The sequence below is a fragment of the Salvelinus sp. IW2-2015 genome, linkage group LG26, assembly GCF_002910315.2.
Source record: "Salvelinus sp. IW2-2015 linkage group LG26, ASM291031v2, whole genome shotgun sequence".
Lineage (NCBI taxonomy): Eukaryota > Metazoa > Chordata > Actinopteri > Salmoniformes > Salmonidae > Salvelinus > Salvelinus sp. IW2-2015.
Window position 1 is genome coordinate 11,409,047 of NC_036866.1, and position 144,179 is coordinate 11,553,225.

Here is a 144,179-nt window from a genome sequence, read left to right on the forward strand (position 1 = left end):
ACTGGTACTCAAGGGGACCAGTTATCCTACCGATTTATTCTGAAATATTATCCTACCGGACACATGATTAGAGCATTTTACTAGTTGTATTGTAGTTGAACCTACACATGGCAAGGCATGACTATTTTTGCCATTTGTTTGAGGTGGAAGTCCACCGGACTTCTTCTACGACCAGTGTGGTACACCTCAGTAATATCTTAGATGTGTTCTAAGATTATCCCCGTCTATGGCCTGTCTGCGCCTCATTGTTCTCATAGGGGAGTTTACAACTAGATTTGTTTTATACTTTGGCGGCCTCGTACGGTGTTGCACATAGTCTCGACTCCCCCACCGGCCTCAATGAGGCTCATCATGGGTCCGGACTACTATTCCCCCCCATTGTGTCTCGGGAGCCCCCACCAGCGAGTGGTGTTGGTATTCGAGTCACAAAYGAAAAGGTCGGACCCTATGTACGAGTTGTTAGCGGACGCGTTGTTATGAGAATGGCTGTAACCCTTCAACCAAATCTCCTAGTGTTTGTGCTTCAAAACGCTCAGTGGCTGTATCATCGGAAGCAGAGTACGCTCTGCGCATTGATGTTTTTCTTGCTGAGACTGCCGCAGTCTTGTGGAAGTGTCCGAAGAGCAAGAGATGTTCATCTCATCTACAGTATTGCACGACTGCAAGGAGGAGGGAAGTTGCTTATTCACAGAGACAGCTGGCTCGAAATCATGAAAAGAATGGTCAATCAGTTTTGCTGATGGAATGTGTAGAGATATTGTAATATCTCTTTGGATCGGATTCTTCACCAAGAGGTTTCGAAGCATCTTTTTCCCAAGGGGTGCTTTCGACAGATACCCCTCGTGAATAACTGCGTTGCAGCTAGCGTTATGGGAAGACAGTGTGGTCAGTGGAGAAGGCACTGTGGCCTGTGACCATACATGGTTGGTTTTCCAATCCATCAAGTCTGCTCCAAGTAGCAGGGGTACAGATTCGAGGCTAGTAACATACACGGGGTGAACAAGCGATACGTCCTGGAAGTGTAGTTTCGGCATGACTCTCAATGTGAGAGGCGAGGTGTGAAACCTCGAAGTGTAGTGTCGCATCGTTCCACTTTTAACCAACGTTTAGTTGACTTCAAAGCCCTTTTGAGATCATTGAACAATGTTTGAGAGATTAGCGATATTGTTGCGCCCGAATCAATTAGTGCATGACAAGTTAAGCAGTCCTCCAGGACTGTTTCCAGGTATCGCCATTTAGTGGACATATTCCCCACAAAGTGGAGTGGTCGTTCGCAACGACGTGATGTGCCATTTCTGTTCAAGGTGAAAGCAGATTGACTTTCGGGTTTTGAGTAGGCTTGGCTTTAATGAAGCTTTTGACCTTTGTCTTCGCAGCCTTTGTATCAGTGTCTATAGACAAAGCTTGTGGGCTTGTTTCTTGATCAAGCGGGCCCTGGATAGGGTCTCGAGTGAGAGCGAGAGAAATTAGAATTTTAAAGTCCTTGCAAAGGGTATTAATTCCTGCAGACCTGGTGTCCCCGTCTAGTCCTTGTGACTTATCTTTTACCCTTTTCTTGAATTTTTCTCGCTTTAGTTCTTCACGTAGTGGAACTTCTAGAGAACATTGGTCTACGTTTTGATCGTCCTTTAACCCTTTGTTACCCTTGTGTTCTGACACTTTGTGTGGGTTGGGTGCAGGCGAACAGGTCGTCATAGCGGTAGTCGTTTCGATGGCGATGTACTTTACAATTATTTCGACCGCGGAGGTTATTGGAATCGTGGTTTCGTGGTAGAAACCGTTGTGAGTCATCTCTCAAGGCTCCAATACCTGATAATGCACCCTCTAACTGGAGTGAGTACTCCTGGTCAAACTTCAAAACCGAGTGGTCAGGCTCTTCGCGTTGTGAGCTTTTGATGCCTCCAAAGCTGTGCTTGTGACCTCTCTGAGTTGTAAGATAAGCAAGCCAACGTGGGCTGCAGGGCCCAAGTAGGTAATGAAGGTGGGATACATTTTTTTCTTTATTTTTTCTTTATTTAACTAGGCAAATCAGTTAAGAACAAATTCTTATTTTCAATGACGGCCTAGGAACAGGGGCAGAATTACAGATTTTTACCTTGTCAGCTCGGGATTCAATCTTGCAACCTTTCGGTTACTAGTCCAACGCTCTAACCACTAGGCTACCTGCCGCCCTATGTTCGACAGAAACACTAATGGTAACAGCCAGGGAAATGTTTGGGCCCCATCAACAAGCACCCAAAAGTGGCATTTATTACAGTACTATTAAGATAATTGAAACATGACATACACATTGGCCTCAAAGAGAGGGAGATGAGTAGGCTGATCATCTTGCCAAAACCTTACGCCAGATCCATAACAGGAACACACTAAGTTTGAGAAGTAAACTGGGGTTATACAAGTTGCCTGCCAACACTTCAAGTTTCACCTACTTAAAGGCGCTGCATGGTCAATCCGATATCTGCACTGACCGTGCAGCATTTATGGTGATATGGCCTCTGTAGAAGGGCATTCAAACTTATTGCGCTTAACGGAGCAGATATATTGTGAAGGAAGTTGTCAAGGAAGTTAGTTTTTGTTTATATAGGACCTCCCGCCCCAACCTACTGTCAACCAATCATGTTAATGCGGAGCTATACGGAGCACTCCGTATTGTTAGAACATTTGGGAGGTGCATGGCAATATGGTACAGAGCTCAGTTTGGCCTCTGCAGGCGTCCGGAGGCTACGCAATTGCATCAAACTCTCCATACAGAGCCTCCGACCACATTTTCAGATCAAGCATAAATTGGCTTTAAGGCTCCGCAGCTCTTGTCCCAATATTACAGCATCATTCCTTGGGGCCAGCAGCACCAACATGCACATTTCATTAGAACAGGAATAAGATCATACCAGAGCCATATATTTAATGTCTTCTAAAATGGATGCCATGTTAGCGCATTTGAGCATTCCGTTTATCCATTCATGAGAATTTGCAATATTGTTCAGAAAATTATTTAAATTGCTATYGGCCAATTTTGGCCATGGGGAGCTAACATGGCTTCCATGTCATGGAAATGCATCATAACGCAGAAACCTCAATGTCCTAAACCTCTAAATATAGGGCTCTMGGTCATTATATACTGTAGGCCTATCTAGTGAATCTAATGGTGTGAGAAACAATACAAGGCAAAGGACCTTTGTAAGCACTTCGTTGGACGGTGTATACCATGTGTATCCTGTACTAACTGTATTATGTGCATATGGGGTTCATATGGACTATACTGTAGGTATTCCCTATAGAAATGAGACATTACAATAACCTATATATGTGGAAATGTTGTGAAATCTCATGTTTAGTCTGACCCACACTTGAAACCATTCCATAGCAATAATGTTGATATGTAACAGGGCTGGATAGTTGTTTCACATGGCCTTTCCTTTGTATAAATTGGCTCAAGCCCTGAAACTAGTCCATAGGTATAATTTTTCATTTTCTAAATTTCAGTGTCAAGACAATGAGCTCAGATGCAGTGAAAAGTGCAATGCTTTGTATCATTGTAAAGTATCAACCGTTGAAGGACCGAGGGGATATTTGTGAGTGTACACTGACTGGCTGGATTCTATCACTTTACCAGTGGAGGCGAGGATGGCCCATAATAATGGCTGGAACAGAGCGAATGGAATGGCATCAAACACATAGAATAACATTCCAGTCATACCATTACCACGAGCCCATCCTCACCAATTAAGGTGCCACCAACCTCCTGTGACACACACACACACACGCTCTCTAAATGAGCTATTTCAGTTTTTTWATAATGTGCAACATTTTCTAAAAACATGTTTCCACTTTGTCATTATGGGGTATTGTGTGTAGAATTCATTTTACGAGGTTGGAATGTAATAAAATGCACTGTGCCTTCGGAAAGTATTCAGAACCCTTGACTTTTTCCACATTTTGTTACGTTAGTCTTATTCTAAAATTGATGGAGAAAAATATTCCTCTGCAATTTACACACAATACCCCATAATGACAAAGTGAAAACAGGTTTTTAGAAATGTTTGCAAATTTATTTACATAAGTATTCAGGCCCTTTGCTATGAGACTCAAAATTGAGCTCAGGTGCATCCTGTTTCCATTGATCATCCTTGATGTTTCTACAACTTAATTGGAGTCCACCTGTGATAAATTGATTGGACATGATTTAGAAAGGCACACCTGTCTATATAAGGTCCCACGGTTGACAGTGCACGTCAGAGCAAAAACCAAGCCATGAGGTCGAAGGAATAGTCCGTAAAGCGCCGAGACCGGATTGTGTGGAGGCACAGCTCTGGGGAAGGGTACCAAAACATTTCTGCAGCATTGAAGGTCCCCAGGAACACAGTTGCCTCCATCACTCTTAAATGGAAGAAGTTTGGAACCACCAAGACTCTTCCTAGAGCTGGCMTTGATCAGGGAGGTGACCAAGAACCCAGTGGTCACTGACAGAGCTCTAGAATTCCTCTGTGCCGCTAGGAGAACCTTCCAGAAGGACAACCATCTCTGCAGAACTCCACCAATCAGGCCTTTATGGTAGTGGCCAAAGGGAAGCCACTATTCAGTAAAAGGCACGACAGCCTGCTTGAAGTATGCCAAATGGCACCTAAAGACTCTGACCCTTGAGAAACAACATTCTCTAGTTTGATGAAACGAAGATTCATCTCTTTGGCCTGATTTATTTTATTTCACTAGGCACGTCAACAAATTCTTATTTACAATGACAGCCTACCCCGGCGCCGCGCTATGGGACTCCCAATCACGGCCTGATGTGATACAGCCTGGATTCAAACCAGGGACTGTAGTGATKCCTCTTGCCCTGAGATGCAATGCCTTAGACTGCTGTGCCACTTAAGATGTTTACTAGCGTTCTCCTGGCTACCCGCCAAACCCAGATGGTTAAGTGTTTCATCCCGCCAGAAAACATTTCCACCGCTCCAGTCCAATAGCAGCAAGCTTTCCCACTCCATACAACACGTGGCAGTACGCATCATCTTAGGCTTGCGTAGCTGCTCGGCCATGGATAGCCCTTTCATGAAGCTCCAGACTAACAGTTCTCGTGCTGACATTGCTTCCAAAGGCAGTTTGGAACTCAGTACTGAGCGTTGTAACAGGACGATTTTTACACTCTACAGCACTCAGAAGTCCCTTTCTGTGCGCTTGTGTGGTCTGCCTCTGCAAGGTTGTTGCTCCTAGACATTTTCACTTAACAGCACTTACAGTTGACCGGGGAAGCTCTAGCAGGGCAGAATGACTTGTTGGAAAGGTGGCATCCTATGACGGTGCCACGTTGAAAGTCACTGAGCGCTTAAGGCCAGTCTACTGCCAAAGTGTATCTAGTGTGTACTCAATTTTATACATCAGTCAGCAACAGGTGTGGCTGAAATAGCCAAAGCCACTCATTTGAAAGGGTGTCCATATACATGCCCCATCTACCACACCTAATTTTAGAACAGTAAATAAAGACAGGACACAGGAGTAACATTAACAATAGTGACAACCCAATTTAATTGGAGATTAATGAGATCTTGGCAAGTACATTTTACAAATACTATTTACAAGGAATACAATGAGAAAAACATAAAAAAGTATAAAACAATGAGTCTTCAGTCTTGGAGCTATTTACAGGTTTGGAGATCAAGTTCCTGCTGTAAAGTACAAACAGAAAGGTCACCTTAGATAACCACTCAATTTGAAAAGCAACACTAAGGGGACATGGGCTAAAACAAACCAATGTCACCGCTTACCTATAAACGATTCAACAGTGTATTCTGGATGTCCTCATAGACCTGGCTGTAGAGCTCTTCTTTAGATTTCAAACCATCCAAATACGCTGTAGCAGAATGTAAACACGGATCAGGACATTTGCCAGAGAAGAGATCGCTACTACCTAGCACCACTAAAATATCTACATAACTGCACAGCTTAAATTCAAGAACGCTTACTGACAAACAGAAAATTAAAATATACACACTGATGGCCAAACAGCTTTTCACCATCTCTTTCCTGTGCTTTAAGTACATGGGCCACACATGGCCATCAAACAGCCCAGGAGGGTCTGGGACGGTGTATTGTCTTGTACTAAAAAGGAAACAAAATTACAAATTTCGCAACAGTCAAAATTATGCGACTCTTTTTTCAGCCAGAACACCCATACTATAGCTACATATGAATGTTAAGGATCTGAGATCTCCTTGTTCCCACCTCCTCCTCCTTTTGCACTCTTCATATGGAATGGAGATGTAGTAGCACTTGTTGTACACATCCATCAGGGACCTGGGGTGGGGAACAAGGTCACTTGTAATTCTACTAAACTCCCCTCCAATGTACAGTTCTGAGTCTACTTAAGTAGAGATGTTAGATCTGCATTTAACTAGTAGTCTRCAGCCTGTAATACCGATACCACACTTCTGGAGAAACACGTACTCCAGCAGCAAGGAGTGCGCCATTTAGTTAGCTAGCTGCTAACAACCCACATGTGACAGCCCCAAATATTTGTTTTCATACAATTCTCAGAACCTAATCCTGACAGTCTTAACCATGACAACTAAAACTTGCAAGCCCTTCGAAACGCAATGGCCTAAATGACTGTTACGCAATGTAAACCAAACCATCAGATTACCACCCCCCTTTAAAAAAAAAGACATGTTAGCTAGTACAATTCCAGTTAGCAGTGGTGCAGGTGAACTCACTTATAATTGAACAGAAGGAAGCCCTCCACGATCAGAATGTGGACCAGTTGATCTGGGTCAGCCACCTCCGTGGCAGGAGACACATTGACACCGTGGGAGCAGGCAAACTTCACTGGGTTCTCAGCCCATCCTCGTATTGTATTCGCCATGGCATCCATGTCCAATGCTGTGATCACTGCACAGAACATAGAAAGACAGGAAGGAAAGCAAAGTTCAGAAGGGATATAGCTGACTGAGACAATTTATTCAGTCTTGAATAATGGGAATTGTAGTCTTGGGGCAATATTCATGTTGTATGTACTATCAAATGACATTTTGAGTGATGGTTTGTAACACTGAGGGCCAAATACATTGGATGATCAGTTACTCTCCTACAGTGAAATCCAGGCTTACCATCCCACTGTCTAAAGCCGTCCGCCCCGACTTCTATATGATCAGGTTTCTGAAATAACAGTCACCAAAAACACATTGCTGCAACCACAGGGTGATCTGTATACGGGCAGATCCCATTACATCAAGCCATACACACAGCTGACACATGCAGGGATAATAACATGCGGAAGAGCACAGATGATCTACATTGGCATACATCATGGTTAATATTGTGAGTTTTGGATATTAGCTAAAACAGAAAGTCCAGGAGGTAATGTAGCAGCCCTTCCCTTGGCAAGGTCATGCATTGCAAAAAGATAACCACATAGCTATGTTGTAGCCGAGGACAACGCTTACCCTGAAAAAGTCATCTTGATGCACCACACAACAGTTAGGCAATGACTTGATCAGTCTATTCGTCAAAGTTGTTTTCCCACCATTGGTCACACTGAAAATAGATCAACATCAAATGTCTGATTTAGCAAGGTCTGTGTATTGAAAGTCTGAGTAGTCAACATTGCATGTCAAATAAAAAAATAGATATTAGGTTCCCCTCATAGCTAGTACTAACCAGTGCAAATAATTGAGTGTTAGGCCAACTTTTAGAATATTGTTCTAATTCTAGATATTCAGTTGCATAGCATTGTTTAAATATTTCCCATGTAATGTTAAAAGGGGCACTAACATGGCTGCCATATCTTGAGCAGTCAATTCGGAGCATTATCAGATTGTATGTTTGCAAATTCGGAGCGTTTCTCTCAGAGCGCACACTTGAGGCTCTGGTCGATGAGTAGGGTTGATACGAGCGTTCTGACCTCACAACGGCAGTCAAGTGCCCAAGCTAACAGGCTAATTTTAGTCACCCTAGCAGGGCTGGTTAGACTGTTTATGTTATCCAGCGCGTTGATGACTAACTGTGCTGCTGGCAACAATTTAATTGTGCTTATTTTCCGACGCTTACTGACACCGGCCATATTCAACGGGTGTTCAGTGTTCGTAAATGCATCAGTCATTCTGCGCTCAGAAATCAGAGTACATACATAGCCAGAGTGAATTTACGAACGCATCCTAAATACAGCTGTTMGAAGCTAAACCCAACAAAAACAGAAATGTCCTCACTGYCAACTGCGTTTATTTTCAGCAACTTAACATGTGTAAATATTTGTATGAACATAACAAGATTCAACAACTGAGACATGAACTGAACAAGTTTCACAGACATGTGACTAACAGAAATTGAATAATGTGTCCCTGAACAAAGGGGGGGGTCAAAATTACAAGTAAATGTCAGTATCTGGTGGCCACCAGCTGCATTAAGTACTGCAGTGCATCTCCTCATGGACAGCACCAGATTTGCCAGTTCTTGCTGTGAGATGTTACCCCACTCTTCCACCAAGGCACCTGCAAGTTCCTGGACATTTCTGGGGGTGGCTCTAGCCCTCCAATCCAACAGGTCCCAGACGTGCTCAATGGGATTCAGATCAGGGCTCTTCGCTGGCCATGGCAGAACACGGACATTCCTGTCTTGCAGGAATTCACGCACAAATGAGCAATATGGCTGGTGGCATTGTCATGCTGGAGGGTCATGTCAGGATGAGCCTGCAGGAAGGGTATGAGGAAGGAGGATGTCTTCGCTATAATGCACAGCGTTGAGATTGCCTGCAATGACAACAAGCTCAGTCTGATGATGCTTTGACACACCGCCCCAGACCATGATGGACCCTCCATATCGATCCCGCGCCAGAGTACAGGCCTCGGTGTAACGCTCATTCCTTCGACGATAAACGCAAATCCGACCATCACTCCCGGTGAGACAAAACCGCGACTCGTCAGTGAAAAGCACTTTTTACGAGTCCCGTCTGGTCCAGCGACAGTGGRTTTGTGCCCGTAGGTGACGTTGTTGCCGGGCGAGGACCTGCCTTACAACAGGCCTACAAGCCCTCAGTCCAGCCTCTCACGGACAGTCTGAGCACTGATTGAGGGATTGTGCGTTCCTGGTGTAAGCCGGGCAGTTGTAAGCCATTCYGTACCTGTCCCGCAGGTGTGATGTTCAGATGTACCGATCCTGTGCAGGTTTTGTTACACATGGTCTGCCACTGCGAGGACGATCAGCTGCCCGTCCTATCTCCCTGTAGCGCTGTCTTAGGCGTCTCACAGTACGGACATTGCAATTTATTGCCCTGGCCACATCTGCAGTCCTCATGCCTCCTTGCAGCATACCTAAGGCACGTTCACACAGATGAGCAGGGACCCTGGACATATTTATTTTGGTGTTTTTCAGAGTCAGTAGAAAGGCATCTTTAGTGTCTTAAGTTATCATAACTGTGACCTTAATTGCCTACCGTCTGTAAGCTGTTAGTGTCTTAACGACCGTTCCACAGGTGCATGTTCATTAATTGTCTATAGTTCATTGAACAAGCATGGGAAAGTGTTTAAACCCTTCACAATGAAGATCTGTGTAGTTTTGGATTTTACAAATTATCTTTGAAAGACGGGCTCCTGAAAAAGGCACTTCTTTTTTTTGCTGAGTTTAGCTAGCTAACGTTACCTTGTAACCTAGCCATTGTGGCTGGACAGGGCAGCTTTACTAGGGCAAATTGATTACATTGCTAACGAAAATAGTGTTAGCTAGCCAGCTTATGTTAACTACTTTGAATAGCAATCAAATAACATTTAATGGGTGTAGCTAGGTAGTTAGCTAACTGCATCTTTGAATTTAGTCAGAGGTTAGCCGAGAACTCGAAATGGTGACAGTTCTAGCGAGTTATTCTGTTGCTAGTTAATATTAACATACATTCAAGCCAGTTATTAACCTAATATTCAGCCATGTAAAATGTTGCTTTGTTTATCTATAATCTAGCTATCAATGTTTTAAATAAACATTTATAAATACTAGTTGCCAGCCATGTGTAGCCTACTATCGTATGTAGCTACAGCATGACCAAACATTGTTCTGTGGTATGGCTCTCAATTTCAAAAGAGACTCCCTCCACTTTTCATGTGAAAGTCCGCGCTGGAAGTTTAAATCTCCCGCCTGACTACAAAAAACGAACGTGTCAGGCGATTTGCTACAAAACCAAGTCCCAGATAACTAGCTTAATGGCGTAAGTAAATTAGCCTCGTCTGGATTCTCGAGCTATTTAAACAAAAAAAAGTATTCCTGCAAGAAATTCAACTTTCATAGTAGCCAACTAACGTTACCGTTAGCTAAGTTCCTAGTTAGCTAAGCACATGGCATGTGTTATTGTTTTGACATCGTCGGTGTTGTGTATCAACTAATGAGGTTATACATGTTTTACTAAGCAAAATGTGTTTTATATAATAAACTAATACATGTCGATTTTTTTTACGACAAATTACAWCTTACCCGCCAATTCCTATAACGTATTTCATTTTGAGTCGTGTTCTTGAGACTTCTGCTCCAAGTCCCAGTTGAAGTGACACTCACAGCAAACACAGTGAAGAATAAAAATAATACTCTGTAGAGTAGTTCAAGTGTTGGTCTTATTCTCCTTTAGCTTGTGTCCCGGTCAAGCTAACTGTATTTTATTATTTTATTGWTAAAGATGCGCAGGTCATTGAATTTATAGGCTACTTGACTTGCGTCACGCCGAGGTACCGCCCTTCTTGTCGTATATAAAATGTGTGACGTTTTTACAGTGACCAATCAATGTCACCAGAACACCCAAACAACGTTGGCGATTCGTAAAGATTTGCATATTGGTTGGCTATGCGCCACTTTGCCACAGTTTCACGTCGGTCTTTGCTATCTGGGATCCTTGGGACGTCCCCTACCCCATTGAAGTTCACATTTCAAATAGTTACAGTAAGGGTTCCAAATAGCTGTGTCAGGTCCCACAAGTCCAAAGCATGTGCAGTTCCAGCCCACCTGACCATTAACCCCTCTCAACCTACAGTAATGACTATCAACACACACACACGCACACACACTTACACTTTTAAGTTTACCAGTGGAGGCTGGAGTGGAGAAGCTATAGGAGGACGGGCTCATTGTAATGGCTGGAATGGGATTAATGGAATGATGTCAAACATGTGGTTTCCGTATGTTTGATGTGTTTGATACCGTTMAATCTATTATTTTCCAGCCATTACAATAAGCCCATCCTCCCATACCTCCTCCCACCCGCCTCCACTGAAGTTTACATGTATGTCGCTTATATATTATTTGAATGTATTTGGATATATCATTCGAAAGGGAACTTACATCGTTACACTTTTTCTGTAGTCTATAGTCTCTCCAAATTGACATACAGTACCAGTCAAAAGTTTGGAMACACCTACATATTAAAAAGTTTTTCTTTAWTTTTACTATTTTCTACATTGTAGAATAATAGTGAAGACATCAAAACTATGAAATAACACRTATGGAATCATGTAGTAACCAAAAAAGTGTTAAACAAATCCACATTTATTTTATATTTGAGATTCTTCCCTTTGCCTTGATGACAGCTTTGCACACTCTTGGCATTCTCTCAACCAGCTTCACCTGGAATGCACTTCCAACCGTCTTGAAGGAGTTCCCACATACACTGAGCACTTGCTGACTGATTTTCCTTCACTCTGCGGTCCAACTCATCCCAAACCATCTCAATTGGGTTGAGATCAGGTGATTGTGGAGGCCAGCACTCCATCACTCTCCTTCTTGGTCAAATAGCCCTTACATAGCCTGGGGGTGTGTTGGATCATTGTCCTGTTGAAAAACAAATGATAGTCCCACTAAGCGAAAAACCAGATGGGATGGCGTATCAATGCAGAATGTTGTGGTAGCCATGTTAGCTTGGTGTGCCTTGAATTCTAAATAAATCACTGACAGTGTCACCAGCATAGCACCCTCACACAATCATACCTCCTCCTCCATGCTTCACAGTGGGAACCACATATATAGAGATCATCCGTTCATCTACTCTGCGTCTCACAAAGACACGGCAGTTGGAACCAAAAATCTAAAATCTGGACTCATCAGAGCAAAGGACAGATTTCCACCGGTCTAATGTCCATTGCTTGTGTTTCTTGGCCCAAGCAAGTTTATTCGTATTGGTGTCCTTTCGTAGTGGTTTCTTTGCAGCGATTCGACCATGAAGGCAAATCGCCAAGAGTGAACAAGAACACTTTTTGGGTTACTACATGATTCCATGTGTTATTTCATAGTTTTGATGTCTTCACTATTATTCTACAGTATATAAAATAGTAAAAATAAAGAAAAACGCTTGAATGAGTAGAAGTCCAAACATTTGACTGGTACTGTAAATCAAAACATTCAGAACAAAATGTATTGTACCAGTCTTTCATGTAGAAAAAAATCTGTATTCCATTCTCCACATATGATAGCCTACCAAGGCCATTGCATATGCGTTAGTTCAAAACACCACAATAGTTCTCACACTACTATGAGTAAACAGATACAGTATTTGTGTTGCGAGTCATACATGACTGCAATTGTTTTGATAGTGCAGCCAATTACATTGTCCTATGTCATTTGCTGAAGGCCATTCTTAATTTAGATCCATGTGTGTGACTGACCAGTGACCAACTCTGCCTCTGTCACTAATACAGCTGAGCTGATAACTGCTGTTTAGTTTTTTAACAGAGCCGGGAGGCTCATGTGATACTCGTCAGAGTGGACGTGTGTGTCACGACTGTGTATTAATAGCTTCATTTGAACCCCAACAAGCACCTGTTCGGGAAGTCCAACATGGCTTCAAGTTAACTCAGTGAACGCCTGGACACCCTTACTTTTATGGTAATGCAAATGTAACTGTAATTATCTCAACAAGTTTGATTCAAGTGAAAGCTATCCATACATTCTGAATGTGTGAAAGATATGCATTACAGCAATGTGTCAATTAGAAATKGAAGAATACAGATCACAGAGAGATTGTTGGGTGGAACAGTTCATTTTTTTATTTACATGGAAGAATTTACCATCACAATCTAAAGAACAAGGCTAATCTTTGATCCCCATTTTAAGCTTTGCATAAAAATAAAAAAGCTAGATACAGTATGCTAGCAGACAAATTACCCACTGATCTCTTTCAAATCATTCAGTGTAATAACATATTGTGCTTTTAAAGACTGAAAATATGATTCATATCCTTTTTTGGATGCTCAGGGGTTGCTTTCCATGGAGAACATTTACCAAAACAAAATACACTACTGTCAACAAAATCAGTTTACTACCAATGACTTGGAAAAAGTCCCAGTAGTCAACTAAGTGTTAAGAGAATATATTTTTACATTCCACATCATAGTTTTCTGTGTAGAATTTGGTTGAAAGATAGATAGGCACTCAGAGGAACTGACATTCCTTGGAAAAGGGCACTATCCCCAGCAACATTGGGAGACTACAGAAGAACTCCTGCAGTTATGTGCCTTGTTTAGGCCTACCTTTTGGTGGGATAGGTATTTCAAAGGCAAAATAAACGTTCCAGTGTTCGGAATGTTTCGTAAACTTTTCTGAAGACATTTTCTTACTCTGTCCTTTGAATATCGATAACCTCTAGTCCAGCCCATGATCATCTGCACAATACCTGTCCACAGAAAATGTCTATCTTCAATTTTACATGAATCAAGGTACAGTAACATTTTGAAGTTGGATGGCTTTTCAGAAACATCTAGACATTTCTCATCATCATACTTGCTATAGATGTGCATGCCTAGACAGGTAACCAAATATACATGAAATTGTACATACTAAATGCACAAAAATGTCGATAGCACACAAAAATCTATCTTGAGTTACATACAGTATTAGGAAGCCAACCTGTCCCCAAATATACACAGATAGATTCTATGCTAACCATTTAATGACAATCAAATTCAATAGTGCAAAACAACACTTACATTACACTGGCAAAACATCATGTATGTAATTCTTACAAAAATAAAAACTCTAACACTACCTCCCCTTTACCATCCATTAGGTGAGTATCCAATAGAAGATTTACAGCTAGTCTATTATCTTATTGGACATCTGAAGGGACATTACAGGCTGGCAACATGTTGACATGCTTTGACTGTACCAAAAACAAAGCACAATGGAAAACTTATGTGATTAAATCACAACATGAATGACTAAAGTAATTTAAACTAAATGCTGTCCTCTTGATTACAGTCAAAAACAGCAAATGTCTTGTTGGTCTTACTTTCAGTGTGCCTTCATATTCATGTACAGACAGAATTTGTGCGGCACATCAGAATGTAAGGTACATGGGTAGGTTGGGCACTGAATGATCCCCAGACCAATCTAGGAATATGGAACAAWGGCATCAAAATGATTCATGCAACACAGCAGATTAAAAATAAGGCCTGTTTTAGGAGACATTATGAGGCAAAAACAAAGCAAAGGTGAAGGCATCTGATGTCTCGCAAAGCCTTCTGGTCTACACAAGGAGTAGCATTGCGCTAATGGGTGAAAGATTGTTTATTATGCCACAGCATACACCATTGCTGAGCTCTCTGAGAAGCATTGCTTGACTCTCTCTTCCCTCTTCTTCTCCTCTTTGATCATATCCTCCTCTCAGCAAACACTACATCCTCAAGTCTAGTCTACCATGGTCCCCGCAAGAGCCTCCAACACATCAAACAGGTCTGATTACCTGCCTGCCTGCTACTGACAGCTTACACCAGTTACAATATGTCCTGTGGAAAATGTTCTACAATATTCCTGTTTTCTTACATGTCCTGTGGAACATTTTCTTCAATATTCTTGTACGTTTTCCTTACATCTTGACTAATGCAAAGGAATTTCACTGTCACACTGGTATCTATATTTGAAATGGATACAAAACTCATGGTGGGAACTTGGGGGTTCAAAAGTAAATGCTTCAAGCGGTCGTAAAAATTAAGTAACATATGCAGTTSTACAGTCTTTGTGACAGCGAGAGTACCTGTCGGGACTTTCCTTCCTTGGAATGTCCTGATGGAATCAGTCGCAACCTAAGATCTTCAGAGGAGTGTGTGTGTGTGTATGTGTGTGTGCTGGGGGTCAGGTCGGTTCACATCACGATGGAAAAATCATTATTCTTTCTTCAGCTTGATATTGATAAATTAGGAAGTATTCTTAGACTGGTTGGCCTTCCTCTTGCTTCTTACAAAACATTGTTTTCATGCTCCAAACTTCTTTCAACAACTGCACAGATTAAAAAAGACACTGTCATTAAGAAGGAGGCTAATGATTTAAACAACTTGTACAAGAACACACTTTTCAACATGGCAGACTAGATTCACTGAGCAGTTCATTCAATACATTTGGCCTTATTGAAAAATGAGTGGGGCTGCAACATGCATGACCCCTTAACCCCTGAAAGTCCCATGATGACACAGTGAGACACACACACTCTTACATTTACATTTACATTTAAGTCATTTAGCAGACGCTCTTATCCAGAGCGACTTACAAATTGGAAAGTTTATACATATTCACCCTGGTCCCCCCGTGGGGAATGAACCCTGGCGTTGCAAGCGCCATGCTCTACCAACTGAGCCACACGGGACCTCTTCACACGTCCACTCATTAGACCTGGCTGTATGCACTTGACAGGTCATTCCTTTATAATAGCATTGCGGACTGACAGGGTCTGATTCTTAAAAAACTGAGCAGGTGGACATTACGTAACAGTAGACGTTCAAATGGTGCTGGTGGTTAACATCTGTTTAAGTGGTTTAACGACCACAGAATTATATTTTATAACTAATTTAATAGGATCTCTATGGGCCTGGCTCCTGCCAAAGGCTGCCAGTGGATACCATATGCACAGCGTACAGTGTATTTATGAATGCAGTGCCACCTTGTGGTCCCTATGAGAAGAGCAGTGGAGTGTTGTGTACTTACCATGAGATGAACATAGAGGAAGAGGTCCTTTTCAGATTCCTTGCTCTGCGATCATTGACTTGGGCCTGCAAATGACATGAGTATGAATAAACATGTCTCTGTAACATTGTTTCCCCATCATTCCCTTCTACATTGCTAGTGACAGGAAATATTGCTTGACCATATGGACATGTTGACTACTGCTTGGTCTATACCAGGGATCTCCAACCTTGGTCCTGGAGAGTTACTGGGTATCCAGGCTGAAGAGGGAGTTAAAGATCCCTGGTCTATACGATATTATAAACTGGGTGGTTCGAGCGCTGAATGCTGATTGGCTGACAGCCGTGGTATATCAGGCCATATACCACGGGTATGGCAAAACCTTTATTTTTACTGCTCTAATTACATTGGTAACCAGTTTATATTAGCAATAAGGCCASTCAGGGGTTTGTGGTATATGGCCAATATAACACGGCTAAGGGTTGTGTCCTGGCACTCCACTTTGCGTCGTGCATAAGAACAGCCCTTAGCCGTGGTATATTGGCCATATACCACACCCCCTCGTCCCTTATTGCTTAATTCGGTTATCACACACAGGCCATTGTAGTGCAACTGTCTACTCCCTACCTCTCTGCCTTGGCTGAAGAAGACTCCTGTGGGTTTGCCTGCTGCTGMTGTTGCTGCTCCTGCTGCCGCTGTTCCTGCTCCATCCTGTACAGGCAGAGGGACACAATACAGATGTAGGATCTTCATTTGATCACCCTGGAGGAAATTTAAAACTTGTAGTTTGAGGTTTAAAAAGGCTTCTGATGTTTGTAATTTACACTTTGACATGTCAGACATGATTTTCCCCTACAAAAATGTCCATTAAAGTATCAGCAAATTGATCAGAAATACAGTGTAGACATTGTTAATRTTGTAAATGACTATTGTAGCTGGAAACAGCAGATTTTCAATGGAATATCTACATAGACGTACAGAGGCCCATTATCAGCAACCATCACTCCTGTGTTCCAATGGCACGTTGTGTTAGCTAATCCAAGTTTATAATTTTAAAAGGCTAATTGATCATTAGAAAACACTTTTGCAATTATGTTAGCACAGCTGAAAACTGTTGTACTGATTAGTGTTAAAACCTCTTAAGGATAAGCCCCTTTTTTWAWWTTTTTGCATAAAATGACAAATCTAACTCCCTGTAGCTCAGGCCCTGAAGCAAGGTTATGCATATTCTTGGTACCATTTGAAAGGAAATACTTTGAAGTTTAGGGAAATGTGAAAGGAATGTTGTAGAATATAACACAATAGATCTGGTAAATGATAATACAAAGAAATAAGCAACCGTTATTTTGTATTTTTTTTGTACCATCATCTTTGAAATGCAGGAGAAAGGCCATAATGTATTATTCCAGCCCAGGTGCAATTTAGATTTTGGCCACTAGATGGCATCAGTGTATATGCAAAGTTTTGATCCAATGAACCATTGCATTTCTGTTCAAATTGTTGTATCAAGACTGCCCAAATGTGCCTAATTTGTTGATTAAACACCAGTCTCAACGTCAACAGTGAAGAGGCGACTCGGGATGCTGGCCTTCTAAGAAAAGTTGCAAAGAAAAAACATATCTCAGACCGGCCAGCATCCCGGAGTCACCTCTTCACTGTTGACGTTGAGACTGGTGTTTTGGGGGTACTATTTAATGAAGCTGCCAGTTGAGGACTTGTGAGGCGTCTGTTTCTCAACCTAGACATTCTAATGTTCTTGTCCTATTGCTCAGTTGTGCACCGGGGCCTCCCACTCCTCTTTCTATTCTGGTTAGAGACAGTTTGCTCTGTTCTGTGAAGGGAGTAGTACACAGCGTTGTATGAGATCTTCAGTTTCTTGGCAATTACTCGCATGGAAAAGGCTTCATTTCTCAGAACAAGAATAGATTGACGAGTTTCAGAAGAAAGGTCTTTGTTTCTCGCCATTTTGAGCCTGTAATCGAACCCACAAATGCTGATGCTCCAGATACTCAACTAGTCTAAAGAAGGCCAGTTTTATTGCTTCTTTAAATAGCACAAAAGTTTTCAGCTGTGCTAACATAATTGCAAAAGGGTTTTCTAATGATCAATTAGCCTTTTAAAATGATAGACTTGGATTAGCTAACACAACGTGCCATTGGAACACAGGAGTGATGGTTGTTGATGATGGGCCTCTGTACGCCTACGTAGATATTCCATAAAAAATCTGCCATTTCCAGCTACAATAGTCATTTACAACATTAACAATGTTTACACTGTATTTCTGATCAATTTGATGTTATTTTAATGGACAAAAAATKAGCTTTTCTTTCAAAACAAGGACATTTCTAAGTGACGCCAAATTTTTGAACGGTAGTGTAAATCAGATGTAAATGTATTTTACCTTTCTCTCCGAGCCTTGATCCTCTCCTCCTCAAATCTGTAAAAAGAAAGAAAAATCATACAATTCCTATTCCTATCTAAGTCCTTTTCAAGTTGGAATACAGATCCTATGTTTAAATGTATTCCTTGGCTGAGAATAACATAATTAACATATCAATTCCCATTTGAAAAACTTTGATATTTAAATGTCTTCTTCTATGACTTCTTTACTGCCTCAAAGTCTCTGCCAGGCATCCATGTCTTTTCACTGAAGGAATAATTATTTGCTTGCAAGTTTACATAATTTATTAGTCTACTCCAGCAAAATTGTAAATCCCTGAGAGTCAGTGAATGATGGTGGGAGCCAAGTCTTCAGCTCAGTTACGCCCCATGATGGTTGATGATACTTACTGCATTACACATTCTGGGACCTGCACATGTTCCATGGGGACTATCTCTGCCAGCTCATCCAGACTGTGTACATACTGGATCTTATTCATAAACTTCACACTGCAAATAACAACAGGATACAACAACAACAAGTTATATTGATGTTTTGTGTACAACTATAAATTGTCAGTCACTGTGACGATATGCATAATATAACTGTGTTATTAATGTGTCGTTGTGTTGTGTGGTCACCTGATGAAGGGCCTGGATATGGCCAGCACAGTGCGGATGAACCAGGTGGGGTGGGCAATGACCAGAGACTTCAGGTTCTTCCTGAGCCTACAGAGACAACAGAAATAAGCAGTTACAGTTTAGTAATTTAGCAGACGCTCTTATCCAGAGCAATTATGGTTCAGTGTCTTGCTCAAGGGCACATCGACAGATTTTTCACCTAGTCGGCTCAGGGATTTGAACCAGCATCCTTTCGTTTACTGGCCCAACGCTCTTAAACGCTAGGTTACCTGCCGGCAGTTGAAATAAGGAAATACAGCTTAGTATGAGTGAATCCCTTTCCCATTGACTGCCAGTAGCTCCATTAACTTTTCTTAAACTCAGTTGATATTTATGTCATGCACGTCCATCCTATGTCAACAGCATGAACAATCTCATTAAACAAGCTGTTGTTCAGTAGTTAGTATAAAATATAAATATCCTTACCTCCTATCAATCATCTGATAGCATTTCTTTAGCCATCCTATGCCTGGCATCTTGCCCCGCGGTGTGGCTCCATTCATGTAGATGATCAAATAGTCCTCAGCCACCAGCATTTCTAGACTGCTAACCACATACCTGAGATGGCAATGTGGAAGGGAAAAATATTGAGATTAATTTTATTTCTGCCATTGCAAGCACTAACGAAATCTCAATCAGGTTATATTTTCTGGCAGTGTAAATGTTCAATCCAACATTCCTACATGATGTATGACATGCTCTCTCTGAAGACTGTTTTTTTTAATGATAGCATGTTGTGCATGATAACCTAGTTTAATATGTCACTACATAGCAAAGCTTTCTGATGGGTGCCTCATCATATTTTTAATAACACAGTTACTCACAGGAAGAGGTTCTCCATGATGTAGTGGTAATCTGCACAGCTGCTGTCGGGCAGGTAGCAGGCTGAGAACACTATGATGGCATTCAGACCCTCACCATAGTAACCTGCAGGAGGAGAGTAGAGCCGTTTGTGTCACTATGTTGGATGCACAGCCATTTACAGATGTAAACTCAGTTTGAGATTTAATAATTGTTACCATGTTGGCAGAGAAAGTTCCATGACAATTAAATGTTAATGAGTTTAACTATGTCGAATCGAATTTCAAAAATCACTGAAGCTGGAGACTCATATCTCCCTCTCTAACTTTAAGCACCAGCTGTCAGAGCAGCTCACAGATCACTGCACCTGTACATAGCCCATCTGTAAATAGCCCATCCAACTACCTCCTCCCATACTGTTATTTTTTCTTCTTCTCCTTTGCACCCCAGTATCTCTACTTGCACATTCATCTTCTGCACATCTATCACTCCAGTGTTCAATTGCTAAATTGTAATTATTTAGGCACTATGGCCTATTTTTTGCCTTACCTCCCTTATCTTACCTCATTTGCACACACTGTATATATACTTTTCTATTGTGTTTTTGACTGTATGTTTGTTTATTCCATGTGTAACTCTGTGTTGTTGTTTGTGTCGCACTGCTTTGCTTTATCTTGGCCAGGTCGCAGTTGTAAATGGCCTACCTGGTTAAATAAAGATTGAATAAAATAAAAAAATAAAAAATATGTATACAGTTTCTATGGCTCTGGCTGGATGCTGTTGTCTGGATGCTGTTGGCTGGATACTGACCCCCATGGGTGATGACGCGGAGATACGGCCTGATGACCTGCATGTCGATACGGTGCTCCTGCTCCCCGATGATCACGGTCCTCCACAGGCGCCCGTTACCCCCCGTCCCATCAGCACAGTCTTCCTCCTCTCCGTCACCAGGCCCTGCTTTGGCGATGGCCACCGGCGTGTCATCTGGACATACATAGTGGAAAGTTGAAAGGTGTTTATGCTACAATGTGAAGCTAATGTATTTGTATGAGTGAGACAAAATGTATTTATTTTATGTCATCCACCTTTGTATTTCTCTTCAGTATCTTAGCTTTTGTGCTGTTTGGCTGTGGACATAAACATTAGTGTACCACGCAGCTATTTATCTAGCCGAAGTGGGTGCCAGACCGTTTCTGCGCGAACTACATTTAGCCAAATAACAGGTTGTCTAAAGCAGAAAGACTGGCACCCAGGCTACCAGGCTGGCAACCAGGGCTGCAGGCTGGTACCAGGGCTACCATTAATCCATGCCCCATGAGCCCTACTCACCTTCCCACTCCAGCTCATTGCCATTGGTGATGAACTCCAGAGAGTCGTTGTCGTCGGGGGTGTCGATGTCGTCGACGTTGATGTCCAGGTCGTCGGGCGTATCCAGGAAGTCGTCAGACAGCAGGGAACCCTCGCTGTGGTCCAGGGACAGGTTGATATCCGGGGCCACTAACGTACGGCGCTTGCGATGGGTGGACACTACTCCACCTCCGCCACCTCCACTTGCACTAACATTCAGAGAGTTGGGGGGAGCTGCGGCAGAGGAGGTGAGACTCATTAGTAACTGGTAGTGTACACACATAACGTCCAATTGAATTCACAGTTGCAGGGTTTATGAATTAGCATGTGAAAAAAGGGTTTTAAAGCATCAGTGTGTGAGGCAAGGCTTATTGTCATAAAATAATATATATTTTTTTAAACAATATATTTAGTGGCCTTTTTAACAATATAACAATCATCAGCAAAATATGACAATTGGATAATGCCCTGTTATTCATAAAGTAATACTGCTGAAGTTACTTACACTGTATACAGAAAAGTATGTGGACACCCCTTAAAATTAGTGGATTCGGCTATTTCAGCCACACCCGTTGCTGACAGATGTATAAAATCGAGCACACAGCTATGGAATGTCCATAAACAAACATTGGCAGTAGAATGGCCTTACTGAAGAGCTCACTGACTTTCAACATGGCACTGTCATAGGATGCCACCTTTCCAACATGTCAGTTCTTCACATTTCTGCCCTGCTAGAGCTGCCCTGGTCAACTGTAAGTGGAAATGTCTAGGAGCAAGAATGGCTCAGCTGCGAAGTGGTAGGCCACACAATATCACAGAACAGGAGCGCCGTGTGCTGAAGCGCGTAGTGCATAAAAATTGTCTGTCCTCGGTTGCAACACTCACTTAGCGTCAACAACTGCCTTAATTTTGCTTTGGCAGCAGCTAATGGGGATCCATAATAAATACAAATACAAATCTGTCAGTCCGACGGACGAATCTGGGTTTGGTGGATGCCAGGAGTACGCTACCTGCCCCAATGCATAGTGCCAACTGTAAAGTTTGGTGGAGGAGGATTAATGGTCTGGGGCTGTTTTTGCATGGTTCGGGCTAGGCCCCTTAACTCCAGTGAAGGGAAATCTTAACACTAGAGCATACATATATACCTTCTAGACGATTCTGTACTTCCAACTTTGTGGCAACAGTTTGGGGAAGGCCCTTTCCTGTTTCAGCATGACAATGCCCCCGTGCACAAACCGAGGTAGATACAGAAATGGTTTGTTGAGATCGATGTGGAAGAACTTGACTGGCCTGCACAGAGCCCTGACCTCAACCACATTGAACACCTTTGGGATTAATTGGAACGCAGACTGCGAGCCAGGCCTAATCGCCCAACATCAGTGCCCAACCTCACTAATGCTCTTGTGGCTGAATGGAAGCAAGTCCCCGCAGCAATGTTCCAACATCTAGTGGAAAGCCTTCCCAGAAGACTGGAGGCTGTTATAGCAACAAAGGGGGGACCTCCATATTAATGCCCATGATTTTGGAATGAGATGTTCGACGAGCAGGTGTCTACATACTTTGGCCATGTAGTGTAAGTTAATTGAGGTCCTTAATGCCAGTCACATAGTCTTTTAAAGTTACTCACAGGCTTTGTCATCGGTGAGACCACAGGAAGACTCCATGTCACCGTCCTCAGGAAGTGGTCTGAAAAATCAACACAGAGGCACAGCATTCTGTCAGAGCCACAGCCACACACAATAGCATGACATGACCGAACCCTAAAGCCAGCCAGTCAGACTTTATTCAAATAAACCAAACCCCAAATAGTCCTGGAAGCACACTAGTACAGTATCACATCATTGCAGATGGTGCAAAATTAACATATGCCAGCAACCTATTGTTCACCTAATACCTTTTTTGCACTTGGTTAGAGCCTGTAAGTAAACATTTCACTGTAAAGTCTACACCTGTTGTATTCGGTGCACGTGACAAATAAACTTTGATTTGATTTGGTTTGAATCATGTCAGTGGGGTTGTCAGTGATCTGGCTCAGCACCACAAAGGGAGCACAGAGAGAGAGGCTGGATGGTTATTAGCATCTCCCCAGGGAGCTCTTTAGATTATAGCACTGCCATGTTGAGAGGAGGGAGGGAGAGGCGGTGGTATGTCAAAACCCCCTATTCTCTGTACAGGGAGGCAGACACACTGTTAGGTTACCCCTTAACACGAGGTGTAATTTCCCTTGTCACCTATTGTAATGTGAAACAATGAGGACGAGAAGGAAGAGGGGAATCAAGGGTATAATACAGGGGGAAACAACAACAACAACAACAACAACTTCAACTAAATACCAAGAGGCACAAAGGTATACAGTTCCACTTTGCTGCAGAAGCCTAAGATATCCTTTCATCTTAACATCCCAGGGTGAACAGAAAGTCCATAACAGAGTGTTGCCAAAACAACATGACTGGCAATAACAAATGACAAGAGCATCCGTTACTCTGCATGGTGTCCGACCTAGCGTCCCTGAAGACAGACTACTGCTATCACTACTGACAAGCTTCCATTGCTCAATAACCATTTTCCTACATAAAATGAAACCCATGAAGAAGAAATTAAATAGGATTGATATCTAACAAAGGGTATTATAATCCAAAATGTCAAGCAGTCAGGCCATATTCTTCTCCTAAAATGACGAGGGCTGAAATATCATATCATAAGAGCTTACCTTATGAAAAAGGAGAAGGATGATTTCAAAGATGATCCAGGCAATTAATTGACTTCACAACCCTAGATCCTATAATATTATGCATTCCCTTATCTCAGTCGATTATAGTGAGCCTCAGGCACATCATCCTTCAGAGCTGCTGCTTTTCTCTTCCTCCTCTTCCCTAAAGCTGACTTGCCACCATTTTCCTGGTGATGCTGTGTTTTTGACTCCTGGCTGCATCACACGACATAGCCCACTGCCATTTAATGAGAGCTGCACATGCTCCCTGCCTCCACTCCCTCAGATGGCAACCTGGACTCAGGGGTAGACGCAACATAGTAAATGTAAAGCCGGGACACTCCAATTAGTATGATATGTTACTTTCGTATGGTACTGTATGTATTCATTTGTGGATGTCCATCATTCATTTCGTTTGATATGTTATGAATTGCGATTCATACAATATTTTCTGAATTGCAATTCATACAATATGTTATGAATTTGCAAAAGTTATTATATGTTACGATATCCAAGTTGTTGTGGCTAACATTAGTTAGGTGGCTAGATGACTAATACTAATGGTAGCTAGGTGGCTAACGTTAGCTAGCCTAGGGATTAGGGTTACTGGTTAAGGTTAGGGTTAGGAGTTAGATTAAATGGTTAAGGTTAGGGTTAGGGGAAGGTTAGTTAACACACTAAGTAGTTGCAAAGTAGCAAAAAATTWGTAAGTAGTTGCAAAGTTGCTAATTAGCTAAAATGCTCAAGTTGTCCGTGATTAGATTCGAACACTCAACCTTTGGCTTGCTAGACGTTTGCTTTATACGTCTACCCATCCACCCCAAACAAACACCCTACTTTTGATTTTGCTTTTAGTAACCTTCTGTCTTATGTAACATACCAATTGTAACATATCATACTAATTTGTGTGTCCCGGATTTACTTTTACTATATTACGTCTAGTCTATGTGACCAGGCTGCAGATGGAGAGCGAAAGGAAGCTGCCTGGTGTCAGGATGCTCTCTCTCTCGCACTCTCTCTCTTTCACTCTAGCTCCTACAGAGCAAGTATCTGATCTCCGTGCACCTCATAGTGACATTAAAGGGAGATATAACCTTCTTAAATCAAGTTCTCTTTGTAATTCAGTTATTCAGTTATTGGAGGCCAATTAATCTTTATCAATGCAGTGTTTGTGAATGTTTAAGGCACATACTATTGTCATATAGCTATTGTAATTTCAGAGAAGGTTGATTTCAGTAGATGGGGTATCTGCTGGGTATCCCAGTCTATAATTAGACCAGCTGCAAGGGGCTAGCCCACTGGGAAATCCTCAAGCACATTTTGCTGAAGCTGATTATAGTAATTCAACAACAAACATCTCTGCAAACATGAGTCATTGTCATCTACCAGTTGTGATGAAATGCCATCCACCCATCACATCTCCTCAGTACCGATGCCCAGGTGTTAAAAAAACCCACACACAGTAACATTCTAAAGTGTTATTTTTTACGGTATGATTATTCTTGCAAAAATTATAAACTGGGTGGTTCGAGCCCTGAATGCTGATTGGCTGACAGCCGTGGTATATCAGACGTATACCACGGGTATGACAAAACAGTTATTTTTACTGCTCTAATTACATTGGTAACCAGTTTATAATAGCAATAAGGCACCTCGGGGGTTTGTGATATATGGCCAATATACAGTACCACGGCCAAGGGCTGTGTCCAGGCACTCTGCGTTGCGTCGTCCMTAAGAACAACCCTTAGCAGTGGTATATTGGCGTTATACACAACCCCTCGGGCCTTATTGCTTAATTATAAACCGGGGCGTTTGAGCCCTGAATGCTGATTAGCTGACACAAAATTACTTGTKTACTGTTCTAATTACCTTGGTAACCAGTTTATGTAAGGGATCATCAACGAGGGGCTATGTGTTCTATGGAAAATAATGAACGACGTGGAAGGTGTGTTCCCCGACCTTCCACGGTGTTGCATTATTTTCCAGAGAACACATAGCGCCCCGAGTTGATTGTCCCTTTTATACTGTAGCTATAATTGAACATATTTGCCACTAGAAATGTTATCACTTGCCAGTGGAAATGTGTTCAACATCCCTGAAGTACTGTAGCTAGCAAGTTTACTAGATAGCTACAGTAGTTGCCGTGGTAACCAAACAAATAAACTTGCTAGTTTAGCTAACCAAACCATCAGTCCTAGCTTGCCATTATGAAAATCTACAATGCAAATAATGTTTTCAATTCAACTTTTGCTTTCAATAGCAGCTCAAATATAGAACATGTAAGAATGAACTATAGCCATTGAATTCTAGCGTGCAAATATGCCGTGCATTATAGGGAAATAATGCATGCTCTAGAATGCGCTTCAAGCCAATCAGAAACAAGTATTGAACAATGCCATGACAACAAATAGCAATAAGGCACCTCGGGTTTGTGGTATATGGCCAATATACCACACCCCCTCAGGCCTTATTGCTTAATTGTCATCCTTGCGGTTACACTTTAGGCTACGTATACTGTACATACTGTTGGATTACTGCTGTAAGTACAATGTAACGGTGAGTTATTACAATTCTTGATACACAGTAATAAGTACCCTGTAAAGTACAGCATTATCAAAGTCGTCTGACACCCACCTGGGAAAGTCATCATCCTGCCACTCGTCTTTATACTCCATGTTATCCATTCTTACAGTCGCCTCATTCCATGGAGGGGAGGAGAGGGGCCTGCGGCACACAGCGACAGACCATGCATAATTAACTAACCAACAATAATCAATCAATCACTTGTTACAATCGAGCGCTTTGAGTTTTGGAAAAGTGCAACATCACAATTATAGTGATCACTGATCACCATCACTACTATTATTATATAATCAAATTACCTCAAACCAAATCAAACCAATCCTCAGGTATGAAGTGCAGGTGGCAACTTCAATAAGCCCATGTTTTGTGTAACACAGATAATTCCTCCATTATAAGACAGAGAATGAGTTTGTACAAAAGGAACAATGGTACAGTTATTAGGATTTATATTTCATTTATCAGTATTTATCATTTCAATTGAGAGGCTTAATCTAGGCCACGGGGCGTTTATCCCCCTATGTAGCATGTGAGGAACATGTGACTCAGGTCCCTTTGCAGCTTCACTCAAAGTCAATCACAATGAAGGAATTTCCTAGGTGGAATCCAAGAGTCCAGGAGAAATCAACTCTGAATCCCTCCTCCTCAGCTACTAATCCTCAGCCCAGTTGGCACCTTTTTTGATGTGTTCAGGTTTATCCTGTCTGTCTGCCACTAGTTAAAATAGACAGTGACAGGCCTACAGCGTAATAATACTGCCTACAGGTAGCTCAAGCTGTGTTAACATCATGTTAGTTAGTGCACCGTAGTGTAATCACTGACATTCTGTTTTTGAGGGAAATTTGTAAGTGTAACGTAGGTTTCAGTTTTCATTACCATCATCCACGGTGTTGAATAAGAAAGAGGCAATGTAATGTTATTAAGAGTCAGATAGATACACAGTATATTTACTGCTGAGGTTGTATGGTTCATTGCATTAGAATGGGACCGATGTTGTTTAATGGAACTGAAGTCCTCCTCTCTTTGTACCTCTTCACTCATGTGGAAAATCAACAAAGCCTGACTGGGGGTGTACTGAGTGACATACAGTAAGTTCCCTAGGTCAGCTGTGGACATATTTATAGAAACATATACACTGACGGAGGGCCCCTTAAGTACAGTACCGATCTGTGGGTAAGTGGCAACACTTACTCTGAGAATTCACACAACACAAATACAGCAAAAATAAATAAGGAGATAACACTACGATTTGTAAGGCAATGTCCTACACGCATAACAATGTTTCAATGATTGTTTACATCATGTTGTTGTCCGGAAATACTTTCAAATGAATTGTAAGAGGTACTATGTTTTTATAATGTCTTTGTAAAATCATATTAATTGTCAAAGATTAGTGGTTAGGTAGGTCAGGCTCTATATATATAATGTATACATCTACACCATACACACTCTCAGAGGCTATAGGGAAGTGTCCTTTATATCCAAGGGCATAGCAGAATACCCCAGCCATAACCCACAAAACATGTCACTTCGATTGAGTGTGCAACCGTGAGCCTTATTGTGTGGCCAGAATAATTTGCATACCCTCCTACACCCAAGTGTCTATGCCTAGTGAAGTAATACAGTATCCTATCCAAACTATAATTTGTCAAATGAAAAGAGAGCTGGCATGTTATCACGATGGAGGGAAGAAGAAAAACAAATTAGCATGAGAGGTGCTCAAAGTAATCAATTGCCCGCATCTTTCATTTATTAAACACTATGGATTGTTTTGTGCCCTCACTATAATGTCCATGCACAGATATTTATAGGATCCTAATACTTTAAGGTAAGACACTGACATGGTACTACTTTTCTGGAGGGCATACAAATGGAGGCTATGCCTGTAGGCAGGAAGGGTATTCAGTATTCTGCCAGGCATTTGAGTAAATGAAGAGGAATTATAGCAGTGTGCAGTATGCATCTGCAAGGAAAATGCAAGAGCAGAATACAATGGAAACAGTCTTCATTTATCATCTAATCCTACTGAGTTGATGTAATAGAAAATGGTTTTCATGAGCTACTATACATTTACCACATACACACACACACACACACACACACACACACACACACACACACACACACACACACACACACACACACACACACACACACACACACACACACACACACACACACACACACACACACACACACACACACACACACACACACACACACACACACACACTGTACAAGAAGTGTGTCATAAAGAGAGTAGAGGAAGAACGCAAGGGCATCTGGTCTGAGCGGCTGTAGTACTCACATGGGCAATAAGAGATCCTTTGAATCTCTTCCGTCCGTCTGTGCGTCCCTGTGCGTCCACCCACCTTACTCACTGATGTAAAGATTGGACAGCTAGGAATTGTAATCCTCCAGACCAGGGTTGATGCATGGGTCTAGTGAGGCGCCCCCCTCTCTTTCTACATCCCCTGTGTCAAGGCAGCAGCAGGTGTCTGAAGACAGGGGGCAGCTCTGTTCCCTAAACCCCCCTGGCCACCTCTGTTGGGGAAGGAGAATGTGAAAGAGACTGGCCGTGAAGACTGAAGTGACAGGCTCCTTTAGAGTTCCACTCAACCCTTTAAATTGAAGGCATCAATGCTGGTATCATTATGACTGTTTCTGGTTGTCTATTCTGCCCATGTAATTCTATTTATAATCTAAATCCTTTTGTGATAATCCCTCCTCTCTCCATCCCATAATAGCTATTTCATCTGTGCCAATTCCGCTTCAGCAGTTATACTGTACTATCGTCTCTGCTCATGTTGGTTTATTCCAGTCCATACTGGGATACTCCTCCTGTTCCTATCTGCCTGTTTATTCTAAAAACACCACAAATATAGTCTCTCTTTGTGTTTTTACTCCATGAGCTGCTGTGAATGGTCCTCTACGCCGACTGTTCCCTGGCAACAGCATCTCTCTCTCTCTCTCTACACTCAACACATCACCTCACCATACACTCACTTATTCAGTCTCACTCTCTCACTTCAGTTCTCCACCAATCATATCCCCCTTTCATCCACACATTTCYCACCCGGCTGCTTATGCTCCACCCATTCTTGTCCTTCCTTCTCCCCTTTTTATGCCCAGCTGCAGTAGTGGACTTTCCCTCTATGGAGCATTCTGCCCTAGGCAGCAGTGGTGGTGGCAGGCGGCCATTCAATGCCAGTGGGACACACCATAAGGTCTTATATGTGGCACTTGTCTGACCCTTAATACACGCTTAGTTCACCACTAGTTTAGTTGCATCAGTATGGACTCTGCACAGCTTGTAGATTTTAAACAGAATAGACTATAAATGTTCAGAAGCTATATAGGCCTATACGGATTGAAACTGATTTAAACTGAAACTCATTTGCTCTACACAGTGCACTGATAGGCTACCAATACAACATTTCACCATTCTATTTAGGATGGATATTTGCATGATTCTTACCTCTATATCTCTAATAGCCTACATTTTGCACCTGGTTATGCAAACCACCCGATCTCAGTCGCAGAAGCTACTGTTGGCTACACACATAGCGGTTTATTATTGCAACAATGTATCGAGAAACTGATACTGTTAGAACAGAATCTCACTCGAACAGAGTAGGCTACACATTTATAACTATAGTTTTAAACGGTGAAATACATTGTCCCAGCGCATCTAGAGTTACAATTTAAATCTGCAGTTGTTACATCCATTCTTTTAGATTAATTATATATACCCGTCGATTTCTTAAATAACTTCTAATGCCTCATGAGTTTAGTTCAACTGTCGTACCCCATCATAACCCAAAATATATGCTTGTTTTACTACAATGTTTGTAAACAATGTAAATGTTTWAAAAAAACACTATAGCCTCAAATAATGGTAAAAACGATCAATTTTTATATAAAGGAGTTCTTGCATCCATAGCTCCCTCTATTTCTCCAGGCCCATCCTTCAAATCAAAACAGAGGCGGAAGCTTTCCTTTGTTATTGTTTCAACTGCGAATTGTCCCTTTAAATGTCGAAGCATGCGCGCGATTGTAGATGACGGACACGTGACAGACACCCCGATTCCCAGTACAGTAGATTCCAAGATGGCTGCAAGCAATTATTATGGATTCACGCATGGTGCCGGTCCTCAGTACAGGTAATTACATCGATTCTGGGTATGGGTAGCATGCACTCATCTCGTGTCGTCGTCCCGTCTTATTGCGATGAGTAGCTATGCGTCATTGCTGGTGCGATATTGCAAGCTCGAGGCCTTGGGAGTTCATCGCAATGGATATGCTAGCGAAATTAGGTAGCCAGGCAAGCAGGTCCCAGTCTTGCCCGGCTAAGGAGCGCTTCGCACTTGGAATATAATTAAACCTCAAACTGTCTCATTAATTTGCCAAATATTAGTTATCGAGCTAGCTTGCTTACATTATTTGTGTAACAATCACAAACAACCAGTATCTTACTTTGGCATAATGGCTAGCTATCTTTTTTTCTAGCGGCAGGGACGCACGAATTAGCTGAAAGTGAGTTTCTGGTCAGTTTTATAATTTTGAAACTATCTACCTGTCACGTTTTTGGGCAAAGTGAATTTGCTGAAAACTTGAGCCACGTTCAGTTGCCAAACGATGCAGATATAAATACCATGAATAGAGCCGACAGATCGGATGCAATCCATGCTTAATAAAACATTGATCAAACCGATACAAACCGACTGTTTCCTTCTTGAGATTCAATTGACACATGAGCTGAATAGCCATTTTAGAGTAGCAACAATGAGGAAACAGTCGATTGAATTAACATTTCATTAAAAGTATGGATTTCAGCAAACAGTTATGCAACAACAGAGGACAAACAGGTAAAGTTACACGGTAAGGGTTTAAGAATTTACATTTAAGTATAGACGCATAGCAACTCAAAGGAGTCGAAGGTTCAGGTAAACTCAACTTTTAGATCAAATCWAATTTTATTTGTCACATACACATGGTTAGCAGATGTTAATGCAAGTGTAGCGAAATGTTTGTGCTTCTAGTTCCGACAATGCAGTAATAACCAACGAGTAATCTAACCTAACAATTCCACAACTACTACCTTATACACACAAGTGTAAAGGGATAAAGAATATGTACATAAAGATATATGAATGAGTGATGGTACAGAACGGCATAGGCAAGATGCAGTAGATGATATAGAGTACAGTATATACATATGAGATGAGTAATGTAGGGTATGTAAACATAAAAGTGGCATAGTTTAAAGTGGCTAGTGATACATGTATTACATAAAGATGGCAAGATGCAGTAGATGATATAGAGTACAGTATATACATTATATTAAGTGGCATTGTTTAAAGTGGCTAGTGATACATTTTTGATCAATTTTCATTATTAAAGTGAGCTGGAGTTGAGTCAGTATGTTGGCAGCAGCCACTCAATGTTAGTGGTGGCTGTTTAACATTCTGATGGCCTTTAGATTGAAAAACAGCTTCTGTCTCGGTCCCTGCTTTGATGCACCTGTACTGACCTCGCCTTCTGGATGATAGCGGGGTGAACAGGCAGTGGCTCGGGTGGTTGTTGTCCTTGATGATCTTTATGGCCTTCCTGTGTTGTAGGTGTCCTGGAGGGCAGGTAGTTTGCCCCCAGTGATGCGTTGTGCAGACCTCACTACCCTCTGGAGAGCCTTACGGTTGTGGGCGGAGCAGTTGCCGTACCAGGCGGTGATACAGCCCGACAGGATGCTCTCGATTGTGCATCTGTAGAAGTTTGTGCGTGCTTTTGGTGACAAGCCAAATTTCTTCAGCCTCCTGAGGTTGAAGAGGCGCTGCTGCGTCTTCTTCACAACGCTGTCTGTGTGGGTGGACCAATTCAGTTTGTCCGTGATGTGTATGCCGAGGAACTTAACTTACTACCCTCTCCACTACTGTCCTGTCGATGTGGATAGGGGGGTGCTCCCTCTGCTGTTTCCTGAAGTCCACAATCATCTCCTTTGTTTTGTTGACGTTGAGTGGAGGTTATTTTCCTGACACCACACTCCGAGGGCCCTCACCTCCTCCCTGTAGGCCGTCTCGTCGTTGTTGGTAATCAAGCCTACCACTAGTGTCGTCGCAAACTTGATGATTGAGTTGGAGGCGTGCATGGCCACGCAGTCGTGGGTGAACAGGGAGTACAGGAAGGGCTCAGAACGCACCTTGTGGGCCCCAGTGTTGAGGATCAGCGGGGTGGAGATGTTGTTTCCTACCCTCACCACCTGGGGGCGGCCTGTCAGGAAGTCCAGTACCAGTTGCACAGGGCGGGGTCGAGACCAGGGTCTTGAGCTTGATGACGAGTTTAGGGTCTATGGTGTTAAATGCTGAGCGTAGTTGATGAACAGCATTCTCACATAGGTTTTCCTCTTGTACAGAGGGTTAGGGCAGTGTGCAGTGTGGTTGCGATTGCGTCGTCTGTGGACCTATTGGGCGGTAAGCAAATTGGAGTGGGTCTAGGGTGTCAGGTAGGGGGAGGTGATATGGTCCTTGACTAGTCTCTCAAAGCACTTCATGATGACGGAAGTGAGTGCTACGGGACGGTAGTCGTTTAGCTCAGTTACCTTAGCTTTCTTGGGAACAGGAACATTGGTGCGCCTCTTGAAGCATGTGGGAACAGCAGACTGGATAAGGATTGATTGAATATGTCCGTAAAACACACAGACAGCTGGTCTGCGCATGCTCTGAGGACTCGACTGGGGATGCCGTCTGGGCCTGCAACCTTGCGAGGGTTAACACGTTTAAATGTTTTACTCACGTCGGCTGCAGTGAAGGAGAGTCGCATTTTGGTAGCGGGCCGTTCAGTGCATGTATTGTCCTCAAAGCGAGACAAAGATTAGTAGTCTGTCTGGGAGCAAGACATCTGGTCCACGACGGGGCTGGTTTTCTTTTTGTAATCCGTGATTGACTGTAGACCCTGCCACATACCTCTTGTGTCTGAGCCGTTGAATTGCAACTCTACTTTGTCTCTATACTGACGCTTAGCTTGTTTGATTGCCTTGCGGAGGAAATAGCTACACTGTTTGTATTCGGTCATGTTTCCGGTCACCTTGCCCTGGTTAAAAGCAGTGGTTCGCGCGAATGCTGCCATCAATCAACGGTTTCTGGTTTGGGAATGTTTTAATAGTTGCTGTGGGTACGACATCGCCGATGCACTTTCTAATGAACTCGCTCACCGAATCAGTGTATTCGTCAATGTTGTTGTTGGACGCAATGCGGAACATATCCCAATCCACGTGATCGAAGCAGTCTTGAAGCATGAAATCAGATTGGTCGGACCAGCGTTGAACAGACCTGAGCGCGGGAGCTTCTCGTTTTAGTTTCTGTCTGTAGGCTGGAAGCAACAAAATGGAGTCATGGTCAGGTTTTCCGAAAGGAGGGCGGGCCTTATATGCGTCGCGGAAGTTAGAATAACAATGATCCAGGGTTTTACCAGCCCTGGTTGCGCAATCGACATGCTGATAGAATTTAGGGAGTCTTGTTTTCAGATTAGCCTTGTTAAAATCCCCAGCTACAATGAATGCAGCTTCAGGATATGTTGTTTCCAGTTTACATAGAGTCAAATAAAGTTCATTCAGGGCCATCAATGTGTCTGGTTGGGGGGGGGGGGAATATATACGGCTGTGATTATAATCGAAGAGAATTCACTTGGTAGATAATGCGGTCGACATTTGATTGTGAGGAATTCTAAGTCAGGTGAACAGAAGGACTTGAGTTCCTGTATGTTGTTATGATCACACCACGTCTCGTTAATCATAAGGCATACCCCCCCGCCCCTCTTCTTAACAGAAAGATGCTTGTTTCTGTTGGCACGATGTGTGAAGAAACCAGCTGGCTGCACAGACTCCGATAGCGGTTCTCGAGTGAGCCATGTTTCCGTGAAACAAAGAGCGTTACAGTCTCTGATGTCTCTCTGGAAGGCAACCCTTGCTCGGATTTCATCAACCTTGTTGTCAAGAGACTGGACATTGGAGAGTAGTATGCTAGGGAGTGGWGCGCGATGTGCCCGTCTCCGGAGCCTGACCAGACAAAATACTGCATAGTTTCCTAGGAATGCGAAGCGAGGCGGCTATCTCTGCCGGCGCCGGAAGTACAAGATGAGTTGAGGTACGTGGCAACTTCTAAATAAATTAGTCAGCAGTCTTGAAGAATGTTGCCAACTTATTTTACAGTTATAATTAGGGATGCATGATATATCGGCAAACATTTGGGGCGGTTACAGCGTTGGACTAGTAACCGAAAAGTTGCAAGATCGAATCCMCGAGCTGACAAGGTAAAAATCTGTCGTTCTGCCCCTGAATAAGGCAGTTAACCCACTGTTCCTAGGCCAGCATTGAAAATAAGAATTTGTTCTTAACTGACTTGCCTAGTTAAATAAAGGTTAAGAAAATATATAGGAATCGTCCGATTTTAGCTAAAAATGCCAACAAACGTATCGGCCGATATCTAGTTTAACGCCCGATGTGCAAAACCGATGTCAAAGCTGACATGCATACCTATATAACGAAGGTACATGATGTAATGACTCCACGTAAAATGTTGCGCTATACATGCAAACAGCTTTCCTAAACTAGCCCACAATGTCTGCTGATTGAGTAGTCAACAAGTCAAGCAGTCATTTGAAAGTAAAGGTCGACCGATTTAATCGGAATGGCCGATTTTAATTAGGGTCGATTTCAAGTTTTCATAACCATCGATAATCAGCATTTTTGGACACTGATTATGGCCGATTACATTGCACTCCACGAGGAGACTACCTGTTACGCGAGTGCAGCAAGGAGCCAAGGTAAGTTGCTAGCTAGCATTAAACTTATAAAAAACAATCAATCAATCATAATCACTAGTTATAACTACACATGGTTGATGATATTACTAGTTTATCTAGCTTGTCCTGCGTTGCATATGATCAATGCGGTGCCTGTTAATTTATCATCGAATCACAGCCTACTTCGCCAAACGGGTGATGATTTAACAAGCGCATTCGTGAAAAAAGCACTGCCGTTGCACCAATGTGTACCTAACCATAAACATCAATGCCTTTCTTAAAATCATTACACAAGTATATATTTTTAACCCTGCATCTTTAGTTAATATTTTCTGCCAACATGAATTTCTTTTAACTAGGGAAATTGTGTCACTTCTCTTGTGTTCTGTGCAAGCAGAGTCAGGGTATATGCAGCAGTTTGGGCTGCCTGGCTTGTTGCGAACTATGTGAAGACCATTTCTTAATTAACACATTTAACACTTAATTAGCACATTTGTGGCCTGCTGGAGGTCATTTTGCAGGGCTCTGGCAGTGCTACTCCTTGCACAAAGGCGGAGGTAGCGGTCCTGCTGCTGGGTTGTTGCCCTCCTACGGTCTCCTCCACGTCTCCTGATGTACTGGCCTGTCTCGTGTCTGTCTCTTATACACATCTAGATGTGTATAAGAGACAGTTTGCGAACTATGTGAAGACCATTTCTTAATTAACACATTTAACACTTAATTAGCACATTTGTGGCCTGCTGGAGGTCATTTTGCAGGGCTCTGGCAGTGCTCCTCCTTGCACAAAGGCGGAGGTAGCGGTCCTGCTGCTGGGTTGTTGCCCTCCTACGGTATCCTCCACGTCTCCTGATGTACTGGCCTGTCTCCTGGTAGCGCTTCCATGCTCTGGACACTACGCTGACAGACACAGCAAACCTTCTTGCCACAGCTCGCATTGATGTGCCATCCTGGACTACCTGAGCCACTTGTGTGGGTTGTAGACTCCGTCTCATGCTACCACTAGAGTGAAAGCACCTACAGCATTCAAAAGTGACCAAAACATCAGCCAGGAAGCATAGGAACTGAGAAGTGGTCTGTGGTCACCACCTGCAGAACCACTCCTTTATTGGGGGTGTCTTGCTAATTGCCTATAATTTCCACCTTTTGTCTATTCCATTTGCACAACAGCATGTGAAATTTATTGTCAATCAGTGTTGCTTCCTAAGTGGACAGTTTGATTTCACAGAAGTGTGATTGACTTGGAGTTACATTGTGGTGTTTAAGTGTTCCCTTTATTTTTTTGAGCAGTGTATTATAATTAAGTCTATGACTTCATAGAGCAGTCTGACTGAGCGGTCATAGGCAGCAGCAGGCTCGTAAGCATTCATTCAAACAGCATTTTCCTGCATTTGCCAGCAGCTCTTTGCTGTGCTTCAAGCATTGCGCTGTTTATGACATCAAGCCTATCAACTCCCGAGATTAGGCTCGCAATACTATAGTGCCTATAAGAACATCCAATAGTCAAAGGTATAAGAAATACAAATGGTATAGAAAGAAATAGTCCTATAATAACTACAACCTAAAACTTCTTACCTGGAAATATTGAAGACTCATGTTAACAGGAACCACCAGCTTCCATATGTTCTGAGCAAGGAACTTAAACGTTAGCTTTTTTACATGGCAAATATTGCACTTTTACTTTCTTCTCCAACACTTTCTTTGCATTATTTAAACCAAATTGAATGTTTCATTATTTATTTGAGACTAAATAGATTTTATTGATGTATTATGTTAAGTTAAAATAAGTGTTCATTCAGTATTGTTGTAATTGTCATTATTACGAATATATAAAAATCGTCCGATTTAATCGATATCGTCTTTTTCTGGTCCTCCAATAATCGGTATCGGCGTTGAAAAATCATAATCGGTCGACCTCWATTTGAAAGAGTAACAAAATAACAGCGAGACAACTCAAAGGCGAAATCTATTAAAGCCAAGATAATGGAATTCATTGCCCTTGACAATGAACCGTTCTCTGTCGTGGGTGATGTTGGCTTTCGCCGATTGGTTGAGCACCGGTTAACACTACCAAGTGTGCTATTTTTCCGGTGTTGCCCTACCGGAGTTACACAGTAATAGCTTCACTGCTATTAGCTTCACGACATACATACTATGGAGCACCGTTTGGGTCTTTGTGTGTCAAAAAAGATACAGTAGCACTGTCAAAGCTGTACAAAAAAGTCAGCAAACACTGGCCACGAACAATGTATTTACAATACCGCGCTGGTAATAAAGCGTTGTTTGCTCGACCGCAACTTCCTGGGTAGCAAGCTTTAACTTGGTAAACTCACTCACTTTTGTACATCGTGCTGGTCCGTACAATTTACCTAATTTCAGCGCCCAAAAAACGTAATGCTTCCAGATCAACTGTAATATCAATACCAATGTAAAGCACAATTTCTCCCCTTTCCAACAAAATCAAGGACRAGACCTTCATGATGCCCATCTCTGCATGATTCAAGAAGGCAATGCGCTCCGTCGGGTCTTTTTAAAAATGGCGGGTGGGGAAGCTAAACCTATGGCGTGATAGTGAGGAGAGGGAAATGGGGAAATGGCTTTTTTCACTTGATCTGTCCAACTTATCACCTTATTGCCCCAAATGTAAATAAAACACTATAAAGAGTATATATAATGTGTCATTACATACCTATTTGATGGTTTGTGTCGAATTTGAATCACTTTAGCCCTGCCCTAAAAACCTGATCTTCAGAAGTAATCAGCTGCTTTTGAGAGTCATGATAGCTTGCAGTGATGGCGCAAAAAAATGACTAGGTATCCCCCTTACCCTGTCCCTTTCTTGTTTTTAAACGGTGAGAGAAGTGCTACATCTGGTGGAGAGAGGCTGTAAGACAGAATAAGTTGCTATATGCGTGCTGTACGTTACGTCACGATGTAACGTACAGCGTCGGAGGGATCAGTTTAAAAAAACAACTTTTCTCCAATACTATAGAGCCATTAAAATGTCAATCAACGCTTGCATAGAAACGTAGTTCACACCCCAGATTTTGAAGTTAACACAGTCGCTACAGTCCCATTTAGTTTTCTTTGCAGCCTCGTTTGAATGTCGTGGTTGCGCACATTTGTACGGAATGGGGTTAGCGCACGTTACCTAGCTAGCACCAATACAACCAGCCTGAGAACAATGACCAGTAGAAACTGCAGTCATTTTCATTATTCTTAGCAATGATTTAGGAATCCTTGTGAGTAAGTATTGTTGTTCGCCTATTGAAATTTAACTTCAGTTCATGAAAATAAATAGCTAGCCAGCTACTTAACCCTGTTGCCCTATGCTAATGTTATAAGCAGCCAGCTATCTTCATCTGGCTAGTGAAGCTCGACCGGACGGGGTTATGTGTAGCCACAATAAGGATTAGGCACAATAGTGGAATTTGCGGTTTGCCTTCAAAATTAAAGTATGCCATTGACAGTGATGCAAATGAATACAATGGTAGAATTATGCCATACTTTTACTTTGAAGGTTAACTGCAAAGTCCACTATTGTGGCTAGCTTCACATGGATGGGTCCGACCACCATTAATCAAATAAGAACTGTCTTTTAAATTAGGGTTATTTTAGATGACACCTAGCTATATAGTTAGCTAGCTAACGACTGAACAACGAAACAGCACAGCAAGTAAGTAAAATAAATAGGTTTTGATTATGTTTTACTGGTAATGGGGACATGCGTAAATGCCAATAAAATAACTTTTTTGTCAGTGTGGTTGGTGTATGTGTGTGTCTGTGTGGGTAACCTTAATTTAACCTCAATTGTGCGCCGCCCTAATGGGACTCCCAATCACGGCCAGATGTGATACAGCCTGGAATCGAACCAGGGACTGTAGTGACGCCTCTTGCACTGAGATGCAGTGCCTTAGACCGCTGCGTCCGTGTGTGTGTATTAACTATTTAACTGTACTAGAATGCTTAAAAGGTCGCAAAAATTTTAAATATCGGTATCGTATTTTTTGGCAAGGAAAATGTTGGATTTCGGTATCGKCCAAAAATGTCTCATTGGTGCATCACTAGTTAGAATACTTTGTTGTCCCACATGATGAAATCGGTGAATGGACTTTAGTTCTTTTTTTTCTTCCATACTATAGTAGTTCATCACACTGTGCTGGCTGATTTTGTACAAACTTGGGTGAATGATGCGTCTTGCCATAGAGATCCGGCATTTACAAAAATGACACTGATTGACCCAAGATGGGAGCTATAGTAATTACCTGAAATGTTAGTCACACGCAATATCTCAATTGGCCTGGGGGGGTGCAGCATTTGTGGGGGACGACATGTTTACTGTTGCCTTGTTTTTAACCAACACCATAGATTTTTTTTTTACACTATTCCCTGATGTTTACATGGCAGCCTAGAGCTGCTAGTTGCCAGCTCATTCTACAGCTGTCACTCTCAGTAGATTCTCAGTTTGATTATTTTTTAGAATAAATCAGGCTCACTTGACTGTGATGTCACTGCACTCTCCTTTTATAGGAACAKTTGCTTTCTTTGGTCAGTTCCATTTTGCAATGCTTTGTGCCGTTGTGTACCAGTACAGTACGAGTGAGGAACAGCCTAAACTTTTTTCACAGATTTAATTTGTATTTATTCCGCCCATAATCCATTACTTTGATCTTTCCTTGTCCCTCATGAAACAAATCGTGGTTATTCCAGACAAAATGCTGACAAAGGTGATTTTAGAATGCCTGTGTCGGGAAGGCGGTCTGTTAGCATCAAAATACATTATAATGATAGGGCTGTTGCTTTATGTTTGCAAGGTCATCCTTTTGGCATTGCATATTCGGCAGAAAATAGATTTTCCATCCTTTAAATGTGGAGTGCTGTAGTCTGCAGTGTTGCTTTATTGTGGGTGGTGTGTTCTTATTTCAGTACTCCTCCTTGAGTCATTTTTGAAAACTTAGACTGATGTTTCAGTAGATAGGTGGCTCAACAATGGCCGGCACTGTCTAAAAACAGGGCAGTGTGTGCTGTAGGCAAATGCATGACGGCGTAGTGTGTTACTAATGGTTTTCTTTGAGACTGTGGTCCCAGCTCTCTTCAGGTCATTGACCAGGTCCTGCCGTGTAGTTCTGGGCTGATCCCTCACCTTCCTCATGATCATTGATGCCCCATGAGGTGAGATCTTGCATGGAGCCCCAGACCGAGGGTGATTGACCGTCATCTTGAACTTCTTCCATTTTCTAATAATTGCGCCAACAGTTGTTGCCTTCTCACCAAGCTGCTTGCCTATTGTCCTGTAGCCCAYCCCAGCCTTGTGCAGGTCTACAATTTTAGCCCTGATGTCCTTACACAGCTCTCTGGTCTTGGCCATTGTGGAGAGGTTGGAGTCTGTTTGATTGTGTGGACAGGTGCAGTTAATACAGGTAAYGAGTGAAGAACAGGAGGGCTTCTTAAAGAAAAACTAACAGGTCTGTGAGAGCTGGAATTCTTACTGGTTGGTAGGTGATCAAATACTTATGTCATGCAATAAAATGCAAATTAATTACTTAAAAATCATACAATGGGATTTTCTGGATTTTTGTTTTAGATTCCGTCTCTCACAGTTGAAGTGTACCTGTGATAAAAGTACAGACCTCTACATGCTTTGTAAGTAGGAAAACCTGCATAATCGGCAGTGTATCAAATACTTGTTCTCCCCACTGTATATCTGGATATGAGATTTTGGCCATATCGCCCAGCCCTAATCTCAAATATAAAATATATATATTGATTTGGTTACTACACGATTCCATATGTGTTATTTTATAGTTTTGATGTCTTCACTATTATTCTACAATGTAGAAAATAGTAAAAATAAAGAAAAACCCTTGAATCAGTAGCTGTGTCCAAACTTTTGAGTGGTGCTACATACACACACACGTGTATTGAGCTCTGAGACAGGATTGTGTCGAGGCACAGATTTGGGGAAGGGTGCCAAAAAATGTATGCAGCATTGAAGGTCCCCAAGAACACAGTGGCCTCCATCATTCTTAAATGGAAGAAGTTTGGAACCACCAAGACTCAGGGAGGTGACCCAAGAACCTGATGGTCATTCTGACAGAGCTCTAGAGTTCCTCTGTGGAGATGGGAGAACCTTCCAGAAGGACAACCATCTCTGCAGCACTCCACCAATCAGGCCTTTATGGTATTGTGGCCAGACGGAAGCCACTCCTCAATAAACAGCAAATGACAGCTCTGCTTGTAGTTTGCCAAAAGGCACCCAAAGGCCTCTGACCATGAGAAACAAGATTCTCTGGTCTGATGAAACCAAGATTGAACTCTTTGGCCTGAATGCCAAGCATCACATCTGGAGGAAACCTGGCACCATCCCTAAGGTGAAGCATGGTGGTTGCAGCATCATGCTGTGGGGATGTTTTTCAGCGACTGGGAGATTAGTCAGGATAGAGGCAAAGTTGAATGGAGCAAAGTACAGAGATCCTTGATGAAAACCTGTGCCAAAGTGCTCAGGACCTCCGACTGGGGTGAAGGTTCACCTTCCAACAGGACAACGACCCTTATCACACAGCCAAGACAACGCAGAAGTGGCTTCGGGACAAGTCTCTGAATGTCCTTGTGTGGCCCAGCAAGAGCCTGGACTTGAACCCAATCGTACATCTCTGGGGAGACCTGGAAATAGCGTTGCAGCAACGCTCGCCATACAACCTGACCATGCTTGAGAGTATCTGCAGAGAAGAATGGGAGAAAATCCCCAAATACAGGTTTGCCAAGCTTGTAACGTCATACCCAAGAAGACTCGAGGCTGTAATCACTGCCAAAGGTGCTTCAACAAAGTACTGAGTAAAGGGTCTGAATACTTATGTCAATGTCATATTTCCATTTTTCATTTTTGAATAAATTAGCAAACATTTCTAAAAACCTGTTTTTGCTTTGTTTCGTTATGGGGTATTGTGTCTAGATTGAGTGGGGGAAAAAACTATTTAATACATTTTAGAATAAGGCTGTAACCTGACTGTGGAAAAAGTCAAAGGGTCTGAACTTTCCGATGGCAGTGTGTGTGGAGTAAACTAATGGACAACAACACTTMTGCTTCTACTTCCAGCTTATACATACTATATACATTTTAAAGACACTGAATATTTTACATTAGTTATCTTTTTTTATTTGTTTTTAGTCCCACCCTTCAGCTACCCTCAACCCCTCCCATCTATCTCTAAAAACCTTCCAGTTTTGATTTCTAATTGACATATATTTTTTCAACTGTGCTGTAATGTTTCACTTTCTATTCTCATAGATTCTACAGATTGTAAATTAAAGATGAACATTTTTATTAAGAGTATTATTGATCAATTGACCTATGGCTTTTCAAGTCACCCAGGAGYGCTATTTAGAGAGATCCAGGTAAATGTTGCAATTCTTCAGCCATTCCTGTACCTGCGACCAAAACAAAGCTACATATGGGCAGTATCAAAACAAGTGATCTAATGATTCTCTAAATAGCAAAATCTGCAGAGTTTTTGTCAGTTCATAAACCATGTGCCATGGAATCGGCACATCAAATCTCCTGCCAACTATTTTGCAACCTGTATGGTGCAGCTGTACTTTTTTTGGTTCTTAAATTCAACTGGTATACTTTATYTTTCACAATTTTCTTTAACCAATTTTGGTCTTTAATGTAGGGCTGACAGACAAGTTTCTTCTTTCACTTGCCTCATTCTACCCTCCATCTTGTCTCTCTCCCCACAGCGTTCAGCCTCCACCAGCCTATGCCCATCCCACCACAGCCAGCTACAATGTCCAGCCGGCCCCTGCCGTGGCCCATGCAGTGACTGCCTCCTATGCCTCTGCCCCTGCACAACCAGCCAGGCCCGTTGCCTCTGCCTACCCGGTGGCCTACCAGACCCACCCTGCCCCCCCAGACTATGGCTACCGGCAGCCGGACCCCACGCCCCAACCCACCACCACCCCACATACATACCAGCTACCGATATACACTGAAACGGTAAGTCACAATTCCATTCCTTATCATCCCATTGCATGCTGTTGTCGTGTTTTAGCTATTGCAGTGGTCGATCACGATCGACTGGTCGAGCGTCAAGGAATTCCTAGTCGATCACCAAAAATGTCTGTAGAAAAGCCAACGATAAAGGCTTGTGCTCCTTTTTCTGTGTGTGTTGCGCTATTAGCAGTAGGTGCACACGTGTCGCTAGCCCTGGGTTTTGATTATTATTAGCAGCAGCTCGTTGTCTATATTTTAATATCGAGGAATATTTCACTTTCTCCGGTCATAGGAACAACATGAATTTATGCATGAGGCAGATGCGGTGCGACACGAGTTTCGCCATCAGGTGGAGACGGTGTGCCCTCGCTCTGGTCAGTCTCACCGACTGGGGGAAAAATCGCTTTTAACGGTCATCCAACTCGGAATTCCAAGTCGGAATTCGGGCCTCTTTCTAGAGCTCCGACTTTCCAATCTAAAGATCATTGACCTCCTTTTTATTCCCGAGTTCCCAGTTGTCTTGAAAGCACCATGACCATCAGATGCAGGTACCATTAGTCCAGTAAAATAAAGAAGCAAATTATTAAAATTTATGCTCCGCTGTGCGTAACAAGTGCTACACCAAGTGATCTATTTTGTATATCAAAGCTCGACTTTTGAAGTATAATGTGGTCTAAGAAGGAGCAATATTGGAAGACCATGCATATAGCCAATATGATGTGATAATGTATTAGGCCTACTGCACAAACCTCATTCCTACAGAACAGCTTTTATTATGTTAATGTTAGTTAAGTCATGTTTTAAAAATCTGTGCGGTAGATCTCAGCTTGCTTGACTCAGCTCAGTGGTCACCAACCTTTTCTATTGTATATAAATGCAAGTACATGGGGAGAATTTTAGATTGTTAAAGTCACAATCTATTTTGCATACTATTTACACTTTTCTGCCATCCATGTTCATGCTGTAAAACAAACTTTCAGGATAACTACAGTTACGGACGCCTGCCTCCAGCCACTAGTTATGAGACTAAGCAGTACTACCAGACGAGTATAGCTCCAGCCCAGCGGACACCAACAGAAGCTTACTACCAGACAGGTGAGTCATTGCCAACCTTCTTCCCACGCATAATCGCACACAAACCGTCATAACACTCTAATACAAAAGCCACTAATTCATTTGAAATGTTCTCTCGTCTGACAGTACATCGTTTTTTACTGTGTTATACACTATTCGTTTAAACACCTACACTGTGCAAAAGAACTTGGCTGCTGGTGTACTACAAAAGCCAGTGTATTGAGTATCGTTGAATTGGAGCCAAGCCTGTTAAACAACACTCTGTGATGGTTTCCTTCCCTGTAGGCGTGAAGAGTGGCTACAGTCCAGTCAGCACAGTATACAGCCAGCCACCACCACCACAGAGGCATGTCACAACTTTAAAGCCTCTGGCCCCTGCCAGCTCAGTGTCCACCAGCTACAACATCTACCCAGTGTCCACCAGTGTACAGCAGCCCCCCATCTCGTCTTACACCCCCTGCTCGTCCTTCAGCTCCACAGCTGGCACCTACTCTGGTAAGAACAAGAGCTTATCCCCATACAGCCAAGAATCAACCTTTGTGAAATATACACTGCTCAAAAAAATAAAGGGAACACTAAAATAACACAGCCTAGATCTGAATGAATGAAACATTCTTATTAAATACTTTTTTCTTTACATAGTTGAATGTGCTGACTACAAAATCACACAAAAATTATCAATGGAAATCAAATTTATCAACCCATGGAGGTCTGGATTTGGAGTCACACTCAACATTAAAGTGGAAAACCACACTACAGGCTGATCCAACTTTGATGTAATGTCCTTAAAACAAGTCAAAATGAGGCTCAGTAGTGTGTGTGGCCTTCACGTGCCTGTATGACCTCCCTACAACACCTGGGCATGCTCCTGATGAGGTGGCGGATGGTCTCCTGAGGGATCTCCTCCCAGACCTGGACTAAAGCATCCGCCAACTCCTGGACAGTCTGTGGTGCAGACGTGGCGTTGGTGATGGAGCGAGACATGTTGTCCCAGATGTGCTCAATTGGATTCAGGTCTGGGGAACGGGCGGGCCAGTCCATAGCATCAATGCCTTCCTCTTGCAGGAACTGCTGACACACTCCAGCCACATGAGGTCTAGCATTGTCTTGCATTAGGAGGAACCCAGGGCCAACCGCACCAGCATATGGTCTCTCACAAGGGGTCTGAGGATCTCATCTCGGTACCTAATGGCAGTCAGGCTACCTCTGGTGAGCACATGGAGGGCTGTGCGGCCCCCCCCAAAGAAATGCCACCCCACACCATGACTGACCCACCGCCAAAACCGGTCATGCTGGAGGATGTTGCAGGCAGCAGAACGTTCTCCACGGTGTCTCCAGACTCTGTCACGCCTGTCACATGTGCTCAGTGTGAACCTGCTTTCATCTGTGAAGAGCACAGGGCGCCTGTGGCGAATTTGCCAATCTTGGTGTTCTCTGGCAAATGCCAAACGTCCTGCACGGTGTTGGGCTGTAAGCACAAACCCCACCTGTGGATGTCGGGCCCTCATACCACCCTCATGGAGTCTGTTTCTGACCGTTTGAGCAGACACATGCACATTTGTGGCCTGCTGGAGGTCATTTTGCAGGGCTCTGGCAGTGCTCCTCCTGCTCAAAGGCGGAAGTAGCGGTCCTGCTGCTGGGTTGTTGCCCTCTACGTCTCCTGATGTACTGGCCTGTCTCCTGGTAGCGCCTCCATGCTCTGGACACTACGCTGACAGACACAGCAAACCTTCTTGCCACAGCTCGCATTGATGTTCCATCCTGGATGAGCTGCACTACCTGAGCCACTTGTGTGGGTTGTAGACTCCGTCTCATGCTACCACTAGAGTGAAAGCACCGCCAGCATTCAAAAGTGACCAAAAATCAGCGCCCCGGAAGCATAGGAACTGAGAAGTGGTCTGTGGTCACCACCTGCAGAACCACTCCTTTATTGGGGGTGTCGTGCTAATTGCCTATAATTTCCACCTGTTGTCGATTCCATTTGCACAACAGCATGTGAAATTTATTGTCAATCAGTGTTGCTTCCTAAGTGGACAGTTTGATTTCACAGAAGTATGATTGACTTGGAGTTACATTGTGGTGTTTAAGTGTTCCCTTTATTTTTTTGAGCAGTGTATATATTTGTCACAGCGTATGTTTTTACAGTGTGACCCCCCCACCTTCTGCCCCGTCTCAACTCTCCATTTGTTTACCTCAGGCGTCAGCTACTCTACTTATGATTCAAGTGGTTACACTTCCACCCCCTCGTACTACCAGCCTGCCCAGCTTCCTCCTCCTCAGCCCCAGCCGCCCCCCCAGCAGTCCCATTCGCCTCCCAAGCAGCTCACCAGCTCCTCCTGGAGCAACACGGGCAGCAACATGGTGACCGCTCCCACGGTCAACGCCTACAAGAAGCCCATGTTCCACCAGAACAAGCTTCAGAAGCCGAAAGGGCCGCCCAAGCAACCCCAGCTGCACTACTGCGACATCTGCAAGATCAGCTGTGCTGGCCCGCAGGTAGCGGTGCTTTGTGGATGATGCATTATGAGCGACAGGTTATTTGTTGGCAATGTACATAAGCACTTTAGAGTCAAATGAATGTACAGTATTTTAACATACAACAGTTAAACATGCAAAGTGCCTAAGAGGAGACATACTGTAGCAACACAGGATGTACAGTTTTTGTTGTTGTTGTGGTTGAAGGTTTGCTTTTGTAGATAAGTTGAATTAATTGTTGTTGAATTGTTTTCTCTGCAGACGTATCGAGAGCACCTCGAGGGCCAGAAGCACAAGAAGAAGGATGCAGCTCTGAAGTCTGGCAGCGCGGGGGGGAGCAACGGGCCCCGGGGGATTCAGACCCAGCTACGCTGTGAACTATGTGACATTGCCTGCACTGGCGTAGACGCGTACGCTGCCCATATCCGAGGGGCCAAGCACCAGAAGGTAGCACAGCTGCACTGACAGGAGGAGTAACATCAGGCAACTAGCTAGCTAATTGATGCACCGTTTAGCTAGCTAATTGATGCACTCTTTAGCTAGCTAATTTGTCTAGATCAGCTCTGTGATAGTCACACGTTGGTATGTCTTTTAGTATAACACTTTTTAATCAGGTATTTATGTGACATCCATTTTGTTGTTACTTTTTATTTTATTTAGCCAGTATAGCCCACTCCGTAACAGTTGCCAATGTTTTTCAGGGAGTCCACCTCACAATGTATTATGATGTTTTATTTAGGGCCGGGGACGATACTAGTATCACGATACTCGTTAGTATCGTGGCAAGGACACAAAGCAGATTTAACTTCTTTAGGAAAACAGCCCTAATGTTGGAAACAAACATCTTGTTGTCATCCAGAGTCACATGTATTTCTTTTCCAATCTATAGCACAATATTTTACATACAGCAGGTTTTTAAAGGACCAAAGAGTTTGGTCTCCTTCGTGTTTTTGTTTTTGCCATGGAAAAAATATTGCGATACTGGTATCGTCCATGCCTTAGTTTTATTTCTCTCCCTCTTAACGCTGTGTAGGTGGTGAAGCTCCACACCAAACTAGGCAAACCTATACCTTCAACTGAGCCTGTTTTAGTGAACAATGCTCCAATTATCTCAACGTCGACAGCTGGGAAGACAACCCCTATCATTGTTACGGCAACTGACCCGGTAGCGCCACCCAAACTAGTGGTCGTAAACGCCACCAAGGCCCCAGCACCTGTGAAGAAGCCAGTCGCACCCAAAATAACCCTTCTTGGTAAGTCTTCCAAGGAATCAGTGTTTATTAGTTGGAATTATGATATCTGTGCTGACAGAATAAACCAATGATGTTTAATTTAAGTTGTAATTTTAGACTCAAACTGCAATGCTAAAATGCTCCATACTTATATTTGGCCTTTCTCTTGACAGCCAACAAGCCGGCCACCCCTCCAGTAGCCAAGGAGAATGAGGCCAAGCAGTCAGCAACAGCGTCAAAGAGTGAGACCACGAGTGACGATGAGGACGGGGATGGAGTGGGGAGGCAGGGCAACGTCCAGCCTGTAGGACATGACTATGTGGAGGAGGTAGGAGTTAATTTATTTCTTATTTGTTTCATTGATTCACTAACCATGTTGTTAAAGATACTAAGATTATGGTATGTTGTAATGCAAGTTTACATTTTTTTCCTCAGGTGCGTAATGATGATGGGAAGGTAATTCGCTTCCACTGTAAACTCTGTGAATGCAGTTTCAATGACCCCAATGCTAAAGACATGCACCTGAAGGGACGCAGGCACCGACTGCAGTACAAGGTAAGAAAATGCATCGTATATAGTACTATCTTTTCGCAAGATGTTTCTAGAGCTAGCAGCTACGTACTACAATGCACTTATTGTACTGCCGAAATTGACTGTATTGAACGGCATTGACGGCATTGAACCCTGTGACCTGTTGTACAAGCAATAATKTCAAGTCACTGCAAAACTAGCGCCACTAGATGGCAGAATTTATTTAGGCAGGATGTAGACATTGCTTGATGTCCTGTAGCCCCCTTGTAATTTGGTCATCCGTTGAATTATGTATACCTTGACACATCATATAATTATTTATTTGGATGATGGCTATAGGCCTACCTCTCAGTTGGAGAGCCTGCTACTCACTCACTGGGTGTGTGGTATGTATGTATGTATGTGTGTATGTATGTATCACAGCTCTTGACATTGTTTACTATCCCTTCCATCCCCTTCTGTAGAAGAAGGTGAACCCAGAGCTGCCGGTGGAGATCAAGCCCAGTAATCGGGCCAGGAAGCTGCAAGAGGGCAAACTGAGGAAACAGAAGCAGAAGGCTGTGCTGAAGAGACAGCGGGATGACGAGCAGCGCTGGCACTTGGAGATGAGGTCAGAGCCAGACGGCAGCTGGCACACAGAGATGAGGTCAGAGCCCTTGCTTAGGCACAGATCTAGGATCAAGCTTACCCTCCCCAAATCCTAGACTCATCCATTTGGGGTTAAGGTTTGAGCTGTGCGTAGTCATTCTTCCTATGTTTCTTGCTGATGATGTCAGAGGAAGGCAGACAGGGGAACCCTGCTTGTGGGTGCTGGGTAAATTCCCCATGCAGTTTTGCAGCCCACGCTGTCACACTGTGGTTCAACCAAAAGGGGAATCCCCTGCCTTCTTCAGTAATAGAGATGTTTATCTTATTATGCCTGTTCCCCTTTTCAGTACCTTTTTCTCCTAATATATTAATAGAATGCCTGCAACATCTAACGTGATGAGAACTCAATGTATTTATAAAGCCCTTTTTACATCAGCAGATGTCAAAGTGCTATACAGAAACTCAGCCTAAAACCCCAAACAGCAAGCAATGCATATGTAGAAGCACGGTGGCTAGGAAAAACTCCTTAGAAAGGCAGGAACCTAGAGAGGAACCAGGCTCTGAGGGGTGGTTGTTCCGGGTGGAGATTATAAGAGTACATGGTCATTAAGGCCAGATTGTTCTTCAAGATGTTCAAACGTTCATAGATGACCAGCAGGGTCAAATAATAATCAGTGGTTGTAGAGAGTGCAACAGGTCAGTACCTCCGGAGTAAATGTCAGTTGGCTTTTCATAGCCGAGAATTCAGAGATCGAGACAGCAGGTGCGATAGTCAAAACCTCAGGTCCGGGACAAGGTAGCACGTCCGGTGAACAGGTCAGGGTTCCATAGCCGCAGGCAGAACAGTTGAAACTGGAGCAGCAGCACGGCCAGGTGGACTGGGGACAGCCAGGAGTCATCAGGCAGGTAGTTCTGAGGCATGGTCCTAGGGCTACGGTCCTCTGGGGGGAGAGAGAGAGAATTAGAGGGAGCATACTTAAATTCACACAGGACACCAGATAAGACAGGACAATTACACCAGATGTACCAGACTGACCCTAGCCCTCCGGTACATAGACTATTGCGGCTGGAGATACTGGAGGCTGAGACGGGGGGGTTGAAGGACACTGTGGCCCCGTCCGACGATACCCCCAGACAGGGCCAACCAGGCAGGATATAACCCCACCCACTTTGCCAAAGCAGAGCCCCCACACCACTAGAGGGATATCAACAGACCACGAACTTACTACCCTGAGACAAGGCTGAGTATAGCCCACGAAGATCTCCTCCACCGCACGAGCCTGAGGGGGCACAAAACCGGAAAGGAAGATTACGTCAGTGACTCAACCCCCTCAAGTGACACACCTAGGGACGGCATGGAAGAGCACTAGTATGCCAGTGACTTCGCTGCCGTAATATGGTTAGAGGCAGTGCCTTGCCGTTCACCTTCGCACCCCTGGGCCAGACTACACTCAATCATCAAATTGTATTTGTCACATGCGCCGAATACAACAGGTGTATGCACTTCACCTTACCGTGAAGTGCTTACTTACGAGCCCTTAACCAACAATGCAGTTCAATAAATAGAGTTAAGAAAATATTTACTAAATAAACTTTTTTTTTTTTTTATATCCAAAAGTAACACAAGAAAATTCCATAACAATAACTAGGCTATATACAGGGGCTATTGGTACCGAGTCAATGTGTTGGGGTACAGGTTAGGACCTACTCAAGAGAAGACTTCACGTCTGCGTCTCTCACATGGGTAGGCAGACCATTCCATAAAAATTGAGCTCTATAGGAGAAAGCCCTGCCTCCAGCTGTTGCTTAGAAAATCTCGGGACAATAAGGAGGCTTGCGTCTTGTGACCGTAGCGCAGGTGTAGGTGTTAACGCAGGACCAGATTGGAGAGATGGGTAGGAGCAAGCCCATGTAATGCTTTGTAGGTTAGCAGTAAAACCTTGAACCCAGCCCTAGCCTTAACAGGAAGCCTGTGTAGAGGCTAGCACTGGAGTAATATGATCACATTTTTTGGGGTTCTTGTCAAGATTTTAGCAGCAGTGTTTAGATTTGGGTATGTCATTTTAGGCGAAAATTGGGGGGGGACACGGGCCGATCCGTAAGAGGCTTTCACACTAACTTAACTTTATTTAGTGCTTTATTTTTTTCCTTTTTTCCCCCAACTTTATTAACCAGGTAGGCCAGTTGAGAACTTGTTCTCATCTACAACCGACCTGGCCAAGATAAACGCAAATCAGTGCGACACAGAGTTACACATGGGATATACAGTGTGTGCAAATGTAGTAAGATTAGGGAGGTAAGGCAATAAATAGGCCATAGTGGCAAAATAATTACAATTTAGCAATTAAACACTGGAGTGATAGATGTGCAGAAGATGAATGTGCAAGTAGAGATACTGGGGTGCAAAGGAACAAAAAATAAATAACAATATGGGGATGAGGTAGTTGGGTGGGCTATTTACAGATGGGCTGTGTACAGGTACAATGATCGGTAAGCTGCTCTGACAGCTGATGCTTAAAGTTAGTGAGGGAGATATGAGTCTCCAGCTTCAGTGATTTTTGCAAATCGTTTCGGTCATTGGCAGCAGAGAACTGGAAGGAAAGGCGGCCAGAGGAGGAGCTGGCTTTGGGGATGACCAGTGAAATATACCTACTGGAGCGCATGCTACGGGTGGGTGCTGCTATGGTGACCAGTGAGCTGAGATAAGGCAGGGCTTTACCTAGCAAAGACTTATAGATGGCCTGGAGCCAGTGGGTTTGGCGACGAATATGAAGCGAGGGCCAGCCAATGAGAGCGTACAGGTCGCAGTGGTAGGTAGTATATGGGGCTTTGGTGACAAAACGGATGGCACTGTGATAGACTACATCCAATTTGCTGAGGAGAGTGTTGGAGGCTATTTTGTGAGTTAAGGATCGGTAGGATAGTCAGTTTTACGAGGGTATGTTTGGCAGCATGAGTGAAGGATTCTTTGTTTCGAAATAGGAAGCTGATTCGAGATTTAATTTTGGATTGGAGATGCTTAATGTGAGTCTGGAAAGAGAGTTTACAGTCTAACCAGACACCTAGGTAGTTGTCCATATGTTCTAAGTGAGAACCGTCCAGAGTAGTGATGCTAGACGGGCGGGCGGGTACGAGCAGCAATCGGTTGAAGAGCATGCATTTAGTTTTACTTGCATTTAAGAGCAGTTGGAGGCCACGGAAGGAGTGTTGTATGGCATTGAAGATCGTCTGGAGGTTTGTTAACACAGTATCCAAAGAAGGGCCAGAAGTATACAGAATGGTGTCGTCTGCGTMGAGGTGTATCAGAGAATCACCAGCAGCAGAGAAGAGAGTCGGCCCGAGAAGAGAGTCGGCCCGAGAATTGAACCCTGTGGCACCCCCATAGAGACTGCCAGAGGTCCGGACAACAGGCCCTCCGATTTGACACACTGAACTCTATCTGAGAAGTAGTTGGTGAACCAGACGAGGCAGTAATTTGATAAGCCACGGCTGTTGAGTCTGCCGATAAGAATGTGGTGATTGACAGAGTCGAAAGCCTTGGCCAGGCCGATGAAGACGGCTGCACAGTATTGTCTTTTATCGATGGCAGTTATGATATCATTTAGGACCTTGAGCGTGGCTGAGGTGCACCCATGACCAGCTCGGAAACCAGATTGCATAGCGGAGAAGGTACGGTGGGATTCGATATGGTCGGTGATCTGTTTGTTAACTTGGCTTTTGAAGACTTTAGATAGGCATGGTAGGATAGATATAGGTCTGTAACAGTTTGGGTCCAGTGTGTCTCCCCCTTTGAAGAGGGGGATGACCGCTGCAGATTTCTAGTCTTTAGGGATCTGACGATACAAAATAGAGGTTGAACAGGCTAGTAATAGGGGTTGCAACAATTGCTGCAGATAATTTAAGAGGGTCCATATTGTCTAGCCCAGCTGATTTGTAGGGGTCCAGATTTTGCAGAACATCAGCTATCTGGATTTGGGTGAAGGAGAAATGGGGGAGGCTTGGGAAAGTTGCTGTGAGGGTGCAGAACTATTGACTGGGGTAGAGGTAGCCAGGTGGAAAGCATGGCCAGCCGTAGACAAATGCTTATTGAAATTCTCTATTGTAGATTTATCGGTGGTGACCGTGTTACCTAGCCTCAGTGCAGTGGGCAGCTGGGAGGAGGTGCTCTTATTCTCCATGGACTTTACAGTGTCCCAGAACTTTTTGGAGTTTGTGCTACAGGATGCAAATTTCTGTTTGAAAAATGTAACCTTTGCTTTCCTAACTGCCTGTGTATATTGGTTCCGAACTTCCCTGAAAAGTTGCATATCTCGGGGGCTATTTGATGCTAATGCAGAACGCCACAGGATGTTTTTGTGCTGGTCAAGGGCAGTCAGGTCTGGGGTGAACCAAGGGCTATATATTTTCTTAGTTCTACATTTTTTGAATGGGGCATGCTTATTTAAGATGGTGAGGAAAGCACTTTAAAAATATAACTAGGCATCCTGTACTGACAGAATGTCAATATCCTTCCAGGATACCCGGGCCAGGTCGATTAGAAAGGCCTGCTTGCTGAAATGTTTTAGGGTGCTTTTGACAGTGATGAGGGGTGGTCGTTTGACCGCGGACCCATTCCGGACGCAGGCAATGAGGCAGTGATCGCTGAGATCTTGATTGAAAACAGCAGAGGTGTATTTGGAGGGCGAGTTAGTTAGGATGACATCTATGAGGTTGTTTATGGTTTTAGGGTTGTCCAGGTAGACGAGATTAGAGCATTGCAGTAGTCTAATCTAGAAGTGACAAAAGCATGGATTAGCTTTTCTGCATTTTTGGATAAAAAGTTTCAGATTTTTTGCGATGTTATGAAGAAAAAGCTTTTCTTGATAATATTCTTGATATGTTCTTCAAAGCAGAGATCAGGGTCCAGAATAACGCCGAGGTCCTTCAGTTTTACTTGAGACGACTGTACAACCATCAAGATTAATTGTTAGATCCAACAGAAGATCTCTTTGTTTCTTGGTACCTAGAACTAGCATCTCTGTTTTGTCCGAGTTTAAAAGTAGAACATTTGCCGCCATCCACTTCCTTATGTCTGAAACGCAGGCTTTCAAGGTAGGCTATTTTGGGGCTTCACCATGTTTCATTGAAATGTACAGCTGTGTGTCATCTGCATAGCAGTTAAAGATGACATCATCAAGAGAGGTAGTGTGTGTGTACAGTTGAAGTCGGAAGTTTACATACACTTAGGTTGGAGTCATTAAAACTCGTTTTTCAACCACTCCACAAATTTCTTGTTACCAAACTATAGTTTTGGCAAATCACTTGTGACATGCACAAAGTAGATGTCCTAAGTGATTTTTCCAACAATTGTTTACAGACAGATTATTTCACTTATAATTCACTGTATCACAATTCCAGTGGATCAGTAGTTTACAAACACTAGGTTGACTGTGCCTTTAAACAGCTTGGAAAATTCAAGAAAATTATGTCATGGCTTTAGAAGGGTATGATAGGCTAATTGACATAATTTGAGCCAATTGGAGGTGTACCTGTGGATGTATTTCAAGGCCTACCTTTAAACTCAGTGCCTCTTTGCCTGACATGCTTGACATAAATAATTCTGACATTTCACATTCTTAAAATAAAGTGGTGATCCTAACTGACCTAAAACAGGCAATTTTTACTAGGATTAAATGTCAGGAATTGTGAAAAACTAAATGTATTTGGCTAAGGTGTATGTAAACTCCGACTTCAGCTGTGTGTGTATATACAGTGGGGAGAACAAGTATTTGAAACACTGCCGATTTTGCAGGTTTTCCTACTTACAAAGCATGTAGAGGGCTGTAATTTTTATCGAAAATCACATTGTATTATTATTATTAATAATTTAGTTTTTATTTAAAAAAATGTTTAATCCCATTTTCTCCCCAATTTTCGTGGTATCCAATCGCTAGTAATTACTATCTTGTCTCATCGCTACAACTCCCGTACGGGCTCGGGAGAGACGAAGGTCGAAAGCCATGCGTCCTCCGAAGCACAACCCAACCAAGCCGCACTGCTTCTTAACACAGCGCGCCTCCAACCCGGAAGCCAGCCGCACCAATGTGTCGGAGGAAACACCGTGTACCTGGCCCCCTTGGTTAGCGCGCACTGCGCCCGCCCCGCCACAGGATCCCTGGAGCGCGATGAGACAAGGATATCCTCACCGGCCAAACCCTCCCTAACCCGGACGACGCTATGCCAATTGTGCGTCGCCCACGGACCTCCCGGTCGCGGCCGGCTGCGACAGAGCCTGGGAGCGAACCCAGAGACCTGGTGGCGCAGCTAGCACTGCGATGCAGTGCCCTAGACCACTGCGCCACCCAGGAGGCCCCACATTGTATGATTTTTAAGTAATTAATTTGCATTTTATGCATGACATAAGTATTTGATCACTACCAACCGTAAGAATTCCGGCTCTCACAGACCTGTTAGTTTGGCTTTAAGAAGCCCTCCTTGTTTCTCCCATCATACCTGTATTAACTGCACCTGTTTGAAACTCATTACCTGTATAAAGACACCTGTCCACACACTCAATCAGTCCACACTCCAACCTCTCCACAATGGCCAAGACCAGAGAGCTGTGTAAGGACATCAGGGCTAAAATTGTAGACCTGCACAGGCTGGGATGGGCTACAGGACAATAGGCAAGCAGCTTGGTGAGAAGGCACAACTGTTGGCGCAAATTATTAGAAAATGGAAGAAGTTCAAGATGACGGTCAATCACCCTCGGTCTGGGGCTCCATGCAAGATCTCACCTCGTGGGGCATCAATGATCATGAGGAAGGTGAGGGATCAGCCCAGAACTACACGGCAGGACCTGGTCAATGACCTGAAGAGAGCTGGGACCACAGTCTCAAAGAAAACCATTAGTAACACACGACACTGTCATGGATTAAAATCCTGCAGCGTACGCAAGGTCCCCTGCTCAAGCCAGCGCATGTCCAGGCCCGTCTGAAGTTTGCCAATGACCATCTGGATGATCCAGGAGGAGGAATGGAGAAGGTCATGTGGTCTGATGAGACAAAAATAGAGCTTTTGGGTCTAACTCCACTCGCTGTGTTTGGAGGAAGAAAGAAGGATGAGTACAACCCCAAGCACCATCCCAACCGTGAAGCATGGAGTTGGAAACATCATTCTTTGGGGATTTTTTCTGCAAGGGGACAGGACGACTGCACCGTATTGAGGGGAGGATGGATGGGGCCATGTATCGCGAGATTTTGGCCAACTACCTCCTTCCCTCAGTAAGAGCATTGAAGATGGGTCGTGGCATGACAACCCGAAACACACAGCCTGGGCAACTAAGGAGTGGCTCCATAAGAAGCATCTCAAGGTCCTGGAGTGGCCTAGCCAGTCTCCAGACTTGAACCCCATAGAAAATATTTGGAGGGAGCTGAAAGTCGTATTGCCAGCGACAGCCCCGAAACCTGAAGGATCTGGAGAAGGTCTGTATGGAGGAGTGGGCCAAATCCCTGCTGCTCAGTGTGTGGCAAATCCTGGTCAAGAACTACAGGAAACGTATGATCTCTGTATTGCAAACAGAGGTTTCTGTACAAATATTAAGTTCTGCTTTCTGATGTATCAAATACTTATGTCATGCAATAAAATGCAAAATTAATTACTTAAAATCATACAATGGGATTTTCTGGATTTTGTTTTAGATTCCGTCTCTCACAGTTGAAGTGTACCTATGATAAAAATTACAGACCTCTATCATGCTTTGTAAGTAGGAAAACCTGCAAATCGGCAGTGTATCAATACTTGTTCTCCCACTGTATATATATATTTGTGTGGTCCTAAACGTAACCTTGAGGAACACCGAAACTAACAATTGATTTGTCAGAAGACAAGCCATCCATGGAGACAAACTGATATCTTTTCGACAGATGAGATCTAACCAGGCACAAAGAACTTGTCCTTGTAGACCAATTAGGGTTTCCAATCTCTCCAAAATAATTTAGTGAACGATGTTGTCAAAAGCAGCACTAAAGTGTAGGAGCATGAGGACCGAGCAGAGCCTTGGTCTGACACCATTAAATGGTAATTTACCACCTTCACGAGTGTAGTCTCAGTACTATGATGGGGTCTGAAACATGACTGAAGCCTTTCCTATACATTATTTGTAGAAAAAGCTCAGGAAAGCAGCAACTCACTGCCTTCCTACAGCTTTTTCTACACATTTTGAGAGGAATGGGAGATTTGACATAGGCAGATTTGTATTTTAATAGTTATTTTAGTATTTAAAATATATATATATATAACAGGTCAAGGTTCGGCTTTTCCAAGAGGGGCTTTATTACTGCCACTTTTATTGAGTTCGGTACACATTCGGAGGATAGGGAGCCATTTATTATGTTCAACATAGGCTGGCCAAGCACCGGAAGTAGCTCTTTCATTAGTTTCGTTGGAATAGGGTCCACTATGCAGCTTGAGGGTTTAGAGGCCATAACTATTTTTGTGAATGTGTCCAATAGATAAAGGATTTAAAAACTTGAGTCTCTCCATTGATTCTAGGTCCTGACAGTTCTGTGCAGACTCAGGACAACTGAGATTTGAGGGAATACGCAGATTGAAAAAGGAGTCTTTAATTTGCTTTCTGTTGATCAAGAAGTTCTCTTGATTCCCCCTGCATAATCTTGCAAACTGCTTTCCAACTGTCTCAAAGACGTTTCCTTATCTCCTGATCAGCATTTTCACCTGACAGAGACGGGTATCTCAGCAGAAAAATCTACCCAGTCAGAATATTTAATAATCCTGTTCTGTATGTGTGCTCTGCCAGCCGCTATGAGGAGGGCATGTACTGGAGGAGGAGGGAGGAGGAGCAGCAGTTGTACTGGGGGGAGCAGAGGCACATGATGGCCCCCCCTCCGCTCATGAGCCGGCCCGGCATGCCAGTTCCCCCCCTACTGGTGAGAATCAATGATTCAATCTGTCATTGCTCGATTTACATGAACTTGATCACTAGAGTAAAACTGGTGTTTTAGCTTTTCCGTTTGTTTCCAGAAGTGGCTAGTTTTAAGAGGGCACCTGGTTTTATTGAGCTCCTTTCCCCTTAGCAACCTATGCGTCGGCCGGACTCCCCAGACGACCGCCACATCATGGCCAAACACTCCACCATCTACCCTGTGGAGGAGGAGCTGCAGGCGGTGCAGAGGATCGTCTCCCACACTGAGAGAGCCCTCAAACTGGTGTCTGTCTCCCTGCTGGAGAAAGAGCCTCCAGAGGCTGCTCCAGAGGCTGCTCCAGAGGCTGCTCCAGAGGCTGCTCCAGAGGCTGATGCTGGAGAGAAAGGGTAAGAGCTGTATGGGTCTGTACTTGTGCAGTATATCATTCACACAATGTTCTATACAACACATTTATACTTGAATGTTCTGTAACGCTGATCCCTCGTGGTGTGGGCCATGGGCATGTAGCCTGATCTGTAGCTTTTTCTTTACTCATCCTTGCTGGTCCTCTGATCCCTGGTGTATAGACTGGACAACCAGGCGGCCCGTATGCTGAAGGGGGTGATGAGGGTGGGCATCCTGGCCAAGGGCCTGCTGCTCCATGGGGATAGGAACGTGGAGCTCATTCTGCTGGCTGCCAAGAAGCCCACCCTCTCTCTGCTGAAGGACATCGCTGAGCAGCTGCCCARAGAAATGGCGGTAAGACCACAGTCAGCTTTCCTTTAGTGGAACCACTGTCTTTTGGGATCCACTGTTTATGAGATGGAGGTGGGATTTTCTACATGCAGTTGGACTTCACACCAGAAATATTAATCACATCAACCCTTATAAGCAGCCCCCCCCCCAATCATATTTGTTTGGCAAAGTGTCACAACAGAGGAAATCTGATCATTTTAAATACGAACCACAACTCTTGACTTCATGTCGTGAGGTTGTCATCAGGGCTAAAGTGAAAGAAATCGGCACCAACACTGGAGGAGGAACTAATTGGAAGATGACACTATCATTAATTATTAAAGGAGAGTGGATACAGATGGACATCAAGGCTATTCAAGACGAAACAGTTAAGGAGAGGACCTATACCAAACAGATTTGGCTTAAAGTACTTGTTTTCATTCAAATACTTTGGCTGCGCTTGATTGAGCTATGAGCTTGTCTGGCACAATGAAATAGTAAAAAAAAAAAAATACAAGTGCAAATTCTGCACGTCTGGCACTCCAAGCAGGTTCAATTAAATGTTCAAAGCATTTGAAAGAAAACAAATACTTGTTGAGCCCAGGTGTAGATTAAACTTGTGGTGTGAGTGTTGCATTTCCTTCCTCCCTCCTGAAGTTCTGCTACAATAAGTGTTTCATTAGTAGTGCATTTGACTGATCTTTAGTGCCACTGCCTGGTTATGACACCTGAACCCTACAGAGAGAGTGGGGCTATAGTTAAAATTTACTCCCCTAAGGTTACATAAAGCCATTGCTTAAAAACAACATTTCTGCCCATGTATTGACAATTACTGTCTAATTTTTAAAATGTAATTCTGCAGTTGTCCACAACTGCACAAGGTTATCTAAATTGGCCTTTTTAAAAGCTAAATGCAGCTATTGAGAAATTATTTGAGTATCTGGGGCCAAACACATTAATCCAGTGCCCTATCAAACTAATCCCCCCTGCCCCCCAGTCCATAAAGATAACCCCCTCCTCTGTAGTGAGTAATCCAGTGTCCTTTTAACCGGCAGCCATTTTCTGAAGATCAGTATGAGGTGAAGGCTCACCCTGAGGAAGCCAACATCGTGATTTTTTCGAGCAAGGAGCCAAAAATGCAGGTCACCATCTCTCTAACCTCGCCACTGATGAGGGAGGACCCTGCCCCTGACAAGGAGGAAAAGGCAGGAGACAAAGCGGCTGAGAAAGGTTAGAGAAGCCAAGCTTTCAGTCCAATAAATGCACTGTGTCTTCCAAACCTCAAGCTGAACAAAAAAAACTAAAATGGGACTTTTAACCAAGCACATAATGACTATTTCATCCAAATGTGGTAGATATCGTAGAATAATACTTTTGTTTCTCCCATCCCGGACACCGATGATATGAAGTGAATTGACTCACCATTTTGTTTCTGTCTCTTGTTTTAATTTATCCATTATTTGTAGTTCCAGTAGTCCAGTTTTTCACTTTCCTTTGTCTAATATGGAAATCTAAAGCCGGGCTCTCCGACCTTTCTATGCCATTAGGGTTTTTGTGTATGTTTCTCTGAACATGCCCAGATAGGCCCTATGAAACCATGACAACAATTTTTTTTTTTTGTCATTTAGCTGACGCTCTTATCCAGAGCCACTTACAGTAGAGTGCATACATTTTATTACATTTTTTACATACTGAGACAAGGATATCCCTACCGGCCAAGAGCAGACGCTCTTATCCAGAGCGACTTACGGTAGAGTGCATACATTTTTTTTTAAATTACATAATTACATACTGAGACAAGGATATCCCTACCGGCCAAACCCTCCCTACCGGCCAAACCCTCCCTAACCCGGACGGCGCTATGCCAATTGTGCGTCGCCCCACGGATCTCCCGGTTGCGGCCGACTGCGACAGAGCCTGGGCGCGAACCCAGCCCAGCCTGGGCGCGAACCCAGAGACTCTGGTGGCGCAGAGACCCAGAGACTCTGGTGGCGCAGCTAGCTAGCAGCTAGCACTGCAATGCAGTGCCCTAGACCACTGCGCCACAATGGAAGTACTGAGCTATGTGAAGATGATGCCCAGGGTTAAGGGTGCATTTAACACTTTTCTGAAATTAAATAATGACATTATTTTGTTACCATTGATTGCCATGTCTATTTCTGTCATGTAATTGGTCAATAGTTGCTAAGGGATTTCACAAGGTCCCATGGCCTTCCCACACTTCCATCTCTCATGCCTGCAAACTGAAACGGCATTATCAAAGTATTGATTGACATGGTGTTGGAGTGTAATTCTATCCCCACACAATGGTCTCTATTAAAGTTGGTACAAGATTTATGAATAGATTAGGCTGCAATGCAGTGCAGCACACTCTTAGAACCATTGTGAGATGTAAAACACTCCCTCACCTATTTGAGCTGATTTCACCTTTTTCTATTACTGTATACACTACTTGGAAAACAAATTATATTTCCCATTGCTTAAGTTGTGTTTGGGTTTGTTGATCAGTGTGTCTGCCTGTATCAGCAGACCTAGACAACCATACAGTATGTACATGTATATCCCCCTGTACCAGAGGATCTAACGCAGGGGTGGGCAATGTTTTTTGCTGAAGGGCCACATTGGGATTACCAAATTTTGTGGAGGGCTACGCAGATTCTTTTACGGACCGAATTGTTTGTCAAAAGCAATTTACGGGCCTGAAAAATGGCAGTTATTTGAAATATATACTACCGTTCAAAAGTGTGGGTCACTTAGAAATGTCCTTGTTTTTTAAATAAWYWTTTTTTTTGTTGTCCATTTAAAATAACAGCAAATTGATCAGAAATGCAGTGTAGACATTGTTAATGTTGTAAATTGTAGCTGGAAATGGCTGATTTAAAAAAAATATATATATAAAAAAAAAAAATATGAATATCTACAGAGGCCCATCATCAACAACCATCACTCCTGTGTTCCAATGGCACGTTGTGTTAGCTAATCCAAGTTTATCATTTTAAAAGGCTAATTGATCATTAGAAAACCCTTTTGCAATTATGTTAGCACAGCTGGAAAATGTTCTGATTTTAAAGAAGCAATAAAACTGGCCTTCTTTAGACTAGTTGGGTATCTGGAGCATCAGCATTTGTGGGTTCGATTACAGGCTCAAAATGGCCAGAAACAAAGCACTTTCTTCTGAAACTCGTCAGTCTATTCTTGTTCTGAGGAATGAAGGCTATTCCATGCGAGAAAGTGCCAAGAAACTGAAGATCTGGTACAGCGCTGTGTACTCCTCCCTTCACAGAACAGCACAAACTAGCTCTAACCAGAAAAGAAAGAGTAGGAGGCCCCGGTGCACAACTGAGCAAGAGGACAAGTACATTAGAATGTCTAGGTTGAGAAACAGACGCCTCACAAGTCCTCAACTGGCAGCTTCATTAAATAGTACCCGCAAAACACCAGTCTCAAYGTCAACAGTGAAGAGGTGACTCCGGGATGCTGGTCTTCTAGCCAGAGATGCAAAGAAAAAGCCATATCTCAGACTGGCCAATGAAAAGATTAAGATGGGCAAAAGAACACTGGACAGAGGAACTCTGCCTAGAAGGCCAGCATCCCGGAGTCGCCTCTTCACTGTTGACGTTGAGACTGGTGTTTTGCGGGTACTATTTAATGAAGTTTTATGGTTATTTCTGATCAATTTGATGTTATTTTAATGGTCCAAAAATGTGCTTTTCTTTCAAAAACAAGGACATTTCTAAGTGACACAACTTTTGTAATTTCTACTTACTTTCTATCTGGTTTTAGATGCACGAGTGGCCTGGAGTGTTTTTCTTTGGGTTCTTCTCCCAAATAACCCCCCCCCCCCCACACTCACACACACAACATTTTTTACTCAAACCTCCCTCGGGCAGGGTTGAATAGGCTCGTTGGCCAGTTCCTGCCCACGGGCTGTAGTTTGTCCACCCCTGCGGTAATGTCTACCACTTTTGCCACAACAGTCTCTAGGAACATGGAAGTATGGAAAGCCCCATGGTACTGCTTACTGTAGCTTATCTTGTGAAATTACTAAGAAGTTACCATTTGGCATTCCATATGTCTATTCAGTTTAATATGTCTGTCTATTGATAAATAGTATGACATGGCAATGGATGCATTAAGAACATCAAGTCCCAAATCAGAATTCCTTGAGTTCCCAACTTGACTGCATTGTACGCAGATTGTCTTACCATGGAAACGATTTGTGGGAAGACAGTCTGACATAATCATTTTGTTGAATTATCCTGTTTGTCATCTTTTGTTAATCAACACATCCAATGCAATCACTTAAAACATATTGAAATATCTCTCTGTTGTTATTACCGGGCCATAACCCATAAATCTATGTGAAACAGTACTGTAGGTGGCACTGCTGGACAGTCATATGAGTGATCGATGAGACAGTGTGTCCTTTCTCTCCTACTCTAGGGGTGCCTGAGAAAGACCCTGCTGATGTTCTGAACCAGAACAAGTGCCTGGAATACCTAGCTGCTCTGAGACACGCCAAGTGGTTCCAGGTAAAGACAATATGTACAATGGATCACTTCAAAGTAGCTGGAGTCCCGGATTGTGACGATGACAGCAATGGAGTTGGCCAAACGGCACAAACTGATCTGGGACTCAGGCTAACTCCAAAGTACTCCAGGCTAGCCTCTGTGTAACACTGTACAGTAACAGGTGTGTGTGTGTGTGGCATCTACAGGCTCGTGCCAATGGTCTTCAGTCCTGTGTGATCATCATTCGAGTGTTACGGGATCTTTGCCAGCGAGTGCCAACCTGGGGCAAGATGCCATCCTGGGTGAGGATGTTCTGTCTCAGTGTTAAGCTTTTCTAAGGAAGCTAGTTGATGATAATTTATGTTTTCGATTGTGTGAATTGTGTCTTACGTTGTGTGTGTGTGTGTGTGTGTGTGTGTGTGTGTGTGTGTGTGTGTGTGTGTGTGTGTGTGTGTGTGTGTGTGTGTGTGTGTGTGTGTGTGTCCTTTCCCTGTGTTCAGGCTATGGAGCTGCTGGTAGAGAAGGCCATCAGCAGTGCCACAGGGCCCCTCAGCCCAGGGGAAGCCATGCGTAGGGTCCTGGAATGTATCGCTACTGGCATCCTACTGCCAGGTGAGGGAGTTTTAGTATTAGTTAGGCAGGGTGGGATCACCCCACATCTATTAGTTAGGCCAGGTTCACCCACATCTATTAGTTAGGCCAGGGTGGAATCACCCCCACATCACATTGATCCCGTGTGGCTCAGTTGGTAGAGCATGGCGCTTGCAATGCCAGGGTTGTGGGTTCGATACCCCCAGGGGACCAGTACGAAAATGTATGCACTACTGGAAGTTGCTCCGGATAAGAGTGTCTGCTAAATTACAAATGTAAAAGAAATGTAACAGAAATGTAACATCTACTGTAGCTCTGTTTTGACCCACCTGGAGCACCTTTGTTCTCTAGTGCTTTCCACTGGTCATTCAGGGTCCAAGGGGAAACTTGCGGTTTGCACTGTACAGTGTGCTTTGTCAGCAGTAAACATAGCTCTGAACATGAAGTAAGTTGTACAAAGAGGTGGTATGTAAGCAGTGAGTGGAACAATCTAAATAATGTGGCAGTAGGATGTGTGTGTGTGTGATAGAGATCTCTCTCACTCTCACTCACACTCACACTCACACTCCCAGTACCAGTACCAGTCAAAAGTTTGGACACCTACTCATTCCAGAGTTTTTCTTTATATTTACTATTTTCTACATTGTAGAATAATAGTGAAGACATCAAAACTATGAAATAACACATATGGAATCATGTATTAACCAAAAAAGTGTTAAACAAATCTGTGTGTGTGTGCTGATTTTGTGTTCCTCTTTCTTAGATGGTCCTGGGCTGCTGGACCCCTGTGAGAAACACCAAACCGATGCTCTGGGGAGCATGACCAAACAAGCCAGGGAAGACATTACTGCCAGCGCACAGGTACGCTCACTACCCCACACTTACCATGTGATTGGTATAATCAACTTTAACATTTGGTGGTCTACCATCTTAGACTGGGAAACTGTGCTGCGTACAGAATACATTGAATATTAATTTTTGTAAAGAAATCATGGATACGGTGTGTGTGTGTGTGTGTGTGTGTGTACACACAACCTTTAAACCCCCTATGTTTCTTTGAGACTGAAAGGATAATCTCACTGAGATCAGTTCTAAAATTGAGTTGCACCCTCTTGCGCTTTTGCCCTCAGAACAGCCTCAATTCGTCAGGGCATGGACTCTACAAGGTGTCAAATGTTCCAAAGGGATGCTGTCCCATGTTAACTCCAATGCTTCCCACAGTTGTGTTAAGTTGGCTGGATGTCCTTTGGGTGGTGGACCATTCTTGATACACATGGGAAACTGTTCAGCATGAAAAACCCAACAGCGTTGCAGTTCTTGACACAGACCGGTGCACCTGGCACATACTAACATACTCTGTTCAAAGGCACTTACATTAGTCTTGCCTTTTCACCCTCTGAATGGCACACACAATTCTTGTCTCAATTGTCTCCAGGCTTAAAAATCTTTCTTTAACCTGTCTCCTCCCCTTAATCTACACTGATTTGAAGTGGATTTAACAAGTGACATCAATCAAGGGATCATAGTGTTGACATGGATTCACTTGGTCAGTCTGTCATGGAAAGAGCAGGTGTTCTTAAGGTTTTGTACACTCATATCCATCTAACTTAAACCCCTAGTTATTATGCTAGCTCTAATTACACTCCATTCGTCTTTGATTTTTACCCATTGATATGTGTGACAATGGAATGTGTTTGAAGTCCACTGATCCTCCTCTCGTCTCTGATTCCAGCATGCTCTACGACTGCTGGCGTTCCGTCAGATCCACAAGGTTCTGGGGATGGACTCCCTGCCGGCGTCCAAGGCCAGCGCTCGGAACCGCAAGCGCAGACGGGACGGGAGCGAGACGGGAGAGGGGGAGGTCAAGAAAGACAAGAAGGAGGATTCAGAAGAGGTGGATGCTTGATCTCTGACAGAGCAGTGTTAGCTTGGATGGCCATCTGGTTTTGCTTCTAATGTTGGCATGAGAATGATAGAGTAAAACAGAAACATATCAGCACCCAGGCAAGAGCAGGTTAGTAGTCTATACTGGCAGAATGTCACATCCTTTACTTTTAATTTTAATTTTCAGAATCTATATGAATATAACTGACTTAGTTGTTCTTTCACCAAGTCGCAACATTTATGTCTCCCCTAGAGGGAATGGGAGGGGAAAGGTAAAGATGATTTACTCTTAAAATTGTGCTGAAAATTGGCTTTAACGTCAGACTGACTTACTGAGGTTTCTAGGAGCTAATGACTGATAGCCTGCTCCCAGATCTGTATGTGCTTCATGACAACAATCATCAGAGGATTTTGCTAAAGCACATACTGATCTGGAACCAGGCTAAATGATTGCATCATTCCATTTCCAGAATATTTGCCCACTCAACTTCTGAAGCCCTCCCATTTACAGTACCTGTACCAACCACTGTTCCTTACATTGTTTTGTATGTACTGTAAGGACTTTTCCCCCCTGCTTTTCTTATTGAAGAGAAGATTTAATCCTTTATTGTACAGGCCAGTTATCATATACTGAAGACTGCAGGAGCTACTCATTTAGGTGCATATATTGGGTTTATTTTCATCCTGCCCACAGCTGGCAGTACCCAAGTAATCATCACTTCAGAGCGCAGCTGCACAGGACCAGATCGTAATGCCCATGGTCAATTTGGTTTGTCATTTGATATCGCTATGGGGTTAGTTAGGGACCATCAGTAAATTACACAATGTACATGGGACAACATTTAAAAAATATCAATAGCTCCAAATTTCAATGACTTAACATCAAACCAACTATACATTTTAGAAATGAATATACAAATATTGAAAGAATTTAAAGAGAACCCGGTGTGCAACATGACGTTATTGTCTCATTTACATTGTGTAATTTATTGACAGTCCCTAACTAGCTCCACAGACCGGCTATCCAAAGTCAACCCAACTTTGCCACAGTTGCACACTAGGCGGCTGAAGCGACTTGGTGAAAGAAGTTGGCTAACTTGCTAGCTAGACTACTTCGAGACATGGTTAGACTGTTTCAAGTTATCTAGAAGGGTGAGTGAATGTAACTGTACTGTTTTGGCATAGTAAAAGTACAAATACCAAATACCATGTTCAAACACAGACGAGTAACCCACATCAAAGCACGCCTCCGAAACCGTTCTGTCGCATTTCCTAATGAGACTTGAAACCAAGTTCAGCCCCCCTTTAAAGACAGACATGAGTACATTAAAGTAAGTTTTAAAAATGTACAGTTCATTGTGCCAAAACTGCAGGCAATGACAAATAAAATGTTAAAGCTGGAAAGAAACACTCTGAAAACAGCGCTTTGGAAAGCACTCTCTCTGTGTAGTCTAAAGATGTCTATAAATTTGTCAGACACCTGAAAAGAAAAAAATCTGCATTTTTGAAGATGTGATTGATTGCACCACAAAACGCTTTTAAGGAAATCACTGGGTTATAGAATATGTTTTGTGTAAGAGGAGTTGACAGATAGCTCCTATGTTGCACAGTCTGTCTAGCATGCTATGAGAATAAAGACCTTATGAAATGAGTTATTATATGCAGCCATATTCTTTGCATTTAAAAATCTGTCTTTTGTGGAGTGTGTTTGGAGACTTCATATAATTAATTGATTGGATTTACATAGCGCTTTTCTAGACAAACCAAAGCGCTTTACATATAGTTGAAATTGGAAGTTTACTTACACCTTAGCCAAATACATTTAAACTCAGTTTTTCACAATTCCTGACATTTAATCCTAGTAATAATTCCCTGTTAGGATCACCACCTTATTTTAAGAATATGAAATGTCAGAATAATAGTAGAGAATGATATATTTCAGCTTTTATTACTTTCGTCACATTCCCAGTGGGTCAGAAGTTTACATACACTCAATTAGTATTTGGTAGCATTGCCTTTAAATTGTTTTTAACTTTGGTCATACGTTTCGGTTAGCCTTCCACAAGCTTCCCACAATAAGTTAGGTGAATTTTGGCCCATTCCTCCTGACAGAGCTGGTGTAACTGARTCAGGTTTGTAGGCCTCCTCGCTCGCACACGCTTTTTCAGTTCTGCCTACACATTTTCTATGGGTTTGAGGTCAGGGCTTTGTGATGGCCACTCCAATATCTGGACTTTGTTGTCCTTAAGCCATTTTGCCAAAACTTTGGCAGTATGCTTGGGGTCATTATCCATTTGGAAGACCCATTTGCGACCAAGCTTTAACTTCCTGACTGATGTCTTGAGATGTTTCTTCAATATATCCACATAATTGTCCTCCTCATGATGTCATCTATTTTGTGAAGCGCACCAATTCCTCTTGCAGCAAAGCAACCCCACAACGTGAATCTGCCACACCCGTGCTTCATGGTTGGGATGGTGTTCTTCGGCTTGCAAGCCACCCCCCTTTTCCTCCAAACATAACGATGGTCATTATGGCCAAACAATTCTATTTTTGGTTCATCAGACCAGAGGAAAAAGTTTTAAAAAAACAAACAAAAAAAGTACGATCCAAAAAGTACGAGTTTGTCCCTATGTGCAGTTGCAAACCGTAGTCTGGCTTTTTTATTGTGGTTTTAGCAAGTGGCTTCTTCCTTGCTGAGTGGCCTTTCAGGTTATGTCGATAAAGGACTCATTTTACTGTGGATATAGATACTTTTGTAACTGTTTCCTCCAGCATCTTCACAAGGTCCTTTGCTGTATTGATTTGATCTTTTCGCACCAAAGTATGTTCATCTCTAGGAGACAGAATGCGTCTCCTTCCTGAGCCGTGTGACGGCTGCGTGGTCCCATGGTGTTTATACTTGCGTACTATTGTTTGTACAGATGAACGTGGTACCTTCAGGTGTTTTGGAAATTGCTCCCAAGGATGAACCAGACTTTTGGAGGTCTACAAAAAAAAATTCTGAGGTCTTGGCTGATTTCTTTAGATTTTCCCACGATGTCAAGCAAAGAGGCACTGAGTTTGAAGGTAGGCCTTGAGATACATCCACAGGTACACCTCCAATTGACTCAAATTATGTCAATTAGCCTATCAGAAGCATCTAAAGCCATGACATTTTATGGAATTTTCCGAGCTGTGTAAAGGTACAGTCAACTTAGTGTATGTAAACTTCTGACCCACTTGAATACTGATACAGTGAAATAACCTGTCTGTCAACAATTGTTGTAAAAATTACTTGACATGCACAAAGTAGATGTCCTAACCGACTTGCCAAAACTATAGTTTGTTCACAAGAAAGTTGTGGAGTGATTGAAAAACTAGTTTTAATGACTCCAACCTAAGTGTATGTAAACTTCCGACTTCAACTGTATTTAGTTGGAAGCTCACCTCATCCACAACCAATGTGTGACACCCACTTGGGTGATGCACAGTAACCGATTTGCGCCAGAATGCTCACCACACATCAGGTGGAGAGGTGAGGAGGAATGATATGCCAATATATATGGACTGACAGTTCTAAAAGGGGCACATTGTAATAAATCAATACTGTATCATGCAATATTTTAACATCTTATTGTGATGAATGAGGAAAAATGCAGATATCTTTGTATTAAGGTTTTTGTAAAAAAAATAAAAAAAAACGGCTTTTGATGATTTTATTTTCAAAGAGCATCTTCACAACACCCATTTTAATTAACTTTTTTGTCTTTGCATCATGTTGCAATTAACCTTGTTTTGTTAAAAGGAGAGTTAACGTTGCTGTAATATTATTTGAACGTCTTTGTAGTGCTGCCTAAAACCAAGGATGAATATTAAAGACTTAACTCCTGTAGATATACTTTTCTCATTGTGTGAATGAATAATTGATTATTTTTGACAGAACTGGCGCCCCACGCACCTTTTAAAATGTGTTGCCAGTCCACATATCCTAGCACACCCCTCTGGCTTTTTGAATATTCATGATTGGAAAGGGGGCGATGAGATGGGCTATTGTGAGTGATGATGAATAATAGCGTATGAAGCGCTGTCTAGTATTCGAAGATGCGTCTGCTTAACCTTTTCCGTTCTTGACGTCTGACCTTCTAAGGAAGAATTAAGCAGTTATCTCTACCTCGATTTCCTTTTTTACGGATTAGCCTGTAATTAATCGCAGCAATTGGTTACCCACTCGAAACTGCAATGACAAATGTAACAGGTCGTACAAATGCAGCGTTATAGGTAAGTGACAGTTTCAGCTGTGTTATGGCTTCAACTGTTCTCATTGTCAGGAAATAGTGTTAGTTCATGTGTCTATTGACTGGTCACCAAATACCTGTATCCTCTTAGCGCTCTGATCACGTCTGTCCTTGGACCATATTAGGCTACATTTTGCTACATTGCTGAGCCACAGGTATACAGACTGCCACTGCCATATGATGCCCCACCCTCAGTCGTCTGTTAATGCTGTTGCCTACTTTGTTTTTTCCTTTCTTTGAATAATTATATTGAACTGATCCTTCAAAAAGGGCTTTCAGGAATGTATATATTTTAATGACAGGGAAAGGAGCAGTGGTAGCCCACTGCACAGACGTATCTTCAATGTCTAATTTTGGTTGAGTTGTCAACTACGTGAAMTTAACAAAAAATCTGTGGTGAGAAGTACTTAAGTAAAAAATACTTTAAAGTACTACTTAACTCGTTTTTTTGGGTATCTACTTTTACTATTTATATTTTTGACAACTACTTTTACTTCACTGACGTTAAAATTGTCAATTTCATGCACTTATCAAGAGAACATCCCTGGTCATCTATTGCCTCTGATCTTGCGGACTCATTAAGCACAAATGCTTCGTTTGTAAATTATGCCTGAGTGTTGGAGTGTGCCCTTGGTTAACCGTAAATAATAAAACAAGAAAATGGTGCCGTCTGGTTTGTTTAATATAGGGAATTTGAAATGATTGATACTTTTACTTTTGATACTTAAGTATATTTAACACCAAATACTTTTAGACTTTTACTCAAGTAGTATTTTACTGGGTGACTTTTACTTGAGTAATTTTCTATTAAGGTATCTTTTACTTTTACTCAGTTTTTGCCCAGTGGGAGGCTACTGTTACTCTTAAATAACATATTGTTTATTTAGCCTACTATTATTGCTAGACTTGTGATGAAAGTTTTCCATATGATGTTTTGCATAATGTGCTCTCCTTAAACAGGTGTTCTCTTTACTTTTGAATTTACATCCACCCAGGCATATTCCAATCTTGAGGATGGCAACGGTATGTATCCATTCCATGTTCCGGTCACTACAGGGTCACTCACTGGGAGATAAAAGCCATCTTTCTGTCAGGACACTAGCTTGTTTATCTGTTAGTAGTGTGATTCATTACCGCCTGAGAAATAACTTTTTATCGTAATTCATAATGTACAATCACCAGTGTCTGAACTATAATTAAGTAATAAGGCACGAGGAGGTGTGGTATATGGCCAATATACCACGGCTAAGGGCTATTCTTAAGTACGACGCATCGCGGAGTGCCTGGACACAGCCCTTAGCTGTGGTACTGTATATTGGCCATATACCACAAACCCCTGTGGTGCCTTATTGCTATTATAAACTGGTTACCAATGTAAGTGGGGCAGTAAAAATACATGTTTTGCCATACGTGGTATACGGTCTGATATACCATGGCTGTCAGMCAATCAGCATTCAGGGTTCAAACCATCCAGTTTATAATGTTTGTTAAATGTAGTGTACACATTTCAGAGAAATGTCCTAATTTTTAAATTTTGAACCAACCGATGCTGTAAATGTCAAAGTTCTGTCACAAGCCTTTGCATTTTTGACCTCTCTCTTACAGAAGTGTTTGGTGTTCGGCACACAATGTGTTGCCAAGAGTGACCACAGCCAGCCCAAAACTGGTGAACTGGCCTATCGCAAAGGAGACATCCTCACTATTATGAGAACAGGAACAGTACGTAATGATTTATAGCAGGGTTCCCTAACTTGCGGCAACAGGCCGAATTTGGCGCGCAGGCGATTTTATTTTGCCTCACAAGTTTTCTGAGCAAAAAAAAGACTGTAAAAACACCAGCAAATAAGCTCCATGATATTTTTATTTAGGTCATCTGTTCCAAAGTATTCCCACACATAATAGAGAGAGATATGTGATCGTTTACAAATGTAAGCACACAATTTACAATGTACTTTTCTAAAATTAAAATTAAAACTTGCCCATGATCTTTGTGCACTGTCTGCTTTGGTGGGGGTTCTATACATATAATTGAGCTGAACATGTATCTATTTGCATGATTCTACTGAAAGCTGTTCTGGTGCTGTTTTCTAGGGGAAAGAACATTACAAGGCCAGACACAACACCACAGGAGAGGAAGGACTCATCTCTGCCACCAACATGCGAGAGCGAGAGGCCATTCGTGTCGACCCCAGTCTCAGTCTCATGCCGTAAGTCTATTTAAGGCTATCAGTCTGGATTTCATTATTTTTCCTTTATCCCCAGTCATAAGACCATGTTTATTGTGCAATTTAGGCATTTGTGTTTTTTTCTGTTTCCCTTTTTGTTCTTCTCCACACTGTCTTCTACTGAAGGACTGATATGTACACTTCCTCATAATTTAGATGGGTGATTTTTTTTCCAGTTATGTAAGCTTAGAGCTATTTAAAAAAATATATATATATATATTTAACCTTTATTCAACTAGGCAAGTCAGTTAAGAACAAATTCTTATTTATAATAACGGCCTGGCAAAAGGCCTCCTGCGGGGATAAAACATTTTTTTTTTTTTAAATACAGGACAAAACACACATCACGAGTAGAGAGACAACACTACATAAAGAGAGACCTATGACAACAACATAGCATGGTAGCAACACAACATGACAACAACATGGTAGCAACACGACATGGCAGCAGCACAACATGGTAGCAGCACAAAACATGGTACAAACATTATTGGGCACAGACAATAGCACAATGGGCAAGAAGGTAGAGACAACAATACATCACGCAAAGCAGCCATAACTGTCAGTAAGAGTGTCCATGATTGAGTCTTTGAATGAAGAGTTTGAGATAACTGTCCAGTTTGAGTATTTGTTGCAGGTTATTCCAGTCACTAGCTGCAGCAAACTGAAAAGACGTGCGACCCAGGGATGTGTGTGGGGACCATTAAAAGAACGTGACTGGCAGAATGGGTGTTGTATGTGGAGGATGAGGGCTGCAGTAAATATCTCASATAGGGGGGAGTAAGGCCTAAGAGGGTTTTATATAGCTAGGGCCAGGTGATTTCCTGGACACGTGACTTGACCAGAACAAAATCCTTAGCCCTGTGCAATACACTTTGTGGAATGTCTCTTTATTAATTGCTTTTACTAATAATTTTTTGGTCCATGTCAGCTGGTTCCATGGGAAGATCTCAGGTCCCGAGGCGGTGTCCAAGCTGCGGCCTGTAGAGGATGGCCTGTTCCTGGTGCGGGAGTCCATCCGCCACCCTGGTGACTATGTGCTCTGTGTCGGCTACTCCAGCCAGGTCATCCACTACCGAGTCATGTACCAGCACAGGAAACTGACCATCGACAACACCCAGTACTTCTACAACCTCATAGACATGATAGAGGTGAGGCGGAGATAGATTTGTTATTTAGTTTGTAGTCATATGCTTGATGTAGTCAATGAGTGCTAGGAATATGGGAACAAATACTTAACTTTTTTCTACTTTAAWACACTAAGTGAATTTGTCCAAATATTTATGACTTCTTCAAATGGGGGGGACTAGATACATGGAGTGCTTTCATTTCTAAAAGGTAAAACAGATATGTATAAAAAATACCCACAAAGGTGACATTCTGTACTATCAAATCAAATTGTATTTGTCACATGCCTCGTAAACAACAGATGTAGACTAACAGTGAAATGCTTACTTACTTTTCCAACAATGCAGATTGAATAACAATAACGAGTAAAAAATAATATGGCTGCAGTTGAAGTTGGAAGTTTACACACACACACCAAATACATTTAACCTCAGTTTTTCACAATTCCTGACATTTAATCCTAGTAAAAATTCCCTGTCTTTAGGCCAGTTAGGATCACCACTTTATTTTAAGAATGTGAAATGTCAGAATAATAGCAGAGAGAATTATTTATTTCAGCTTTTATTTCTTTTATCACATTCCCAGTGGGTCAGAAGTTTACATACACTCAATTAGTATTTGGTAGCATTGCCTTTAAATTGTTTAACTTGGGTCAAACGTTTCGGGTAGCCTTCCACAAGCTTCCCACAATAAGTTGGGTGAATGTTGGCCCATTCCTCCTGACAGAGCTGGTGTAACTGAGTCAGGTTTGTAGGCATACTTGCACGCACACTCTTTTTCAGTTCTGCCCACAGATTTTCTATAGGATTGAGGTCAAGGCTTTGTGATGGCCACTCCAATATCTGGACTTTGTTGTACTTAAGCCATTTTGTCACAACTTTGGAAGTATGCTTGGGGTCATTGTCCATTTGGAAGACCCATTTGCGACCAAGCTTTAAGTTCCTGACTGATGTCTTGAGATGTTGCTTCAATTTATCCACATAATTTTCCTCCTCATGATGCCGTCTATTTTGTGAAGTGCATCAGTCCCTCCTGCAGCAAAGCACCCCCACAACATGATGCTGCCACCGTGCTTCACGGTTGGGATGGTGTTTTTCGGCTTGAAGCCTCCCCCTTTTTCCTCCAAACATAACGGTCGTCATTATGGCCAAACAGTTCTATTTTTGTTTCATCAGACCAGAGGACTTTTCTCCAAAAAGTACGATATTTTTCCCCATGTGCAGTTGCAAACCGTAGTGTGGCTTTTTTATGGTGGTTTTGGAGCAGTGGCTTCTTCCTTGCTGAGTGGCCTTTCAGGTTATGTCGATATAGGACTGACTCATTTTACTGTGAATATAGATACTTATGTACCTGTTTCCTCCAGCATCTTCACAAGATCCTTTGCTGTTGTTCTGGTATTGATTTGCACTTTTCGCACCAAAGTACGTTCATCTCTAGGAGACAGAACACGTCTCCTTCCTGAGTGGTATGACGGCTGCATGGTCCCATGTTGTTTATACTTGCACACTATTGTTTGTACAGATGAACATGGTACCTTCAGGCGTCTGGAAATTGCTCCCAAGGTTGAACTAGACTTGTAGAGGTCTACAATTCTTGGCTGATTTCTTTTGACTTTCCTATGATGTCAAGCAAAGAGGCAATGAGTTTGACGGTAGGCCTTGAAATACATCCACAGATACACCTCCAATTGACTCAAATGATGTCTATTAGCCTATTAGAACCTTCTAAAGCCATGACATCATTTTCTGGATTTTTCCGAGCTGTTTAAAGGCACAGTCAATTTAGTGTATGTAAACTTGTGATACAGTGAATTTGAAGTGAAATAATCTGTCTGTAAACAATTGTTGGAAAAATTACTTGTGTCATCCACAAAGTAGATGTCCTAACCGACTTGCCAAAACTATAGTTTGTTAACAAGAAATTTGTGGAGTGGTTGAAAAATTAGTTTTAATGACTCCAACTTAAGTGTATGTAAACTTCCGACTTCAACTGTATATACAATGAGTACCAGTACCGAGTCGATGTGCAGGGCTATCAGGTAATTGAAGTAGCTATGTACATATACAATGAGTATACCAAACATTAGGAACACCTTCCTAATATTTAGTTGCACCCCCCTTTTTTGCCCATAGAACAGACTCAACTCGTCGGGGCATGGACTCTACAAAGTGTCAAAAGCATTCCACAGAGATGCTGGCCCATGTTGACTCTTATGATTCCCACAGTTGTGTCAAGTTGGCTGGATGTCCTTTGGGTGGTGAACCATTCTTGATACACACGGGAAACTGTTGAGCATGAAAACCCCAGAAGCGTTGCAGTTCTCGACACAAACCGGTGCGCCTGACAGATACTACCATACCCCGTTCAAAGATACTTAAATATTTTGTCTTGCCCATTCACTCTCTGAATGGCACACATACATAATCCATGTCTCAAGGCTTAAAAATCCTTCTTTAACCTCTCTCCTACCTTTCATCTACACTGATTTAAAGTGGATTTAAGAAGTGACATCAATTATGGTTCATAACTTTCAGTCTATTTCATGGAAAGAGCAGGTGTCCTTAATGTTTTGCATACTCARTGTAGGTAGGGGTAAAGTGACTAGACAACAGGATAGATAATAGACAGTAGCAGCAGCGTATGTGGTGACTGTGAGAGTGTGTGTGTGTGGCGTCAGTAAGCATGTGTGCGCATGTTTTGTGTGTGTGTAGAGTCCAGTGTGTGTGTGCATAGAGTCTGTGCAAAAGAGTTAGTGCAAAAAAAAAGGGTCAATGCAGGTAGTTTGGGTAGCCATTTGATGAGCTATTTAGCAGTCTTGTTTAGCAGTCTAATGGCTTGGGGGCAGAAGCTGTTCAGGGTCTTGTTGGTTCCAGACTTGGCAGAGAGAACAGTCTATGACTTGGGTGGCTGGAGTCTTTGACACTTTTTTGGGCCTTCCTCTGACACCACCTGGTATAGAGGTCCTGGATGGTAGGAGGTTCGGCCCCAGGGATGTACTGGGCCGTACTCACCACCCTCTGTAGCGGGTGCCTTGCCATTGCCGTACCAAGTGGTGATGCAGCCGGTCAATATGCTCTCAATGGTGCAGCTGTATAACTTTTTGAGGATCTGAGGACCATGCAAAGTATTTTCATCCTCCTGAGGTGGAAGAGGCATTGTCGTGCCCTCTTCACAACTGTGTGGGTGTGTGTGGACCATGTTAATTCCTTAGTGATGTGGACACCGAGGAACATGAAGCTCTCGATCCGTTCCACTACAGCCCCATCGATGTGGATGGGGGCGTGTATGCCCCTCTGTTTCCTGTAGTCCACAATCAGCGGCATGTCTTGCTGATGTTGAGGAGGGGTTGTTGTCCTGGCACCACACTGCCAGGTTACTGACCTCCTCCCTATAGGCTGCCTCATCATTGTCAGTGATCAGTCCTACCATCGTCGTGTCGTCTCAAACGTGATGATGGTGTTTGAGTCGTGCGTGGCCAAGCAGCCGTGGGTGAAAAGGGAGTACAGGAGGAGACTAAGCACACACCCCTGAGGGGCCGCCATGTTGATGGTCAGCGTGGGGGGTGAGTTGTTGCCTACCCTCACCGCCTGGGGGCGGCCCCTCAGGAATTCCAGGATCCAGTTGAAGACGAAGATGTTCAGTCCCAGGGTCCTGAGCTTGTTGATGAGCTTGGAGGGGACTATGGTGTTGAATGCTGAGGCTTAGTCAATGAGCAGCATTCTTACGTAGGTATCCCTTTTGTCCGGGTGGGTGAGGGCAGTGTGGAATGCAAAAGAGATTGCGTCATCTGTGGCTTCCCTCTGGCTGGCGCTTCAGAATGCCCATGGCCAAGAAGAACGTGTTCAAACATTCATTCGTTCCTTGTGCTTTTGGACTACTAAGTACAAAGTAAATTGTATCTAGTGCAGTTGGGACAGTGGTCGTATGTGAATGAATGTATTAATGTCCTCTATGTTGTTAGTGTATGCAACATGATGGACTGACTGGTTTAAATGTGTATGATGTGAGAATGAATGTGTATGTGATTATTTTAATGAAGGTGATGCCAAAGAAAAATGTCCAATAAAGTTTTATTCTATTCTATCTGTTACGGCAGTATGCGAATTAGAGTGGGTCCAGGTTGTCAGGGATGATGGTGTTGATGTGAGCCATGACCAGCCTTTCAAAGCATTTCATGGCTATAGATGTGAATACTACAGGGTGATATTCATTTACTAGAGACAGGTTACCTTGGCATTCTTGGGCATGAGGACTATGCTGGTCTGCTTGAAACAAGTTGGTATTACAGACCGGATTAGGGATAGGTTGAAAATGTCAGTGAACACACTTGCCAGCTGGTCAGCGCATGCTCTGATTAAGCGCTCTGGTATTCATTCTGGCCCCACAGCCTTGCGAATGTGTTTAACCTGTTTAAAGTTCTTACTCACATCGGCCTCATAGTAAACATTTGATCTCAAATAAAAAATGCTAGGGTATACACTGCCCTACCAAGCAAAAAGGCAGTAACCGCTCATAGTGTGGAACTGAGAAAAATGACTTTTATTTACCTTGGTTTCACAGTAACTTTATGCAGTTACTGCTAACATGACCCCCATTTTCTCCAAAACACAATACAATAGAGGCAGGATACTTGTCCAAATCAAAGTTTATTTGTCACGTGCGCCGAATACAACAGGTGTAGACCTTACAGTGAAATGCTTACATACAGGCTCTAACCAACAGTGCAATTTTTAAGTTGAAATATAAGTCTGGCTGATTGAGGTAGTATGTACATGTAGGTATGGTTAAAGTGACTATGCATATATTATAAACAGAGAGTAGCAGTACCGTAAAAGAGGGGTTGGCGGGTGGTGGGTGGCAGGACACAATGCAGATAGACCGGGTAGCCAATGCGCGGGGGCACCGGTTAGTCGGGCTAATTGAGGTATTATGCACATGAATGTATAGTTAAAGTGACTATGCATATAATGTAAACAGAAAGAGAGGTTGGGGGGGGGGGCACATTATATTTAAGCATGTATTTAATGTAGCAAAAATGACATTTTTGACCAAATGAGCAGTTACTGCCTTTTTGCTTGGTAGGGTAGTATAGTAGAGTCACATTTAAAAGGGGAGTGTATGAAAATACAAGATTTCCTTGCCTACATCTTTATACTGAGGAGCTAATGTTCATAATCAGCCTCTATATGGAAAAATAATCACTCAGAATTGTATTTGAACCTAACCATGGCAAACTGTCACCCATAGAAAGTAACTGTCATTAATTGCTTACAGTTTAAAAGAAAGGTCTTAGCAGACCTTTTAAGGTTTATCTATGTTGTGCCAGTGAGTTTCCGAGCTATTGGAAGCACAGTCATTAGGGAGTTTGGAGATACGGGTGACTGTAAAGGCTAAAGATGCCTCACCACTCCCTTATCTGTGGAGCACAGATGTCTTTAGTCCTGACTCATATCGCTGACTTACTCTTGTGAGAAAATAAAGGGAGAATCCAGCTGCTTCCTGACACGCAGGACTATTGGATTTGTAAAAATGCATTTGTTGTGTACAGTTCCCCTTTCCATCATTCTGTTTCTTTTTGACAGTACTTAATTGTTATAGTTTTAGAATTAATAACTAACAGTAAATACTGTACATACAATCGTTATACTGTATGTTGCCCATACAGGACWCAGCTCTACTGGTGTTGTGAGTTTTAGCAACCAACTAAGCCATCAAAGCCTCATACCGACCCTTTTAAGTGTCAACGACAGCATAGTTAATTCTCTGTTCTTAATATACCGTAAGCTGTCACAAGCTGACCCGCTCTCTGGACTGGATGGTTCTGGAGGCCCCGCGGGTCTCCACTTAGTTGGGGAAAAATGCTTTTTAGTTTTTATGCCCCAAGCTCATGGAATAGCCTTCAGGCCACATTGAAGCTAGACTCGCTGGTCTCCATTGGAAAGTTTAGATCAAGTTTTAAGGGAGGTGATATGTGAGGGTTCTGTTTGATTTGATTATTCTTGTTGTATTGGTATTGTTATTTTACATTATGTTATGTTACATTTTATTGTGTATATTCATGTTCACAGGGCTCCCTTGTAAATGAGACCCTGGTCTCAATGGTGACCCACCCTGTATAAATAAAGTTTAATAAAAATAATAATAATGGCTATCTTTGCAGTTCCACTCCAAGCACAAGGGAGCTATCGCCACAAAACTTCTGAAGCCCAAAGATAAGGAGGGCACCAAGTCAGCTGAGTTGGAGCTGTCTAAAAGTAAGGGCTTGGTCTTTACACTCTCATGATGTGTCAGAGTTGGCCTCCTTAAGGCTCGGAGATCCGTGCCTTCCTGGGTGAGGGGGATGAAGGGTATTCTGTATGTGAGAGGATGTGGTGGTGGGGTGTTAATGTGACTTTCTTTAGAAGTGTGAGTGATAAATATAAAAGCTACCTGTTTCTTTAGAAGTGAGAGAGAGAAAAAAAGATACCGTTTTAGATTGGTATCTCTGTGTGTGTCACAGCGGGGTGGCTGCTGGACATCAGGAAGCTGACCTTGGGAGAGAGTATCGGAGAGGGGGAGTTTGGAGGTGAGGCTGCAATTTCCTCAATTGTTTCGGTGGAGTAAAAAAAAAAAAAAAAGCCGGTAAACCATTGTAACCTTGAATTGAACCCTGATTCTGTTACAGATTTAATTTGCTCTTGTTTTGTTGTCCCCTAGCGGTGTTTGAAGGAGACTACATTGGCCAGAAGGTGGCAGTAAAGAACATTAAATGTGATGTAACGGCACAGGCATTCTTAGAAGAGACCACTGTTATGACGTGAGTTCAGAGTGGCGACACAGTTTCTTAATTAACTTCATTAAATGGAGTAACGACTATCTGACCTTTGTTCCTTCATCCCTTTGTTACTTTCTTTCTTTTTTTCATTTTATTGTTTTGGATCTGATTACAAACTTTCCACTAGGAAACTGCAGCATAAGAACCTGGTGCGGTTGTTGGGGGTGATCGTAGACAATGGACTGCACATCGTCACAGAGCTCATGGCCAAGGTTCTGCTGTCGTGACTTCAGTACCGTCAATCTGTCATCACAGTCAATCAAGACTAACTAACAGACTAGGAGTAGGCTTAATCTCAGTCCAGGAGACAAGCCCTAACAGCTTGTTGATGCAAAACAATTATCTGTAACAAACAAACAATTAGGACTATCTACTCAAATCTAGTTTAGATTACACAACTGTTATCCAACTGTATTATTTGTGTGTTGTAGGGTAATCTGGTGAACTTCCTCCGGACGAGGGGCCGTTTTGTCATTCGCACTGGCCAGCTACTACGTTTTGCACTGTGAGGCCCCACCACAGTCCCAGGCGGTATTTGATAGAACTTCGTGGCCCCGCCCGCCTGTGGGGAAATCAACCTAGGTTACCCCATTGGCCCACAGCAAAAACCGGAYATTTTTCAAACAGAATTTTCTTGTTATCTGCTTGTTTTAGTCAATTACAAAATTACATTTAAGAAAAGTGCAGCATGTCTAAGATTACTTTTCAATATTACCTGCTCCCAAGGCAACCGTAGGATTGGAATTTTGACCTGATTACATGTACATTGAACAACCCAGCAGCTTTTCAGCATGTTTTGTTACTTCTGTATACAGTGCATTCTGAAAGTATTCTGACCTCTTGACTTTTTCCACATTTTGTTACGTTACAACCTTATTCTAAAATGTATTAATTATTGTATTTTATCGTCAATCTACACACAATACCTCACCATGACAAAGTGAAAACAGTTTTTTAGAAATTCTTGCAAATGTATAAAAATACAAAAATGAAATACCTTACTTATGTAAATGTCATATTTACGTGAATACTTATGTAAATGTGATATTTGAGTTTTATATTTGTAATACATTTGCAAACATTTCTAAAACACAGTTTTTGCTTTGTCATTATGTGGTATTGTGTGTATATTGATGAGGGAAAAACAACAATTTAATCAATTTTAGAATAAGGCTGTAACGTAACAAAATGTGGAAAAAGTCAAGAGGTCTGAATACTTTCCGAATGCACTGTAACTAAACATTGACGACGAAGTTGGCTCTTTTACAATGKCGGTCAATGGGAAAGAATGTGTTTCACCTAATTTGTGGGCGTGGTTGTAGGGAATTGCTTCTTATGACATGAATATTGACTCGGAGTATATAATTTAATATAACTTTATATGTTATACATTAAATCACTGCCACATTACCAACTTTACTGAAAGCCTCGTTTTTAAGAGAGTCTTTATTAGAAGTTGTGCATTTCTGTGTATTTCAGTAAGAATGTGTGTATGTGTGTGTTCAGAGATGTGTGCGAGGGCATGGAGTACCTGGAGTCTAAGAGGTTGGTTCACAGAGACCTAGCGGCCCGTAACATCCTGGTCTCCAACGAAGGCGTGGCCAAAGTCAGTGACTTTGGGTTGACCAAGGTGGACTGCAAGGCCTCGGACAACGCTAAACTACCAGTCAAATGGACAGCCCCTGAGGCCCTGAAGAAAGAGGTAGGATCATGTTTACCTCTAACATCTAGTGTTTATCATGCTTACAGTACAGACATGTTTATAATAAAATATAAATTAGGTGGGTGCTTATCTGTCCTATTTCACAAGTGTGTATTAATGCAAATGTGTGAATTGTAAAAGTGTTTTTTCGCATATCCCAACTCCCCTTGAGACACCTTCTGAGTGTGGGAGAAATTAGCACTAAGTGCCTTGCTCAAGGGCACATCAACAGATTTGTCGGCTAAGGGATTCAAGCTTTCGGTTACTTTACAGACTTAACAGTATGTGTAATTCATGTGAATTGTATGTGAGTCTGTTTTTTTAGCCTGCCAAGCCTATGTGGCTATTACACAGTAACTATCATGTCGAGCAGTCATCAGTGGAATTTTGTAATTTGTCATTGAATTGCTTTTGTGGTCATGTGTGATTGTCCTATAGAAATTCTCCACGCGGTCAGACGTATGGAGCTATGGTGTTCTCCTCTGGGAGACGTTCTCCTACGGTCGACAGCCCTACCCCAAGATGGTGAGTCCTGACTTCACTGATCTTTATGAACAGTGATGTATAGTTCTGAGTTACTGGCACAACAATGCAACAGAAATTAGTGTGTGACAAAAATATGAACAGCTGCTTTGAAAATTCTTATCAAGGCAGTCTGACCCAGTTGCTCACTTGCTTATTATGGTGGTGCAATGCGCTGAATGATGGCATGCCATAGCTCTCTGTCCTTCATGGAAGCTGCAAGGTCCTCTGTTCTCAGCAGGTGTTCCAGAGGTCTTCGCCCGTGAGAGGTGAGCCACAGTACAGTAAAGCTTACTGACGCTGTTCTCAGGATGCCTGCTACAGCGTCCAGTGCCCTTATCTTACCGCTGATCAGTGGCAACCCAGTAGTTTTTACTAACTGATAACACCATTGACATCCTGGCACCAGTGCATCTCTCCAAATGACCATAATCTCAGGTTACATAAAAAGCCTGATCTATTAGGGCAGGTCATGGAAAATGGGGTTTGTTTGACCCTTATCCCTCTATGACCCATTATCCAGTTTACGTCAGCAGTGCTTTATCCACTGATAGACTTATGGTACTGAAACTAAGGAAACTTCCCCTAAGATTAAAGGCAGGTTAGTGCGTCAGAACATGGATTTGCCCCGGACTCATTTGATCTGTCCTGAATAGGAGTCAGGGGTGAAATTTGAGCATTCATAAGATGTGGTTCTTCTATGTGTAGTCATGATGTTGTACCAGTAGAGGACCCCATGAGTAGGTTTTATTTCTTTCCCATGGTGTCAGATGGAGTCACATACTGTAATCTGGCCCAGACCTCTGTTTATATAGCACTATATTTTCATTGAGACTCATTGTCACGATATGTGTTCAATTGAAGAGACACACTTCAGTCTTAGTGAAGCAGCGCCGATTAACAAACTCTGCTGTGATCGGAGGGCAGTTAACTGGAGTGAAACGGAAGGGCATGTGTATTTATTTATTTACTCCATACTTAATATCCCTTTTTTCCATGCTGTATCTGTTTGTAGGGAGTCTGTTACTCCCCCCACAGGTATGTAAAGCAGAGAATCAAAGCAATGGCACTAACCAGGTAATAACAGCAGAGATAAACCAGGATTAGTGCTTGTAGGCCGCGTTTCTAAGGCAACAGCTCCTGATGGCAGCCAGCCAAAAAGAAGAGCGAAGGGGAGGGGTGGGGATGTGTGAGAGAGAGTGTGAGTGTGTGTACTTGCCTTCCTTTGTGCATATTTTGTGTTGTACATGGGGTGGGGGGGGGGGGATTATGGTACTTACACTCTCCTGTGACAGAGTCTCACTGTCAATCCTTTGTACCCATCTAGCCCTCTCCCTGTTTGCCTGGTAGGTCAGGGGGGGATATAGGGACAGCCTGGGGGATCAGCTAAGAATGACTTAAAGCATGCTTAGTGTCTAACCATATAATTAGAATGAGTGAGTTTACTGTACTTGTTTAATCCAGGTGATTAACATACAGATACAGTATGTAGGCTGAATGTTTTACCTTTTTATTTATGTCCATATAAAGTGAAAAAGTGAACCGACCCATTAAGAGTGGCATTATTATTTATTTTTTCACCTTTATTTAACCAGGTAGGCTAGTTGAGAACAAGTTCTCATTTGCAACTGCGACCTGGCCAAGATAAAGCATAGCAGTGTGAACAGACAACAACACAGAGTTACACATGGAGTAAACAATAAACAAGTCAATAACATGGTGAAAAAAGAGAATCTATATACAATGTGTGCAAAAGGCATGAGGAGGTAGGCAATAAATCGAATAATTAGAATTTAGCAGATTAACACTGGATGATAAATCATCAGATGATCATGTGCAAGTAGAGATACTGGTGTGCAAAAGAGCAGAAAAGTAAATAAATAAAAGCAGTATGGGGTGGAGGTAGGTAAATTGGGTGGCTATATACCGATGGACTATGTACAGCTGCAGCGATCGGTTAGCTGCTCAGATAGCAGATGTTTAATAGTTGTTGAGGGAGATAAAAGTCTCCAACTTCAGAGATTTTTGCAATTCGTTCCAGTCGCAGGCAGCAAGAAACTGGAAGGAAAGGCGGCCAAATGAGGTTTTAGCTTTAGGGATGATCAGTGAGATACACCTGCTGAGCGCGGCTACGGGTGGGTGTAGCCATCGTGACAGTGAACTGAGATAAGGCGGCACTTTACCTAGCATAGCCTTGTAGATGACCTGGAGCCAGTGGGTCTGACGACGAACATGTAGCGAGGCCAGCCGACTAGGGCATACAGGTCGCAGTGTGGGGTTGTATAAGGTGCTTTAGTAACAAAACGGATGGCACTGTGATAAACTGCATCCAGTTTGCTGAGTAGAGTATTGGAAGCTATTTTGTAGATGACATCGCCGAAGTCGAGGATCGGTAGGATAGTCAGTTTTACTAGGGTAAGTTTGGCGGCGTGAGTGAAGGAGGCTTTGTTGCGAAATAGAAAGCCGACTCTAGATTTGATTTTGGATTGGAGATGTTTGATATGAGTCTGAAGGAGATTTTGCAGTCTAGCCAGACACCTAGGTACTTATAGATGTCCACATATTCTAGGTCGGAACCGTCCAGGGTGGTAATGCTAGTCGGGCGTGCGGGTGCAGGCAGCGAACGGTTGAAAAGCATGCATTTGGTTTTACTAGCGTTTAAGAGCAGTTGGAGGCCACGGAAGGAGTGTTGTATGCGCATTGAAGCTCGTTTGAGGTTAGATAGCACAGTGTCCAAGGAAGGGCCAGAAGTATACAGAATGGTGTCGTCTGCGTAGAGGTGGATCAGGGAATCGCCCGCAGCAAGAGCAACATCATTGATATATACAGAGAAAAGAGTCGCCCGAGAATTGAACCCTGTGGTACCCCCATAGAGACTGCCAGAGGACCGGACAACATGCCCTCCGATTTGACACACTGAACTCTGTCTGCAAAGTAGTTGGTGAACCAGGCAAGGCAGTCATTAGAAAAACCGAGGCTACTGAGTCTGCCGATAAGAATATGGTGATTGACAGAGTCGAAAGCCTTGGCCAGGTCGATGAAACGGCTGCACAGTACTGTCTTTTATCGATGGCGGTTTATGATCGTTTAGTACCTTGAGCGTGGCTGAGGTGCACCCGTGACCGGCTCGGAAACCGGATTCCACAGCGGAGAAGGTACAGTGGGATTCAAGATGGTCAGTGATCTGTTTGTTGACTTGGCTTTCGAAGACCTTAGATAGGCAGTGCAGGATGGATATAGGTCCGTAACAGTTTGGGTCCAGGGTGTCTCTCCCTTTGAAGAGGGGGATGACCGCGGCAGCTTCCCAATCCTTGGGGATCTCAGATGATACGAAGGAGAGGTTGAACAGGCTGGTAATAGGGGGTGCGACAATGGCGGCGGACAGTTTCAGAAAATAGGGGTCCAGATTGTCAACCCCAGCTGATTTGTATGGGTCCAGGTTTTGCAGCTCTTTCAGAACATCTGCTATCTGGATTTGGGTACAGGAGAAGCTGGGAGGCTTGGGCGAGTAGCAGCGGGGGGGCGGAGCTGTTGGCCAAGGTTGGAGTCGCCAGGAGGAGCATGGCCAGCCGTTGAGAAATGCTTGTTGAAGTTTTCGATTATCACGGATTTATCGGTGGTGACCGTGTTACCTAGCCTCAGTGCAGTGGGCAGCTGGGAGGTTGCTCTGTTTCTCCATGGACTTTACAGTATCCAGAACTTTTGGAGTTAGAGCTACAGGATGCAAATTTCTGCTTGAAAAAGCTGGCCTTTGCTTTCCTGACTGACTGCGTGTATTGGTTCCTGACTTCCCTGAACAGTTGCATATCGCGGGGACTCTTCGATGCTATTGCAGTTCGCCTCAGGATGTTTTTGTGCTGGTCGAGGGCAGTCAGGTCTGGAGTGAACCAAGGGCTATATCTGTTCTTAGTTCTGCATTTTTGAACGGAGCATGCTTGTCTAATATGGTGAGGAAGTAACTTTTAAAGAATGGCATCCTCAACTGACGGGATGAGGTCAATATCCTTCCAGGGTACCCTGGCCAGGTCGATTAGAAAGGCCTGCTCGCAGAAGTGTTTTAGGGAGCGTTTGACAGTGATGAGGGGTGGTCGTTTGACCGCGACCCGTAGCGGATACAGGCAATGAGGCAGTGATCGCTGAGATCTTGATTGAAGACAGCAGAGGTGGATTTGGAGGGCAAGTTTGGTCAGGATAATGTCTATTAGGGTGCCCATGTTTACGGATTTAGGTTGTACCTGGTGGGTTCCTTGATGATTTGTGTGAGATTGAGGGCATCTAGCTTAGATTGTAGGACTGCCGGGGTGTTAAGCATATTCCCAGTTTAGGTCACCTAACAGAACAAACTCTGAAGCTAGATGGGGGCGATCAATTCACAGATGGTCCAGGGCACAGCTGGGAGCTGAGGGGGGTCGGTACAGCGGCAACAGTGAGAGACTTTATTCTGGAGAGATTCATTTTTAAAATTAGAAGTTCGAACTGTTTGGCATAGACCTGGAAAGTATGACAGAACTTTGCAGGCTATCTCTGCAGTAGATTGCAACTCCTCCCCCTTTGGCGTTCTATCTTGACGGAAAGTGGTTTTATATGCTTGTTCGTGTAGCATCCCGTGGACTAGGACGAGATCCTCTCCAAGCTATACACTCACTCATTGGACCGGCCCGCCTTCCTCTCAACAAACATCGACACACAGCGCCCCACATCTCCGGGCCAATAGACATATCGATAAGGGCACTATAAACAGAGCTTGTGACATGTGAAAAAGCGATTCCTGTGGAGAAGGGAGAGGGGCGTTCGAGAGAATATTACTAGAGCTATGGCCGTATTGGCATTCAAATAGCATTGTTATTCCGGACTCTTACAGTTAATCATAGAGAGTGGGTTATGTGCTTCGCGACTAACATAGCACAGAAGGAGCATAGAGCACACAAAATTGACCTACCACCAACACAAAATTAACCCGAGTCATACAGGGTGAAGAGATTAGTTACGAGTCCACAGAGGCTCCGACGGCGAGAAGGGCTACACAAGCATGAAAGGAGACGTATGTCGCGTGGTGGCTGTATTTTCGAATTAAGGTATGGTTTCAGTAGTGGACAGTAGGGATCACGCTAAGAGTAGTTAGTCAGGGAGGGGGTTTATTGGCGTTGAATAGAATAGAATGTTTCGTGGGACATTGCGAATAGGTTTGGCATGACATGGTGGTATTGTGGAGGCACGGGTATCAAGGCGAGCCAACCCAGGCTACTCCCTCGAGACTCTCGCATTTGGCCCTGCAGCTGGCCTTCTTGAATCACTCTAGAGGGGGAGGAGAGGGACTGGTCCACTCTCGTGCCTCATCACCTGTACTGGATTCAAACGAGTACGCTGGTGATGCAAAGCACACAAACTCGTAGAATTAGTGTCATGGATGATCGTATCGAATGTGGTAGGTGTCTTCGGCGACAAGATGCGTGATCGTATCACGGATGGAGCGGTGTGAAATAATCATTTACAGAAGCGGATAAACTGCTCGTAGACTATTGGCATATATCTCAAAACATCGAGATATTGCATAGTATACGAGCCGGAATCTAAGCTGGATAAACGAGACAGGTCATTAGATATTGTGAATACCTAGATATTGAAAGATGGTGATTCCAATTAGCAAAGGGTCTATAGTGACACAGAATGCATATCATAATTCTCTTACGGATCTTTCTTTAGATAGGAGGAACGGCTAGCATTTAAAACAACAGGTATGACTATATGAATCAATGACATGCAGGTCCAAGGTGATCTTAATCACAGGGCAACGCAATGATAAAATAATGGGAGCGGACGTGGATGAAGCGCTCTAAAGAGTCCACGTAAGGATGTGACCTGACATTTAATTTCTCTATCTTATCACACTCGGAGCCGAGTAATAATCAACAGAGCAGACATATAACACAATAACAAATGGATTACCGTGATATTGGACCAGTTCCAGCAGGCAATTCACTTATTAGCAAGGATCAATTATTGGTCCCTATAGGGGTTGCCGATTCTTTATGATTGGTGGCAGAGCACGGAAGGTCTCTGAGTGTTCTCTCATCATTTTTTTTTAGATTTGGGGCGTACAAATGTCCCTAGGCCGCGGTCGGTTATTAATGTTATGATACGTGGACGCTTCAAGGACGAGGGGTTGCTCAGACGGAGGCCGGTGAAGGAACAGCGGATGGGTAATTTGTCCGCAGACAACGGGGTTGGTTTTTGGGTTCGGGCGTGGGCAGCCGTGTTCGACATGTAGCTACATCCAAGCGATGTCGCTCCGTGAGAGTTATGGTATGTATGTAGATTGTATTTTGCGTAATCTTGTTGCTATCTCGTGGCAGTGGTGGCTAAATGCAAGCTAGCTGTGAGGATCAGAAGTAGTGGCTCAGGGATTACGGCAGGAATCCGGCGTTGTTGTSGAGAGACAGTCCGATGCTGGTAAATTGGTGAGTAATATCCAGGCTAATAACAGGGCTGGTGTCTGTGCAGAAGGTAAAAGATGCTAGCAGTGACTAAAAATGACTAAATAGCTTGTAGCTGATTAGCTGGTTAGCTACTGGGGGTTCTTGAATGTGTTCCAAAGTTAAAAAATAATAGCGATTCCGTATCACATTGGGTGAGGTAGGTTACCGGAAGGTATAATCGAATWAAAAATTGAAAAGAGATAGAAAAAACATTTTTTTAAATTAAAAATTAAAATATATACGAAAAATACAAAAGTATACGAGAGGACGAAACGAAACACGCCTACACTGCTACGCCATCTTGGATCAAAGATCATGTGCCATCTCTTTTTCTGTCTTTCTCGTCTCCCTCAGTCTGTAAAGGAGGTGAAGGAGCGGGTGGAGCAGGGTTACCGTATGGAGGCTCCAGAGGAGTGCCCCCCCAGTGTCTACGTCCTGATGAGGGGCTGCTGGGAGGCCGAGCCCAAGAAAAGGCCCTCCTTTCATAAACTACAGGAGAAGATAGAGAGAGAGCTGACCAAACACAGCCCTGGGCCTGCCTGCTGAGGTCACCTCAATAATCCTATTCAAATAACTATTGTTCTTTGTTTAGAGCTGCCTGGAGATGGACCGTAACCCGGGACAGGTGGCCTGAAGTGAGCCAGAACCAACAGAAGGCTGGTCAGGGCTGGATCTAATGGTAGTGGCTCATAAAGAGGCTGAACATTGGCTGATTTTGTGAAGGGGACATGCAGCATACATCTTTCTTAGATCATCAATGAGCCTTTATGCACACTCACTATGACTCCATACTATAAACAGCAGTGAAATGTGGACATGGGTTTCTCTATGGCAGAATCACTGTCTGAAGAAAATTATCTTTGCAACAAATAAACTCCAGCCATCAGAACTAACTGTACAAAAACAAAACTATGTAGTGCCTTCAGAAGGTGTTCATACCTTGACTACATTTTGTTGTTAAGCCTGAATTTTTTTTAAACTATCACCCATCTACACACTACCCCAGAATGACAAAGTGAAAAAAAGTTTTTAGACATTTTTGCAAATGTTTTGAAAATTAAGTACAGAAATACAGTGAGCTCCAAAAGTATTGGGACAATGACACATGTTCTGTTATTTTGGCTCTATACTCCAGCACTTTGGATTTGAAAGGATACAATGACTATGAGGTTAAAGTGCAGACTGTCAGCTTTAATTTGAGGGTATTTTGAACTGTTTAGAAATTACAGCACTTTTTGTACATAGTCCACCATTTTAGGGGTCCAAAAGTCTTGGGACAAATTCACCATGATTACAGATAATCGTGAATAAATCGTGAATAATGATGAGTGAGAAAGTTAGAGGCATAAGTATAATCCATAATCATGGTAGCATTCATATTAATGTAGAAGTGTTTAGAAACATATTCTTATTTACAATAAAAGTGACTCCAAAATGGCACAATACATTATTTACCATTTATTTCTATTGGGCACAAAATATTCTGAAACACAACCAAAACAAACTGCAAATGCATCCAACAAGTGTGTACAGTCACAGGCTTAATGTAGTTATTGTGTGCTAGGAATATGGGACCAAATACTTAACTTTCAACTACTTTAATACACATATAAGTGAATTTGTCTACACTTGTTGTATTCGGCGCATGTGACAAATAACATTTTAATTGACATTTAGAGCCCATTGTATCTAATTTACATAAGTATTCACACACCTAAGTTAATACATGTTACAATCACATTAGGCTGCAATTACAATTGTGAGTCTTTCTGGGTAAGAGCTTTGTACACCTGGATTGAACAATWTTTACACATTATTCTTTAAAAAATTCTTCAAGCTCTGTCAAGTTTGTTGTTGATCATTGCTAGACAGCCATTTGTAAGTCTTGCCATAGATTTTGAACTAGGTCACTCAGGGATGTTCAATGTCATCTTGGTAAGCAACTCCAGTGTATATTTGGCATTGTGTTTTAGGTTATTGTCCTGCTGAAAGGTGAATTTGTCTCAGTGTCTGTTAGAAAGCAGACTGAACCAGGTTTTCCTCTAGGATTTTGCCTGTGCTTAGCTTTATTCCATTTATTTTTTATCCTAAAAAACAGGGCGGCAGGTAGCCATAGTGGTTAGAGCATTGGGCCAGTAACCAAAAGATTGCTGGATCGAATCCTCAAGCTGACAAGATAAAAATCTGCCGTTCTGCCCCTGAGCAAGGCAGTTAACCCACTGTTCCCCAGGTGCCGAAGACGTGGATGTCGATTAAGGCAGCCCCCGCATCTCTGATTCTGAGGGGTTGGGTTAAATGCGGAAGACACATTTYGGTTGAATACATTCAGTTAAACAACTTCCCCTATTGGAATATTTTTATTCTGTACAGGCTTCCTTCTTTTCACTGTCATTATGGAGTCACTACTAATGTTGTAGATCCATCCTCAATTTTCTCCTATTACAGCCATTAAACTCTGCAACTGTTTTAAAGTCACCATTGGCCTCATAAGCGGTTTCCTTCCTCTCCAGCAACTGAGTTAGGAAGGACGTCTGTATCTTTGTAGTGAATGGGTGTATTGATACACCATCCAAAGTGTAATTAATAGCTTGATCATGCTCAAAGTAATATTCAATGTTCAATGCTTTTTCAGCCCCATTCAGCAATATGGCGTGCTTCAAATTCAAATACTTCCGGCTTCATGCGCCATCGGGAGTTTTCCATAGGAATACTTGGATAACGTCAGTGTTATCACTATCTACTGGTTTTAATGTCTTTGGTGGGGACCAGCGAAATGTTCCCACTTATCTGAATTTTCCTTGTTTGACTATCCTTGTGAGGACTTCTGGTCCCCACAAGGATAGTAATACCAAAAACACACAGACACCCTCTAAATGGCTACAGTATACATTCATGCATCTTGATTTTCTTAAAGAAAAAGCTTAGGGTGGTATGTAGTTTAGCGGTTAAGAGCGTTGGGCCAGTAACCAAAAAGTTGATGGTTCATATCCCTGAGCCGGCAAGGTGGAGAAATCGGCTGTTCTGCCGCCGATGACATAGATTAAGGCAACTTCCTGCGCATCTCTGATTCTGAGGRGTTGGGTTAAATGCGGAAGACACATTTCGGTTGAATACATTCAGTTAAACAACTTCCCCTATTGGAATATTTTTATTCTGTACAGGCTTCCTTCTTTTCACTGTCATTATGCAGCTGACTAAGTATCCCTTTCTCCGTAGAGCTTTTATATCAAAATCGTTTAACGTATGTTGAATTTGTGCAATGCAGGATATTATATTAAGTCACAACCTGTTACATGTTATTATTATTTTTTAATGGAATGAACTTCTGTAAGGAAGAGTCCTTACACTTATTTATATTTGTGGTAATAGAGGGAGCCACTCAGCGTGACATATCTCCACACCCCTATTTGGTTTCCTGTGTGACATATTATTTGTTATTTTTCTTTCATAGAGAAGGACAGAGAGAAACTGAGAGAGAGAGATGGAAAGAGGAAAAATGCTTAATGCTTATTAAATCCCAGATCACCCGTATCTGCTTGTTTTGGACCGTAATTGTCCAGCAATATGCCCTGTGACTCAGAGCTTAATATGTGAAGTATTGAATGCTATTGCTGATATTAGTAAGGAATTACAAAGCTGACCGTAGTTTGACTGTGTACAGGCTGTGAGGAGTTGCACGTTATTGGAAGGGAATATACTCGTATTTAAAAAAAAATTGTTCATTTGCCATGAATGTAGTAGGCCTATACCCCATAAAACCAGTCCTCAGTCAGACAGAGTTACTCATCAGGTGTTTGTCTTTCTGGCTGTCTGTCCATCCGTACAGATCGAGTCAAGATCCACTCCCATCACATCACCATAGGGCCTGTGTGGATTTGCTTTGTTTCTCTAAAGTGTTTAATTTGGATGATTTTAAATATTTCAAGAAATAATGTAAAAAATAATAGAAAAGGAACATTTAGAACACATAATATTTATGTGGCATTTTACTTTTTTTTGGTATTGAAGAAGGAATTGTTTGAATGTTGGTAAATTTTGGAGAATCCCGACAGAGTATTGGCCACTCCTGGTACAGTACAGTAGAGGTGAAATTTCTTAAACACTTTCATTAAACTGGATCACATTTTCATGCACTCAAGTTCTTGCCAACTCACTACTGTCGTTGTCTGTTTTGGGTTACAGTAGAACAACAATGAGTGGGAGTTTGTTTACATGTGGTCTGACAGACATATCTCATTAGAAATATGTCAATGTTTTATGCACCCAAGGTGACAATATTACTTATGTCACTATAATAACATATTCATGACTGGCTCTAACAATAAGACAAGATCTGGTGCTAGAGAGGAGGTCAGAGTGCAAGCGGGATGTTTTTATTTTTTATTTTGAGCGAGTGTTTTAACCACGTAATGGTTGAATGCCACTGTTTTTACATACTAATGAGACCATGTTAGCGTTTGACTTGTAGTCAACTGGATCATTGAAGAGTGATGTTGGCCAAGCCTTTCTTGGACTGACCCATTGACAATAGTGGCCAAGGCTGAGCTTAACTGAAGGCTGATTTACCGAAAGGTTGCTGGTGCGAATTCTCGAGTAGACAAGGTGAAAATCTGTTGATGTGCCCTTGAGCAAGGCTCAACACTAATTTGCTCCATTGTTGTTTTTTGCTTTTCTGAAGTTCCTTGGCAAATAGAGATCATGTTGGCCAAGCCTGTTTTTGAATTCTAGTTGACTGGGCTAGATCATGTTGACCACGCATGGGCTGGAACTGGTAGAGGGGGCGATAAGAAGTGTTGGGCCAACATGGAGAAAATCCCCTGGATGTCTACTATGCCTGGGCTGGGCTGCCAGCATAGTTCTGGAAGCAGTAGGCCACAACCAGAGGGGCATTGGTATCATTATTGGCTACTAATTAAGCAGGCATAGTTATCAGCCTCCTATAGTCCAGGCTTACAGTTCAAATGGAGACTGCTCTTTTGACACTCTTTAAGCTACTCTGAAATCTGTCAGCAACAAGGCACTAAAGTAATACTTCAAATAATGTCTCAAAGCATTAATTTGTCCTGAATACAAAGTGTTATGTTTGGGGCAAATCCAAATATAACCCATTACTGAGTACCACTCTCCATATTTTAAAGCATAGTGGTGGCTGCATCATGTTATGGGTATGCTTGTAATCGTTAAGGACTGGAGAATTTTTCAGGATAAAAAAATAAACAGAATGGAGCTAAGCACAGGCAAAATACCTAGAGAAAAACCTGGTCCAGTCTGCTTTCCACCAGACACTGGGAGATGATAAATTCACCTTTCAGCAGGACAATAACCTAAAACACAAGGCCAAATCTACACTGAAGTTGCTTACCAAGAAGACAATGAATGTTCCTGAGTGGCTGAGTTACAGTTTTGACTTAAATGTACTTGAAAATCTATGGCAARTCTTGAAAATTGTTGTCTAACAATGATCAACAACCAATTTACAAATCTTGAAGAACTTTGAAAAGAAAATGGGAAAATGTTACACAATTCAGGTGTGGAAAGCTCTTAGAGACATACCCAGAAAGACTCACAGCTGTAATCGCTGCCAAAGATGCTTCTGCAAAGTATTGACTCAGGGGTGTGAATACAGTGCCTTCTGAAAGTTTTCATACCCATTGACTTATTCCACATTTTGTTGGGTTACAGCCTGGATTCAAAATTGATTAAATAGATTTTTTTCTCATCCATCTACACAAAATACCTCAAAGTGAAAGTGAAATCATGTTTTATCTAATTTACATATGTATTCACACCCGAGTCACTGGTTCAAATATTCACATCCTTAAGGTCGCTGGTTCAAATATCCGAGCTGACAAGGCGAAAAATCTGTCGATGTGCCCTTGAGCAAGGCACTTAACCCTAATTTGCCGAAGGGGCGCCATACTACTATGGCTGACCCTGTAAAACAACACATTTCACTGCACCTATCCGGTGTATGTGACAATAAAACATAGTTTCCAGGCTTACAGTTAAAATGGAGACTGCTCTTTTGACATTTTCTAAGCTGCTCTGAAATATTTTTGGTCCCCTCCCCATGCTCTGTTGGATCAAACTGAAATAGATACTGGGGTGAATTCTCTTTGAGTGTATAGCTTTAGAAAGGTAATGTGATATTGTAATTTTAACAAGTTCCTATTAATGCTCGTATTACTTACTTAGCCACTCATCCTGTATGTTTCTTTTATTTATTTTTTAAGGGGTGGATCAGCTTAATATTGAGGAAAGAATGTTTTTTCCATCAATGTAATTGTCTGCATCATTTCCAATCCCCCATATTTTTGGGGTAAATATATATATCCATATACATACACGCATGCATACATATACACATACCTATATAGACATATACTTTTTTTTAGAATATACCTTTATTATTCCCCGCAAACCCTACCACCCTTCCCCCAATTGGAGTAAACCAATATTCACTTAGGCTTCTACCTTCAGTTTATATATCTTATATACATTTTACAGACACAATCTATTTTACAATAGTTATATTTTGTTTGTTTTTAGTCCTTACTCTATTTCTGATCCAGTTTGATTTCTATTTGTAACTATGCTATTTCACAAAAGTTCTGAACCTATATACAGTGGGGCAAAAAAGTATTTAGTCAGCCACCAATTGTGCAAGTTCTCCCACTTAAAAAGATGAGAGAGGCCTGTAATTTTCATCATAGGTACACTCAAGTATGGCAGACAAAATGAGAAAAAAAAATCCAGAAAATCACATTGTAGGATTTTTAATTATTTATTTGCAAATTGTGGTGGAAAATAAGTATTTGGTCACCTACAAACAAGCAAGATTTCTGGCTCTCACAACCTGTAACTTCTTCTTTAAGAGGCTCTCTGTCCTCCACTCGTTACCTGTATTAATGGCACCTGTTTGAACTGTTTATCAGTATAAAAGACACCTGTCCACAACCTCAAACAGTCACACTCCAAACTCCACTATGGCCAAGACCAAAGAGCTGTCAAAGGACACCAGAAACAAAATTGTAGACCTGCACCAGGCTGGGAAGACTGAATCTGCAATAGGTAAGCAGCTTGGTTTGAAGAAATCAACTGTGGGAGCAATTATTTGGAAATGAAGACATACAAGACCACTGATAATCTCCCTCGATCTGTGGCTCCACGCAAGATCTCACCCGTGGGGTCAAAACGATCACAAGAACGGTGAGCAAAAATCCCAGAACCACACGGGGGACCTAGTGATGACCTGCAGAGAGCTGGGACCAAAGTAACAAAGCCTACCATCAGTAACACACTACGCGCAGGGACTCAAATCCTGCAGTGCCAGACGTGTCCCCCTGCTTAAGCCAGTACATGTCCAGGCCCGTCTGAAGTTTGCTAGAGAGCATTTGTATGATCCCGAAGAAGATTGGAGAATGTCATATGGTCAGATGAAACCAAAATAGAACTTTTTGGTAAAAACTCAACTCGTCGTGTTTGGAGGACAAAGAATGCTGAGTTGCATCCAAAGAACACCATACCTACTGTGAAGCATGGGGGTGGAAACATCATGCTTTGGGGCTGTTTTTCTACAAAGGGACCAGGACGACTGATCCGTGTAAAGGAAAGAATGAATGGGGCCATGTATCGTGAGATTTTGAGTGAAAACCTCCTTCCATCAGCAAGGGCATTAAAGATGAAATGTGGCTGGGTCTTTCAGCATGACAATGATCCCAAACACACGCCCGGGCAACGAAGGAGTGGCTTCGTAAGAAGCATTTCAAGGTCCTGGAGTGGCCTAGCCAGTCTCCAGATCTCAACCCCATAGAAAATCTTTGGAGGGAGTTGAAAGTCCATGTTGCCCAGCAACAGCCCCAAAACATCACTGCTCTAGAGGAGATCTTGATGGGATGTGGCCAAAATACCAGCAACAGTGTGGGAAACACCTTGTGAAGACTTACAGAAAACGTTTGACCTCTGTCATTGCCAACAAAGGGTATATAACAAAGTATTGAGATAAACTTTTGTTATTGACCAAATACTTATTTTCCACCATAATTTGCAAATTAATTAATTAAAAATCCTACAATGTGATCTTCTGGATTTTTTTTTCTCATTTTGTCTGTCATAGGTTGAAGTGTACCTATGATGAAAATTACAGGCCTCTCTCATCTTTTTAAGTGGGAGAACTTGCACAATTGGTGGCTGACTAAATACTTTTTTGCCCCACTGTACATTTTTGTTATTTGTCCCACTCTTCAGCTCCATTCAACCCCTCCCATCTATCTCTCAACATCATCCATTTTGGATTTCTATTTGCCATATATTTTTCAACTGTGCAGTGATGCTTCACAAAAGTATTGAACCTTTCTATTCTCATAGCTTCTACAGAGTGGAAATTAAAAATGTTGCTAAAATAATTATTATATTATTGATTGATTGACTATGGCTTTTCAAATCGCCCAGTATTGCTATCTGCAGCGTTAGTTCTAGGCAAATGTTGCAATTCTTCAGCCATTCCTGGACCTGTGACCAAAAACGAGCTACATATGGACAATACCAAAATAAATGATCTAATGACTCTGCCTCCTCACAGCAGAATCTGCAGAGCTGGGAAGATTGTATCTCCCATATATATAACATTCTATTGGTTGCAAGAATTTTTGAATCCGGCGTTGTTTTGCGTATCAATTCATAAACCATGTGCCACGGAATGGGTACATCGAAAATCTTTTCCCAACTATTTAGCAATTTATATGGCACAGCTGTCAGCTTTTTGGTCCTTAAATGAAATTGGTATATGTTTCTATTTATCACACTTTTTTCTTTAACCATTTATGTTCTTTAATACAGGGCCGACATACAAGTTCCTTACTTTTTTCGCCTTCTACTTGCCTCTTCCATTTTGTGGTAATGCTGCAATTAATTGGCTGTAATTTTGGGTAGAGCAGACATTTCCATATGTCTGTGTTAGCTGCATGTGTGACAACTCCACCAGTCCTATTTATGATATCATTCACTAAAATGATATATATTTTTTTTAAATCTTCGAAAAATATGTTTTTTTTAATCAATTATTATATTTCAGTTTAACCACAATATTTGTTGCATTATTTGTTCGTTCTTTTCAGGTGGATTAAACTTGAAATTGCAACCAACTTTCTAAGGCTTGTTTAAAAAGTAACGATATTTTGGTGATTATTTCCTTTTCAAACACCCGAAAGTGAGCAGGTGTAATCTGAATAAAGGGGAAAAGGCCCTTCTTGAACATAGAATGAGACATTCTTACCAATTTACTAGAGAACAAGTTTGGATTTAAGTATAACTTTTGTATGACTGATGGCTTTAGTGAGAGGTCTACTGCTTTAATATTTAATAATTTCTGCCCTCCAAATTCATATTCATTATATAAATAGGCCCTTTTAATTTTGTCTGGCTTGCCGTTCCAAATAAAATTGAATATTTTTTGTTCATATATTTTAAAAAGAAGGTCACTAGGTGTAGACAAAACCATAAGCAAATAGGTAAACTGTGATATGACTAAAGAGTTAATCAGGGTGATTTATCCACAAATAGACAGGTATTTTCCTTTCCATGGTAGCAAGATCTTATCTATTTTTGCTAACTTTCTATAAAAATGTATTGGAGTGAGATCATTTCTTTCTTTTGGGATTTGTATACCGAGTATGTCCACATCTCCGTCAGAYCATTTAATTGGTAAACTACATGGTAATGTGAAATTAGCATTTTTTTGTGATCCAATACGTAACATAGTACACTTATCATAATTTGGTTTTAATCCAGAGAGGATAGCAAAAGTATCTAGATCCTCTATGAGGCCGTGKAGAGATTCTAATTGTGGTTTTAAAAGAAAACATGAATCATCAGCGTACAATGACACCTTAGTTTTTAAGCCACGGATTTCGAATCCCTTAATATTATTGTTGGATCTAATTTTAACAGCTAACATTTCGATGGCAATAATAAATAGATATGCCGATAGTGGACAACCTTGTTTTACTCCTCTAGATAGTTTAATACTTTCTGAGATGTAGCCATTATTTACTATTTTACACCTAGGGTTACTATACATAATTTTAACCCATTTTATAAGAGATTCCCCAAAATTAAAATATTCTAGGCATTTATATATACACTCCAGTCGTACTTTATCAAAGGCCTTTTCAAAATCAGCTATGAAAACCAGGCCTGGTGTCCCCGATATTCTATTGTTTCCCGTACTTGTCTTATATTATCTCCAATGTATCGTCCATGTAAAAAACCTGTCTTATTAGGATGAATAATATCTGGCAATACTTTTTTAATTCTATGCGCCAAGCATTTTKCTTRGATTTTTGCATCACAACACTGAAGTGTAAGAGGGCTCCAATTTTTGGGATCTTTATATATACCATTTGGGTCCTGTTTCAGTAATAATGATATCAGACCTTCTTGTTGCGTGTCTGATAATCTACCATTTATATAGGAGTGGTTAAAACATGCTAATAATGGTCCTCTGAGTATATCAAAAACAGTTTTGTATACTTCCACTGGTATGCCATCCAGCCCTGGAGTTCTCATCCTTAAAGGCCCCAATTGCATCAAGAAGTTCCTCTGTAATTTGGCCTTCACATGAGTCTTTCTGTACAGATGTTAATTTTACATTATTATTAGTAAAACAATCCATACAAGTAAAAACATATTCTTAAAGTACTTTACTTCCTCTTTCAAAATAACATTCGGTGAATCATGCGGTACTCTATCATTTGTAACAAGCTTTAATAAAAAAAAATTGGTAGCATTTCTATATTGAAGATTGAAAAATAATTTGGTGCATTTTCCCCCATATTCCAACCAGTTCGCTTTATTTTTATAATATATTACACTGGATCTTTCTTGAATAAGTTCCTCCATTTCTTTTTGTTTTTCCTCTAGCTTATTCTGTGCCTCTATGGTATATGTATTTTATTTTTATATTACTGTACTCTTCGTCCTTCAATTTCCTTTATTAATATGGATTTTTTGATCTAAAATTGCTTGTTTTTTATGAGAGTACTGAATTGCATGGCCTCTAAAGGACAATTAAAAGTGGTCCTAGTATAAATTAAGGGGATCTTGTGTACCTATGTTATGTCTGAAAAGTCAGTTTACAAAGCTTCTGTCCTTAGTTCTAAACAATATATATCTAGTAAGCTTTGGATAAAAGTCAATATCTCGCCGTGGATTCTGTAAGAGTAATATATATATGCAATTATGTGATGATCGCCGCAATTCTTGTCCTCCTCAACATTTTTTAAATCTTTTGGTGCGCAGAGAGAATGGCATAAGAAAAGGATAGTCAAGACGACTAGCTGATTAAGCTCGCATGTAAGTGGGGAGAAGAAGTATGTTGATAGCACTGCCGATTCGCAGGGTTTCCTACTTACAAAGCTGTAAAGGTTGTTCATTTTTATCAATGGTTAACTTCAACTGTGAAGACGGAATTAAAACAAAATCCGAAATCCATTGTGAGGATTGTTGCATTTTATTGCATGACATAAGTATTTGATCACCTACCAACAGTAAGAATTTCGGCTCTCACAGACTGTCATTTTATTTTTAAGAACCCTCCTGTTTACCACTCATTACCTGTATTAATGCAACTGTTTGAACTCGTTACTGGTATGAAAGAACACTGTCCACACACTCATATCAAACAGATTCCAGCCTCTCCAATGGCCAATGCCAGAGAGGCTGTAGTGTAAGGACATCAGGGATAAAATTTGTAGACCTTTGCACAGGCTGGGATGGGACTACGGACAATAGCAAGCAGCTTGGTGAGAAGGAAACAACTGTTGGCGCAATTATTAGAAAATGGAAGAAGTCAAGATGACGGATCAATACCTCGGTCTGGGGCTTCCCATGCAAAAGATTTCACCTCGGTGGGGGCAATCACTGATATGAGGAAGGTGAGGGATCAAGCCAGAATACACGGCAGGACTGGTCCATGACCTGAAGGAAGACTGGACCACAGTCTCAAAGAAACAATTAGTAACACATACGCGTCATGGATTAAAATCCTGCAGCAGCACGCAAGGTCCCCTTGTTAAGCCAGTGCATGTCGAGGCCGTCTGAAGTTTGCCAAGACCATCTGGATGATCAGAGAGGAATTGGGAGAAGGTCATGTGGTCTGATGGACAAAAATATGTTTTTTGGTCTAACTCACTCGCCGTGTTTGGAGGAAGAACGAAGTATGAGTAAAACCCAAGAATACCATCCCAACCGTGAAGCATGGAGGTGGAACATCATTTCTTGGGGATGCTTTTTCTGCAAAGGGGACAGGACGACTGCACCGTATTGAGGGGAGGATGGATGGGGCCATGTATCGCGAGATCTTGGCCAACAACCTCCTTCCCTCGGTAAGAGCATTGAAGATGGGTCGTGGCTGGGTCTTCCAGCATGACAACGACACGAAGCACACAGCCATGGCAACTAAGGAGTGGCTCCGTAAGAAGCATCTCAAGGTCCTGGAGTGGCCTAGCCAGTCTCCAGACCTGAACCCAATAGAAAATCTTTGGAGGGAGCTGAAAGTCCGTATTGCCCAGCGACACCCCGAAACCTGAAGGATCTGGAGAAGATCTGTAGGGAGGGTGGGCAAAATCCCTGCTGCAGTGTGTGCAAACCTAGTCAAGAACTACAGGAAAGTATGATCTTGTAATTGCAAACAAAGGTTTCTGTACCAATTATTAAGTTCTGCTTTTCTGATGTATCAAATACTTATGTATGCAATAAAATGCAAATTAATTACTTAAAATCATACAATGTGATTTTCTGGATTTTTGTTTTAATTCCGTCTCTCATAGTTGAAGTGTACCTATGTAAAAATTACAGACTCTACATGGCTTTGTAAGTGGAAAACCTGCAACAATCGGCAGTGTATCAAATACTTGTTCTCCCCCTGTATATCTCACTAATCAGGGTATTTAAGTACATACCATCCACTAATTCCAATACAATCATGACATTCATGATTTCCTTAAGTGCCTGAGGGTGATAGTTTGTAGTGTGATTTCCTTTCCGGTCCATAGAGGTATTTAAGACCGTATTAAAATCTCCCACCATAATAATAGAGTCTAGTGTTGCTTGTAGTTGAGTTGATAAATTCTTATATATATTTTCAAAGAAACTTGGATCATCATTATTTGGACCGTATAGGTTAATAAGCCATATCTGTTTATTTTCCAATAACATTTAATATAATCCATCTACCTTGTTTATCTGTTTGGACAATTTGCACATTTGGATCAAAATTACTGTAAGGGGTGCGTACTGGCAGCAGAGAAGTCAGGCGCAGGAGAGCAAAACTGTGTTACAACGGCGCAGTTTAATAATAAAATCACCGTAAACAATCAATACAATGGGTATAAAACCCGTAGCGCACCAGACAATAACGTGCACAAGCACTTACAATAAACAATTCCGGACAAGGACATGGGGGGAACAGATGATTAAATACACAACATGTAATGATGGAATTGAAACCAGGTGTGTGGGAAGACAAGACAAAACAAATGAAAAGTGGATCAATGATGGCTAGAAGACCGGCGACGACGAACGCCGCCCGAACAAGGAGAGGAACCAACTTCGGCGGAAGTTGTGACAATTACTGTTAATTAAAACCATTACCCCTTTTGAAATTCTTTGCCCATGGGAGAAATATATTTCACCCCCCCAGTCATTTTTCCACAAAACTTAATCTAAAATTGTTGAATGGGTTTCCTGTAAACAATAGATATTATATTCCTTCTCTTTCAGCCAGGTAAATACTGATCGCCTTTTCTTATTATCTGCTAGGCCATTTCAATTGTAACTGGCTATACTTATTTCACCACTTACCAAAATGAGACAACTTTCAATTCTATTTATCAAAATATATGTTTGTAARCGTACCATTAAAAAGTTACATGATGATTGAGTGTCTATATAGCTGTACCATGATATTTGCGTTGCTACTAAGTAAACCTCCAATTGGTCCCCACTATTCCACCCTCTAAAAGCCCTCCTCATCCCGAGTTGGGTTGTCATCCCAATGCCCGGCAGACCACCCCCGACCCCCCGTATCCCATAGCCCTGAAAAGACTGGGATCCATCCTTCGAAAAGAGCACACAGTGCCATTTACAGAACAGAAGTAGATCAACCGCCAAATGCATTTCCATCGCCCTCACCTCGATTTGTATTATACACTGCTCAAAAAAATAAAGGGAACACTAAAATAACACATCCTAGATCTGAATGAGTTGAAATATTCTTATTAAATACTTTTTTCTTTACATAGTTGAAGTTGCTGACAACAAAATCACACAAATTATCAATGGAAATCAAATTTATCAACCCATGGGGCTGATTGGAGTCACACTCAAAATTAAAGTGGAAAACCACACTACAGGCTGATCCAACTTTGATGTAATGTCCTTAAAACAAGTCAAAATGAGGCTCAGTAGTGTGTGTGGCCTCCACGTGCCTGTATGACCTCCCTACAACGCCTGGGCATGCTCCTGATGAGGTGGCAGATGGTCTCCTGAGGGATCTCCTCCCAGACCTGGACTAAAGCATCGCCAACTCCTGACAGTCTTGTGTGCAACGTGGCGTTGGTGGATGGAGCGAGACATGATGTCTCAGTGTGCTCAATTGGATTCAGGTCTGGGGAACGGACGGCCAGTCCATAGCATCAATGCCTTCCTCTTGCAGGAACTGCTGACACACTCTAGCCACATGAGGTCTAGCATTGTCTTGCATTAGGGGAGGAACCCAGGGCCAACCGCACCAGCATATGGTCTCACAAGGGGTCTGAGGATCTCATCTCGGTACCTAATGCAGTCAGGCTACCTCTGGCGAGCACATGGAGGACTGTGCGGCCCCAAAGAAATGCCACCCCACATCATGAGTGACCCACTGCCAAACCGGTCATGCTGGAGGATGTTGCAGCAGCAGAACGTTTCTCCACGGCGTCTCCAGACTCTGTCACGTCTGTCAACGTGCTCAGTGTGAACCTGCTTTCATCTGTGAAGAGCACAGGGCGCCAGTGGCGAATTTCCCAATCTTGGTGTTCTCTGGCAAATGCCAAACGTCCTGCACGGTGTTGGGCTGTAAGCACAACCCCCACCTGTGGACGTCGGGCCCTCATACCACCCTCATGGAGTCTGTTTCTGACCGTTTGAGCAGACACATGCACATTTGTGGCCTGCTGGAGGTCATTTTGCAGTGCTCCTCCTGCTCCTCCTTGCACAAAGGCGGAGGTAGCGGTCCTGCTGCTGGGTTGTTGCCCCTACGGCCTCCTCCATGTCTCCTGATGTACGGCCTGTCTCCTGGTAGCGCCTCCATGCTCTGGACACTACGCTGACAGACACAGCAAACCTTCTTGCCACAGCTCGCATTGATGTTCCATCCTGGATGAGCTGCACTACCTGAGCCACTTGTGTGGGTTGTAGACTCCGTCTCATGCTACCACTAGAGTGAAAGCACCGCCAGCATTCAAAAGTGACCAAAACACCAGCCAGGAAGCATAGGAGAACTGTGAAGTGGTCTGTGGTCACCACCTGCAGAACCACTCCTATTGGGGGTGTCTTGCTAATTGCCTATAATTTCCACCTGTTGTCTATTCCATTTGCACAACGCATGTGAAATGTATTGTCAATCAGTGTGTGCTTCCTAAGTGGACAGTTTGATTTCACAGAAGTGTGATTGACTTGGAGTTACATTGGTGTTGTTAAGTGTTCCCTTTATTTTTGACATTGGCATGTATATAGCCATCAAAATATATATAATATTTAAGAATCCTGTTTCTTATTTTCCATAATTAGCTATTAATATTTTGTAGTAATGTAGGCAATTTATGAAAAGGATTTTACCTCCCACCAGTTCGCCATGATCCAAATTACATTATTACAAGCAATTATTATATTAGCAAACAATTGTTGTAATCATCCTCTATTGTTCCTAACATCTTTTACTCTTCGCAACAGTTGTGGGATACACACATACACCCACACACTCATACACACTCAACCCTTTCCCCCACACAACCATAGGCTCACATTCTCAACAGTTGCACCATCCCAGAACCCAACTCAAGAAAGGTCTGTATTACAAATGCATTTACTGTTGCAGCTGTATGAGAAGGCCTGCAAGACCGTGCAAAAAAAATTGTCAGAAATGGAGAGATTGTATTAGCCATTGTCACGTCCTAGATCAAATCAAATCAAATCAAATTTTATTTGTCACATACACATGGTAGCAGATGTTAATGCGAGTGTAGCGAAATGCTTGTTGCTTCTAGTTCCGACAATGCAGTTATAACCAACAAGTAATCTAACCTAACAATTCACAAACTACTACCTTATACACACAAGTGTAAAGGGATAAAGAATATGTACATAAAGATATATGAATGAGTGATGGTACAGAACGGCATAGGCAAGATGCAGTAGATGGTATAGAGTACAGTATATACATATGAGATGAGTAATGTAGGGTATGTTACAAAGTGGCATAGTTTAAAGTGGCTAGTGATACATGTATTACATAAAGATGGCAAGATGCATAGATGATATAGAGTACACTAGATGATGGAGGTCAAAATGTACACCTTTTTCCCTGAAACACCCACAACACGGTCCCCCGTATTGACCATATTCCCAGCATCTCCATGCAGTCTGACTTTGATTTTGTGCCACCAGGGCCACAAATAATTACCCCCTCTCTGAATGTCCGAGTGTGACCCCCTCCCCATGGTTACTGCAGCTAGTGTTGCCAGCACTGCTACTGCCTGGGTGGGGGCACCCACGGAATCCCCAAGGTCATCAAGGTTCTCATTAGCAGCTCCTGTATGTTCTTTGCCTGTGATGCAGTTTACTTAAAAGATGATTGCACCCGACTCAAAATGTCAGGAGGAAGTTGAACTGAGTGCTAACTGTGAGGTGACGCTCCCGTCCGATAGTGATACGTCAGAAAGATTGCCCCTTCCAACTTCATCAGGATGGCAAACCAGAATAGTTAACACAGAGTGAACCGAGAGTCAGTTACTGGATTTCAAGGTGTTTTTCTTTCATCAAAAGTACCTGCGGAACCAGGGGCGAAAATCTGATATCAACCTTGGAGGGGACATTACATGACATTTTCTCAGGAGCAATTCCTGAGGGGGACACCAAAAGTAGTGCTGTAACACATAGACTATGTTGTAATATGTTTAATGTATATTGAGGGACCATAATCACTACTACTGGATAATTGTTAGGTACAGTAGTTAACTGAAGGGTTGTCCCAACTTGTAAATCATATAATACTACTACTAATAATAGTTATAGCAGTGTTCCTTATCAGTGCAGTGTTCCTCTCTCTTGAAACGTCAACACTCTGTTTGCAAGAGTTTGCGGTTCTATAAATTGTGGGTGTGGCTGATATGGTTCTGTGTCATCACTGAGGTAACTGGACGTGTCTGTGCCACTGTCCCCTATACTGGTGCTGCTGGCAACAAGGGTGACACCTTGTCCTGCCGTGGCTGTGACACTGTCCTCTGAAGTCTCTCTCTCTGCTCTTTCCCTTTCACCACCCTCACTGACTCACAGTCTGTCTCCTAGAAAGAAATAAGGGTGTGCTGTACTTCTAACTACGGTACCCAAAACTACACAATTAATCACAACAGCAATACCATTGCCTAAACAAATCTTGGTTCAGTCACCAGTTTAAGTTGAGAGTGGGGGTACCCATGGCATTTTCCAATTATGTCCCTATTTTACAAATCAAAAAATTGAGAACCTTTCATAATGTTGCCAAACAAAGACTCAACAAACTTACCTGAGACTCCCTGTCTCTGCCAGTCTGTCCCTGCATATCTGTCCCCAGCTCTGCTGTCTGTGTGCCATCTGTTGCCTGCTCTGCCTAATGACATCATTGTGAAACATTTCCATTAGCATTTCACTTCTTTCTTATGAACATTTTATCAACTGGTCTTGAGATATTAGGCTACTAGAGTTCTTACTTTGCGTTTTGGTGTACTGAAAAATACTCTGATGTCCGTCTTTTTACTTTTTTTCTGACATTTTTCTACCTGGCTGGCTGGCTGGCTGACCGGTCTAGCTGCACACACACACATTTACACAACACATGCTGCAACGTTTTGAAATTTTTAACCTAGTTTGTTTCATATTGGCAGGCTTCCAACAATAGCTGAATTTGCAAAGCTAGCGAGCACCAATTCCGTTTCTGTGGTGTTTGCTATAATCTTTGCTACCTGGTTAAAGGTGAAAAAAAAAAAAAAATTCACTAGCGACAAAATTTGCTTTTGCAACGAGACCATTTAATATATTTAAGACAATGGTATAAGAGAGTGTAGTTCTGTTCAGTTTGGACTTCAGGTTATCGCTAACCTTATCACAGGACTTTGAAGCACTACAGCTGCATGCTAATCTTGGATAAACTCACGATAGCAAATATTCCATAACTTGACACGCCACATAAATGGAATAGGTACTAGCTAGCTTGATAGTTAATGTTTGCTTTAGTTTGCGCGCTAGCTCTGCAAATTCAGCTAGTGTGTGAACCCTGCAACATTAAAAAAATATATACATTGCTATGGCGCGATTGACTGGATTACCTCACGTCAGTTACGTACACTGAGTGCCTTTCGGACAGTAGATACGAACCCTCTATTACCTTGCAAGCTAAAGAACTGGCAGTGGATCAAATCATTGTGGGGCAAAGGGCGGGGGGGTCGCAATCTTGTGAAACTTAAAAACGCGCTATTAAGTGTCTATAATCAGCACAAGTGCTTTCATTGCGTATTATTAATATTATTGAAATTACATAGTTATGTTTACAGTGATATATTGGGGGGAACAAATCATATTTTTCCCAGGATGGGGGGGTCGTGTCCCCCCCGTCCCCCCTGGGATTTCCGCCTATGTGCGGAACCCAATCAAAGCTCTCCTGGCCTCAGGTCCTTTGGTAACTGGCCTGTGTGATTGCTAATTAGGGCCAGAGCCAGTTGATAGTGAAAGCTTCCTACCACAGAGCCTTAGGTTTACATCAGCTAGCTACACTCTGAGGACACACGATACAGGCTGGACACAGTAACACAATAACAGTGCTTACGCAGTGGGTGGTGGAGTACAACAGTAATTAAATGATGAAACAAGGGATCAGGGGCAGTCTTTACCTCACTTATTTCTGATTGACGTTAGTCATGCTTGTCTGGCACGGGACTTGAGGCAGTGGTTGATTTCTGTCACTATGGTACTTTAGAAACACTGCTAGTCTTTTCCGTTTTCAATGTCAGGCTGTTTCTGGAATTCAGAAACTCATAGACAAAATGCTCTTGGGTAGATTTTGTGGCTGACATTTTTAGTAAGTTGGTTGAAAGTCATCAGCAAGTGTATTCTACCTAGTAATTTAGAATATGGTCAGTTGAGGTTCATACTGTATATTGTAATTCTTTGCTGCTCAGACAGGTAAAAGTCTCTTTGTTGGGGGAAATTTTAATAAACTGTTGAGGCCTTCACATTTTCTCAAATTCCTGGAATGATATGCAAAAATCCCACAGATCCCACAGAATGATTAATGAAAAACTGAATATGTTAAAGACCCACGTCCTATATGACCCATTTTATGCTGCGTGAGATTAAGAGAGATGGAGAATCTTGGCATGATTTTGATAATTGTGTCTTCTGATCTGGGCCAGGATGCCTAATGCCACCAGGGGGTTCCTGTAATCCAGAACCATAAAGCCCATCCAGAAGAAAATGATCAGACCAGCACCATTATAACAATGGTGACAATTTGAGCTCCTATTTAACCAAGATTCAAATGACCCCCTATTCTCTAGTGCACTTCTTGGTCGAAAGTAGTGCACTATATAGGGAATAGGTTGCCATGACATTGATATTGAGCCTTGGTGAGCCAGAGTTCTAAAACATGCAGATTTGTCCTATGACTGATCCTAGATCAGATTTTAGTGGACTGCGGAGACCCATTAATGGCCACTAATCTGTTCTGCAACACTAGGGTTGTGTGTTTGAGTCTGTATGGGCCATAGTTCTATACTGAAACATCTAAAAGACTACTATAACTTGAATAATTTGATTTGGTTAAATCCAGGTTAAACTACAGGGCAGGCAGAGTTAGTGTCTGGTGTTTTGGGCCTCATAAATGTCTCCCTTTAGTGGCTTTAGGGTAATGGTTACAAGTGATGTGTAAACTGTCATTAGGGCCTGGATATTCCCCTGGTCTGGTCACATGACGTGGTCAGGAGAAACACAGTTCCCTATAGTTTATGATGATAGTCATGATTCTACAATACTGCTGCTGTGTGAAATGCCTCCACACAGCACTGTACACTTGGAGACTAGTATCAAAGAGTATTATAGATAATGACTTAAGAGACTCAGAGACTTACTGTACTTGTTGATTTGGGTAATTTGTAAGTAGAGTGTAACAGCCGGTGTTAGAGAAGGTCAGACACAGGAAACAAAGGGTCAGGGGCCTCATTTATAACCTTTGCGTACATTTTTCAATTTCTGCCCCATACATACAGTGCACTGGGAAAGTATTCAGACCCCTTGACTTTTTACATTTTTTTTTTTACAGTACAGCCTTATTCTAAAATTGATTAGATTCCCTCCTCAATCTACACACAATACCCCATAATGGCAAAGCAAAAACAGGTTTTCAGACATTTTAAGACATTTATTAAAAACAGCAAACTGAAATAACACATTTACAGAAGTATTCAGACCCTTTACTCAGTACTTTGTTGAGGCACCTTTGGCAGCGATTACAGCTTTGAGTCTTGTTGGGTATGACGCTACAAGCTTGGCACACCTGTATTGGGGAGTTTCTCCCATTCTTCTCTGCAGATACTCTCAAGCTCTGTCAGCTGTGGCTGGGCCATTCAAGGACATTGAGTATTTTTCCGAAGCCACTCCTGCGTTGTCTTGGCTGTGTGCTTAGGGTCGTTGTCCTGTTGGAAGGTGAACCTTCGTCCTAGTCTGAGGTCCTGAGCGCTCTGGAGGACAATGACCCTAAGCACACAGCCAAGACAACGCAGGAGTGGCTTCGGGACAAGACTCTGAATGTCCTTGAGTGGCCCAGCCGGAGCCTGGACTTGAACCCGATATAACATCTCAGGAGAGACCTGAAAATAGCTGTGCAGCAATGTTCCCCATCAAACCGGACAGAGCTTGAAAGGGTCTGCAGAGAAGAATGGGAGAAACTCCCCAAACACAGGTGTGCCAAGCTTGTAGCATCATACCCAAGAAGACTCAAGGCTGTAATCGCTGCCAAAGGTGCTTCAACAAGGTACTGAGTAAAGGGTCTGAATACTTATGTAAATGTAATATTTCCGTTTGTTATTTTTAATACATTTGCAAAAATTTCTATAAACCTGTTTTTGCTTTGTCATTATGAGGTATTGTGTGTAGATTGATGAGGAAAAAAATCCAATTTAATTCATTTTAGAGTAAGGCTGTAACGTAACAAATTGACACACCCTGATCTGTTTCACTTGTCTTGTGCATGTCTCCACCCCCCTCCAGGTGTCTCCCATTTTCCCCTGTGCATTTATATATGCACGCAGCATCATCATGGACCCCACACACACCAGCCATTAACTTTTCTCTCCCTTAACAACAGATGTTATTGGAGCATGAGGTCTACTATCAACAGGCTCAGAGGTAATTTCTATCTACATGCCATCAGACCAGTGGGGATTTTAGCATGTAAATCTTGGTGGGGCAAAACAAAAAAAGTGGGATGCATGCCAGCAAAGCCACAACACAATACTAAACAATACATTAATTGCACTATAACGGTGACAAACGGTGCCCACAAACTGTTAGGGCCAACATAAAGCTGTCCCAACAGCAGAGCCCCAACACCTTACCACTGCTACACCTGGTTATAAGCGGAGCCATGTCTGGCAGCGAAACAGTTCATCCAGCCTCATTTACTGCCTTTTAAAAAAGGCAGTAAATGGCTGACTTGCTTAAAATCTCTTGAAGCTAGGGGCAGAATTTTTATGTTTGGAAAAATAACGTTCCCAATGTAAGCTGCCTATTTCTCAGGTCCAGATGCTAGAATATGCATATAATTGACAGAGTAGGATAGAAAACACTCTAAAGTTTCCAAAACTGTCAAAATATTGTCTGTGAGTATAACAGAACTGATTTTGCAGGCGAAAACCTGAGGAAATCCAACCCGGAAGTGACTCTTATTTTGAAAAATCACTGTTCCATTGCCTGCCTTTCGTCCATTTAAAGGGATATCAACCAGATTCCTTTTCCAATGGCTTCCTCAGCGTATGAACAGTCTTTAGACATAGTTTCAAGCTTTATTCTGAAAAATGAGCGAGATTTATCAAAACGCGTAAGTGGATAGACGGATGTCCTTCCATTAGTTCATGCGCGTGACACTGGTTGCTCGACATTTTATTTCTCTCCTGTATTGAATAGTTTACAGTCCGGTTGAAATATTATCGATTATTGATGTTAAAAACAACCTGACGATTGATTATTAAAAACGTTTGACATGTTTCTACGAACTTTACGGATACTATTTAGAATTTTCATCAAGCCTTGATGACCTGCCTAAGGCTGTGGAATACTGAACATAACGCGCCAAACAAATTGAGTTTTTTTTAACAGGAAGCCTTAACAGGAAGCCAGTGTAGGGAAGCTAGCACTGGAGTAATATGATCAAATTTCTTGGTTCTAGTCAGGATTCTAGCAGCCGTATTTAGCACTAACTGAAGTTTATTTAGTGCTTTATCCGGGTAGCCGAAAGTAGAGCATTGCAGTAGTCTAACTTAGATGTAACAAAAGCATGGATTACTTTTTCTGCATAATTTTTGTACAGAAAATGTCTAATTTTTGCAATGTTACGTAGATGGAAAAAAGCTGTCCTTGAAACAGTCTTGATATGTTCGTCAAAAGAGAGATCAGGGTCCAGAGTAACGCCGAGGTCCTTMACAGTTTTATTTGAGACGACTTTACAACCATCAAGATTAATTGTCAGATTTAACAGAAGATCTCTTTGTTTCTTGGGACCTAGAACAAGCATCTCTGTTTTGTCCGAGTTTAAAAGTAGAAAGTTTGCAGCCATCCACTTCTAGCGAGGGCAATTTTGGGGCTTCACCATGTTTCATTGAAATGTACAGCTGTGTGTCATCCGCAKAGCAGTGAAAGTTAACATTATGTTTTCGAATGACATCCCCAAAAGGTAAAATATATAGTGAAAACAATAGTGGTCCTAAAACGGAACCTTGAGGAACACCGAAATGTACAGTTGATTTGTCAGAGGACAAACCGTTCACAGAGACAAACTGATATCTTTCCGACAGATAAGATCTAAACCAGGCCAGAACTTGTCCGTGTAGACCAATTTGGGTTTCCAGTCTCTCCAAAAGAATGTGGTGATCGATTGTATCAAAGGCAGCACTAAGGTCTAGTAGCACGAGGACAGATGCTCTTCATCCGATTGCTGCCCGCACCCTCCCGCCCGACTAGCATCACTACTCTGGACGGTTCTGACATAGAATACATCTAGGTGTCTGGTTAGACTGTAAACTGTCCTTCCAGACTCACATTAAGCATCTCCAATCCAAAATTAAATCTAGAATYGGCTTCCTATTTCGCAACAAAGCCTCCTCCTCTCATTCCGCCAAACATACCCTCGTAAAACTAACTATCCTACCGATCCTTGACTTCCGCGATGTCATTTACAAAATAACCTCCAACACTCTACTCAGCAAACTGGATCTAGTCTATCACAGTGCCATCCGTTTTATCACCAAAGCCCCATATACTACCCACCACTGCGACCTGTATGCTCTCGTTGGCTGGCCCTCACTACATATCCGTCGCCAAACCCACTGGCTCCAGGCCATCTATAAGTCTTTGCTAGGTAAAGCCCCGCCTTATATCAGCTCATTGGTCACCATAGCAACACCCACCCGTAGCACTTCCAGTTCTCTGCTACCAATGACTGGAACTAATTGCAAAAATCTCTGAAGCTAGAGTCTTATATCTCCCTCTCTAACTTTAAACATCAGCTGCCAGAGCAGTTTACCGATCACTGTCACTGTACACAGCCAATCTGTAAATAGCACACCCAACTACCTCATCCCTATATTATTACTTACCGTCTTGCTCTTTTGCACCCCAGTATCTCTACTTGCACATTATCATCTGTACATCTATCACTCCAGTATTAATGCTAAATTGTAATTATTTTCGCCTCTATGGCCTATTTATTGCCTACCTCCCTACTCTTCTACATTTGCACACACTGTACATAGGTTTTTCTATTTTTATTTTCTTTTGTGTTATTGCCTGTACGTTTGTTTATGTGTAACTCTGTGTTGTTGTTTTTGTCGCACTGCTTTGCTTTATCTTGGCCAGGTCACAGTTGTAAATGAGAACTTGTTCTCAACTGGCCTACCTGGTTAAATAAAGGTGAAATAAAATAAATAAATAAAATGTACAAACTATGGCATAAGGGGACGACAAGTGGATAAGAGGCATTCCGTAATTTCGATTAAGACAATGAGCGATCTAGGATGGACGTAGTCAATATAACTATAACTAGCACTTTTGAAATGTACAGCAACAGAATTCAGAACATGGTCCGTTCTTAGTGTTCTACCTGTACACCAAGTCAGAACCGTAGGATAAATAAAGGGGGCATATAAGCAGACAATGAAAGCTCTTACAATATTCAATGATTACATTTCTCAAAAACAGGTTATAGGCCACATGTGCACCACCAAGTCAGAACTTCAGTAGGTGAAATTAAGAGGTGAAAATAGACCAAATTATTTTGGTGAGGCACATCTGCGACTAACAGCTTACTACACAACATACACTTAGTATTACTTTMTTACTGTAGCTACAGTATACATATCTCCCTGGCATATTACATAACTTATGCAGCAGCATACAATACATTTTTGGACTCACCTTGTTTTGCTGTGCTCACTTGAACAGGAAGGTGGCGCAGCGGTCCTTCGTGGGCAAATTTTGTCATCAAACTTTGTCATCAAAGTCTGGCATTCTCTGGATTTATGGTACTTTCAAGACAACTGGAAACTCTGGGTAAAAAAAGGTTGAATCATGATGACGTCAGTGATCTTCAGGTCGTAGTTCTAGAAAGAAGCCCGAGTTCCAAATTTACAATTCCGAGTTGGATGAAAGTTCAAAACGTATTTTCCCAGTCGTAGCTTATTTTTCCAGAGTTCCCAGTTGTCTTGAACTCACTAAAGTCAGATTTTGCAGTTCTGAGTAAACAGTTGTTATGATTGAAGCACAAATCATGCTTCATTGACAGCATGGCCAATGTTTAATGTTTATCATTTTAAACTAGGAAAAKAGATCCTTAATCTTAGACTTGGGACCACACAGCCACTCCACTGAATAGCAGGCTGATGATTGCTAATGTAATGCTTTGGCAGCACCCAAGAGGCTGGAGTTTTCTAGCTCTACCCTTGGACTTGGCGGTGACGTAGTGTCCCCATTAGTGACAGAACACTGAGCCAATCACGAAGCAACGCTCCGTATTTTTTGCTGGCTTGCCCCACCACCACATAAAGCACTGAGCGAGGCTGAAACACCTGCATTTTGGAGCTGCCTTACTCAAGAAAACAAAAAATAGACCATGTTTGTATGCGGCTTTATTAACTCAATGATATATATATATTTTTTACATTGTTTGCGAACTGATATGTGACACGTATTAATCCCAAAATAACATGCAAAACAGGAAGCACACCCCCAAAAATAAAACATTTTGGCCCACCTGCCCTGAATGACGGGTCGCCACTGCATCAGACTGCTTAACACTTGAACTGGACTAACCACTTGCTCTGATTCTCTGCACCTTAGCACACATACGCTCACTCATGCACACACACACAAATAAACATACATTACCTGCTTGTTTTACTTCAGAAGTCAAACACATCACAACTGCTGCTACCAAACTCTTATTTTACTGCTCAGTCTATACACCGCTCTTCCCCAATACACGTGTAAATATTTCTACTGTAAATAGTTTGTTCTTGTATTATACTTATGCTAAGATGTTTATTCTGTTCTACTAAGCCATTTAATTATGTTCCTATTCTTTGATTTTATTATTTCATATTGTTGTTGTATTGTCGAGAAGGAACCTGCAAGTAAGCGTGTCGTTCGACGATGTAGGCCTATACCATGCGTATCCCGTACTGTACATAAGACTAATATGACTTGAAACAATACGACTAAGAAACCAAAGAAAAATGTAATTAAAGTAGACCTACTTGCAGTAGTCATAGTTATTTTTATCGTGTGATTTTGTTCTTCTTGACTTTTTATTTCGTTGTACTAATGATATTCATTACTGTATTGTTGGGAAAGAGCAAGCAAGAAAGGCATTTCACTGTACTTGTGCAYGTGACAATAAAAACATAACTTGATACCATGTCTAATGATAAGATTGGTATATGTCTAATGATAAGATTGGTATGTCTAATGATAAGATTGGTATATGTCTAATGATTTTAGATTCTAAAAACAAAACGAATCGATTTTCGTTCTTCTCAGTAAAGGGAAATGGTTGCATTCTTGTTAATGTTTTTTTTTTTTTTTTACGAATAAGCTTTTCATTAGCCTATTAAGGAGGGTCAGACAGTCTGGGAGCTGGAGGAGGAAGAGGCACCTGAATGACAGTGAGGCACCTAAGCAGCAGATTAAATGCCAAAGTACATTAATGTTTTCCAGGGAAGCCCACACTTCCTGATCTAAAGAGTATCAGATTACGTGATAAGGATGGATTGCTATCCCCATACGTTCATGCTCCAGTCGCTGTGAAAACAGCCATGGGCTCTCACCTCCTCTGCTTGGCGCTAGAGAGCATCCCGGCCCCAAGCAGTGGCGCCCCCAGAAATKTTTCATAGGGGTGGCCAGATGGGGCCACTGAAAATCTTGGGGTGGCACACCAAAAACAAAAGCCATAACTGAATTTCAGGAATTCTATTATGCTGTAGAATATAGGCTTGTATATAGGCTATTTGAAAACGATGTCAATATGAAAGTTAAGGAATCGCATACTGATATACTTTGGTTTCTTATTTTACAGTTAATGTTACTAATTATCTGATGTGCATAGACTAATACCGGTACAGTTAACATTTTGAGTTCCATGACAATTAACAATTACTGGGAACAAGCCTACTCAAGTTTAAAAACACCACAGAGGCCTTCAAATATTTTCAATACAGCTTTATTCGGCTGTTGCTGTTTCTTTTTGTAAACAAAAACATATTATATATGTCCAAAAATGAAAAACAAAACAAAAAAGCATAATCATGGACAAGAATTTACATTTTATTATAGCCTTCTCTCACAACCTATCCATATCCCTGCTTTTTTAGGCTACATTCAATACAGCTTTATTCACCTGTTGCTGTCTTTTTGTAAACAAATATATTGTAGGCTATGTTCAAATGAAAAACAAAACWAAAAAAACATCATGGACAATGTACATTTTACGATAGCCTACTCACAACCTATTCATATCCCTGCTTTATTAGGCAACACTCTTTTCAATACAGCTTTATTCGCCGGTTGCTGTGTCTTTTGGCAAACACATCCACAAAATCATCAAGATTATGGCCCTAACCCTCCTTGAATCTACACTTAACACMCCCAAATTGCTCAATCGCTCATCACTCATTGTATTTCTCAAGACAGTCTTGATTAACTTCTCACAGGTAATGCAAGTGCAATTTTGCAAAGTTTAAACATCTCATGGAACACCTCCCTATATGGCTCAAGGAAGACTGTGAGGTCTTTTAAACTGGTTGGTGTTTCCAAGCCACTAGTTTGCTTCCTATCAAGAATCCGCTTAAGGGATAGCCCCCTTTTTTTCAATTTTCGCCTAAATGACATACCCAAATCTAACTGCCTGTAGCTCAGGCCCTGAAGCAAGGATATGCATATTCTTGGTACCATCTGAAAGGAAACACTTTAACGTTTGTGGAAACGTGAATTGAATGTAGGAGAATATAACACAATAGATCTGGTAGAAGAAAATACAAAGGTCCCAGTTCCAGCCATCACTCTGGTTGTAATTCCGATGGTGCCCACAAGATAGCAGTAGTGTATGTGCAAAGTTTTAGATGGATAACTTGAAGTATGAGTGAACTACATGACATTTAGTGTGAAGTCACCCAGGTACATTTGGGCAAATCGTGAATGGGACATTTGCATTCATATTACATTTTTCTGCAAGAATATCGTCAAATCTGTATACTTGGACTTTGATTTAGGTTTTCTTGTATTAGTAGCCATATAAGTTCAACATTTGCAAAACAACCAGTTTTCTTAACTCTGACTATTCTTATAATTTTTGTCCAAAAGGAAAAGGCATGCTGTCGTACAAGGTTAGCAGCTACATTTTACGACAGATACAGGGTCTCCGGATACTCCCATAAAGCCCAGCTCATTGGCTATCTAGCTAGCTTTGTTTGACCCCGATTGGTGCTTATTTGATAAAGTTAGAGTCGCTCAAGTGAAGACTGCCCGCATCATCRGCGTGTCACGAAGGCATCACTCTCTGACCAAATATGGTGTCCTATAGGATATACTACACCCCTAATGATATAGTGAAGTCTGGTTACGTTCTAGGATCTCTGAGGAATACATACGAATGTGATTTGACTGGTTGAAACAACGTTTAGGGTTAGATTTTCACAGATTCCTTTCTTTGCAAATTGAACGAGTGGAAATACAAAATCAATCGTGCATGCTATATGGACCTTTTTAGGATATGAAAAAGGATTTTATATAACAAAACGAMACTTCATGTTATCTCTGGCACCCTTTGGATGATAAATCAGAGCAAGATTTCAGAATGTAAGTACACATTTCACCTTCAGAGGTGAATTTATCAAACCTATCGCGATGAAAAAGAGTTTTGTTGTTAGGAGCTCTCTTCAAAAAATAGCATGGCATTTTTTTGCAGTAATAGCTACTCTAAACTGTACCTCTACCTCTTKTTGATTTTCTTTTCTGGTGCCCACTATTGAAAGAGAGGTTTCATTAAACTCCATTGAACAACAAGACTGGCCAGTCCAGTATATTACCCTCCGGCAGTCTCTAATAATGGTCACAATGTTGGACCATACATTACTGTTATAGAGTCTGATACATTAGCTTGTAACACTGTTCACTACATTTGACTAACTCTGACAATAACAAAGGTGCTGAAGTCTACATCACCCCATATTACAGTACTCCATTAGGCCCCATTAACTTCCATTAACCTGCTGTGTGTGTGTTGCACGTGGAACTGAGGCCAGTCAGAGGGCATGCCCGGTCTGTGGGTGTTCTTCCACCAGTGCAGTTTGACCTGCTCATTGAACTAGGGGCTCCCTTGGCGCAGAAGTCTAAGGCACTGCATATCAGTGCAAGAGGCATCACTACAGTCCCTGGTTCGATTCCAGGCTGTATCACATCCGGCCGTGATTGGGAGTCCCATAGGGCGGCACACAATTGGCCCAGCATCGTCCGGGTTTAGGCCGTCATTCAAAATAAGAATTTGTTCTTAACTGACTTGCCTAGTTAAATAAAGGTTACATTTAAAAATATATTATAATAATTTAAAGTGTTGTGAAACTCATTATACACAGCATCCACACTGGGAGAGAAAATGAGAGGGAGAGAGAGAAAGATAGAAAGGGAAGGGAGAGAGAGGTGAAATGAGATCAGGGCATGAGAGAAATGATCAGTGAGAGATAATGAAAGACCACCCACATCCACACACAACCTCCTAGTAACAGTCTGACTGCAGGTGTAGAATACCTCTCATTGTTGGTGATCCTCTTCCTCTCCTCCTCCCGTGATTGGTCAAAGATAGACTAAATCTCCTCCATGTAGTGAGGGGTGTAGCTGGTCACTTCCTACAGAACCTTCTCAAAGCGGGGGTGTCACATTGGTGGAAGATACAGTAAACACATTATTACACACATGAGTCGGACGAGAGGGATTTACTCCAGACACCCGAACAGGCCCTCATCCCCATCATTCGCAGGAGAAAAAGACAGAAGAGGTATCGTGGGAAGAGATTGGGGTGCCATGTGAGGATCCGCCGATGAGTGGCTAATTTGCCTTTGCCATCCGTACTACAGGTCAACGTACAATCGCTGGATAATAATTTGGACAAACTAAAGCACGTATATCCTACCAACGGGACATTAAAAACTGTAATATCTTATGTTTCACAGTCGTGGCTGAACGACGACATGATGTCACGGCTGCTCCCGCTCTTCCCCCATGGAGCTCGAGGGCGCCAGGCTGCCCTGCATTACACACTCCTGCCACCATCATTACGCACACCTGCCTTCCTATCGCATCAGCGATATTGGACTCACCTGGACTCAATCACCTCTTTATTACCTCCCCTGTATTTGTCAGTTCCCCAGCTCTGTTCCCCGCTGCTGCATTGATTGTCGGCTGTCTTTGTGTTCCCAGTTCTGACGCTGTTCCTGTCCAGTTGCAGGTCTGCTACAAATTAAATGTCAACTCCCCGTACCTGCTTCTCTTCTGCAGCATAGTTCCTTACACATGAATAACATACAGCTGGCGGGTTATACACTGTATCGGCAGGATAGAACAGCAGCCTCTGGTCACACAAGGGGTGACAGTCTATGTATATTTGTAAACAACAGCTGGTACACGATATCTAAGGAAGTTTTGCTTGCCTGAGGTAGAGTATCTCATGATAAGCTGTAGACCACACTATCTATCTAGAGAGTTTATCTGTATTTTTCGTAGCTGTCTACATACCACCACGGACAATGCTGGCACTAAGACTGCACTCAATGAGCTGTATACCGCCATAAGAAAACAGGAAACACTCATCCAGAGCCGCTCCATACTGCCCTTTCCCACCTGGATAAAAGGAACACCTATGTGAGAATGCTATTCATTGACTACAGCTCAGCGTTCAACACCATAGCGCCCTCAAAGCTCATCACTAAGCTAAGGACCCTGGGACTAAACACCTCCCTCTGCAACTGAATCCTGGACTTCCTGACGGGCCGCCTCCAGGTGGTAAGGATAGGTAACAACACATCCGCCACGCTGATCCTCAACACGGGGGCCTCTCAGATGTGCGTGCTCAGTCCCCTCCTGTACTCCCTGTTCACTCATGACTGCACGGCCAGGCACGATTCCAACACCATCATTAAGTTTGCCGATGACACAACAATGGTAGGCCATATCACCAACAATGACGAGACAGCCTATAGGGAGGAGGTCAGAGACCTGGCCGTGTGGTGCCAGGACAACAACCTCTCCCTCAACGTGATCAAGACTAAGGAGACGATTGTGAACTACAGGAGAAGGAGGACAGAGCACGACCTCATTCTCATTGATGGGGCTGTAGTGGAGCAGGTTGAGAGCTTCAAGTTCCTTGGTGTCCACATCACCAACAAACATACATGGTCCAAGCACACCAAGATAGTTGTGAAGAGGTCACAACAAAACCTATTCCCCCTCAGGAGACTGAAAAGATTTAGCATGGGTCCTCAGATCCTAAAAAGGTTCTACAGCAGCACCATCAAGAGCATCCTGACTGGTTGCATCATTGCCTGGTATGGCAACTGCTCGACCTCCGACCGCATGACACTACAGAGGGTAGTGCGTACGGCCCAGTACATCACTGGGTCCAAGCTTCCTGCCATCCAGGACCTCTGTACAAGGCGGTGTCAGAGGAAGGCCCTAAAAATTGTCAAAGACTCCAGCCACCCTAGTCATAGACTGTTCTCTCTGCTACCACACGGCAAGCGGTACCGGAGCGCCAAGTTCAGGTCCAAGAAACTTCTAAACAGCTTCTACCGCCAAGCCATAAGACTACTGAACATCTAATCAAATGGCTACCCAGACTACTTGCATTACCCCCCCCCCCCTTTTTACTCTGCTGCTACTCTCTGTTATTATCTATGCATAAGTCACTTTAATAACTCTACCCACATGTATATATAAAAAAGTGTAACTATAATTTTGATACCATGGATGATCAGTCCTTGCATCCATTGTGAGGTTACATTTCGCCAGCCCCATTCCTCATCTTTTTACCAAATCAGGAGTGGGGTGACCGCTTTGATATCGTTTCTACTGCTGATTGCCACTTTAAGATTAGAATTATTCCACAGTACTGAAGACGGATCCGCTCCTAGAGAGAAAATATCATCCATGGCTACACATATTGAGGCGGCTTATTCTAATGCTTACCCTATAATAATGCACTAAATCAAGATATGGCACAACATTGCAGACGTTACACATGAAATACACCTAGCTTATTAGGTACACCCATCTAGTACCTGGTCGGACCCCCCTTTGCCTCCAGAACAGCCTGAATTCTTTGAGGCATGGTTTCTACAAGGTATGGCTTTCAAATGTTGCTCAATTGGTGTCAAGGGACCTAACGTGTGCCAGGAAAACATTCCTCACACCATTACACCACCCCGACCAGTCTGTACCGTTGACACCTGGCAGGATGGAGCCATGGACTCATGCTGCTTATGCCACATTCTGATTCTGCCATCAGCATGGCGCAACAGGAACTGGGATTACTTGGACCAGGCAGTGTTTTTCCACTCCTCAATTGTCCAGTGTTGGTGATCACGTGCCCACTGGAACTGCTTCTTCTTGTTTTAAGCTGATGTGGTCCTCACTGCCCAGCGACAAACAAAGCGGCAAATAATTCTTACCTTAACACAATAGCTTGTTAGTTATTTCAGTTTGGACAAGTTACTTCTTATTCTATGGTATTATGGCAATCAACGTTAGAGGTGCATGCCGCCGTCTACTGGGATGGGTGAAAACGGATAATCTTTAATGCATAAAAATTAGGGGAGGTGTGAAAAAACAAAAAATAACATCTTTACTCCTTCAATCGAATTCAAATTTCTTCTCAGATCTCTGAACAGGCTCAGGAGCCTGAAAGGGGTGAACCTCTACATGACGTATTTCCTGTAACATTTCTGCCATGAAGTACTGAAGATCCCAAAATATTTTTGCCGCCTTCACAACGATTTCTAGTTTACTCCATTTTTTTATTTGTTTGTCCAGTGCAGTTTATCCCTTGCGCAATAAACACAACAAAGTCTAGCTTCGTCACTGTTAATATCTCAGGCTGTGGGGCATCACTCTCATCTTATCTCCACTTGCTCCTTCCGCTATTTGCACTGCCTCCAGATAGGAGACCTGCTGGATAGCCCTCATCCTAGATACAGCAAACTCTTTTACCCTAAGAGGGCACTCCGGGAACTGGGGAGCGTGATTCCCAGACCCCTTGACTTTTTCAAAATGTTGTTGTTACAGCCTTATTCTAAAATTGATTAAATAGTTGTTTTTACCCCATCAATCTACACACAATACCCCATAATGACAAAGCAAAAACAGGTTTTTAGAATGTTTTACAAATGTATTAAAAATATATATATAAATATGACATTTACATAAGTATTCAGACCCTTTACTACAAGAATTGAAATTGAGCTCAGGTGCATCCTGTTTCCATTGATCATCCTTGAAATGTTTCTACATCTTGAATGGAGTCCACCTGTGGTAAATTCAATTGATTGGACATGATTTTGAAAGGCACACACCTGTCTATATAAGGTCCCACAGTTGACAGTGCATGTCAGAGCAAACACCAAGCCATGAGGTCGACTCCAGGGGCACTCCTTTGGTTTTAGAAGTGTGGGGTGGATTGTGGCTTCCACACTGGTGTAAAGTAGTAATTTTAAAAAAGTTGTAAAAATATCTGGGGTATCTGTACTTTACTATTTATATTTTTGAAAACTTTTACTTTTACTTCATTATATTCCTTAAGAAAATATTGTACTTTTTACTCCATACATTTTCCTTGACACCCAAAAGTATTCATTACATTTTGAATGCTTAGCAGGACAGGAAAATAGTCAAATTCACGCACTTGTCAACTGAACATCCCTGGTCATCCCTACTGCCTCGGACTCACTAAACACACATGCTTCGTTTTTAAATCATGTTTGAAATTTGGAGTGTGCACCTGGCTTTCCGTAAATAAATAAAAAACAAGAAAATGGTGCCATCTGGTTTGAAATTATTCATACTTTTAATACTTACGTATATATTTTAGCAATTACATTTACTTTGATACTTAAGTATATTTTAAACCAAATACTTTGACTTTTACTCAAGTAGTATTTTACTGGGTGACTTTTACTTTTACTTGAGTCATTTTCTATTAAGGTATCTTTACTTTTACTCAAGTTTTACAGTTGGGTACTTTTTCCACCACTGGGCTTCCATCAATGTAATTGTCTTCATCATTTCCAATCCCACATATATTTTTTTGTGAAAATATACAGTGGGGAGAACAAGTATTTGATACACTGCCGATTTTGCAGGTTTTCCTACTTACAAAGCATGTAGAGGTCTGTAATTTTTTATTCATGGTACACTCAACTGTGAGAGACGAATCTAAAACAAAAATCCAGAAAATCACATTGTATGATTTTTAAGTAATTAATTAGCATTTAATTGCATGACATAAGTATTTGATACATCAGAAAAGCAGAACTTAATATTTGGATAAGAAACCTTTGTTTGGCAATTACAGAGATCATACGTTTCCTGTAGTTCTTGACCAGTTTGTACACACTGCAGCAGGGATTTGGCCCACTCCTCCTCCATACAGACTTCTCCAGATCCTTCAGGTTGGGGCTGTCGCTGGGCAATACGGACTTTCAGCTCCCTCCAAAGATTTTCTATTGGGTTCAGGTCTGGGATGGGCTAGGCCACTCCAGGACCTTGAGATGCTTCTTACGGAGCCACTCCTTAGTTGCCCTGGCTGTGTGTTTCGGGTCGTTGTCATGCTGGAAGACCCAGCCATGACCCATCTTCAATGCTCTTACTTAGGAAGGAGGTTGTTGGCCAAGATCTCACGATACATGGCCCCATCCATCCTCCCCTCAATACGGTGCAGTCGTCCTGTCCTTTGCAGAAAAGCATCCCCAAAAATGATGTTTCCACCTCCATGCCTTCACGGTTGGGATGGTGTTCTTGGGGTGTACTCATCCTTCTTCTTCCTCCAAACACGGCGGAGTGGAGTTTAGACCAAAAAACTCTATTTTGTCTCATCAGACCACATGAGCTTCCCATTCCTCCTCTGGATAATCCCAGTGGTCATTGGCAAACTTCAGACGGTCCTGGACATGCGCTGGCTTGAGCAGAGGAACTTGCGTGCACTGCAGGATTTATAATCCATGACAGCGTAGTGTGTGTACTATTGGTTTTCTTTGAGACTGTGGTCCCAGCTCTCTTCAGGTCATTGACCAGGTCCTGCCGTGTAGTTCTGGGCTGATCCCTCACCTTCCTCATGATCATTGATGCCCCACGAGGTGAGATTGCATGGAGCCCCAGACGCGGGTGATTGACCGTCATCTTGAACTTCTTTCCATTTTCTAATAATTGCACAAACAGTTGTTGCCTTCTCACCAAGCTGGCTTGCCTATTGTCCTGTAGCCCATCCCAGCCTTGTGCAGGTCTACAATTTGATCCTGATGTCCTTACAACAGCTCTCTGGTTCTTGGCCATTGTGGAGAGGTTGGAGTCTGTTTGATTGAGTGTGTGGACAGGTGTCTTTTATTACAGGTAACGAGTTCAAACAGGTGCAGTTAATACAGGTAATGAGTGGAGAACAGGAGGCTTCTTAAAGAAAAACTAACAGGTCTGTGAGAGCCGGAATTCTTACTGGTTGGTAGGTGATCAAATATTATGTCATGCAATAAATGCAAATTAATTACTTAAAAATCATACAATGTGATTTTCTGGATTTTGTTTTAGATTCCGCTCTCACAGTTGAAGTGTACCTATGATAAAAATTACAGACCTCTACATGCTTTGTAAGTAGGAAAACCTGCAAAATCGGCAGTGTATCAAATACTTGTTCTCCCCACTGTATATATATTTTTAATTATATTTTCCTTTATTATTTTCCCCTAACCCTACCATCCCTCCCTTTATTGGAGTAAACTAATGGACAACAACATTTAGGCTTCTACTTCTGCTTATACATACTATATACATTTGATCTTTTGTTTATTTTTAGTCCCATCCTTCAGCTCCACTCAGCCCCTCCCATCTATCTCTGAACACCATCCAGTATTTGTCATATATTTTTCAACTGTGCTGTGATGTTTCACAAAAGCTCTGAACCTTTCTAATCTCATAGTTTCTACATAAAGTAAATTAAATAAATTTTGTTTTCCAAAAGTACTGACTATGACTTTTTAAATCACCCAGCAGTGCTATTCGCAAAGGGGGACATGGGGGTCTGGGGGTCCTCCCATTTTTTTGGGCATCTATAGCATATTTCCTGCATTTCTACACAATCTAATATGACCCATGGCCCTTCTAGTCATCTATTTACAACAACAAAAAAGTAAGCAAAAATGCCCACAGTAATCAAGCTAGGTAAGAGATTATTAAATATGTTTGTAAGACTGAACTAGATCCATGACAATTCAATAATCAAAATTGTGTTGCACTTTTAACCAATAGCCTAACAAATGAACAAATCTTACAAATAAAATACAGACTTAACATTTTATTGTCTTTAAGACATCCTCTATATCAAATTGTTGCCCAACCAACCCAGGCCGCTTAAACGCTTGACCCTCACCATTCTAGTCTATAACTGAACTCTCCCCAACACAACTTCCTTCCCATTTTTTTTTGTCTCATCTTTCCCTCTAACACACATAAACAGTACACCCTCCATATAATTAATATCATAGGCCTAATAGTACAGTAGAGTTCTTTTTACATGCACACAATCTAGCTGGGTCACCCCGTCCTGCCCCTAGGGGTCCACGGCTCTGTAGCACCCCAATCCAACACACCTCACTCAGCTTTAGGATCTTAGTGAAACATTCATTAGTGGTTTCAAGTGTTAGGCCAAGGCCAGAGTGTTAACAGTACAGCAGACAACCAGTGCAAGTACTGAGCAGCCCAGCAGCTAGGGATTGCCTAAATATGTATCTCCCCTGACGTGGGGATGTTTTCAATACAGACTCCCTTTGTCGTACAGTATTCCATATAAGACATCCAGACCTTATGAAAGTTGCACAATATACCCTTAATCCTAAAACAAATCTAGTGATAACTTGACATTTCTTCCATACATTGTGGGACGATAACCATCCTTCCAATTAATTGCAATGAATTTATTAGCCACTATAAATTCTAGGTAACACAGTTTCTTCTGATAACAGTCTCCATTATCAACATTTCCAAGCAAACAAAAACAGGAAGAAGGGAGAATCTGTAGACATGCTGAGATAAAACAACACACTCTTTGCCAAAATTCAGCCAGCCTTCACAAGACCACAACAAATGCACATATGTCCCCTTTTGTGCTTTACACCTCCAGCAGAATAATACTATTTCTGAGTGCATGATATTCAGTTTCACTGGCATATAGTACGTTCTATAGATGGTCTTAAACTGCAGTAATTTATGTCTGAGATTATATGAACATGACTGGGCATTCCAACATATCTGTATCCATTCATCATCATCAATAGCATCTCCCAGGTCTTCCTCACATTTTTGTTCTACATATCGGAAAAAGCCTCTATCAACCCATGGAAGTGTCGTGGAAATTCTACATAGGGACACTCAGTCAATCTTAAATTAATCATCAAATCAAATCAAATCAAATTTGATTTGTCACATACACATGGTTAGCAGATGTTAATGCGAGTGTAGCGAAATGCTTGTGCTTCTAGTTCCGACAATGCAGTAATAACCAACAAGTAATTAACATAACAATTCAAACTACTACCTTATACACACAAGTGTAAAGGGATAAAGAATATGTACAGTAAGGATATATGAATGAGTGATGGTACAAGAACGGCATAGGCAAGATGCAGTAGATGGTATAGAGTACAGTAATATACATATATGAGAGTGAGTAATGTAGGGTATGTAAACATAAAGTGGCATAGTTTAAGTGGCTAGTGATACATGTATTACATAAAGATGGAAGATGCAGTAGATGATATAGAGTACAGTATATAATATACATATGAGAGATATGTAGGTACGTATAACATATACAATGAGATGAGTAATGTAGGGTAGTAAACATTATATTAAGTGGATTGGTTAAAGTGGCTAGTGGTACATTTTTACATAATTTCATCAATTCCCATTATTAAAGTGGCGGAGTTGAGTCGCAGTATGTTGGTCAGCGGCCGCTATATGTAGTGGGTGGCTGTTTAACAGTCTGTATGGCCTTGAGATAGAAGCTGTTTTCAGTCTCTCCGGTCCCTGCTTTGATGCACCTGTACTGACCTCGCCCTCATGGATGAATAGCGGGTGGAAAGGCATGGCTGGGTGGTGTTGTCCTTGATGATCTTTATGCTTGACTGTGACTCAGGGGTGGTGGTAGGTGGCTGGAGGGGCAGTAGTTTGCCCGGTGATGCGTTTGCAGACCTACATACCTCCTGGAGAGCCTTACGGTGTGGGGTGGAGCAGTTGCGTACCAGGCGGTGATACAGCCCGACAAGCGAGATGCTCTCGATTGGCATCATGATAAGAGATCTTGTGAGTGCTTTTGGTGACAAGCCGAATTTCTTCAGCCGTCCTGAGGTAGAAGAGGCGCTGCTGCGCCTTCATCATTGTTATTATCAGCGCGCTTGAGAGGTTCCAACCAACTCAATGCGACCAATTACACATGTTGATAGGAGCTCTCTCCAGGCAGTCTGTTAGACCTTACACAGCTGAAGTCGTAAGTTTACATATACTTAGGTTGGAGTCATTCAACTCATTTTTCAACCATCCAACAATTTTGTTAACAAACTAAATGTTTGCAAGTAGTTAGGACATCTACTTTGTGCATGACACAAGTAATTTTGCACAATGTTTACAGAAAAGATTATTTTACTTATAATTCATTGTATCACAATTCCAGTGGGTCAGAAGTTACATACAGCTAAGTTGACTAAGTTGAAAAATTCCAGAAAATGATGTCATGGTTTAGAGCTCTGATAGGTAATTTACATTATTTGCGTCAATTCTGTCTCTAGAGATGAACGTTCTTTGGTGCGAAGTGAAATCATCCCAGAACAATAGCAAAGGACTGGTGAAGATGCTGGGAGGAAAACAAAGGTATCTATATCCACAGTAAAATGAGTTCTATATCGAATAACCTGAAAGACGCTCAGCAAGGAAGAGCCACTGCTCCAAAACCGCAATAAAAAGCCAGACTAGGTGTTGCAACTGCCACATGGGACAAAGATCATACTTTTTGGAGAAATGTCCTCTGTCTGAATGAGAACAAAAAATAGAACTGTTTGGCCATAATGACCATCGTTATGTTTGGAGGAAAAAGGGGGAGGCTTGCAAGCCGAAGAACACCATCCCAACCGTTGAAGCACGGGGGTGGCAACATCATGTTGTGGGGTGCTTTGCTGCAGGGGACTAGTGCACTTCACAAAGATGGCATCATGTGGAGGAAAATTATGTGCATATATTGAAGCAACATCTCAAGACATCAGTCAGTAGGAGTTAAAGCTTGGTCGCGAAATGGGTCTTCCAACGAACAATGACTCAAGGATACTGTCCAAGTTGTGGAAAATGGCTTAATGACAACAAAGTTAAGGTATTGGAGTGGCATCACAAAGCCCTGACTCAACTCATAGAAAATTTGTGTGGCAGAACTGAAAAGCGTGTGCGAGAAAGGAGGCTACAAACCTGACTCAGTTAACACAGAGCTCTGTAAGGAGGAATGGGACAAAATTCACCAACTTATTGTGGAAGCTTGTGGAAGGCTACCGACAAGGTTTTACCCAAGTTAAACAATTACTATTGAGTGTATGTACACTTCTGACCCACTGGGAATGTGATAAAATAAATAAAAGCTGGAATAAATCATCCTCAATATCAAATCAAATCAAATTTTATTAGTCACATACACATGGTTAGCAGATGTATATGCGAGTGTAGCGAAATGCTTGTGCTTCTAGTTCCGACAATGCAGTAATAACCAACAGTAATCTACACCTAACAATTCACACTACTACCTTAACACACACACACAGATGTGAAGTGATAAAGAGATATGTCATAAAGATTATGTGAGTGGTGGATACAGATACAGGATGGCAGATGCAAGTAGTGTATAGAGTAGGTAATACGTAAGAGATATCTGAGGTAGTTAACATAAGTAGCATAGTTTAAGTGGCTGTGTACATGATTTGCATAGATGGCAAGATGTCGAGATGATATAGAGTAGCAGTATATACATATGAGATGGGTAATGAAGGGTATGATAAACATTGTAATTAAGTATAGATTAAGCTATGAAGAGTGGCTAGTGGGTACATTTCTATATAATCATTTAATTGATCCAATTCAATCTAGGACGGTTTATTCATTTTTAAAGTGGCTGGAGTTGAGTCAGTATGTTGGCAGCGGACGCTAAATGTTAGTGGTGGCTGTTAAACAGTCTGATGGCCTTGAGATAGAAGCTGTTTTTCAGTCTCTCGGTCCCTGCTTGATGCACCTGTACTGACCTCGCCTTCTGGATGATAGCGGGGTGAACAGGCAGTGGCTATGGGTGGTTGTTGTCCTTGATGATCTTTATGGCTTCCTGTGAACATCGGTGGGTGTAGGTGTCGTGGGGCAGGTAGTTTGCCCGGTGATGCGTTCTGCAGACTCACTACCGTCTGGAGAGCTTACGGTTGTGGGTGAGCAGTTGCCGTACCCAGGCGTGATACAGCCCGACAGGATGCTCTCGATTGTGCATCTGTAGAAGTTTGTGAGTGGTTTGGTGAAAGCGAATTTCTTCAGCCTCCTAGAGTTGAAGAGGCCGCTGCTGCGCTTCTTCACAACGCTGTCTGTGTGGGTGACCAATTCAGTTTGTCCGTGATGTGTACACCGAGAAATTAAAAACTTGTCCACCTTCTCACTACTGACCCGTCGATGTGGATAGGGGGTGGCTCCCTCTGCTGTTCCTGAAGTCCACAATCATCTCCTTTGTTTTGTTGACGTTGAGTATGAGTTTCTCTGACACCAAACTCGAGGGCCTCACTCTCCCTGTAGGCGTCTCGTCGTTGTTGGTAATCAAGCCTACACTGTAGTGTCATCCGCAAACTTGATGATTGAGTTGGAGGCGTGCATGGCCACGCAGTTCGTGGGTGAACAGGGAGTACAGGAAGGGCTCAGAACGCACCCTTGTGGGGCCCCAGTGTTAGAGATCAGCGGGGGAGGATGTTGTTACTACCCTCACCACTGGGGGGGCGCGTCAGGAAGTCCAGGACCAGTTGCACAGGGCGGGGTCGAGACCAGGTCTGAGCTGATGACGAGTTTGGAGGTATTATGGTGTTAACTGCTGAGCTGTAATCGATGAACAGCATTCTCACATGGGTATCTCTCTTGTCAGATGGTTAGGGCAGTGTGCAGTGTGGTTGCGATTGCGTCGTCTGTGGACCTATTGGGTGGTAAGCAAATTGGAGTGGGTCTCAGGGTGTCGTAGGGTGGAGTGATATGGCCTTGACTAGTCTCTCAAAGCACTTCAATGATGACGGAAGTGAGTGCTACGGGCGGTAGTCGTTTAGCTCAGTTACCTTAGCTTTCTTGGGAACAGGAACAATGGTGGCCCTGCTTGAAGCATGTGGGAAAGCAGACTGGGATAAGGATTTGATTGAATATGTTCCGTAAACACACAAGCCAGCTGGTCTGCGCATGCTCTGAGGACGCGGCTGGGAATGCCGTCTGGGCTTGCAGCCTTGCGAGGGTTAACACGTTTAAATGTTTTACTCACCTCGGCCAGTGAAGGAGAGCCGCAGGTTTGGGTAGGGGGCGCGTGTCAGTGGCACTGTATTGTCCTCAAAGCGGCAAAAAAGTTGTTTAGCCTGTCTGGGAGCAAGACATCCTGGTCCTGGACGGGGCTGGTTTTTCTTTTATGTGAATCCTGATTGACTGTAGACCTGCCACATACCTCTTGTGTCTGAGCTGTTGAATTTCGACTCGATTTGTCTCTGTACTGAGACTTAGCCTGTTTGATTGCCTTGCGGAGAGAATAGCTACACTGTTTGTATTCGGTAGCCTTCCGGTCACCTTGCCTGGTTAAAAGCAGTGGTTGGCGCATTCAGTTTCAACGCGAATGCTGCCGTCAATCACCGGTTTTCTGGTTTGGGAAGTTTGTTTTATCGTGTGCTGTGGTAGACATCGTCAATGCACTTCCTAATGAACTCTGCTCACCGCATATTCGTCAATATTTGTTGTTGGACGCGATGCGGAACATATTCAAATCCGCGTGATCGAAGCAGTCTTGAAGCGTGGATTCAGATTGTCGGACCAGCGTTGAACGGACTGAGCGCGGGAAGCTTGTTGTTTGAGTTTCTGTTTGTAGGCTGGAATCAACAAAATGGAGCGTGGTCAGCTTTTCCGAAAGGGGGGCGGGGGAGGGCCTTATAAGCGTCGCGGAATTAGTATAAAATGGTCTAGTGTTTTTCCCAGCCCTGGTGCACAATCGATATGCTGATAGAATTTAGGAGTTTGTTTTTAGATTAGCCTTGTTAAAAATCCCAGCTACGATGAATGCAGCTCAGGGTGTGTGGTTTCCAGTTTACAAAGAGTCAGAATAAAGTTCGTTCAGGGCCATCGATGTGTCTGCTTGGGGGGAATGTATACGGCTGTGATTATGATTGACGAGAATTCCTTGTAGATAATGCGGTCGACATTTGATTGTGAGGAGTTCTAGATCAGGTGAACAGACAGACTTGAGTTCTTGTGTGTTGTTATGATGATCACACCACTTTCTCGTTAATCATAAGCACATACCCCCCGCCCCCTCTTCTTACCGAAAGATGTTTGTTTTCTGTCGGCGCGATGCATGAAGAAACCAGCTGGCTGCACCGACTCCGTTAGCGTCCCTTGAGTTAGCCATGTTTCCGTGAAGCAGAGCACGTTGCAATCCCTGATGTCTCTGGAATGCTACCCGTGCTCGATTTTCATCACCTTATGGTCAAGAGACTGGACATTGGCGAGTAGTTATGCTAGGATGGAGGCGATGTGCCCGTTCCAGAGCCTGACCACGAGACCGCCACGTTTTCCCTTTTTCGGCGTCGCACAGGGTCGCCGGCTGGGATCAGATCCATTGTATTGGTGGAAGGCAAGAACTGGATCCGTTTTGGGAAGTCATATTCCTGGTAGGAACGATGATGATTTTGACGTTAATACGTATATTCAGTAGTTCTCCCGACTGTATGTAATGAAACTCAGATTACGGGGTACGATGTAAAATAACGGTAAAAAAAAAAATACTGCATATTCCAAGGAACAGAAGCGAGGCGGCCATCTCTTTTCGGCGCCGGAAAGATGCAGCACGCATCCTCTCTACTATTATTCTGACATTTCACATTCTTAAAATAAAGTGGTGATCCTAACTGAACTAAGTCAGTGTCACGATTCCTACAGAAGGTGGCTCCCCTTCCTGTTCGGGTGGCGCTCGGCGGTCGTCGTCACCGGCCTACTAGCTGCCACTGATCCTTTTTTCCCCTTTTCTGTTTATTGGTTTCACCTGTTTTGTGTTTGGTTGATTAGTCGGGCTATATTACCCAGTAGGCCCGCCCGCTATTTGTGCGGGATTGTTTGTGTAACTGGGGTGCACGGTTGAGGTATACGTGTGTCTTATTTTGTGGGTTTTGCTGGACTGTTGCAGTCTCCGGTTTGGGGCATATGTTTTGTGTGCGCCCTGTGTTTTGTGGGGTGGCTTATGTTYGCCGTTTTGTGCATTAAATTAGCACTACCACTGAACTCTCTGCTTCCTGCGCCTGACTTCGCACCCACTACACCCAGATCGTTACAGTCAGGGAATTTTTATATGGATTAAATTTCAGGAATTGTGAAAAACTGAGTTTAAATGTATTTGGCTAAGGTGTATGTAAACTTCGACTTCAATTGCATATGCTCCAGAGTAGCGCAGCGGTCTAAGGCACACTGCATCTCAGTGCAAGAGGCATCACTACAGTCCCTGGTTTGAATCCAGGCTGTATCACATCCGGCCGTGATTGGGAGTCCCATAGGGAGGCGCACAATTGGCCCAGTGTCGTCCGGGTTTGGTCAAGGTAGGCTGTCATTATAAATAAGAATTTGTTCTTAACTGACTTGACTAGTTAAATAAAGGTTAAATAAAAAATACAAATATACTGCTTACAGACATGTTACATTGGCATAGTTCATAGGGTTGGTTCCGGCATCGTCTCCTATCTTAACTTATAGAACATGTTCTGGGCGTTCTTCCAGATGGTTCTAAGGAGGAGGTCACATCGCCCCCCCCCATCCCCCCCTCATATATTTACCAAGCACAGGCAGGACAATATGGAGCTGGCGGGATTTTCCATGCACCAGCAAACAGAGACGCTACCTCTGGTAAGACGTGTGTCTTTTTGTCAATTACAGCTGGTGCGCGATGTCTAATATTAAAGAAATCTCGAGGTATTGCTCACCTGAGGTAGAGTACCTTATGGTGTTGGTAAGGTAGAGTACCTTACCAACACCATCATTTATTTTACTGACGATACAACAGTGGTTGGCCTGATCACCGACAACGATGAGATGGCCTATAGGGAGCAGGTCAGAGAAATGGCAGTGTGGTGCCAGGACAACAACCTCTCCCTCAATGTGAGAAAGACAAAGGAGCCGATCGTGCACCTGTGGAACGGCCGTTAAGACATTAACAGCTTACAGACGGTAAGGTCACAATTATGAAAACTTAGGACACTAAACTTAGGACACCTTAAGACACCTTTCTACTGACTCTGAAAAACACCAAAATAAAGATGCCCAGTGTCCCTGCTCATCTGCGTGAACGTGCCTTAGGCATGCTGCAAGGAGGCATGATGACTGCAGATGTGGCCAGGGCAATAAATTGCAATGTCTGTACTGTGAGACGCCTTAGACAGCGCTACAGGGAGACAGGACGGACAACAACTGCCCAAGTTACACCAGGAACGCACAATCCCTCAAGCCGTGCTCAGACTGTCCACAATAGGCTGAGAGAGGCTGGACTTAGGGCTTGTAGGCCTGTTGTAAGGCGAGTCCTCACCAGACATCACCGGCAACAACGTCGCCTATGGGCACAAACCCACCGTCGCTGGACCAGGCAGGACTGGCAAAAAGTGCTCTTCACTGACGAGTCGCGGTTTTGTCTCACCAGGGGTGATGGTCAGATTCACGTTTATCATCGAAGGAATGAGCGTTACACCGAGGCCTGTACTCTGGAGCGGTGTCGATTTGGAGGTGGAGTATCCGTCATGGTCTGGGACGTTGTGTCACATCATCATTGGACTGAGCTTGTTGTCATTGCAGGCAATCTCAACGCTGTGCGTTACAGGGAAGACATCCTCCTCCCTCATGTGGTACTCTTCCTGCAGGCTCATCCTGACAGGACCCTCCAGCATGACAATGCCACCAGCCATATTGCTCGTTCTGTGCGTGATTTCCTGCAAGACAGGAATGTCAGTGTTCTGCCATGGCCAGCGAAGAGCCCGAATCTCAATCCCATTGAGCACGTCTGGGACATGTTGGATCAGAGGGTGAGGGCCAGGGCCATTCCTCACAGAAATGTCCGGGAACTTGTAGGTGCCTTGGTGGAAGAGTGGGGTAACATCTCACAGCAAAAACGGGCAAATCTGGTGCAGTCCATGAGGAGGAGAAGCACTGCAGTACTTAATGCAGCTGGTGGCAACACCAGATACTGACTGTTACTTTTGATTTTGACCCCCCCCCCCTTTGTTCCCTTTGTTCAGACACATTATTCCATTTATGTTAATCACATGTCTGTGGAACTTGTTCAGTTTGTGTCTCAGTTGTTGAATCTTGTTATGTTCATACAAATATTTACCCATGTTAAGTTTGCTGAAATAAATGCAGTTGACAGTGAGAGGACGTTTCTTTTTTTGCTGAGTTTACATGCAAAAATTCACCTCACCTCTGTCACAGACTAGTCTTCCCTGGCTGCCTGACCCTGCTGAAACCCAGTCACCATCTGATCCTGGTAATTTAATCAATTTCTTAAGTTATTTTTGCACATTTGATATTGCCTATAGGGTGCAAAATTGCTGGTTGCGGAACTGCGGTTGGGTTTGGGACCAGTTCTTGCGGTTGCGGGTGGGAGTCGGACAGAAAGCCAATCAACCCATCCCATGTGAGTACAGCGGTTGTACAGTCGATCAATAAAGCTACAGTACTCTAGCAGTAGTCAAGCTGCTTATACTGAAAAGCTTTGTTACTGCATAGGTCAAATTAGCTTTTGAATTTCCTGTCTTTTTCAGCTTCAGACAAAGCAAATATTTAACTTAATTTTTTTTAAATAAATAGWTACAGTGCATTCGGGAAGTATTCAGGACACACATTTTGATGTGTTACCGTCTTATTCTAAAATGTATTAAATAAAATCCTCACCAATCTACACAAAATACCGCATAATGACGAAGTGAAAACAGGTTTTTAGTCATCTTTGCAAATGTATTAAAATAAAAAACAGAAATACCTTATTTACATAAGTATTCAGACCTTTTGCTATGAAACTCGAAATTGAGCTTAGGTGCATCTTGCTTCTACTGATCCTTCTTGAGGTGTGTCTACAACTTGATATGAGTCCATCTATGGTAAATTCAATTGATTGGACATGATTTTGAAAGGCACACACCTGTCTATATAAGGTCCCACAGTTGACAGTGCATGTCAGAGCAAACACCAAGCCATGAGGTTGAAGGAATTGTCCGTAGAGCTCCGAGACAGGATTCWGTCAAGGCACAGATCTGGGGAAGGGTACCAAAACAATTCTGCAGCATTGAAGTTCCCAAGAACACATTGACCTCATCATTCTTAAATGGAAGAAGTTTGGAACCACCAAGAAATTTCCTAGAGCTGGCGGCCCGGCCAAACTGTGCAATCGGGGGAGAAGGGCCTTGGTCAGGGAGGTGACCAAGAACCCGATGGTCACTCTGACAGAGCTCCAGAGTTCCTCTGTGGAGATGGAAGAACCTTCCAGAAGGACAACCATCTCTGCAGCACTGCACAAATCARGCCTTTATGGTAGAGTGCCCAGACGGAAGATCCTCCTCAGTAAAAGGCACATGACAGCACACTTTTAGTTAGCCAAAAGGCACCTAAAGGACTCTCAGAACATGAGAAACAAGATTCTCTGGTCTTATGAAACCAAGATTCAACTATTTGGCCTGAATGCCAAGTAATACGTCGGGAGGAAACCTGGCACCATTCCTACGGTGAAGCATGGTGTTGGCAGCATCATGCTGTGGGGATGTTTTTCAGTGGTAGGGACTGGGAGACTAGTCAGGAATGAGGGAAGATGAACAGAGCAATGTACAGAGAGACTCTTGATGAAAACCTGCTTCAGAGAGCTCAGGACCTCAGACTGGGGCAAAGGTTCACCATCCAACAGGACAACTACCCAAAGCACACAGCCAAGACAACACAGGAGTGGCTTCGGGACAAGTCTCTGAATGTCCTTGAGTGGCCCAGCCAAAGCACAGACTTGAACCTGATCGAACATCTCTGGAGAGACCTGAAAATAGCTGTGCATCCAACCTGACAGAGCTTGAGAGGATCTGCAGAGAAGAATGGGAGAAACTCCCCAAATACAGGTGTGCCAAGCTTGTAGCATCATACCCAAGAAGACATGAGGCTGTAATCGCTGCTAAAGGGGCTTCAACAAAGTACTGAGTAAAGGGTCTGAATACCTATGTACATGTCATATTTCAGTTTGTTATTTTTAATACTTTTACGTTCCCCAGTTTCTGTGTTGTAGTTTGTATTTGAGTGTGTGTGTTTCAGGAGATGGCTTCCTGAAATTCTCCCCAAGCAGCTGATTGGTCGGCCCCGAATTGATGATTGGGGAGCTGACCCCGCCCCCTCGTCAGGACGCAGCTGTCTTCAATTAGATTCATTCTGAAGCTATATAAGCCAGTGTTCTGTTGCTCAGAGGAGAGAATGCATAGAAAGATTGATTGTATATCCTGAGATCATTGCTGAGAGTGAGACAGGCAGTTCATATGTACTATGTTAGTTGTTGATGGGAGCAGATTTGGTATGTTCGGTGTTAGTTTGTTGCTCAGATAGAGCTTATTTGATGTCCTGTGTTTCTCAGTTTGTTTGTGAAATTATTTAATATTCTGTTTCATTTGTTCCCAGGGGGGAAGGGGAAGGCACCTAGGGAGTGCTTAGGCAAGAGGCCTGCGGGCATACATATACCCGTAGTATATTCACTGTCTAGGCACACTAGGGAAGACCTGGGCGGACCACCCCCTGTATTTTGGTTAGTGCACCAGGTGGTGCTAGTTAGGTAAGTAGTGGGTAGGTAGGAGAGGGGGCTTTGATATTTACTTTCTTTGCTTTGGTTCTGTCCATTCCCTTTTCCCCATATTACCGTGTGAAGGAATAAATTCCTAGTAAACGGTAATTCTCTGCCTTTTGTCATCCTTACTCGCACCTACAGTCCCATACCTCTTTCACTTCACGGGGAGTTGAGTTGCAGCAGGGTGTTGCGTTCCCTCTTCTTAGAGGCGTGCGTAACAAATACATTTGCAAAAATTTATAAAAACCTGTTTTTGCTTTGTCATTGTGGTATTGCGTGTAAATTGATGAGGGAAAAAAACAATTTTAGAATAAGGCTGTTCTGTTTTCTTTTTTTACAATTTTCTACGCTGTAGTATAATAGTGAAGACATCAAAACTATGAAATAACACATTTGGAATCATGTAGAAACAGCTTTGCACACTTGGAAATCTCTCAACCAGTTTCCTTTCAAAGGAATGCATTTCAATTAAGCGGTGTGCCTTGTTAATTTGTGGAATTTATTTCCTTAATGCGTTTTAGCCAATCAGTTAGGTTGTGAGAAGGTATGGTTAGTATGCAGAAGATAGCCCTATTTGGCAAAAGACCATGTCCAAATTATGGCAAGAACAGCTCAAATAAACAAAGAGAAACAACAGTCCTTTATTACTTTAAGACATGAAGGTCAGTAAATCTGGAAAATATTAACAAGTTTTAAACAAGGCAGTTAACCCACTGTTCCTAGGCCGTCATTGTAAATGAGAATTTACCTAGCTAAAGGTTAAATAAAAAAATATTTAAAAAAGTTTCTTCAAGTGCAGTTGCAAAAACCATCAGCGCTAAACCAGCGCTATGATGAAACTGGCTCTCATGAGGACCACCACAGGAAAGGAAGACCCAGAGTTACCTCTGCTGCAGACAATAACTTCATTAGAATTATCAGCCTCAAAAATGGTTGCGCAAATAAATTCTTCACAGAGTTCAAGTAACGGACACATCTCAACATCAACTGTTCAGAGGAAACTACGTGAAATCTGGCCTTCATGGTCGAATTGCTGCAAAGAAACCACAACTAAAGGTCACCAATAATAAGAAGAGACTTGCTTGGGCCAAGAAACACGAGCAATGGATATTAGACTGGTGGAAATCGGTCCTTTGCTCTGATGAATCCAAATTTGAGAGTTTTGGTTGCAACTGCCGTGTCTTTGTGAGATGCAGAGCAGGTGAACGGATGATCTCTGCATGCGTGAATCCCACAGTGAAGCATGGAGGAGGAGGTGGGATGGTGTGAGGGTGCTTTGCTGGTGACACTGTCAGTGATTTATTTAGAATTCATGGCACACTTAACCAGCATGACTACCACAGCATTCTGCAGCGATATGCCATCCCATTTGGTTTGCGCTTAGTGGGACTATCATTTGTTTTTCAACAGGACAATGACCCAAAACATACCTCCAGGCTGTGTAAAGGCTATTTGACCAAGAAGGACAGTGATGGAGTGCTGCATCAGATGGCCTCCACAATCACCCAACCTCAACCCAATTGAGATCGTTTGGGATTAATTGGACCGCAGAGTGAAGGAAAAGCAGCCAACAAGTGCTCAGTATATGTGGGAACTTCAAGACTGTTGGAAAAGCATTCCAGGTGAAGCTGGTTGAGAGAATACCAAGAGTGTGCAAAAGCCATCAAGGCAAATGGTAGCAACTTTGAACAATATAAAATATATTTTCATTTGTTTAACACTTGTTTGGTTACTACATGATTCCATATGTGTTATTTCATAGTGTTGATGTCTTCAAAAAATTATTTTACAATGTAGAAAATAGTAGAAATAAGCAAAACCCTTGAATGAGTAGATGTGTCCAAACTTTTGACTAGTACTGTATATACACATCTTTAAAAAAATATATTTTCCTTTATTACTTTCTATCCCTACCACCCCTCCCTTTGGAGTAAACTAGTGAACAACAACACTTAGGCCTACACATCCAGTTTATACATACTATATACACAGTTGAAGTCGGAGGTTTACATACACCTTAGTCAAATACATTTAAACTCAGTTTTTCACAATTCTTGACATTTAAGCCTAGTAGAAATTCCCTGTCTTAGGTCAGTTAGGATCACCACTTTATTTTAAGATGTGAAATGTCAGAATAATAGTAGAGAGAATGATTTATTTCAGCTTTTATTTATTTCATCACATTCCCAGTGGGTCAGACGTTTACATACACTCAATTAGTATTTGGTAGCATTGCCTTTAAATTGTTTAACTTGGATCAAACTTTTCGGGTAGCCTTCCACAAGCTTCTCACAATAAGTTGGGTGAATTTTGTCCCATTCCTCCTGACAGAGCTGGTGTAACTGAGTCAGGTTTGTAGGCTGCCTTGCTCACACAYGCTTTTTCAGTTATGCCCACAAATGTTCTATAGGGTTGAGGTCAGGGCTTTGTGATGGCCACTCCAATACCTTGACTTTGTTGTCCTTAATAACCTCTTTGGGCTAGGCGTCCCGGCGGGACAAATTCCCGGGTGAAACTGGAGGGCGTGCAATTCAAATAAATAATCATAAAAATTATGGATATTTAACAAATTTGTGGAGTAGTTGAAAAACAACTTTAATGACTCCAACCTAAGTATATGTAAACTTCCGACTTCAACTGTATATAAACTCCAGTCGTACTTTATCAAAAGCCTTTTCAAAGTCAACTATGAATAGCAGGCCTGGTTTCCCAGATTTATCATATTGTTCTATTGTTTCCAATACATTTTTATATTATCTCCAATGTATCGTCCATGTGTCTTTTATTTATTATTATTTGTTTATTTCACCTTTATTTAACCAGGTAGGCCAGTTGAGAACAAGTTCTCATTTACAAATGTGACCTGGCCAAGATAAAGYAAAGCAGTGCGACAAAAACAACAACACAGAGTTACACATAAACAAACATACAGTCAATACCACAATAGAAAAATCTATGTACAGTGTGTGCAAATGTAGAAGAGTAGGGAGGTAAGACAATAAATAGGCCATAGAGGCAAAATAATTACAATTAGCATTAACACTGGATTGATGTGTAGATGATGATGTGCAAGTAGAGATACTGGGGTGCAAAAGAGCAAGAGGATAAGTAACGATATGGGGATGAGGTAGTTGGGTGTGCTATTTACAGATTGGCTGTGTACAGGTACAGTGATCGGTAAACTGCTCTGACAGCTGATGATTATAGTTAGAGAGGGAGATATAAGACTCCAGCTTCAGAGATTTTTGCAATTCGTTCCAGTCATTGGCAGCAGAGAACTGGAAGGAAAGGCAGCAAAAGGAGGTGTTGGCTTTGGGGATGACCAGTGAAATATACCTGCTGGAGCACGTGCTATTGGTGGGTGCTTCTATGGTGACCAGTGAGCTAAGATAAGGCGGAGCTATACCTAGCAAAGACTTATAGATGACCTGGAGCCAGTGGGTTTGGCGACGAATATGTAGTGAGGGCCAGCCAACGAGAGCATACAGGTCGCAGTGGTGGGTAGTATATGGGGCTTTGGTGACCAAATGGATGGCACTGTTATAGACTAGATCCAGTTTGCTGAGTAGAGTGTTGGAGGCTATTTTGTAAATCACATCACCGAAGTCAAGGATCGGTTGGATAGTCAGTTTTACGAGTGTATGTTTGGCAGCATGAGTGAAGGAGGCTTTGTTGCGAAATAGGAAGCCGATTCTAGATTTAATTTTGGATTGGAGATGCTTTATGTGAGTCTGAAAGGAGAGCTAACAGTCTAACCAGACACCTAGGTATTTGTAGTCATCCACATATTCTAAGTCAGAACCGTCCAGATTAGTGATGCTGGACGGGCGAGAGGGTGCGGGCAGCAATCGGTTGAAGAACATGCACTTAGTTTTACTAGCCTTTAAAAGCAGTTGGAGGCCACGGAAGCAGTGTTTAAGCAGTGGATAAAGACTGTTGGAAAAGCATTCCAGGTGAAGTTGGTTCAGAGAATGCCAAGAGTGTGCAAAGCTGTCATCAAGGCAAAGGGTGTCTATTTGAAGAATCTCAAATATTAAATATATTTGTTTAACACTTTTTTGGGTACTACATGATTCCCTATGTGTTATTTCATAGTTTTGATGTTGTATCGTCTGGAGAGTGATGGGTGTGGAGTCAGACGCAGAGAGCAGAAGGTTGACGGGAAAAACGCTTTAATGTCCTTCAGCACAGTAACCAGTACAAACATGGGTGAAGCCCAAAACACAGGCGCAACAAACCCAAAACCACAGTTACAAAAATACCGGACAGTGAAAACCCAAAAGTACACAAACACCACTAACGTCAAATAACAACAAGCCCGCACAAACACCAGCGGGCTAAACAAACTTAAATAACACCCATCCCAAAACCCCAACAAGGAACAGGTGAAAACAATTAGACAAAAACAAACGAAAAGGAAAAAGGGATCGGTGGCAGCTAGTAGATCGGCGACGACGAACGCCGAGCGCCACCCGAACAGGAAGGGGAGCCACCTTCGGTGGTATTCGTGACAGATGTCTTCACTATTATTCTACATTGTAGAACATTTTAAAAATRAAGAAAAACCCTTGAATGTGTAGAACATAGTACAAATTAAGAAAAACCCTTGAATGAGTAAGTTTTCTAAAACTTTTGACCGGTAGTGTAAGTATTCACCACCTGAGTCAATACATTTTAGAAACACCTTTGGCAGCGATTACAGCTGTGAGTGTTTTGGGGTAAGTCTCAGAGCTTTGCATACCAGGATTGTGCAAAATTTGCTCTTTCAAGCTCTTTCAAGTTGGTTGTTGACAATTGCTAGACAGCCATCTTCAAGTCTTGCCATAGATTTCCAAGCAGATGTCAAAACTATAATTTGGCCACTCAGGAACATTTACTTAGTTTGGCCTTAGATTTGGCCTCATGTTTTAGGTTATTGTCTTGCAGAAAGGTGAATTTGTCTCGGGTGTCTGGTGGAAAGCAGACTGAACCAGGTTTTTCTCTAGGATTTTGCCTGTGCTTAGCTCCATCCCATTTATTTTTATTCTGAAAAACTCATCAGTACTTGCTGATGACAGGCATACCCATAACATGATGCAGCCACCACCATGTTTGAAAATATGGAGAGTGGTATTTGGTTATGTGTTGGATTTGCCCCAAACATGACACTTTGTAGTCAGGACAAAAAGTGAATTCCTTTACCACATTTTTTGTACTATTACTTACTTTAGTGTTTTGGAAGATTTTTTTTCTGTACAGACTCCTTTTTTCCCCACTCCGTCATTTAAGTTAGTATTGTGGAGTAACTACAATGTTGTTGATCCATCCTCAGTTTCTTCCATTAAACTCTGTAACTGTTTTAAAATCATCAATCCCTGAGTGATTTCCTTCCTCTCTGGTAACTCATTAACAAAGAATGCCTGTATCTTTGCAGTGACTGGGTGTATTGATATACCATCTAAACCCTAATTAATAACTTTACCATGCTMAAATTGATATTCAGCGTCTGAATTTTTATTTTATTACCCATCTACCAATCGGTACCCTTCTTTGAGAGGCATTGTAAAACCTCTAAGGATATTTCAGTAGCACAAACATGAGCAGAACGCAGACAATTTTTTTTTGCAATACCCTTATCCTAAATGTGGGGTGAAACCAAACGCATTTTGCCTACATGACAACATAACATGTAGCTTAGCCCTGTTTACACATTGATTGTTTAGCTATCGGGAAGGGGTGTCCAGAGAATCTGGTCACATAGCCACTCCGTGATTTTAATTGGTCCGGATCCCAAGGGTCCCTAATACCATTGCCTTTACAGTAAGGAGTTGACTGTCCGTAATCGTGGAGTTTTCCTGGTTCTCAGTAGTTCCGTCTGTTGAAGGTGGGGTTGGTGGCTCCAAGCTGTATGATTGGGAACAGGGCTCAGGGACAAGCCAACCCAAAAACTATCTTAGCTTTTCAGGGAAACGCTAAAAGTGTTAAATCATGAGGAGAGGGATCGGGAGGGGGGAATCACGTGCACTTCCCCTGGCCTCACACCCTGCTACACCCCCCTCTACACCCCTCCACTGCCAATCCAGCTATCCATCCCCCATCCATCTCCTCAGTAAGCTGACATAGCGTGTTTAAGCGTTAGCTGCTTTGTCTCTAATAGGATGAAGCAGACTTACATTGTCATCTGATAAAACTAAGCAGCTTGATAACTGCGCTGCTCCTTCTTAACCAATTTGTACTCAATTAAGATAATGAGGAAACAAGCGAAGACGGACCGAGAATGTATTAACATGATAAGATAACTGAGTCCCATCGCCCCCCAAAACACACACACTCATACAAACATACACACACACACACACACACATTACCTGCTTCTTTTACTTGAGAAGTCATTAAACTGGTCGCTCTCATAATAAAGGCTTGACAATTTGATTTCCTTCGCAGCACTGTAGGCTATGTGTAGACTAAACTGAGAAGTAAAATCTGCAACTGAAATCTACCTATCATATCATGATATTGATAACTTATCATGAACAATATAAATATGTATAGCATGTTAACATGATGAAGATGACACATGATAACGTTGTCACCATGTTTGCTTACTAATAGTGGGTAAAGTGCTTAGCAAGTGATCCAGTGATTTCCATATCATCCGCTTGGCCTCATCCCTCTGGACATTGCAAGGACCTGCAGTCTGCAGTATTTCCACGCCTAGCCGCATGTAAGATTCCTGGCTCTGTGGCATCCAGCAGCCCTAATGAGCATCACCGTCCAGGGGTTTCCTGAGAAGCTGCTCAGCAACTCGGTGATTCCTTCCTGAATAAGGTATAATTTCACTAAGGCCATTAGCTCTCACTAGCAACCATGCCAGACTGATTGAGGGAACAACACACA

The 144,179-nt window shown here is 42.5% G+C and overlaps 4 protein-coding genes across 15 annotated transcripts; 2 read left to right on the forward strand and 2 right to left on the reverse strand.

Moving 5' to 3' along the window:
* Positions 1-5,494: 5,494 nt before the first annotated feature.
* Positions 5,495-10,573, reverse strand: LOC111952969 (nicotinamide riboside kinase 2). Of its 2 annotated transcripts, XM_023972014.2 has the most exons (8): positions 10,447-10,573; positions 7,437-7,527; positions 7,101-7,149; positions 6,708-6,882; positions 6,220-6,291; positions 5,990-6,096; positions 5,763-5,848; positions 5,495-5,663 (listed from the first exon to the last, which is right to left on the reverse strand). In XM_023972014.2, exons 1-7 carry the CDS (start codon positions 10,470-10,472, stop codon positions 5,763-5,765), a joined length of 606 nt encoding a protein of 201 aa, XP_023827782.1. In that variant the 5' UTR covers positions 10,473-10,573; the 3' UTR covers positions 5,495-5,663. The 2 variants fall into 2 exon arrangements, with proteins under 2 accessions (XP_023827782.1, XP_023827781.1); XM_023972013.2 differs by having other exon boundaries at positions 5,763-6,096.
* A 2,402-nt stretch (positions 10,574-12,975) lies between these two features.
* Positions 12,976-30,365, reverse strand: LOC111952365 (caytaxin). 3 transcript variants are annotated; one of them, XM_023970957.2, is made up of 13 exons: positions 28,716-30,365; positions 26,462-26,551; positions 22,745-22,803; positions 21,100-21,351; positions 20,581-20,754; positions 19,794-19,896; positions 19,396-19,527; positions 18,931-19,017; positions 18,700-18,798; positions 18,311-18,346; positions 16,537-16,620; positions 15,931-15,995; positions 12,976-15,228 (listed from the first exon to the last, which is right to left on the reverse strand). In XM_023970957.2, coding segments are annotated over exons 1-12 (1,152 nt in total). In that variant the 5' UTR covers positions 28,718-30,365; the 3' UTR covers positions 12,976-15,228; positions 15,931-15,961. The 3 variants fall into 3 exon arrangements, with proteins under 3 accessions (XP_023826725.1, XP_023826727.1, XP_023826726.1); XM_023970959.2 differs by lacking the exon at positions 26,462-26,551; XM_023970958.2 differs by lacking the exons at positions 26,462-26,551; positions 28,716-30,365 and adding an exon at positions 23,828-24,081.
* Positions 30,366-30,484: 119 nt separating this feature from the next.
* Positions 30,485-68,982, forward strand: LOC111952366 (zinc finger RNA-binding protein). 4 transcript variants are annotated; one of them, XM_023970960.2, is made up of 19 exons: positions 30,485-30,570; positions 42,941-43,196; positions 44,174-44,288; positions 44,553-44,762; positions 46,465-46,763; positions 47,004-47,189; positions 47,776-47,995; positions 48,148-48,302; positions 48,410-48,529; positions 48,970-49,151; positions 57,891-58,020; positions 58,168-58,403; positions 58,584-58,755; positions 59,787-59,961; positions 63,151-63,263; positions 63,449-63,544; positions 63,743-63,854; positions 64,597-64,694; positions 65,566-68,982. In XM_023970960.2, the coding sequence occupies exons 1-19, from the start codon at positions 30,518-30,520 to the stop codon at positions 65,737-65,739; spliced, it is 3,102 nt and encodes a 1,033-aa protein (XP_023826728.1). In that variant the 5' UTR covers positions 30,485-30,517; the 3' UTR covers positions 65,740-68,982. The 4 variants fall into 4 exon arrangements, with proteins under 4 accessions (XP_023826728.1, XP_023826729.1, XP_023826730.1 ...); XM_023970961.2 differs by having other exon boundaries at positions 63,175-63,263; XM_023970962.2 differs by having other exon boundaries at positions 48,970-49,115.
* A 742-nt stretch (positions 68,983-69,724) lies between these two features.
* Positions 69,725-91,336, forward strand: matk (megakaryocyte-associated tyrosine kinase). 6 transcript variants are annotated; one of them, XM_070435119.1, is made up of 14 exons: positions 69,725-69,977; positions 70,990-71,017; positions 71,600-71,713; positions 72,086-72,201; positions 73,151-73,370; positions 79,508-79,601; positions 79,847-79,912; positions 80,044-80,143; positions 80,289-80,373; positions 80,593-80,666; positions 81,668-81,863; positions 82,302-82,388; positions 82,624-82,654; positions 89,216-91,336. In XM_070435119.1, the coding sequence occupies exons 1-14, from the start codon at positions 69,964-69,966 to the stop codon at positions 89,347-89,349; spliced, it is 1,359 nt and encodes a 452-aa protein (XP_070291220.1). In that variant the 5' UTR covers positions 69,725-69,963; the 3' UTR covers positions 89,350-91,336. The 6 variants fall into 6 exon arrangements, with proteins under 6 accessions (XP_070291220.1, XP_023827659.1, XP_023827663.1 ...); XM_023971891.2 differs by having other exon boundaries at positions 82,627-82,654; XM_023971895.2 differs by lacking the exon at positions 82,624-82,654 and having other exon boundaries at positions 89,454-91,336.
* The last annotated feature ends 52,843 nt before the right edge of the window (positions 91,337-144,179 follow it).

Coding starts and splice junctions, on each gene's coding strand:
- LOC111952969 (XM_023972013.2), bottom strand. CDS start 10,472: ATGAAATACGTTATAGGAATTGGCGG. Junction 7,150..7,436: donor ATCAAGATGACTTTTTCAGG/GTAAGCGTTGTC, acceptor CTGTTATTTCAG/AAACCTGATCATATAGAAGT. Junction 6,883..7,100: donor CGGCTTTAGACAGTGGGATG/GTAAGCCTGGAT, acceptor TGTTCTGTGCAG/TGATCACAGCATTGGACATG.
- matk (XM_023971890.2), top strand. Junction 80,667..81,667: donor CAGCTACTACGTTTTGCACT/GTGAGGCCCCAC, acceptor GTGTGTGTTCAG/AGATGTGTGCGAGGGCATGG. Junction 81,864..82,301: donor CTGAGGCCCTGAAGAAAGAG/GTAGGATCATGT, acceptor ATTGTCCTATAG/AAATTCTCCACGCGGTCAGA.